At 40.3% G+C, this 106,288-nt stretch overlaps 7 protein-coding genes across 19 annotated transcripts; 5 read left to right on the forward strand and 2 right to left on the reverse strand.

The window, feature by feature from the left end:
• The first annotated feature begins 5,408 nt into the window (after positions 1–5,408).
• On the forward strand, positions 5,409–17,900 carry METTL17 (methyltransferase like 17). 2 transcript variants are annotated; one of them, XM_051980363.1, is made up of 14 exons: positions 5,409–5,493; positions 6,595–6,748; positions 6,840–6,974; positions 8,738–8,819; positions 10,583–10,664; positions 10,817–10,890; positions 11,411–11,505; positions 11,917–11,987; positions 12,376–12,483; positions 16,255–16,323; positions 16,816–16,866; positions 17,080–17,172; positions 17,353–17,537; positions 17,644–17,900. In XM_051980363.1, exons 1-14 carry the CDS (start codon positions 5,416–5,418, stop codon positions 17,747–17,749), a joined length of 1,383 nt encoding a protein of 460 aa, XP_051836323.1. In that variant the 5' UTR covers positions 5,409–5,415; the 3' UTR covers positions 17,750–17,900. The 2 variants fall into 2 exon arrangements, with proteins under 2 accessions (XP_051836323.1, XP_051836324.1); XM_051980364.1 differs by lacking the exon at positions 12,376–12,483.
• Positions 17,901–17,994: 94 nt separating this feature from the next.
• Positions 17,995–29,123, forward strand: SLC39A2 (solute carrier family 39 member 2). 4 transcript variants are annotated; one of them, XR_007950994.1, is made up of 5 exons: positions 17,995–19,331; positions 19,532–19,662; positions 19,846–19,891; positions 28,486–28,553; positions 28,819–28,836. XR_007950994.1 is itself a non-coding variant. In XM_051980372.1 (5 exons), exons 1-4 carry the CDS (start codon positions 19,217–19,219, stop codon positions 28,537–28,539), a joined length of 351 nt encoding a protein of 116 aa, XP_051836332.1. In that variant the 5' UTR covers positions 17,995–19,216; the 3' UTR covers positions 28,540–28,553; positions 28,819–29,123. The 4 variants fall into 4 exon arrangements, 3 of the variants coding, with proteins under 3 accessions (XP_051836332.1, XP_051836331.1, XP_051836333.1); XM_051980372.1 differs by having other exon boundaries at positions 19,841–19,891; positions 28,819–29,123; XM_051980371.1 differs by lacking the exons at positions 28,486–28,553; positions 28,819–28,836 and adding an exon at positions 20,282–21,254 and having other exon boundaries at positions 19,841–19,891.
• On the reverse strand, positions 26,545–48,702 carry NDRG2 (NDRG family member 2). 5 transcript variants are annotated; one of them, XM_051980368.1, is made up of 17 exons: positions 48,679–48,702; positions 35,156–35,224; positions 34,291–34,371; positions 33,951–33,992; positions 33,412–33,517; positions 32,950–33,070; positions 32,716–32,778; positions 30,903–30,963; positions 30,700–30,786; positions 30,403–30,459; positions 30,096–30,199; positions 29,509–29,553; positions 29,130–29,181; positions 28,621–28,668; positions 28,116–28,151; positions 27,962–28,013; positions 26,545–27,581 (listed from the first exon to the last, which is right to left on the reverse strand). In XM_051980368.1, exons 3-17 carry the CDS (start codon positions 34,363–34,365, stop codon positions 27,421–27,423), a joined length of 1,110 nt encoding a protein of 369 aa, XP_051836328.1. In that variant the 5' UTR covers positions 34,366–34,371; positions 35,156–35,224; positions 48,679–48,702; the 3' UTR covers positions 26,545–27,420. The 5 variants fall into 5 exon arrangements, with proteins under 5 accessions (XP_051836328.1, XP_051836326.1, XP_051836327.1 ...); XM_051980366.1 differs by lacking the exon at positions 48,679–48,702 and adding an exon at positions 37,000–37,089; XM_051980367.1 differs by lacking the exon at positions 48,679–48,702 and adding an exon at positions 36,244–36,302.
• On the forward strand, positions 42,958–47,983 carry TPPP2 (tubulin polymerization promoting protein family member 2). Of its 2 annotated transcripts, none has more exons than XM_051980375.1 (4): positions 42,958–43,705; positions 43,836–44,101; positions 44,559–44,712; positions 47,666–47,983. In XM_051980375.1, the coding sequence occupies exons 2-4, from the start codon at positions 43,929–43,931 to the stop codon at positions 47,843–47,845; spliced, it is 507 nt and encodes a 168-aa protein (XP_051836335.1). In that variant the 5' UTR covers positions 42,958–43,705; positions 43,836–43,928; the 3' UTR covers positions 47,846–47,983. The 2 variants fall into 2 exon arrangements, with proteins under 2 accessions (XP_051836335.1, XP_051836334.1); XM_051980374.1 differs by having other exon boundaries at positions 42,958–43,680.
• A 3,807-nt stretch (positions 48,703–52,509) lies between the features above and the next one.
• Positions 52,510–54,411, reverse strand: RNASE13 (ribonuclease A family member 13 (inactive)). Its single transcript, XM_051980376.1, has 2 exons — positions 53,981–54,411; positions 52,510–53,791 (listed from the first exon to the last, which is right to left on the reverse strand). Exon 2 carries the CDS (start codon positions 53,784–53,786, stop codon positions 53,322–53,324), a length of 465 nt encoding a protein of 154 aa, XP_051836336.1. The 5' UTR covers positions 53,787–53,791; positions 53,981–54,411; the 3' UTR covers positions 52,510–53,321.
• A 14,313-nt stretch (positions 54,412–68,724) lies between these two features.
• LOC127551006 (ribonuclease 8-like) lies at positions 68,725–70,430 on the forward strand. The gene has a single exon (XM_051980377.1). It carries the CDS (start codon positions 69,415–69,417, stop codon positions 69,880–69,882), a length of 468 nt encoding a protein of 155 aa, XP_051836337.1. The 5' UTR covers positions 68,725–69,414; the 3' UTR covers positions 69,883–70,430.
• A 7,332-nt stretch (positions 70,431–77,762) lies between these two features.
• LOC127551007 (ribonuclease pancreatic-like) lies at positions 77,763–84,104 on the forward strand. 4 transcript variants are annotated; one of them, XM_051980380.1, is made up of 3 exons: positions 77,763–77,872; positions 80,438–80,557; positions 83,382–84,104. In XM_051980380.1, the coding sequence occupies exons 2-3, from the start codon at positions 80,504–80,506 to the stop codon at positions 83,793–83,795; spliced, it is 468 nt and encodes a 155-aa protein (XP_051836340.1). In that variant the 5' UTR covers positions 77,763–77,872; positions 80,438–80,503; the 3' UTR covers positions 83,796–84,104. The 4 variants fall into 4 exon arrangements, with proteins under 4 accessions (XP_051836340.1, XP_051836342.1, XP_051836339.1 ...); XM_051980379.1 differs by having other exon boundaries at positions 77,765–77,920; XM_051980381.1 differs by lacking the exon at positions 77,763–77,872 and adding an exon at positions 79,273–79,868.
• The last annotated feature ends 22,184 nt before the right edge of the window (positions 84,105–106,288 follow it).

A 106,288-nucleotide genomic window follows, 5' to 3' on the forward strand; every position in this document is an offset into this window, starting at 1 on the left:
CAATTATCAAAGAAAAGCCATTTATCCAAATTGGTAGTAAAAACAGAATCACAGAGATCCCATCTTTCTCCTGATATGAGAATCAATATTACATAATCAAAAGAGCACTAAACATGTAATGAAACAACCAATCAACTAATCAGTTAAAAAATATTAAGTGCCTATTATGTACAAAGCATATCTCAGTGCTGAGGAGACATAGAAAATCATGACATTACTGTGTGTTTATTATGGAATACTACTGTTCTATAGGAAATGATGAGCAGGATGCTCTCAGGGGAAAAAGCAACAACAACAACAACAACAACAACAACAACAAGCCTGAAAAGTCCTCCATAAACTCAAGCAAAGTGAAATGTACTGTATACAAAGTAATAACAATGTTCTGGGATGACAAGCTGATATTTTGTTATTCCCAGGAATACAATCATCCATGACTACTCTGAAAGATTTATGATGAAAAATCCTATCCATACATAGAGAAGGAACTGATTATAGCCAAATATAGATTTAAGCATTCTCTCTTACTCTTATCTCCTTTTTTTTTGTAACAATTTTTCTTGAGGGTTTTTATTTTCATTAGGGTGGGAGATCTATGTCTGTTTTTTCACAACTTTTTGTTATTTATTTATGGAAATGTTTTACATAACTTCACAAATGATTTCTTAATTGTGGATGGGAATAAGAGAAAGAACCTAGAACTCAAAAATTTTTAAAACAAATGTAAAAAAACTGTTTTGAATGTAACTGGGGAAAATATTAAATAAATTTTAAAAATATTTTTTGGAGAAAGATGTAGTAGGGAAAGAAAACAAATGCTTCTTAATTGAAAAAATAATAAAATAAAATAATAGTTATTGGTACTTTTTTAAAAAAAAAAAAAGGTTAGGGCAGAATAGAATCAGAATCAGAGACTTCCTTCTAAGACTTGCAGAATCTCCAAAGTTCTTCTAATTAAGACCTTACTTTTAAGCAGAGCTTAAAATGTCCTCTTCAAGAATTTCCTTACAAACTTGTTCCAATTTTTTGACTATTGAAAAATTGTTTATGTTTAATTACAATATTCAGTATTTTTTCTCATATTTTCAGTAAAGAATAGCTGCTATGAACATTAAACACATTTGGTCAATCACTATTCAATGTAAAATAGCCTTTGATTATTAATCCATCTAATCTCTGTGTGTGTGTGTCTCTGTCTCTGTCTCTTTCTTTCTCTCTCTCTCATACACACACACACACACACACACACACACACACACACACACACACACTCCTTTGTCAAAAGCCTTTTTTCCCTCTTCTCTAAATATGGATCCTCAGAATATATCATATTGTCAAATATGGGTGCATAAATATGGAATTACTAGAACATGAATTAGTTCTATAGGTAAGATGTCATGAGGGTTTGACTGCCCCTTCCAGGGGAAATCAATCTCTGTGTGGATTTTTTTTCCATGCATCCCCTAAGACTTGGAGACATTTTTTTTATCATAATCATCAACAAATATTTATTGAGCATTTACTATGTACTATGTACTATGTACAGGGCTTAATGTTAAAGATACCCTGAATATGTCTTTGATCCATGACCAAAAAAGGAGGATATTTTTCTTAGAGCAATGAAGTAGATAATGTTTCAAGCTAGGAGCCAAGGGCACATGGATTTAGATCTAAAATAGAGATAATGCATCATTGTAGACAAGGTCTCTTCTCACTTTGTCGCTCAGTTGTTTCAGTTGTGTTCAATTCTTCATGGCCCCATTTAAGTTTTTCTTGGCAAAGATACTAGAGTAGTTTACCATTTCCTTCTCCAGTTCATTTTATAGATGAGGAAACTGAAGCAAACTTGCCCAGGATCACACTGTTACTAAGAATCTAAGGCTAGATTTGAACTCAGGTCTTTTTAACTCTAGGCCCAGTATTCTATTCATTGTGCCATCTAACTACCCATTTTTTGTTTCTACCCTTACTTTCACCCCTTTTTTGTTTCAATTGCCCCAGTTATGATGTTTGTGGGAAAAGGTGCCTATCCCTCTTCTCAGTTCCAGACTAGGTGAGCTAAGGGGATAGCCTTTTCTCAATCTTCATCCTTCTTGAGCTCTCTGCAGCCTTTGACACTGTCCATCCCTTTTTCTCCTTAATACTCTCAGCTCTCTTATCTTTCTTGACACTGCTCATTTGGTTATTTCATAGTTCTACTACTTATTTGACCACTCTTCATTCCATGTCAGACATACTAATAGGGATATCTCCTAAGGTTCTATCCTGGGCTCTCTTCTGTTCTCCCTCTATACACTTTCATTTGGTAATTTCATTAGCTCCCAAGGATTCAATTATCATCTCTCTATGGATGATTTCCAGATCTACTTATCCAACCCTAATCTCTAAACCTGACCTTCTCTCTTACATCTCTAAGAACAAAACCATCCTTACACTCATTCATGCTCACATCCTAGGAGTCATCCTTGACTTCTCATTCTCTCTTATACCGTTCCCCATATGTTTGTCAGATCTGTTCTGTCTATCAAATATTGTCAATTCTACTTTCATTAATACCTCTCGTATATGCCCCCTTATGTCCTCCAACATTGCCACCATATTGGTGCAGGCATTTAACATCTGTCCCTCAGTCTATTGACACAGCCTAATGGATAATCTCCCTGATTTAAGTCTCTCCTCACTCCAGTCTATTTCCCACTTAGCTGTCAAATTAATCTTCCTAAAACATAGGTATGTAATACTCTCTCACTCTCGATAAACTGATTCCCTATTGCCCCCAAGAACAAATATAGAATCATTTGTTTGATTTTCAAAATACTTCATAACTTGATCCCTTCCTATCTTTCCAATCTCTATTCCTTACTCCCTTCTGGAAACTCCTCAATCCAATGAGACTGGCTTCCATGGTTCTCCTTTCATAACACTGTCTTCTGACTCCAGGAGCTTTTTTCTCCTCTGTCTACCTTCTGTACTCTGGCTACCTTCAGTCCCAGCTAAAATCCTACCTTCTATAAGAAGGCTTTTCCAATCCCTCTTAATACCCTAGTGCCTTACTTTGTTGATCTTCATCTCCAATTTATCTCATATATATCTTCTTGTTTGCATGTTGTCTCCCCCGACAACTGTCTGTGAACTCTTTGAGAGTAGGAACTGTTTTTTTGCTTTTTTATTCCTAGTCTTTAGCACATACTAGGCACTTAATAAATACTTGTTCACTAACAGAAAAAAAAAAAAACAAGAAAAATGGAAGCAGGATACTTGCAGAACATTTTTTTCAATCTCATCATTTTACAAATGAGGAAAGTAACTCAGTAAGGGAAATGACTTAAAAAAGGATGATCAGGTAGTAATAAAGGCCAGAGTCCTCTAGTGCATTTTTCATTGCAACAAGTAGGAAAGTGCCTTTCATGAAAACCATTAGCTAATGATTACAATGGTGACACTTTGGTTCAATGCACTTCTCTATCTCCACTTGCCATCTTCTCCAACCCTCCCCTACACAACATTCTCCCTCTTTCACAGTGAGAAAAAATAAGGAAGTTGAGAAAAATGAGGAAGGGAAGGATCTGGAATCAGTGCATGCTTATTAACTATGAAGCAATACACCTACATGCTTCATAAAGGAAAGAACTTGAGCAAGTTCTTTAAGTTCACCTAGACTCAACACTCCTTATTTTTGAAATAAGTATGACTCATCCCATCTCAAAGTTCCTGTAACATTTTCACGTGAAAAGACTTCACAAATCCAATTTTTTATTGTTACTCTTTTTTTCAATTAACAACTACAAATTAACTTCATGCACCTCTCCCCAAAAAACATCTGCAACTATACTGAGCTATAGCTACACTGAGTCCCAGAGGCTGTTTTGGTGTCATTCTGAATGCTTCTAAGTAAAAACAATTTTTAAATTAGTACTGTTGTTCTTTTCATAGGTGTCTTTGAAAATTATATATTTTTCTTTTTTGGGGGGGAACTTGTCTTTGCTTTTCTATGTTTATTTGGAATCATATGAATTATTAGTTTTCATCTTTTCATATAGTTAGCCAATAAAAACTTTTGATCTGTACACCTTGCATATTTATAATAGGGTAATAAAAAGTTGTATAGAAATAATTTTCTTCCCAACTGGAAATCAAAAATCACTAGTTAATAAACTCAAATATTACATGGTATAGTATTCGGTGCAATTGCAATATTAACCACATGAGAATATAGAAATAAATTTGCAACATGGAATTATTTGAGTGAAACATATTATAATTCCATCCTTGAAAGACCAAGAAAAGGGTACCTTCTAATCTTTATGGGAGATTTATAAATTCATAATCTTATTATTATATAACTCAAGTTATGTTTATAATTCTTATATTTCAGAAGAGCTGAGAAAATATACCAAAAGCATGAATTGAAAATACAGACTAATACATTAATCTTTTGCAGAAGACTTACTGAAAATCTAGTAGAGTTATATATATTATGAAGAGCTGGGAGTGAGCAGACTTTGGAAAATTTGAGATTCTATATGAGCCCATTTACAACTATGTAATTCCAGATTTTCAGATTTTGTATAAATCAGTTTTTAAAAACTGTCTTATTTAAAGTGATTTTTTTTTCCTATAAGGGTTTATATTTCAATTGTGATATTTGATCCTCTAAAATTGTAAAATAAACCTGGATGAAAAACACACTTAAAATTTGGTCTTCAAGGTAAATATTTGTAAGACCACCTGTCCAATTTTATCAAATATTTTTCCCCTCCAAAACCAAAGTTAGTTATATTCATTAAAACGAGCCATGTTTACTCGCTTACTAAGGCGATATGAAAAAGGATGCGCGGATTCGGCAATAATTTATGGTTTTGAAATTACACCTCTCAAGAGTACTTTAAAATAGCGTTCTTGTTATTTTTACACGCTTTTGTGATGGAGTGCCGTTTTCCTATATATTTTGCCTTTCGGATTTATGTTAAATTTCAAGTGGAATATTGAATGACATCATCCTAAGTGATACTTTAACTGCAGAATTTTGAGGGGGTGGAGGGGGGAGGAAACACCAAACAAAAAAAAAAAAAAAAAAAAAACCAGACTAACTACCCTATATAATCTTTCAAGAAACAGCAACAGACAAAGCGTCTCCGCCAAGAAACTGCAGCATCTACGCGACCCTGTCAGACACTGAACACACTCTCCATTGGTTCAATCTGACACGTGTCCATCCTCTTACTAGGGAAAACACTCTTATGTCACTGAATAATTTACATAGTGACCGCCTATTGGCGCTTAGAAATCATCTTCCTCTCCTGATTGGTTGATGACATGTCCCCGCTTCTTGGGGATGAGCTTGCCTAGGAAGTGTTAGTGCTTCTGGAGGGTCACAGACGTTTCAATTTCCTTTTCCGGTTCGCCACAGAAGTTATGGCGGCCACCAGAAGATTGAGATCCTTGCTGCTGGGAAGATGGAGCTGCCAGCCGGCAGGAATCCAGTTATCCCGGGTGAGAGCCATTATTCTCCCAGCGCGTTCTCCTGCTTCTGGAAACATCCCTGCTTGGTCACATCGGGAAAAGTTTTGAAGGGAAAGCTCACCGACCCCAGCCCTGTAAATCAGTGTATCTTTGGTCACGTGAAGAACTGTCATTCCACGAAACGATGAAGAGACAGTTCTATATAGTGATAGAGGGACAGAGACACAAAGAGCGATGCGCAGTAAAACGCTGGAGACAGGATGTGTGACAGAAAAGGAAAAGGGATAATGAGAGACAGGAAAGGGAGAAAAAATAAAAGGATTATGGGAGGCAGGTTGAAAATATGCAAATAATGTGTAGGTTTAGAGGAAGTCAGAAATGGTGGGGGTGGAGGATTCCAGGGCTAGAATGGGATGAGTAATCTCAAAATCTGTGCCTATATGCAAATCGGATGCTGGATTTATTTGCAAGGTTGTTATGGCCTCCTGACTAGTATCAGCATCTAAACTTACCTATAGTTTACGTAATATGAAACCAAGTAGCCTCCAAATCAGAATTCATCAATTCTGCTTATTAAAGCCACCCACGGCAGTTACTTGTTGCTATGTAGTAGTATTCTGAATTCTTGTTCAACCTTCCAACTCTTGAAAGTCTTTTAGTCCTTGCTGAGGCAAGAGAAACCTCCTATTCCTGGAGAAGACTCTTGTTCTCAAATAGTAGATTTAGAAGTAGAAGTGGTCTTATAGATACTATCTAGTTCAAACCATTGGTTTTATAAATAAAGAAACCTCATGAGACTTAAAATTTACAGGTAACAAGTGACAAATGTGGGATTCAAACTCTGATTCTACTGATTGTAAATCTAGCACACCTTCTACCTGCACCATGCTGCCATCCCTGGTCTGTCTTCATCCACAACACTCTCTCTAAACTAGCAGTTTAGTAAATTACCTCTTAATTGAATTCAGTCTCAATCTGTGCCTTCCCACATTATTTGTTGTGAAGTGAAATAATATACATAAAACATTCTGCAAAATCTTAAAAGTAAAAAAATTTAAAATGAACTATTATTACCCATATTTCTTCATGCACTAAATTACCTCATTCAGTTTTGCTCTTTCTGGAACTCAGCCACTTACTGACCTGATTCCCAGAGAGTCCCAGGAGAATGATATATTAGATTTCCTGGAGAAGCGACCACATCGTAAGCATCCAGGCATCTTAAATTTATCCCAAGTGCGGCTGCCACAGGCCCTGGTCACTGCAGCCCAACGCCTCGTACAGGGTGAGTAATTCCCTTGAACAAGGAAATGAGTAGAGAAAAGAAAGAAATCTTCATTTAATTGATTAACCCCCTTTTCATCTCTGGCCCACAGAAAGCTCTATACCCAATATAGAGAAACAGGTTCAGACACTCACCAACTACCTCTGGAGTCGAAAACTTCCTATAGAACCTGAGGAACTTCAAAAAAAAGCAATACAGCTGGAAAATGAACTCCAGCAAGCTACAGGTAAAAGCTAAGATGGGCCAAAGGAAGAAGTCAGGTTAGAATAATTTAGGAAGAGAGAAAAGATTAGTTTTTAAATCAGTTTTGCAGACAAACATGTCAATTTTCCAATATGTCTTTGTTGAAATACTCATAAATATTACTTAACAACTAGAAGCTAGATATATCTATAAAGTAAAAATATGAGACCAAAAATAATAACACTTATATTATTTATCAAGAGTTTTCTCTGAAGACTAAATGAGTTTATAATATGTACAAAACACTTTGTGAATGGTAAACACAAAATGTCAGCTATTATTATAGACAATCTTTGATTCTATTGTGCATTTTATAAGGGTATACCTAAATTTCCAGTCCATGCCTAGACCTTTCTCCTTTCCTCTAGAATCATCTGGTTCAGAAATGATCAGAAAATGTGTGGAACTTTCCCAGATTATACCATGGAATGAAATCTCACCCACATATATTCCTCTTATCACACCCTTAACCTAACCTAGATTTGAACTAGCTTCCAGTAGTGCTTTCACGTACATATGACATTATTGATTTCTCAGCATACTTTCCTTCAAGACAAATTTAGAAGAAAGTATCATGACTTCAGACTTGATTTATGACCTGTCATTGTTGAATGAGCAGTTATTTCTTTTTAATTAATTAATTTTGTTACCACTATCTCTTCCATTCTTCACACTCCATTATTGAATAGTTTTTTTTAAGTACTCATGATGACTCTGCAGAGCCCAACAAAACAAATTCCCACATTGGCTAAAGCTAAAAATTTATATCTCATTACACATTTTAAGTCCATCACCTCTGGCAAGCAGTAGGTGATAGATTTCATCTTTCATCCTCTAGATTCATGGTTTATCATTTCATTGGAGTTCTAAAATCTAAAGGTATTTTTCTATACAGTGTTCTTGTCATATAAATTGTTCTAGTTTTCTAACTTCACTAAATCAGTTCATAAGCATCTTCCCATTTTCCTCTAAAACTGTTCATTTTGTCATAATTATGGCACAATAATATATCCATTATTCATATACTACAATTCGTTTATTGTTGTTCAATTGGGTCTGACTGAAATCTCATTTGAAATTTTTTTGGCAAAGATACTAGAGTAGCTTAATATTTCTTTCTCTGCTCATTTTACAGATGAGGAATTGAAGCAAACAGGGTTAAGTGCCATGCCTAGGGTCACACAATTCGTGTATGAGGCCACATTTGACCTCAGGAAGATGAATCTGGCACTTTGTCCACTATACCCTCATAGCTACCCATTATTTGTTTAGCTATTCCCTAATAAGTGGTCGCTCCTTTAGTTTGTTTGAGATTATGAATAATTATTTGTGACGGTACTTATAAATAACTTTGTGGAGTGCACTAGATTGCACAGACCCAGAATTAGGAAGAAGTGTTGCAGAAGAGTGAGGAAATTCCTTATCAAAGCAGGTTCTTTTATCTTGAATTCCAGACCCCTAGTACTCATCACATTTACACATAAGCAAAACTGAATTAGTGATAGATACCATAAGAGGCAATGAGGGAAGATGAACTATCAGGGAAAGAATAATGCTCTGGTTAAACCATTATTCTTATGGCACAGAACATGTCTCATTTTTATGTAATATTTTTCTGTAGGTTTAGAAGCCTCCTGAGTTTTAAGTCCCTGCTGGGGAAAAAAAAAAGTGAGATAAAAATATTCCTAGTTTGCTGGGTTTCATTTTTCTGGCTCCTCAACTCTAGTCTTTGCTTTCTCTTCTCAGGATCATTACAGTCAGAGAAACAGCTTCGTGGAGCTGTGTTGAGTACCCTACGCAAAACTATCTACCATTGGCAAAAACTAAGGTAAAGAAATTGCCCCAAAGCAGTACGGGGGAGAGAAGAGAAGAGGTTTGTCTTAAGACCAGAAAAAAAAAAGAAGCTTTACTCCAAGAAAAAAGATAGGGGCATTAGGGACCAGGGAGATACCTTGATAAAATGAAAAAAAAAAAAAAAAAGTTAGGTATCATATTTCTTGCCTTCTCAGTGAATAAAACAGGGTTTGGAGGGAAGGAGAGAATTTGGACTGCAAAAAAATTTTTTAATTTTTTTTTAAATAAATGATGAAATGAATAAATTTAGAGGAAATTAAGACATGTTTTGATGCATAGCAAAATAAGCAGAATCAACGGAACAATTTATACAATAACAAAAATATAAAGAAAAAAGTTTTTAAAGATTTTAGATCTCTTATCAATGAAAACAGTAAACAGTTAAAAAAAAAAAAATGATGAAAAACATCTCTTAAGATCCTGACAAAGAAGTGGGAATGTGGGAATTTGTTTTGCTGGACTATGGAACTTTATAGTGAGGGATGTATTATTTTTGTTTTATGGCATTTTGCTCAACTAGGGGTAATGGGACAGACTAATTTTGAAAGATAGTTAATTGAAAGAATAAAAAGAAGAATTTTTAAAAAGGACTATTCAGGACTTTGGGGGAAGAGAAGGAAGGGAAGGAATGAAAAATCTTAATATTCTTAGTAGCTATATCAAGTTAGTTAAATGTAAATTTTAAGTTACTCCTGTTTAATACTGTTTAGAACTGAAATTTATGCTCTAAAAATATTTCTATTTCATTCTATTATTGAAAAGACACACACATGTGAAGGATCTTTTTCTGTAGCCTATACCATTTTCTATCTTAACAAAAGTGTTTTTGGATTGTTGAGGCTCATTCCTTTACTCATGCAACAAAAAACTATTAAAACTGTTGCTCTGTGCTAAGTACTGGTGGGAGGGAGGGAAGAGTTAGAGGGGATTCAAAATAAATTAAATACAATTACTAGAGTTATTTATAGGAATTCTAAAATTTGTACAAAATAACTGCAGTAAAAAGTACGAATATACTGATAACAAGAAAAGTACAAATGTACTTTGAATTCAGACAAAGAAGAAATAATTACAAGCTGGACAGATCAAAGAAAACTTGGTAGAACAGATAGCATTTGAATAGGCCTTGAATGGTCAGGATTTTAACACTGAATTCAACAATGGGAGGCTTTGAATGACAAGCTAAAGAGAATAATAAGAGTAATAACAGTACCAACTGACATTTATATTGCTTAAAGATTGCATATTGTTGTATACATTCTATCTCATTCATTCTTCACAAGACCCCTGTGAAATAGGTGCTATCATTGATAGCTAAGGAACCTGAGAGTGAAAAAGGTTAAGTGACTTGCCTAGAGCCACATAGCTAGTAAGTTTCTGAGGTAGAATTTGAATTGAGGTCTTCTTTATACCAAATCTAATACACTCTCCTCCTATACTTGGGTGCTTCCCATAGATATCAGTGGGTCATTGTTGAAGGTTTGTGAACATAAAGTGCCATAATGTAAGCTCTGCTTTAGAAAATGAATCCAGAAGCACTGTCTAGGATGAACTAAAATAGAATAGAGGTTAAAAGATGTGTTTAGGAGCTTTGGCAGTAATCCAGGTGAGACATAGTAAAGTTATAACCCAGAGATAAAGGCTATAGGAATTGTAATCATGGAGGCAAGAGATACTGTGAGACTAGGACTCTATAAGATTTGACAAATATTTACATATACCTGGTTTCTTTTGCAGTTATGATGAAAGACTGAGCTTGCTATACATGGCAGCACGACTGGATGGTGGCTTTGCAGCTATTTCCAGAGCCTTCCATGAGGTAAAGCCCCTTAGTTTCTATTCCAAGACAGGTTCCTGAGATAGCCACAAACTTTCAAAGACCTTCCATCTAACCTCTTTCCTAGGGCTACATTCTGAGTAATCTTTAGCAAGGCCCCCTCATTCCTGGCATCTGTTACTTTGTTTCTTCAGATCCAAGCTCGTGTTCCAGACTTTAAGCCACAAACTTTAATGGATTTTGGCTCAGGCACTGGTTCTGTTACTTGGTGAGTGGCTCAAGTTAGCATTAGCTCCACCATTTCCATCTTCAAGAAACCCAAGACCATTCCAAAGCCAAGAAACTAGTAGATTCCAGAGGAAAATGAAGTTAAAGTTTAGGCACTAATGTCATCATTGATATTTTATTTATATATAGAAATTTATTTTAATTAATTTCTAGATAGGAGTTTAGGTGCATGAAAAGAAAACTTAGAAGCATGGGGAATGGGTCAGAGTTTGGAAAATAAGGACTACATTTAGAAAAGGAAAAAGGAGAGAAATGTAACATCAAGGGTAGGATGCTGCATATTAGTTTCTAGGGTACTGACATTTTTATGAGTCCATTTCCCTCCACAGCCCTCTATCCTTCATCCAGAAGGTGCTGAAAAATTAATAGAAATGATATCATTACTTTTTAACCTTTATCTGACATAGCTTACTAGTATACTTAAGGGAATATGTATTAGCAGTACTCTGTTTAAGAACTCACTTTCTTAGATGTTTTAAATTGTCCTCCTATCTTCACAGGGCTGCTTATAATACTTGGGGCCATAGTCTTCGTGAATATTTGAATGTGGACAGCTCAGCTCCTATGTTGGCCTTAGCAGAAAGGCTTCTGAAAGGTAAGAATAAAGCAATATAAGATTGAAATGATCTACAAATAAAAAAGGCAAAGGACTAGGTAGAAGAGGTTGTGATAGAATGGAAAAGGAAAATTAGATTTCCTAGTCCCTTTAAAAAAAAAAAAAAAGATTCTTCCAAAAGATCAGATTTGTATTTTCATTAGATAAAAGCAAAGGGTAGTATCCTTTGCTAAGCTGAGAATGGGCTAGCTGGAGTCAAATAAGAGAAGGAATCCTTTTTTTCTTCCTGTTCTTCCCATGCCTTTCCTTCTCTAACCTATTTCATACTTTTTTTTTTCTCTTTTTTTCCTCTGTTCCTGGAATCTTTATTCTCTATTTGGATGTCCCTTCCCAATTCTGTCCCCCAGGTATATAGGCACATTTTAACTAATTCTCTTATTTATTCCCCAGGTGGTTTAGATTCTGGGAAACCTCATGTTCCAGGAGTCTTTTTTAGACAGTTTCTCCCAGTTTCACCAAAGGTAAGTGCCAGATTTCCTCAATGTACTGATGGAAGAACAGGCAAATGGAAAATTTCAGCATCGAAATTCTATATAGAAAATATATATTTGGGGGCAGCTAGATGGCACAGTGGATAGAGTTCCTGCCCTGAAGTCAGGAGGACCTGAGTTCAAATCTAGTCTCAGACACTTAACACTTCCTAGCTGTGATCCTGGGCAAGTCACTTAATCCCAATTGCCTCAGCCAAAAAAAAGAAAGAAATAAAATATATATTTATATAGAAATTTTTATAGCATACCCTGAGTATTTGGCAATGGGTGGAAACAAAGCACAAGGGAAGTAGAAATTGGGGAGAGCCTCAGGGATGGAGAGAAGTCTGTCTAAAATGTCCCTTGCCTTGATTTCCAGATACAGTTTGATGTGGTAGTTTCTGCTTTCTCTCTAAGTGAGTTACCCAGCATGGCTGATCGAACTGAAGTCATTCAAACTTTGTGGCGTAAGACAGGCCACTTCCTGGTAAGCTGAGATCTTCCTTCACAAATCAAAAATAAACTGCTTAAGTTCAACCTCTCTTGTATGAACTATTCCCCATACTTAAAACACCTTCAACAGGCACTACCATACCCACAAGCTTTTCCCTTATTTCTTTTCTTAGCCAAACTCCTTGAAAAAGCTGTCTATATTCATTGTCTTCATTTTTTTTTCCTTCCATTCTCTTCTAAACTCTCTGCAGCTGACTTCCAACCTCATTGCTCAACTGAAATTACTCTTTCAAAAGTAATTAATAAACTTAATTGCCAAATCCTTTTCTTATTCTTCATCCTTCTCAACCTTCCTGCATCACTATTGATCACTCTCTCCTCTTGGATATTCTTCTTTCTGGATTTTCATTACGTTGTTTCATTTTGTTTCTCAAATTGCTTCGGTCTCCTTTGCTAGAACATCATCTATAAGAAATCCCTTAACTATTGGTATCCTTTAAAGCTCTATCTCTTATGCCCTTTTTTTTCTTTGACTATACTTTTTCTTTTAGTGAACTCATCTACTTTCATGGTTTTAATTATCAGCTTTAAATTGATGACTCCAATTCTATAATTCTACCCATATTCTCTTGGTTGAGAGCTAGTCTTTTATTAGATTACAACCATTTATTAGTGCTAACTACATGCCAGACACTGTGATGAGCACTAAGAATACAAATACAGCCCCTGTCCTCAAGGAGCTTACATTTAATTAGGAAAAACAATACATAAAAAAAGAGAAGCTGGAAAAAATTTGGAATCAGGGTGGCAGATCATTCACTGGAACAGGACATGGTAGAGAAATTATGGAGTACAGCCTGGAGAGGGATGAGACATAGCTGCCTTAGGCACCCTTCTTAAATGGAGGTTGTCTGAAGAGCTATCCAATAGAGAGCAGCCCCAGAGATAGAATGGCTCTTCTGCTGCAGAAGTTTGGTTCTGAGTCTGAGTGAGAACACTTGCACAGGATTTTCTTTTAAGTCAGAACTTTATTCTTGTCAAAGCAGTCATGGGTAACTAATTGGCAATTAGGATTGGGGGAGGGGAGAAGGAAGAAAACTTTTGTACCAACATTTTGGCTCTAAGCCATGTTAGGAACATTATAGATAGATATAGATTATAGAGATAGAAAAGAATATTTTTCAAACAGTAACTAACCATGGTCTGCTAAAGACAGTCAAAATAGCAACTTGGTTTCCTGGGTTCAAAAAACAGTTTATGGAGCAAATGTTCCTTCTATAGGCCCTGCAAATCTAAACATACTTATGTTAGTAATTTTAGAAATGTTTATGTTAGTAATATTCATAAGCTATCGAGGGCCCAGAGTCAGGTGTAGTGTTCTTGGTTGGTTTTCTGGAGATCTCTAGACCAGCCTTCATTTCAGCTGAGTAATCACCACAAGAATAGCCAGGAATAAAATCCAAAATTTTTATTGTCTCCTTGCCTGAGGCTCAGCTAGCTTTCTGGTGGCCCTTCAGCCTGGCCTTGGTCTCATTGGGGGAAGCAGGAGGACAGGCCAGCAACCTTGGTGGTGTGAGTTGGAGTGACTCTGTCTCTCCTTGGCTCCAAGAGCTTGAGCTCCCGCCTCCAGTCCTCTGTCTTCTCTGGCTCTGACCCTGGCTGAGTTTGTCCAGCTTATATGTTCTATTATAATTACATTGTCATAGGTGTGAATCTTGTAGAACTATATTAAGTACTAAGTACATGTACTGAACTAGAGAACTATTAATCACCATGCTAAACTAGATAACCATTGTCTTTTCAATTCCACTGACTTAACACCTTGTAAGAATCCTTGTTTCAGGTACAGAGTTCTGGCCCATAATAGTCAGCGTTCAACAAGTCCTCTATGCTTCCTATACATAAAATTCCAGGGTTATCCAGGACATTTATCACCAATACCTACAGGACATTTCAATCTGGATTCACTATAGATCTCTCAAACCTAACGAGCCCATTATCTTCTCCCTTTACCCCAACCTGCCTCCCTTCAGAAAGTCCATTGTTTCTATCAAGAGTACCACCCTGCACCACAGAGAGACATCATGGCACAGTGGGAAAGTGCTGACTGCCATTTATTACCTCAGTAATCTCTTTGCCTGTAAGTGGAAGATTTGGAGGAGATGGCATCTAACATCTCTTCCATGTTTCTATAGTCTTTTGATCCTTTAAGTCACCCAGATTCACATCTTCTACATAATCCTCAACTCCTGTAACTCACCACCACCCCAAACACACACACCACACACACACACACACACACACACATCCAGTCACCTGCCAGATCTTGTTCAGTCTATATCTCACATCTGTTCTGTTTCCTCCACTCACACAACCAACACCATTAATTGCCCCATGCCTGAAATGACCTCTCTCTCCTATTTAAGATTCTCTAGTTATTTCAGAGAGAAGTTCAAGTACCATTTTACATGTGACATGCTACCTTTCCTGATTTCCCAGATTCTGGTGCCTTCCCAGTATCAATTCATGTGTCTTATTTATATATTTTGTATATAGTTATATGGCTACCTGTTGGTTGTCCCTGCTAAACTGTAAACTACTTGGGAGCAAGGGTATTTTTCATTTTTGTCTTTGTATACCTACTGTCTAATACTTAATGAAGGCTTGTTGATTAATCCTCCCTTTTTCTCCTATTTCTTCTGCACAATTTTTTTTTAAGAAGCTAAGAATGTGCAAGAAATATTTGTTTATTTTTGATATATAAATAATGAAAACAGTACATATATACATAGAAATAAACTATTATAATTAATCAGTAAATATGTGTCAGGTACCTACTGTGTGTTAGATCCTATATTACACATTGGAAATAAATCACAAAGATGATAAAGTCTCTGCCCTCAAGAAGTTTATATTCTTCTGGAGGTATATAACACATTTACAAATGAGTAAATAAAGAAATATTGGATCTCTATGTCTCTATCATCTATATTTATATCATCTTTGTCTTTATCTCTTTTTCTATCCATGTTGATTAACAAAAGAACATTACATAAAGGATGGGAAAAGCTCTGTGACATAGCAGTTTCTTAGTTTTAGCCTCCAGGAAACTTTTCCTGATAAAGATGGTCCGCTGTTTAATAAATATATTTATATTTGTATCTTTTGTATTTATCTTGACTAAATTTACCTCCCATCTCCCTTCTCCCAGAAAAACAACCTATATAACAAAGAATATTTTTAATTGCTTTTTACTTTCAAAATACATACAAAGATGGTTTTCAACATTCACCCTTGCAAAACCTTGTGTTACAAATTTTTCTCTTACCCTTATCTACTAGACAGCAAGATCCAACATGTGTTAACTATGCGCAATTCTTCTATACATTTTTCCACATTTATCATCCTGCACAGTTTTTAATGCTTTAGTGGTCTTTGATGCTTTCTCTTTTGTGGTCTCCATTCTTCCCCTTACCTTTTAGAATAACTGGAATGGGGTGTTTAGGGCGGGATGGGGAGGGAGGGTGGGAAAGAAGGGGGTTTGTTTGCTTTATTTTTTGGATTAGGGGTTTGTTGTTGTTATTGAGGCAATTGGAAATGTGACTTGTCTAGGATCACACAGCTAGTAAATGTTAAGTAAGATTTGAATTCAGATCCTCCTTACTCCAGAGCCAGAATAATACCCACTTTGCCATCTAGCTGCCCCTAGAATGAGGTTTTTACCTTTGCCTCTTCCAGTAAAACTTATTTCATTGATACCTCTAGTGCTTTGGATCTTCTATTCATCTTCCATTTTTTTCCACAGGTTTTGATAGAGAATGGAACAAAAACTGGACACCGTCTCCTCATGGATGCAAGGGACCTAGTCCTTAAAGTGAGGTTCTTCTCTACTCTATCCTGCTTCTTCAGAACTGACATTCCCTTGAAAACTGAGAGTGCTCAACGATATGTTGAAGATGACTCCCATTTGACAAAGCATATTGTCCTGGATCAGAATGATTATCCATCTGAGAAGCGAGTAAACAAAGGATTGTAGATTTCTGAAGCACAAAGGGTATAGGAGCTAGTATATTAAGGGGCACTTTAGTGACCCAAGTCACACTAGGCTGCAAAACATCAAGGTTTTAAAAGTTAGAATTTGCCAATAAGTGTATGAGAGTGACTTGATCATACCATCCTGTACATTGAGTTATACTGTCTTCCCCAAGCTTCAGGTGTACCATGCCTGGTATTAGTTACCTAGATTGACATAGATTGACTATCTAATGACTGATGAAGGATTGGTTAAGGACCTTTAAATGAGGAAATACAGTGACTGAACTGTGAGAGTGTCTTTCAACTACTGACACATATTTTTGGGCTTCAGGGACCAGAGAAATCTCCCTTAGACCATCGACCTGGACATGTCTTCGCTCCAGTAAGTATTCTTCCTTGATTGAACTGGTAGAATTAGTTTTGGGTTCAGCTATGGCTAGGAAAGGTTAAAGAAGGAAAATTAACCTATTATTTTATACTACCTTCCATCTGTTTACCTTATCTATATTTATAGTTCCACTGTATTTATAATTCTCCAGTTCCTAACTCACTGTCTTCTAGTTTCTTTTACGTTTGTTATTCTTTTTTTCCACAGTGTCCCCATGAACTTCCTTGCCCCAAGCTATCTACTTCTCCAGCCCAGGCCTGCAGCTTTTCCCAAGCATACAGCACCATTCCTTTTAGCTGGGTAAGCATGCTGCTACAGAGTGGGATAACGGGATACATGAAATAAGAATTAAGGTGAGGGACTAAATGATCTGGTCTGTGGAAGGAAAAAGGGTTTGGGGGGTCAGGCCTAAAAATAAGAGATCTTACTTATTTTTAACCTTTTCCCACCTTCTTTCCATATGGTTCACTATGGCCTCAGAACCATACTCATAAGGAGGAGAAGTTCTCTCTGGTAATCCTAAGCCGGAGCTTTCCAGGAGAGAATCATCGATTGGCCCGTGTCACCCAGCCTGTCCTTAAACGGCCACGCCATGTACATTGTCACTTGTGTTGCCCTGATGGCCATCTCCAACATGTTGTGGTTACTGCTCGACGACATGGCAGGTACATGGAACACGAGGAATTGGGGAAGAAAGGATATACTACTCACATGAATGTTGAAGGGGAAGGGGAAGCTATATCAGAGTGTCTCTCTTTTTCTTCTTCATAGACACTTATATCGCTGTGCTCGTGCTAGTAGCTGGGGCGATCGCTTGCCTTTGACCACTTCACTTGAGCTTCCTCCATCCCCTGTTCAAGATCCTTCTGACAACTGACAAGGGAGCTTAGGAGTAGTTGGCTAACACCTCCCAGCTTTTATCATCCTTGCCAAAAATGAAGCTTTGTGGGGATTCATGATAGGAGTACCACATACCCCCTAACTTTTGAATTGAATTAAATGTTATTTTTTAAATAGAAAAAAAAAAATTAGTGTTGTGATTCTTAACAAAAAAGTATTCAGGATTTCCTTCCCTGAAGTTTTGATTTACCATGGTAACAAAATTTAATTCCAGGGCTTTTTTGTATTCTCACTTAGTCCTTAGCCACTCCAATATTGCCCCTTATATAAGAATCACTACTCCCCAAGGGAAGCCTGGTTGGGAGTAGTGGGAAAACTAGGTGACAAGAACCACCTCCAGCTCTTCTGAAAACTGGCTCAACAGGTCTCAATGTGGCTATGCAGGTAACCTGCCTAGGGAAACCAACAATCACCTATCCTGTCCCTTCTCCCCTTTAGTTTTCTCCCATTGCCCCTCCTAAGGTTCTTCAATCAAATCAGAGCTTTCTTTAGCTGTCTCACTTAGACTTAAACCCAAACTATGAGTCAGGACTCAATGCTTTTCCAAGGTCCACTCCACCATACTCCAAGCTAGTACATTCTATTCTTGTTGGTTAATATCTCCATTAGTCCTTGATAATGTATTGATTAAGTCTTGGGCCAGCTATTCCATTTACCTTTAGGTTATAACCACTTAGATTACCTTAGCTCCCCTCAAAGCACTTGTTGGGCACAGGAAGAGACGGGGATATTGTTAATGCAGTAGCCCCATAGATCTTGTATTCTTTCCCCAAAAAAAAATTTTTTAAAGTTTTAATTCTATACTGAGAGTTCTTTGTTGGTATTGCAGGTAAGGGGGCTCACTCTCTGAGTTCCCACAGCATGGCAAAAAGGAAATTCCTAGTCCTACCTGCTTTTGCCCCAGCTGGCCCCAAATCCCCTCTGAAAAGGTGCAGTTCAGGTGTCAGATACAGCAGCCTACAAAGCAGGGGGATTGAGTAAAAAAACATGGATGTTTTGGATAGAGTGTCCTAAGCAAGGAAGGGCCAGGCTTTTGTCCCCAGAGAGAAGGAACAGGGGTTCCACAACCATCACAGAGCATGCCGTCTCCCATCAGGCTCACCCCAGAGGTGAGCTCACACGGCTCTTTGTCAGCCTAAGGATTAGTCAGCCACGAGGAGGAGGAGAGACACACAGCTCTGGGCTGTGTCTGGCAGGAAGGCTGGAGTTTCTGGTTACTGAGCTGAAGAGGGGTGAGGCTGGGGAGGGGCCCTGTTAGGGGGTGGGGGGAAGCCAGAGGCAGAGTCCCAGGCAGAGGCAGACATCTGCCTGAGCAGAGGCAGCACACGTCGGCCACAACCACTGCCCACTGGGGCCAGGTGAACGAACACAGCAGTTTTGAACACTCCTGCTCCGAAGACCTACTCTACCACCCTGGGGACTCTATTCAACCTCCACCCCAGGGATGGAGCCACTTGTGGGTGTAAAAATTGGCTGCCTGCTAGCCTTGCTGGCTCTCACTGTGTTCTGTGGCATTATTCCTATCTGCTTCAAATGGTTCCGGATCCATGCAGCCACAGGTATAGTTGTTTGTCCTGCTAGCATAAGCTCCTGTTCCCATCTCAACCCTTCCTTTCACTTTGGGCCCTATCTTGCCTCCACTTCCAATCCTGAACCTTAGATTCTCTGCAGCCAGACCCCCATTCTATAGTCATCTGTCTGCCTTCCTTGAATAGCCAGCTAAAAACGTCCTCCACTGTTTGCCCCTTTGCCTTGGCAGGGAAGCACCGCCGGGTCCTCAGCCTCCTGGGTTGTGTGTCAGCAGGGGTGTTTCTGGGAGCAGGGCTTATGCACATGACGGCGGAGGCCCTGGAGGGCATTGATTCAGAGATCCAGAATTACATCCTGCAGGTGAGGGGCTGGGATGCTGGACTACCTAGGATGTGTGGGACCCGAGGGAGGAACAAAAGCGAGTTTATGGAAAAGGACAGAACTGGGGGACATGACACTTTTTAAGGAAAAATGGAACCAGAGCAGCACCACAGAAGCTTGATCCTTTCCCTTCTAATTCATGCTCTCTCCTTCCCAGAATAGGACAGGAAGCGAGGGAAATTTTTCTGACACCACTGACTCAACTGAGGTGAGTGTCCCCTCTCCAGGCCCCAGCTGAGGAGTCAGGGGAGCCTTTCCCCATTCAGGCCTCTCTTGGGAGTATGTGAGGCATGCTGAGCATTCCTTCTGTCCCCCAGCTGGTGTTCTAGCCCCAAACTTTAAATAAAGGTCCATCCCATACATCGGGCCCAGGGGACATCTGTCCCGCTCTTTATGGCCCTGTTGTCTGGACACATTCTTGCCCCTTTTCCCGTGATTGACTCTCTTCTCTTCAGGTCTTCTTTCCCTCTCTTTTCTCCCCATGTCTAACACCATCCTCATGCCCACACTTCTTGTCCACCACACTTTGTTCCAGCCATTCCCTTTTCTTTTCTCCCACTTCTTTCTTTAGTCACCTAATGATCCTCTCTCACCCTAGGTGGATTATCCATTTGGGGAGCTCATCATCTCCCTAGGCTTCTTCTTGGTTTTCCTGTTGGAGTCACTGGCGCTGCAGTGGGCCCCTAGCAGTACCAGGGGGTCAAAGACACATGCAGAGGAATGGGGTGGGCCCCCTGGGGCCCACTCCTTAAGCCTGCACAGCCACGGATCCCCACCACCCCCCTCTCAGGGCCCTTTTAGGGCACTGGTTCTCTTGCTTTCACTCTCCTTTCACTCAGTGTTTGAGGGGCTAGCTGTGGGGCTGCAATCCTCAGTACCGGCTGTGCTGCAGCTCTGCCTGGCAGTCCTGGCACACAAGGGACTAGTGGTGTTTGGAGTGGGGCTTCGATTGGTGCAAACCGGCACAGGGCCACGATGGGCCCTGATCTCCATCCTGGCATTGGCCCTCATGTCCCCCCTCGGCGTAGCTTTGGGGATGGCTGTGGCTGGGGGAGATCCTGAAGGAGGAAGGGCCTTAGCCCAGGCCGTGTTAGAAGGTGTGGCGGCTGGCACTTTCCTCTATGTGACCTTCTTAGAAATTCTTCCCCGCGAACTGGCTGCCCCCGAGTCCCCTCTTGCTAAATGGGGCTGTGTGGCTGCTGGTTTTACCTTCATGGCCATTATTGCCATCTGGGCATGAAGTGTCCCCCTAATCTGAGAGACCATCCTTCCCCACACAACTAGCCTGAGCAAACATCCCCTGCTCCGAGTTGGCCCCAGGCCTGGGACATTCTTACTGAGCCTCAGTGGCAGGCATCCAGCATCATCCTCATAGCTGGATTCTGAGTTCCTTTGCAAGGTCTTTGTTTGGGTCACCCCGCTCTGAGAGAGCAGAGAGCTTGGGGTGCGGAGCAGCAGAGAAAGGGAGGACAGCAGGATGAAGATGGAGCCTTTCTGCCTGCTGCCCCAGACTTGGAGTACCCCACTCGGGGTACTGTGTGTCAATAAACGTCAGTCCTCTGTCCACCTTATCTTAGCCGTTCTGTTTCTAACTTCCCTACCTGGTATGAGGGCAAGCTGATGCGGCAGGGAAGGGAAGGCGGGAGAGGTCAGCAGGGCAAGAGCTCTGCCTGTGTCGGGCCCTAGCCTTGTCACTACAAGTTGGCAGATGAAGCTGGTGGTGGAGGGATGGATTGTTGGGATTCCAGGCATCCCGTCCTCCTTCCTTCTCCCTTCATTGGTGCTGGCAACAAACAGAGAAGGGCTGAACAGAACCCAGAGACCCTCTCCACCCACTCCTTACAAGTCAGCACACTCGGAGTTTCTCACACTGCTTCTTGTGTTCTCTAAGCCCTTTACTGCTGCACGTGCTGAAGAATTAAGATATGGTGTGTTTAGGGAAGGAAGAAAGGCGCCAGATAAGTGCCTGGATCAGCCCAAGCTCAGCCCTAGCCTTCACTCCACCTCCAGTGCTGTCCCTGCACCCCTCCCCCAGACTGCTTGCTTTACATCTTGAATCTCCCTAGCCAGTGAACAAACTAGTTTCTCTAGGATCAGGAAGGGGAAAGATTGTGATGCTTTTTGTGAGGCTACTAAATGGAGATCTAGAGTTTAGATGAAAAGTCTAGGGAAATGAGTATGTGCAGTCTCCCACCTCGGATTTTCATTATTGGAGAATAAGGGGAAAGGAAGATCTGCTCTTATCTGGTTTCTTATCTCCTGCTCATCCTGTTTCCCTTAATACTACATAAATCACCCAGACCTGTGAATAAGCCTAATCCTAATATCAGAGGTCAGGCTTTAGAAAATATCTTACAAAGGTAATTAACTCCTATAACCTTAGTTCTAACTTCTTCCTGTGCCGCCCCCCCCCCCTCCCCCTCGGCCTTTAACTTCAGTGACCTTATTCTTTGTACACAGGGGAGTTGAGAGTAGGCTAAGGAACTGGATTGTTTTGGAGCTAGATGACTTTCCAGCAGAGGTAGAGCACCGTGTTTCTGGGTCACTGATCAATGTGAAGCAATGGGAAGTAAGGCAGGGTTCTTCAGGCATGACTAGTAATACCTTTCTTTTTTCCAGAATCTTTTTTAACCCAAAGTGCCTCCATTTTCTTTCTCATTATTATGTCTTCATCCTTGGGGTTCTTTCCATTCTGAGGAATCTAGGAGTCATTTTAATTCTGAAATACGCTTTCTCTAGAGCCAGAATAATAGGGAATAAACTTTCTGGAGATAGAAACAACTAGACTTATGTAAAGGGAACGGGATTGTAGGGAGGCAATCTACTTTTCATTTTCCCCCAACAATAATGGGAAAGGAGAAATTGAAGACTTACAGATACTAAAAATGTAGAGAACGAAAAGTATAGTATATTATTGAGTTAAAAATGTCAAAAACACTCTAATGAAAATATAGGCATAAGGAATAACCCAATAACAGAGGTTGAAACATAGACACAAAATATAAGCCCCTTATCCTAGAAAGAGGAAAGAATCTAAGATCTAGGTCCCATCTGAAATGAGGTATAGGAAAGAAAAAAATCAATGTTCATCCAAAGTTACTGAAGACAGATAGCCACAGATTGTGTTATAAAGTGGTTCTAAGGAAAAGGAAGGTTTGAATCACTGAAAGTTTTTCAAGGTCCCAAATAATCAACTAGGGATAACAGTGAAAGATCTAAAAGATGAAGTTTAAATAGGAGAGAGAACAAGATGTACACTTTAAGGCTATTTAAAACCAATATCTTACATTTCCCATTCCCCCTTTTTTAAAAACCAAATTTTTCCTAAAGATGTAAATATGTAAAGATTAAAGATGTTTTAATTATAAATATCAGCCTTGGGAGAGACTTGTAATCTAATACAATTTTCTCATCACCAAAACCCTTTACAACATACCCAATAAGCGGGTATCTAACTTCCACTTAAAGTCTTCCAATTGGTAAAGAGGTGAAGGAGGAACCATTACCACCTAAGTCAGCCTATTAGGAAGTTTTTCTTTATCTCAATCCTAAATGTATCATTCTACAATCTTCTAATGCTATAATTCTAAGTTTCCTCTTATTAACCCTATGAAGACTATGACTTTAAAACCAGATCCCAGAAGATGAATTTTTCAGTTCACCTCTTTCCTGTTACCTAAGTTCAGAACTCTAAAGCTTTGCACTATAGGAACCTTCTACCTGTTGGAAGAAAAGGGTTTGAGTTTGAATGTAATAGGAAGTACAAGCAATTAAAAAAAGGAGTAATAAGTGAAGAATGAAAGACCTTTCTTTAAAGGACAAAACAATGAGAACAGTAACATTTTTGAAAAAAGCCAAAAAATATAATCAAGTGGACACAAATTGAGAAAACACACAAACAAGAGAAAAAATAAGGAAGTGGAATTTAGACACTATGAAGCAATTCATAAATATTGATACAAGAAACTATTTGGCTAAAAATAGTCCCACATCATCTGGTTTGTTTCTATCTGATAAGAGCAGAAATACAGTGAACTTCCAAGATAGCTATTGATAAGACACCTAGGATAGAACACCCCTGCTGAACCCATAACTGAAATCTTGTGCTAGAGATGGGCAAAAGGAATTCGAGATCCCTAGAGCTGTTAAGTCAGTTCTGGGGTCGTAATAGCTAATCCATGGCTTTATACATCTAGCCAGATGGGGATTCTATGATTTCCTGTCTTGAGAATTGACACTCCTGGCCTAAGTACTTCACACTGCTAACCTTTTGTGGAGTTTTTTCTAATGTCTAATCTCTTGTACTGGAAATGTATTCTTTCTTTGTAAAAGTGTCCTCCAGAAAATTATCTTCAGAGATTTCCAACTTTGTGGGTTTAGGTCTCATCCAGTCTTTCTTTTGGTTGAATCTAATTTGTTTGTTCCTTTTCCCTCTCCCCATTTATCCTTTAAGCGGCTTTCCTTTTTCCCATTGCTCTCATTCTTTCACTTTCTATTTTCTTGGACCTTCTCCCTGCAGTTTAAGAAGTCCAAAGACTCACAGAGAGAAGAGATCAGGAATCTAAGTCTGGACACACTTGGATTGTAATAGAATTGTAATAGAAGATGAGAGGCTAAGAAAACTAGAAGTATAACCACTCTTAAGATGTCTGCTGTGGTTCTTTGGATCTACAGTGAATCTCACCATGCACCATGAGCCATTCTAAGTCCTTTCCCCTCACCTTTCAAGCTCCGATCCTGAAAATCAATGGTTTGCTTTCAGATCATAAAAAAAAGTCTAGGCAGGAGGGGAAAGGATGTGATAAGCTAGAGAGGGAGGAAAAATGGTACTAAGAGCTAGGATCCAAGGTTAAATCGCCATGTCGACCACAAGAGGGCAATGTGATTCCATAACCTGAATCTGGCAGAGCAGAAAGCAGTCTTAACTGGTCTGTGCTGAGGTCATCCTGTTCCCACACCTGGCAGGAGTCCAGGCCAGACAGATGTGAATCCTTTGTGCTAAGAGAGTCTTAGTGGAAGTACATTCCCATCCATCATGTCCCCTTGGGCCACTTTCTAACAGGCAGGAAAAGGCCCGCAAATAGACTATCATCCTCATTTATGAAGACTAGAAATAAGTCTCTTCCAAGCCTGTCCATTACTTTGCAGAGCTAGCTAATGCTTGTATAGGCTGGTAGAGTTTACAACTCTTGCCTTGCCTAGGTTCCCACCAAAACGTTTGTTGAAAAAGAACCACTCTCATTTCAGATTTCTATATTTAAGGATGCTAGGGATTTTTTTTTCTCACAAAGCTAAACTTCATTATTGGACAGTTGCTCCTTTAGCCAGTCCTGAATATTATCTTCCCAAATCAGCTCACTATTTAACAATAGCTTGCTGTCTGAGTAGCCATTCTCTTACCTGCAAGTGTGAAAGGCAGCACCATAAAATTAGGACACCTAAATATAGAGGACACAAAAATTTAACATCTCTCTACTAATTCTTTCTTCTCTAAAATGTGTTACTTCCTGTACTATGTTCATATCGTGAAATACAAAGTTGATATAAGTATAGATACAAATATGTAGCTAGATAGTTGATTTTTGAGGAGGCTCTCCTTGTTGCTTGCCCAAGTGCCTACATACTCTAGTAGAAGGAAACAAATACTGATTTATTGCAGTGCTTTTTTGTTCATAATATAGTATATCATTCTTTGCTTTGTACTGCAAGGAATCACAGCTGGCTCAAAGTCTAAATTAGCAACACTGAAGAAGAATCAAGAGACACCCTTTGCAGCTGAAGTCTAAATTTCATACAAGTCTCTGGTTTACATGTGCACAATTACACTGTTGCAAGTTGCATTCCACTTGTGGCACACCTAGGAAAGTAAGCACTTTGAGAACCACTGATTCAGTATAGATATTGGCCTACTACTGTTTTTCATTGACATTAAAACATGCCTTGTAAAGTTTTAATGACACTATTCAAGAATTAAGATCAAGATGGTCTCTTAATCTGCACTGGATTCAACTTTTTCAACTTTTCCCTTCCCATCAACGAATGAATCACTCAGCATACCTTCCATAGAACCAAATTCAATCTGCCTGCCTGCCCCTGGTTTTCCTGATACAAGCTAGTAAGCTAGTACACTTCCTTGGTTCTTTTCCATCAGGATTACAGTGCCAGCATCTCTATAAAGTGGATAATATTCTTGCCCATATTGTCCTTTAAGAACACAGTGGCCTTGTATGTAGTAGATTCTGATGATTCTTAAAAGTCCTTCAATAATACTTATAATTCAAAGATGTTGGCCCTTTCAATTCTAAATGTTCAAAAGTTCATGTGAAATAGTCTAACAGCTGCATTTATGTTCCTTACATGTTGACCATAGAGTTCTGAAAAAAAGCACACTGTAAATAATTGTTCCCAGCTTCAGTGGATCAGTTTGCCACATACTCTTTGACTTTCAGTAACTTTTATAAGGCAAACCTTAAGATCTTTGAGAATTCAAGTATCCAAACTTATTAAGAAACCACTTTATATGCCTAGTGATAACTGAGAATCCTAAACGGATGGGGGACGCCAAAGTAGAGATTAGTGACAATTTATTTTCTTCTTAGAGATGGCAATGACAACCTGCCTGGATTCCCTTTGCATTTTTTCAAGTTTTTCCCCCTTTCCCTGCCTAAAAAATCTGGATGAGTAATAGATTAAGAGGTTTTACTATTCATCATGATTTGAGAAGCTAATCATCTCTTGAGTGGTGAAGGCCATACCATATTTTGGCAGGTTTTCTGTTTTACATATTTTATTAATGTGTAAAGAATTTTAAGGAAATCTAATGCCTTCTTTTATACACACAGATTGAACACTGGTCCTCAGTCTTGTCTACACAATTTATTGTTACAAGGAGTTTGTGAGGGACAATGGGCTCAAAAGGGGTAATTTCCCCTCTACTATAGTATGGTCAGAGCCCCCAAGACACTTACCCTGCTCCCTAGGCAATCCTGCCCACTCCTCATGGCAAGTCTAAAGCAGCACAGCCCTAATCTGCGCCCCCAACTTCACTCCATAAAAACTGGTAACTATAGAGTTAGTGCAGCCAAGCGGCCCCAGCTCCCTCCCCACTCCTGCTCCTGGCTCCAGCTTATACGTTCACTCACACTCATCACCTGTCACTACTATTTCTTCTCTATCATTTGGACATCCCCATTGCAATCATAGGGCCTTTACTGACCCTGAATACCCAATAAGTTTCCTAAACACTCATACTGTCACTCACACACCCATCCCCATTAGGGGAATAAAGATTAATCAGAATCAGCATTAGCAACTCCACTCCCAGTGGGTTCCCCAGATGCTCTTATTACAGTGCATCCTGGGTTAGAAAAAAATAATTTGAGCTGGGATGCAGCAACCTCTCTTCCCTCATCTGAAGGTTCCTGGATCAAGGAATAGCATGTCCCTTCCAAGTCTTTCTCCAAAATAAGGAGACAATCCAGGAATGAAAAGTCAGGGGTCTGGGTCCCTAAGAGATATTAGGATCTCTCTCCCAGGGTTTGGGGAGGGGGGGTCCACAAGTTAGAGGTCAAGGTTAGGGTAGAAATCAAAAGGTCAAAGTCATCTCCCTGCAGAATCTGTCCCACCTTTCTCTCTTGTTCTCTCTCCGGCCTATCACCCTTATATACCCCCTGGGTTAGATCTGGAGGGCTGGGGGGAGGTGCAGGCCAGGTCCTTCAAAAGGGGAGGGAGGGATGCTCAACAAGAGACCTCCATAGTATGTCCTGGAGACCCTGAAGGAACAGTCCCAGACTCGCTGCTCTGAGAGACAGTTCGAGAACGGCCGCCATCAATCGAAGCTCTACTGGTCAGGGAGGCAGTTCGGGATCGAGATAAACGGGTCATACAGGAAGAAGCCACTGTGGAGATGGGAGGCAGTTGTTATGAAAAAGTAGTTAAATGATAAAGGGAAAATAAATATCAAAAATAGGACTATCAGGAGAAAGGAGTTAGCATAGATAAGGAAGGCAAGGGCAAGAACTGGGGTATACTAGAAAGAAGAAAGACAAAGGGCTAATGACAGGAGAAAGAGGTCAAGGAGATTTGGGGCAGTTAACAGGAAAAGGAAGAGAGAGACATATTGACAAACTCCAGCTCCAGGCCCAACCTCTCCACTCCCCACACCCTCAGTTCTTCTCTTCTGAAGGGGACCCAGAATCCCCTTAATTCCCAGAATTCTTAACAAAAAGAAAGAAACCTTGATCTCCCTCTTCTGCCCCTACAAGTCCTTCATACTCACTGTAGCCCATGCCTTGAACAAAATACTTGAAGGCTTCAGTCAGCTTGCCTGGCTGTAAAGGTATGGTACAGAGGCAGTCAAGGAGCGTTGATTAATTCAGGCTTTGGGGACTGAAGGAGGCTAAACGGGGGCTCACAGGTAGCAGGGAACTCACCTGAGTCAGCTGGGGCTGACCTCCAGAATCTGCCATCTGTTTGGGAGAAATTTACAAAAGCAAATGTCCAAATCAAACAAACAAAAGTTTGTCCAAGTTTGACAAACTCCAGCTCCAGGCCCAACCTCTCCACTCCCCACACCCTCAGTTCTTCTCTTCTGAAGGGGACCCAGAATCCCCTTAATTCCCAGAATTCTTAACAAAAAGAAAGAAACCTTGATCTCCCTCTTCTGCCCCTACAAGTCCTTTATACTAAGTCATGAGATGGGAGCAAGAATATATTTCTAAACCCCTACTTTTCAAAAGAGTCCCCCTCTTTTGATTTTAATCAGTCTTTCTAACTTTATCTCACCCATCCCCCCATCTTCAGCTGGACAAGGTCAAGAAAACCAAGAAAGCTAAGACGAGAGAAGCTGAGGACTAAGAAACAGCAGGACTGTGAGTCATGGATAGGAGAAGGGGGTGGGAGAAGGGCAGTCAGAGTTGGGAGGGAGTGGTGACTGACCTTGAGGAAAGAGGTCTTGGTTGGGTCCAGCTTCGAATTACATTCCACCTGATTCAGAGGAGACAAGATGAGGGAGGATCCCTAGCTTCTGAGAATCTTAATTTCCCAACTCCTGAAGCAGGGCCCACCAAATGCCCCTCCAGGAGCCCAGAGCCCCATCCTTTTCCTACTGATTCTCAGCTCTCTTTTCTCCCCCAGGTTTGAAAACTTCAAGTTATATAAGATCACAGATTAAGAACAAGAGGAGACAAGACCTATGAAGTCACCTAATCCAACCCCCATTAAAATATAGTCATTTGCCCAAGGTCACACAAGTGACAGAGCTAAGGTCTGAGCCCTGATCTCCCCATTCCAAATCAAGCACTCCTTCCTCTTCCACCATTCTGCCATTTTGATACTGACTCTCCCTCTCAAAACAAAGCTCTGATATGCTTGCTCCGGAACCTAGAGATTAGGTAACCCCGTTAAGTCCACCACCCTAAGACCCAATTCTAGAACATCCCACTGACCACAGCATCTTCATAGGGTGCCTGGTCTCCCACCACAAGCATCACAGGACACCTAAAGGCACAATGATAAAGAGTAGAAAATTTGGCTGCCTCCTTGGGGAAGGCAACTGAACAATTGTCTAATGAAGGTGACCTTAACTGGAGATCATCCCCTATAACCCTCATCCCAACACCTACACTTCCCATTTCTCAGTTTCAAAGAAGGAAGTCTAGAAAAGTGGTTTGGGGAGCCAAGCTGGGAGATGTGTGAAAACCAAGGGGAAATCTACACCACTCGTTGGCCAGAAATTTGCTAAGGTTTCCTATTTTCTAAGAGGTATGGGTACTTTGGGAAAATGCAGGGAGAATATCAGAGAGCATGGATCCTGGAAGATCTTACTTGAGGGTCGCATCACCCCTACGCTCAAAATGCAGGTCTCGGCGGCTAGAGGCAAAAGAAGAAAAGGAGGGGCTTTAACTAGAGGCATGATCCTCTCCCCATTCAGAGAAAAGTTACCATCCCCTGAGGTCCCCAAATATAAATCATTTCTGTGACTGAATCATGGGGAATGGAGAAAGTGATATGGGTTGAGCTTAATTGTTTGGGTCTCAAAAACCTGAAATAAGAGCGCCTCTGCATGGTGTGTAATGTATGGTGTTCTGGGTAATGCGGGAGGAGGCAGTGTGTGGTATGGGAAGGTTATGCGTGTGCTGTAATTATCTAAAAGCTGGGAAACCAGAAACCTATCACCACCTCCAAAAAAGGAATTCCTTCCATTCTTCCCAGCCTGCCCCAGGTGTAGCTGCAGTTGCAAAGGCACACCCTCCCATTACTTTTACCTGTTTTAATTGACCTCTATGTCCATCTCCCATGTGTATGCCCCAGCCACCCCTTCACTTTGTTCCCTTTCCATTTGCTGCAGTAACAGTGATGTATTTACTCAATCTCTGCCCCCCATACACACACACATAATGCTGCTCAGTTACTTGTTGTAGCTGTTCCAGAAGAGCTCAATGTTCTCTAGGTTGGGGGCATGCATAATAATATCTCGATACCGTTGCACCAGTTCAGAGTGACCAGACAACTCTTCCTGGAAAAGAGGAGGGAGGTAGGGTAAAAAGGAAGAAAAGATTCTGGTTAGCAGGGAAGCTATCATCCACCAGATGTCCCAGGAGCCCTTAGTCTTTCTTCATTTAGTCTTGTCTCCTCTAGGAAAGGGGATGAAGCTCCCAAGAATCCCTTGTTGTTCCCTCCACTCCCCAGTTGCCATGATTCCTACTGACACCCTAGTACCTGACTGAAGAGGTGCCCAAGGATCATCTCAGGGATGGAGGAGGTGAGGCCGGTTAGCTATAAGAAGAAGACTAGATAAGAGATGGCACAGGAGGAAGGGGAAATTCCCACTAGAATCCCTGGTGGAGTCAGAGCTCCCCACTTTGCTCCCACCAGCCCCCTTTCCTTTTTCACTTTGGACACACTTCTAATACAAAGCTTAAGAGAGCTCCCCAGCTTGGGGGAACATTCATCTGTATAATATATCCTATGATCCTTTTCTGCTTCCCTCCAGACATTCCACTTGTCCCTCCAAACCTTGTGGGCAGCCCAGTCCATCCAGCCCTTAGCATTGCAATCAATGTTGATGAGAACAAGACCTTCCACTACATCTGGGTTTGAAAGCTTAGGAATAATAAAGAGAAGAAAGTTAAAATCTCCCCTACTCTCCAATTCAGACCCCCTTCCCTAAATCCCCTGAATTATCTATCCCTCATCTTAGCATCTCCCCCTTTTCTTACAGCAAATCGAGACAGGATATAGGCTCCAGCTCCAACCCCAACTCCAATTATGGTAGAGAAGCTGTGAGAGGAAAGAAAATTAGAGTAGAAGATGAGAGACAAAGAAGGAACTGTGGTGTTCCAAATCTCTCTTTCCAACAAGGGCTAAAATTCAAGAGGGGCAGAGAGAGCCATAAGGCTTCCAGGAAGCCAGGCCCTTTGTTCTTAGTATTAACTTGCCTTCTGCCCTCTCCCCACCTTAGTCAGCTTGGAAAACCAAGGCTTCTAAAAGTCTCTGAAACCCCCTTACCCAGAAAAAGAAGAGATAAATCCAGACATGGAGAAAAGAAAACTGAAGGTAGATTTAAAGCAAGCAACAGGAAGAGCAAGAAAGTACTTAAGAGCAAAGAGCAGATTATCACAAATCATTCCTATCTCTCATCTAAATTTTAATCCAATCCAACAGTGCAGGATTCCTTTCAGGATGACAGAACTTTGTACTCTGATAAGATATATTAATAATAATAATAATAGCTAACATTTATATATCACTCACTATGTGCCAGGCACTGTGCTAAGAGCTCTATAAATATTATCTCATTCCATCTTCATAACAACCTGGAAAGGAGGTGCTATTATTATCCCCATTTTACAGATGAGGAAATTGAGGAGTTAAGTGATTTGTCTAGGGTCACACAACTATGTGTTTGAGGTTCAGTTTAACTCAGTTCTCCCCAATGCCAAGCCCAGGACCACCTAGCTACCATTAGTCTTTCTCCAAGCTGACTTCAACCTCTGGTCCATGGCTTTTCTTCCTTGTAGTATCAGGTATCCCTTGGACACCCCTTGCTCAAACTCTGACCAAGGCACATCTCATCTCAAGGAAGACACTAAGCAGAGATGACTCATAACATGGGTATGTACAACAATGACCAGTCCTTCTCCTTTTCACTTACAACAATTCAACTGTTCAGAGCTCCCTCCCTCCTTTCCCTAAAACCACAGGCACAATCACGCTAGGAGCCATCCTCTCCAAGGGTCAGGTGAAAACAAGAGTAGGCACCAAGAAGGGAAAAAAATCTGGATATGACTGACCAGAGGGTCTGACTGAGCAAAAACAAAAAGGGGGCTAACCATAAAAAATTATTCCCCCAATTCACTGTGCCCCACCCTAACCTCCCATAGCTTTTCCAACTTGGTTCTATTTTTGGTTTTGATCCTATTTTGCATACTGAGAAGATAGAAAGAAGCACAGACTCTCACAGGCAGTGAAAACTTAAGACTTGAGATGAAAGGTGATACAGATACTGTGAGTGGTTGAGGGAAATGAGAAAACCAGAGCTGGCCAATTCTGTGATGAACACAAAGAGGGCTAAGAACAGGACCGAGAACATGCAACTCTGCATACCAAGGACCGAGGGAGGAGGAGAGAGAAGGGGAAAGGACAGGTTCGTCTGGTTCCTCAGGATTTATGTCACCCCCTTCCCCTTTCCTTCTAGTTTCCTGATCATAAGGGGCCCCTCCCCAGCCTCCAGATCAAGAGTACTAAGAAAATTCTCAGAAACTCGGGACAAACATTAAACCTCTTTCTCCTTTTTCCCCTCCTCACCAACCTAGACACCCCAGCCAGACTCATCTGTCTTGGTTCCACCCTCTGGAACCCAACTTAAATCTCTAATCATCTTCATTCACCCCCAACAATAACCATCTATAAGATGTGAATGTGGATGGGAGAGACAAAATGTCCAAGACTAGAAATCATAACTTGGGATGGAAGTTAGGGAGGGAATACTTATTTTAGTGAGGGGAAGAGAAGAATCCCCAGGTGACTCACTTTAAGTATTGCAGTATTGCAGGGATCATGTCTGCAAGCTGGTCCAAAGATGGATACTGGTACCTGAGGGAGATGGAAATGTTAAGGCTTCTGAAATTCCTAATATCCTACCACCTCTTATCCCCCGATGACCATCTCTTCTTCCCCTTTCACTTCTGCCAGCTATTGGTCCTCTGTCCTCCCCTATTTGTTTATAAGCAGATTTCTGGTTATCATAAATTGAAAGGTTCTTACCCCAGAGGAAATACAGGTGCTCCATCCTCCATGCCAGGGGCCTCCACATGAACACGAACAAAGTTCTTGATAATTTCCTGCATGTCTCCGAAATCAAACAAGGGCTTGAAGCAAGTCTTATCTGAGGAGATTCCCCCAAAAAACCAGTCACACAGAGAAATTAATCAGGGAGAGAAAATCCCATGAACCAGACCCCAAACATTTTCCCAAGAAAGAATCAGACGGGAAGATCTTCTTGACAGCCCCAGTGCCTCCATGTTTGTTCATCTCTACCCCTTCCTACTAGGGCTACCTGTTCCCCTGACCTCTTCCCTACATGGAGGAAGAGGTCTCAAAGGGAGTATGCTGGGAGTAGAAAGAGGGGCTTAGATTGGAGATATCAGTATCAGACATAGTCCTATAACAAAGGAGAAAGTAGGCTGAGAGTGAGGATATATGAAGAATTCTAGAGGAACTACTTACAATTGAGTCCTACATCATGGTAGGTGAAGATCGCTGGACGCTTGGGTTTGGGGGTGCCATAGACAGTGAAAGTGACGGAGCCATAGGGGGTCTCCACAGAATGAGTCTGTGAGGAACAGAGATCAGAGTCAAGATGGAGTTAGACAAAGAGGACAGAAGTCAAGGAGAAAGTTCAGATCAGGGTTGGAGGACAGGGAAGAAGAGCAAGAGTGAAAGAAATGAGATCAGAGCACAGGAAGAAAATTACATCCGAGAAAGTTAAGGTTGAGGATTTAGTAACATGGAAAATCAATATGGGGATGAATCAGATTAAGAGAAAAATTAAGAGAACCAGTGAGCTCCAAGAAAGTAAGTAAAGAGAAAATGGGGAGAGGGGAGAAAGGGGGAATGGAACCTGTTATGGTAGGGAAAAAAACAGAAAAGGAGAGGGAAAGGAAGTAAAGAAATCAAGACTGACTGGAAGCTTCTCTCTAATTACCAAGGGGAGAGGGAGTATGAATCCCTACCCTTCCCACCCTGGGTCTACCCCAAACTGTTACCTGTCCTTGGTCCAAGAGAATTCGGGCAGCTAACTCAGCCTCCTGGAGAGATACACAGAGACACAGACAGAGCCATGGACAGCAAGAGATATAGACAGAAAGAGAGGTGAAGATGGGTAGACAAGATCAACTCAAAAACAAAAGAGATAAAGAATTGACAGAGACAGAGAGAATGGTGGTTAGTGTGGGGAATGGTGTTAGGGGCATGGGCAGAAGGCTACCAGCACAGGGATGGGGACTAGACTCCAAGCAATGATGTTGGGGAGGAAAGAAACTAGGGTATAAATCAAGGGAAGGGTTTTCATGTCTAGTATTTGGGGATCAGAGGGTATCCAGAAACCTTGGCAGCTTCAGGAGTCTGTCCTGGTAACAGTGGTTTCTCCTCAGTAATATGCACCTCCTGTAACTCCGCCATGGTGGCCTGAGAAGATATGAGGTAAGGGAGGAGAGAAAATGGGAGTTAGTGAGAATTTAATTCTTCTTAGAAACTGCTTTTTCCCCCACACCTTGGTCTGTCCCAAAATATCTGTCCGTGACATCCCCTTCAAAACTATCTTCTCAGAAAATGGAACAATGCAATAAGACTTGGAACATGTGAGGATGAAATCCATTAATATGACATGGATAAATCCTAGCCACATTTGACATTTTCTCATAGACTTACAAGGTGGGAAACTTGGAGATATGGGTAAAGACTCCAGATATACTACACTACTGCCACCAATCCTTCTTTTTCCTCTCCTCTGTCCAGGACAGAAATACCCAGGGAGGGGCAGTGGGACAGCTCATGTTTCCTGAGCCTATATTTAGGGTCTACCCCCTCCTTCCTCCACCCTGGATCAGAGGCTGCCCCCAGATGCAGGGGAGTGGGATTGATGGGCTCTAGGAACCAAGTAGTCCAAAGGTGCAAGGTACAAGGAAGGAGAGTCCATAACTGATTGTGACCTTCAGTTCCCTGCCCCCCAAGGTCAATGGCTAGAAAAAGGGATCAAAGTGCCCAGAACAACAATAACCAGAAAGGAGGAAAAGGTTGAACTTTTGGGGGACATAGACCTCTACCTAACACCATTCCTTACTTCCCTCTACGAATGGTCCATGAATAATAAATTCATATGCCAACTTAAGTGGATTATTGGGGGGGAAGGTTAAGAAAAACAGATAGAGTAGGATCAGCTACAGAGAGGGCAGTGGGTGGGGTCACTTACTGGATTCTTATTGGCCAGATGCAGCCGGGTTAAGGGTGACTGGGTTCTCACTCTTTTCAGTCCAGGGGTCTGAAGAGATACAGAGAAGAGGTGAGTGACCCCAGGGGCAAGACCTTGGCATTTTAGGGAGGGAAGCCTCAACTAGGCCCAACATTACTGACTATTTTCTTCTCAGAGACCCTTATGATGGCAATAAGGTTTCCTCACCCAATTACTATAATCTCAAACCCAAAGATAGTCTTCCTTTCTTCCTTTTCAGGAGTTCTGACCCTAGTTTTTTTATTTTTTTTTTTCTGGATTTTTTAAGGACCCAGTAAAGGAATGGGGGTATGAGGAAAAAGTGCAAGGTCTTGAGGGCAGAGGGCACAAGAGCATCCGATGGAAGTGTACTTATTAAACACCTACTCTGTGCCAGACTTTAAACACTAAACTGGATTCATGATGCGTAGGGGGTCTAATCACTGCTCTATGCACCATTAATTAGACAGGAGACTCTAGGTAAACCATTCCCCACTCTTCTGTCTGTAAAAAAGGAGAATTGGTCTGGAATAGATGTTCCATTCCAACTCTAAAATCCTTTGGGTAAGAATGGGATAGAGTAACCCATTCTCTTAGCTACTCTCAAAGGCCATTCTCTCTCGCAACCTTCAATCTATGTCAGTGCTGAGAGGAGATGGGAAGCGAGCTGGGGTCCCAGGGAGTCCGCCCACACTGGCGCCAGATCTAAGTCTGGGGTCTGGGAAGTGGATCCTCCTGCTTCCCCTCGCCCTCCGAGGCCAGGCTCCGCTTAGCACCCGAGACCCGTTCCCGCGTGCCCGGACACGCTGCCCATTCATGTGGTCGAAGCCACCTACTCGTGCCTGACTTCAGACGGCCAGGTACGGCGCAGCCAGGCTCACACACGCCCGGCGGAGCGGAGAGGAGCGCTTTGTACTCTTCACCAGCGGCAGCCCAGCTCAGCCCCCGCTCCCGCCCTCCTCGCAGGCCCCGCTCCGAACCCGCGGGCCCCAAGCACGCACTCGCCCTCCCTCTCTCGGGCCACACGCAACCCACCAACTCCCGGGGCAGGGGCCCGCCCCTCCCCCTACCTGCTGCCGCGATCTCAGCCACAGCTTCCACCTTCACTCGTCTTTGACTCCCGGGCCCGCCCCAACTCCCCGCCCCCATAGACCCGCCCAACAAACGCTCGCAGCTGGACAGCTTCCCCAGCCTCTCCAGGACCCGCCCGCTCCTAAAACCCGCCCCAGAAGCCCCCCAATAAACACGCCCTTCCCGTTTGACCCTGCCCCAGATCTAGTGCACCCCCACCAGGGTGGGGTCAAAGTGAGGGTCCCGGGCGGCGGCGGCGGGAGGAGGACTGTACAGTACTGCCAGATTGGCAGGCGCTCCACTTCAATCTCCCCTCGACAATAATCGGGCAAGAACGAGAGAGGGAGGGGGAATCCAGGAGGTGATGCCCCCTACCAAAGTCGTGGGCAGGCCCCCACCCTCTCTCCTGACACCTGCTCTTCCTCCCCAACCTCCCGGGTTCCACAGTTTCAACTCTAGACCTCTTTCCCTAAGTCCTCCTCCCCGGCCGCCCCCTCCCTCGGTTATCCTGTGTCTCTCCGGGCAGGGGTTTTGCAGGACCCTACCCCCAGCCCCAAAACACCAGGGCTTTTCCCCAAAGGCGCCTGAGTCAGAAGAGAGCGAGCAGAGGTGGAAGGGGAGACGGATCGGAGCTGAAGAGGAGGCGGGGTGGGCTCAGAGGAGAGGAGGGGAGGCTCTGGGTCAGGAGGCCTCGGAGAGCCTCGGGAGGTCCAGCCCCGGGGTGCCTGGGAGGAGGGGGGGGGGGGTCCTGATACCTCTGTTCTCTGCGTCCCGAGGTTGCCTACTCTGCTCCGGAGCGAGTAGTTGGAAAACAAGCCCGGGGGGGCGGGGAGCACTGAGGGCCGCTATAAATAGAGCAGGGGGCGGGGGGTTGGGGGGTGGCAGAGGGAACAGTGAGGGGGGAGACGGGGACTGGCCAACGCGGACTCCAGGGTCATGGCCCCAGGGGGGCGGGGGGAAGGGAAAGCTGGGGACCCCCAGAGGCTCTGACTCCTGGGTAAACAGGCTTGGGGGCGGGGTTAACCCCGTGGGTGGGGGCTAGGGGGAGTACACGGTGTCCCGGGCTGGGGCCCAAGAGACCCCGCTGTGGACTGAGCTAACCCCTCCTTGCCCGGCCCAAAGACTGGGAGACACCGAGGCTGCCCAGCACTGTCCCGGAAAGGGCAAATCCTTTCGGATTTATATCCCTTGCATTGCCTGTCTGTCGGTCTTCCTGGGCATCCCTGGAGGACCTGCGTTACCTCATCCCCGCCCCTCTTTCAATGTAGGTCACTTATGGTTGGGGCAGGGTGGGAGGTTGCCCTGGGCATGAGGCAGGCCCGGCTTGAGTGCGCCTACCCATCTCTTGCCAACCCGCAAGCTCCCCCAGGACTCTCCAGCCCAGCCTAGCCCACCCCCATTTCCATGCAGCCTGGTTTCCGAGACACCATTTAGGGGCCCCCGGCACTGAGCCAATTGGAAACAATGACCAATGGAACTAAAGCTGCCAACTGTAACGCCTGCACAGACCAACCCCCTTCACTTCCCCAGACCCCCAAACTCACCCCCCAAGCCTGGGAACTACGGCCTCCCCCTCCCTTTTCCAACTCCCCCAGGGAACATCAATGCCCCTTTCATCCTCACTTGGCAGGGGCTTCAGGACGGAAGGAGGGGCTGGGTAGGAGAAGGCTCTGAGAGAAGGATCAGGCCAGGATCACTTCAAAGCCCCCACTTCCCTCCCCCCCCCAATCCCTAGAGGCATCAGACACATACACCCAGTTCTCCTAACACCCCACAACCTCTTTTCTACACCCTTCCCCCTACTTTGTTCACCATTATCCATCAGGAGCTGGGCACGGAACCCAGGCAATCTGGCCTCCAGCCCAGTCCCCTCTCCCCTCCAAACCCAGGGTTTAACCCGATTTTAGTCAGAGAGAGAGAAGGCAGCTGGGCCTACAACTATAGTTGTGAACAAGAAGGTGGGTGGCAAAGAATTTTGTTGTAGACCTCCTCCATGCTGAGATGGAGGGAACTAAGAAGGAGGGGGTCTTCTTTAGCAGTAACAGGAAGTTGCTTGAAATCAGCACTTACTATATAGACCGGAGGGAAAGGAATATAAACCTTTCCTTAGAAGGAAAAAAAGAGTTTATAAGTCTGCTCTCTAGGTTGAAAGCAGTAATTCACAGCCAATAAACTTAGTTATAATGGCAAAGAATCCTTACATTCATAAATAAACAAATGGCTATTTGAAGAATAATTCTATTGCAATTAACAAAATACAGATTCATTTTAAAGTATTATTGAAACTATAATAGTTTTTTTTTTAGATCATCATGTATTTTCCCAATCTGTTTTATTAATCTGCTATCATATTAGGGTCCTCAATCTTGAATTAGACTGGAAAGTATACACTGGTCTACTAATAGTCATAGTTGAAGGGAATGGAGGAGGGGAACTAAGGAGGGAGAGGTGACCTGGGAGTTCCAACATCTATATTCGTCTCTGGGTCAGAATGACTCAGGGAGAACCTGATAAGGGGCCTAGGGAAGAGAGGGGAGGGATGAGCAGGAAATTTCCACTAGCGATTTGGGATGGTTCCCAGAAAGTGGGGTCCTCACCTTCAAGGAAAAGACAACTGTTCTCTTGAGAGAGGATTCCTTGTCTGAGGTAAGCTTTTGCTAGGAAGGGAACAGCTAAAATCAAGGATGCTTTTCATTTAGTTCCTTTAGCCATAAATTCAACAATCTAAGCTTATCTCACTTTAATATACATTTACTAAGATCCTACTATATAGTGAACTGAACAGAAAACATTTTGAAGAAGACAATTTCAATCAACAAACTTGAGTTAAATTTATACTGGCTCTCTACAATACAAGTAACTGGTTGTTCAATTGTTTTCAGTTGGGTCCAACTCTTGGTGACCCCTTTGGGGGTTTCTTAGCAAATAAACTGGTGTGGTTTGTCATTCTCTACTCCAGCTCATTTTATAGAAGTAGAAACTGAGGCAAATTGGGTGAAGTGATTTGCCCAGGGTCATACAGCTAGTTAAGGGCCATTTGAAGTGTTAAAGACAGAACTCAGAAAAATGAGCAAAAAAAAAATATATATATATGTATATATATATATATATATATATATATATATATCTCTGATGCATCTGATGATATATATATATCAGATATATATATCTGATGCAAATTAATTGGAGCCCATTAAAGAAAATATTTAGGTGACATAGTAGATCGAGCTCATCTACATGTATACTCTCATTTGATCTTTAAACTCATTTTACACATGAGGAAACAAACAAATAGTTGACTTGCCCTAAGTCACACAGTTTCTGAATAAGCTAGTAAGTGTGTGAAGTCAGATTTGAACTCTACTGTATGGCATCTAACTTCCTCAAAAAAAATAATTACAAAAAGCAGTTAGCGCCATGACTACATAGTGGGCACTATATAAACGTTAGCAGTTATTATTATTGTTGAGCCTCTGGTTTCCAAGACAAAATGAAACCCTCCCTGTCCTCAAAAGAAAAGTCATATCAAGAGGGAGAGGTCACTAACAAAAGGGGGTCAAGGAAAGCTTTATGTAGGAGCTGGTACCTGTATTGAACTTTGAAAGGGGCTATGAATTCCGTGTTGGATAGATTCAGATGTCACATCATGTGTGTAAGTAGCCAGTAAGACAGAACAGAGACTGGAAGACTAAGTGGAAGCCAGATTGTGAAGGGACCTAAATGCCAAGATGAGGTTTTATATTTTATTCTAGGGACAATTGGCGGCCATTGAAGATTGTTTAGTAAGAGAATGATGTCATTCCATGGTTACATCCCTATTATAGGAATATCAATGTGGCCCACATAGGCAGAAGATTACAAAAGGATAGACTTTTACAATAGGAAAAAAGGGGAAGAAGACCTGAAATACAGGATGGAGAGTGTGAATGATGAGAAGGAAATAGAGATGAGAAATGGATGGAAAATCCACCATGCTTGACAAGTGATGGCAGATGGGGAATGAGAGGGAGTGGCTCATAAATAGGAAGTCTCAAAACTCCACATACAGGATCTCACTTTTGACTCCTAGCAGTCCAGCCTCTCAAAAAACTGTGACACGCCAGTATACAAAGAAACACATAGTGTTTAGATCCCTTAGGGAAAGGCTGAACTCCTAGTCTCCAGCCATCTTGGTTCTGTAACTCGATATGGTGAGGTATGAGAAATTTGCAGAAGATATCCTGTATATGGCACAAGAACCTAAATTCAGAATCCCTGGAAGCAAAACTTCCTTCCTCCCCCTTTCTGTCATTGGTCGCTTTGGTATGCTGAACCCTGGGAATATGCAAAGTCCACTTTCTTGTAGTCATTCTGTTTCCCTGGGCTCATAAAGGTGGAGACCTAGGTTAAATAGGAGACTTCTACAAAGCTGGCGTCAGATTTATAGAAGACAGTTTTGTCATGGAATTGATGAGTGCCAGTCCTAGAGTCAAAATTACATCAATTCGTATGGTATTGCTTTTCACCTCCTAGATTGATTCATAAGACAAAAAAAAAAAAAAAAAAAGGAAAATGATAAAATTTTGGGAGGATGTGGGAAAATTGGAACATTATTGTATTGTTAGTGGAATTGTAAACTGATCTAACCATTTTGGAGAGCAATTTAGAACTATGCCCAAGGGGCTATGAAACCATGCATAACCTTTGACCCAGTAATACCTCTACTAGGTCTGCATCCCAAAGAGATCATAAAAAATGGAAAAGGACCCATATGTACAAAAATATTTAAGAGGAGGCCCATGAAGTAGAGAATGGCTGAACAAACTGTGGCATATGGATGTAATGGAATATTGTTTTTCTCTAAGAAATGACGAATTTTAGAAAAACATGAAAGGATTTACATGAACTGATGCTAAATGAGGAGAGCAAAACCAGGAGAACATTGTGCGCAGTAATAGCAATACTGTGCAAAGGATCAACGTTGATAGACTGCACTTTTCAGTACTACAGTGATGATGTAAAACAATTCTAAAAAACTCATGATGGAAAATGCTATCCACTTCCAGAGAAAGAAGTATGGAATCTGAATGCAGATTGGAACATACCATTTCTACTTTATTATTGAGTTTTTTCCCCTATGTTTTTTTCCCTTTTTTATTCTTCTTTCACAACATGACTGATGTGGAAATATGTTTAATATTATTATAATTGTATAACATATCAGATTGTGGTCTTAGGGAGGGGAAGCACAGAGAAAAATAGAAATAAAAACCTTATAAAAGTAAATGTCAAAAATTAATACTTTTTTAAAATTACATGAGTTGAAATTCAACCTCAGACAGTAGGTATGTGACCCTAGGCAAGTCACTATATCTTAGTTGCCTCAGTTTTCTCATCTGTAAAACGAACAGAAATGGAAATGACAAACCACTCCAGTATCTTGACCAAGAAAACCTCTTAATGCAGTCACAAAAAGTCCAGTGGACTAAACAGCCAGAGGAGCGATTTTAGGAATAAACTTAATCTTGTTTATGTACAATCAACAAATAATATCTTAGTCAAGGGTGTGATGCTTGGAGGTGATACACTAGAGAGTAATTAGCTTCTGCTTTTTTGATCGGACAGCTACAGAAGAATTAAAATCTGACAGACATCATTATAAGTAAGAATCCAAGTTATGATATAGACTGTAAGTGGTAAGGGAATTCTAGGAAGGGAGAAATAATCCTGAGTTAAGGGAAAATCAGGAGTTGAACTTTAAACGAAAAATCAAGTTCCAATAGATTGGAAAACAGACCTTGGTGAACACAAGGCAGTTGGTGGGGAAGAGTGAGTAAGCTGACATTCTTGGAACTATGAGGAATTTGGGAAGCAATGGAAGATTTGTCTCTTGTTTTGGTTCTCATTTTTTATTCAGACCAGTCATTTCATCTATTTGTTGTTTATTCATGTCTAACTATTCATGACTTCATAGATTTGTCCTTGAGGTTTTCTTGGCAAAGATATTGAACCGGTTTACCATTTCATTCTCCAATGTGTAACCGTTTTATGTATGAGAAACTGAAGAAAATAGGGGTTAAATGACTTGCCCAGGATCACATAGATAGGAAGTTTCTGAGCCTGGAATTTGAACTCAGATTTTCCAGACTCCAGACCCAGTGATTTATCTATTATACCACCTAACTGCCTAATTTCATCCACTTATGGAATTCCTTCAATGATGCAGATCCAGCTCCTAGTCTTAAAGAGTTACCGTCTGGTAAGTAACATACTCCATTGACACAGCCAGTATTTTCTCCAAGGCTAACCTTCTACTGGTTATACTTTTTTTAAAAATACTTGGGTCTTAGTTTTTAAGGGCCTTTAATGTCAGGATAAGGAAATTGGAGGTGGGGGGAGAACCACTGAAGAATTTTAAAGAGTGCACTGACAAAGATCTTAAGGATAGGGACTAGATAAGTGAATTCACTGAGAGAGGGAACTTCCTAGATGAAAAAACTCCGGCCCCTTCTGCAATTTATAGTCATAGAAAACTGCCTGGATCAGTGCTGTCAGATTCAAAGTGAAACAGGAGCCACCTATCTGTACATAAGGATCCCCAGAGGCTGCATATTAACCCAGAAAACCGCATCTTGGCAAGACCTGTGCTCTGTTGTATTTGTATTTATTTTGTTACATATTTCCCGATGACATTTTGATCTGGTTTCTGGCCGGTATTTGAGACCTCTGGCCTAGGGAAGTGGGGGGGGGGAGGGGGAGTGACTTGCTCTGAGTGGTACATGTGAAGACAGGACATGAACTCCCAGTTTACTGCCCATTGGCCTTGTCACCTGGGCTTTAGGCAGATGAATCTGGTTTTTCGCCAGCTGAATTAAAGGGAAATGCAGCTGGAGTTGGAAGACTAGACAAGGGGTTCTGGTAAGAATCGAGGTATGGTTAAGGTACAAGATTCTAAAGCAGATCAGTGGTGGGAGGAATGGCCAGACAGGGAAGAATTGAAAAGACCCTAAGGAAAGAGTCAGAACAGGATTTGGTGACTGATAACGCGGCTTGTCCGTGCACTTCGAGGGTGGAGTTGTCCTGGTGTGGAGCTGCTGTTATCTCTGCTTTCCCCATTCTCTCGTAGAGGGAGAGCGGGTGGACAGCTAGGCCAGGGTCCAGAAGGTTAGCGGCCTGGCCCGGCAGGATGAGGACAGTTGGGTCAGGGGAGGTCGGTGGAGAGGCAGGCCGGCCAGGAGGGGCAGAGTGTAAGGGCTATGTGGCCACTGAGCCCCCCCAAAGGCTGCCTTCTGGGGGCTTACCACATTGATGTCATAGATCAGCGATGAGCTCACAGCTGCCTCTCCCCCAGGTGCCTGCAGTCCATACTAGAGCACACACTTTCCTCCCTCCCCCAACATACCTCCACCAAAGAGCTAAAAGCCAGGCAGCTCCAGGCACCATTTGGTCCCTCTTAGGTGGGAAGCCAAAAGAGGGAGGAGGGTGGGTAGTGTCTGATTCTGGGAAGAAGCTGGGTGGGGATGAAACAAAGGGAAATGAATGAAGGCCAGGGAAGCTCCAGGTGTCGGCGCTGCCTCGACTTTAACCCAGTCCCTTCTCCGTCTCTCTCTAGGCCTCCCCCTTCCCCTCCCCCTCCCCCTCCCCCTTCCTTTTTCCCTCCCCACCATTTTCCCAGTCTCTCCTCTCCCTAACCTGCAGCTGACCAATGGAATCCGAAGCGGAGAAAACCTTTCACCTCTTTGCCGCCTTTGGGGATTCTTCCTCCAGTGGCAGTAACCTCAACAACCAGAACTTTGTCAAGCTGTGTAAGGACTGCGGCATCATAGATGGCAAGGCAATCACCCCCACTGATGTGGATATTGTGTTCAGCAAAGTCAAGTGAGGAGGCCCACGGAATCTAGATTATGGGCCTGGGGATGGGGAAAGAGAGAGGGGTAAAAGAAATAGCTTCGGGGAAGGAGTGACAAGTTTGAGGAGACACTGGGCTATCACTGAATGAAGTGATAAGGTAATGAACCCTTTTTTAAAATTTTCGTATCTGGCATGTGTTTTCTATTTAAATGTTTGTTGAAATAATGAAGGAGGCAAGAAGGCTTTGAATTCAGATTTTCCCCTCCCTTAATACAGGACTGTTAGAGTCGCCCCATGAAGCCTGAACTCCCTATTTACTCAGAGATTTAGGCAACAAAGGTAAGGATTCTGGGGTATTAGAGTAGGGGGGAAGCTCTAGTTTGGAAAGCTGATTCTGAGGCAGGGATGACAGAGCTGGGGGTGGGGAAGAAGAAGGAAGTTGCTTATGTCTTAGCACAACTGCCCACGGTGTCAATCATTCCAGGGAGAAGAATGTCCGAACCATCGATTGGGGTCGGTTCCAGACAGCGATTAAGGAGCTGGGTCAAAAAAAATTCCATGGAAAAAGCCCAGAAGAGGCATTGCAGAGTATGTTTGCCCTCATGAGGAACAAGGGTCCAATTGCTTCAGGAGTGACTGTGAGTGACACTGATCTTCAACCCTTGTCTAGAATCATAGAAATCTGGAGTGGGAAGAAACTCCAAGAACCCATTCACAACCCACTACTCCCCTTCTCACCCCCAGCTCTACTTGAGAAACCTGTTCCAGTTCCGATAGCTCTATTTATTAAGTTTCACTTGAGTCAGATCTGCTTCCTTGTTTGTTACTCCTACCATAGTCCCTAGTTAATCCTCCTACTTCTACCCAACAATCCTCCTCCTCTTCTCCAGGTAAAACCTCTCCAGTTCCTTCAACCAACCCTTGCTGGGCACAGCTTCTAGTCCTTTACCTTTATCTTCTGGAATCCATATGTGTATGGCATGTTCCAGTTATGATCAATCTAGGGCAAAATACAGAAGCTCTCACTTCCCTCAATCTGAATACAATTCTTCAAATCATGTAGCCTCAGATCACACACTTCTTTTGACTCCTTTATCACAATGCTGTATTCCATTTAAGTTGGCAATCTACTAGCATTCCCATGCCTTTTAAAAAATTCACTTTTATTTTCAGTCGGATCCTTTCCTTCCCACCCTTCATTAAGGAAACAAGAAAACCAGAAATAAAATCTTTTGCAAATATGTATAGTTAAGAAAAAAAATTTTCACATTAGCCATGTCATTGTGTGTGTGGATACATATACACAGATAGGTGTGTGTTTGTGTGCATACACACACTTCTCAATCTGTACTGTGGAGTCCATTAGCTCCCTAACTGAAGTTGGGTAGCCTTTTTCATTGGGTCCTTTGGAATTGTGGCTGATTTTTGTGTTGATCAGAATTCTTAAGTCTTTCAAAATTATTTTTCTTTACAATAGTGTTACTATACAAATTGTCCTCCTGATTCTATTCACTTCATTATATATTGTAAAGTCTGAAACTCTTGAGTTGATGCACTGAGGTCGGACAACTGAGCACTTAAGACTATCGATTGGACAATATTAGCATATGCTTGGAAAATGGCCCTTCCCACTACTCTGTGCTGGTTCAATCTTTTGGTGTATACAGAGAATTGTGGGAAGGATTAGGGGGTGGAGTAAGATAAGCCAGAGTCACTTGGGCAGTGGAGGTGAAAAGGGAAGGTCGCAGAGATCCTGTGTCCATTCCCTTCACTTCTACCCCTAAAGATCAAGAATAAAGACCAAGGACTTTTGCTTATCCTGACTCCAGCTAATTCTAAGATATCCAGGGTGCTAACTCGGTCTTCACAATATATCAGTTCATACAAGTATTCTTGGATTTTTCTGAAATCATTCCCTTCATCTTTTCTTATAATAATATTCCATTACATTAATATATCCTCATTTGTTCAGCCTTCCCTAGGTGGTTGTATATATAAAATTATTTTTAACCACATGGCCATTCTTCTAAACTTATGTATGCAGCTGAGTTTTTGCACCTAAGTGAAAGAGTTCCTAGTAAAGATTTACTAGTAAGTTTTCTCTTTTTCTGATTCATCTCACTTTCCAAACCTAGCCTTTAATATTCTTCAGATGTCTGACCCCTAACATTTGTCAGACCTGGCCACTGCTACCCATGACTCCTGCAACACTACAACTCCTGTCAAGAGAGAGTAGCTATAAAAGTCCCAAGAAGCAAGGGATTAATCTGGATATAAACTTAATTATATAGAGACTATTACAACTGAAAAGCCCTTAAAAATCATCAGATGAAAACTTCTCACTTAAACTGATTAAGGCATTGAAGCCAGTCCAATAGAATATAAACTCCTCAAGGAGTGATGAATCAGGATACAGAACAAAAAATTCACTTGAGCCCTTGGCACTGTATTTCCTCTGTTCTCAAAGGCTCAAGTATCTTCAGAGGTCAATATAATCAAACCCAATCTAGAACATTCTTCTACACAAATCTCCACCAGTGGTCTCTATATGGAAATTCCCAATGATAGAGAACCACCTCCATTTTTTTGTAATGTGCACCCAAGGAATTGAGTCTTTTTAAGATACTAAGTTATATGAATTACATTGATTTAATTCATTAAGCCACGGAAACTGAAACCTAACTAAATTTTTTAAAAACCCTAAATTTTACTTTAAAACATAAGCTTTAAAAATGAGACTCAAAATGTCAGGATTTTTTTTTCTGAGAAATTAAAGTTGCCTTGTTATAACTGGCACATATTGTATTCATGCCTATTCACCCTTTCAAATGAACACAAATTCTGTCTCAACAACTTGAAGCCTCAACTCATTTCTTCTAAAGTAAAAAAATAATGTAATAATAATCTTTCTTGTATAAGATTCTCTCTCAGCTACTTAAAGATGGCTATCTTTATTTCTCTTGTTCTGCCCCATTCTAGTCTTTGCTTCAGACTTTACATCCTCAGTTCTTTCATCTGGTCCTTTGATATCATTTTATGTCATCTCCAATCTCCTCACCTTCCCAGAATGAAATGGTACACTTTCATACTCTAAACTCCTTGTCTTTATACAAATCTTGGACTCCCTTTCCTCTTCTTTCTATCCCATGTAAACTTAGCCCTTCTCACCCTCTATTTCAATGCTCCCTCTTCAGCAAATGTGTCTTCTTGCGCATTTCCATGGAATGACGTAGAAAAGGGGTTGGGGTAGGGGCTGACTGGACGGGCTCCATGTGTAGGAGGATCCACAGAAGATTCTTCAGACTAGAAAAGGAAGTTTTACAGCCTCCTTCAGCCCATGCTGGGGTAGAGGTCTTCTCATCTACTCTGTAACTTCAGCTAAGGAACTCCGGCTCGTTGGTGATCCCCTTATACAATGACACGGAAAATGGTGGTAACTTGGGGCGGTTGGAGGGAAGAGAGATGATGGATGGGGGTCCTGGGAACTTATGTGTATGCATGTTGGAAAGAAGGGTAGCAGATGGAATTGAGTAGGAAAAAAGGCCTTCCAATTCTAACTCTGCTCTTGGGTGGATTTCTATGATTTTACAGAAAGCAGTGACAGTGGGAGGCGTGGATCGTTTGACAGACCCCAGCAAGTATACAGGCTCCCACAAGGATCGTTTTGATGAAGCTGGTAAAGGGAAGGGTAAAGCAGGGCGGGAGGACATCAACACTGGCTACGTGAGTGGTTACAAAGGTGCTGGCACCTATGACAAGAAGAAAAAATAGAGGCCTGGCTTGCCCTTAATAGGGAATGGGGCATAGGGAGAGAGTGAGCCTCCCTGTTTCCCTTCCATCTTCAACTTCATCTCCTTAGCTCTTACTCCATCACCACCAGGGAGACAATAAACATCTGTGTGTGCAGCAGCCAACACGCACTGCCTTCTGCGGGCAGTACCAGAAGGCAGGCTGCTTCATCCATATTGGGGGAGAGGGTGGAGCGAGGGAAGGTTCTCCGTAAACAGTCTAGACTACCCTTCCAACTCCTCCTCACAGGGTAATAAGGTAGGGAGCAGCTTCCATTAAATTTCTCTTCCTGTTCTTTCCCAACCTAATCTCTGGCCCCAAACCAGAAATCTCTCATTTATATAGTCTTTGGAACTCAGACCCAGGGGATATGGAAGAAAAGCCAGCTGTGAATGCAATTGTTGCTCCTGTTTTTATCATGATACACCTACCTTCTCATCCCCAACAAGGGGTTAGAACCCCCTGACCTTCACTCCAACATGTCTTTTCCCCTCGGAAAGTATAAGAGCAGGCTAAGAATGAGAAGAGTAAAACAGTGCCTTGTATATAGTAAATCTTAATAGAGGTTGGTGAAATTGATTTGGTAGAGAGGGGTTTTCAATCCCAAGAGTTCTAGGATAAAAACCCATTAGATATTAAAGAAACCTGCTTTACCCAACTTCCTTACCTCCTTCAAAGCCACAACTGTTTTCTCTGCCACCCATGCTCTAAACATATATTTGCTCTTTTTGACTGCTCCCATTTTCCATCACCTCTCTGTTCTGGCTCAGGTATCTCTTAAATGCTAGACTTCCACCCCTGGTAAGGCTCCTTACCTCCCAGTTTACTATAGTCAACCAGTCTCCCTGCTTCCAGCTTCTTTAATCTGTCCTTCCCACTTAGGGCAGTTTAACTTTCTCTATGAATAGATTTGTTATGTCACTCCTCTGCTCAAGGCAGGGCAGGATAACAGCAAAGGGAAGGGGTGGGAGTAGGGGTTGTATTGAATCTTTGGTCAAGAAAGAGACCAGATAAGGTTAGACCCGGTCAACTTGGCTCTGCCTCTGAGCTAGTTCTAAGGTTGGACATATGTGAAAAAAAGTCCAAGATTCTTGTCGAAGACGTCCTCTTTCCCAGGGTATGAGTCTCTCCTTAGCTCACCACAATCTACTCCAGAGTTCAGTTACTTCATTACTAAACTTCTTGGACACTCACAGTGTCCTATTCTGGTCACTCATTTTATCCCCCAAGTTTTAACCACTACCCTTATATATTTAATAACCCAGAGCTCCTACTTTTATATTATTACTCATCCTACTTCCTACCTACATTCTCCAATTCTAAGAGTATTTTCCAGGATTTATTTGAATGTTGAATGAATGGATGGATGAATGAGTCAGCATTATTTATTAGGCACTAATTTGCCTGACCCTGTTAAGAGCTGAAGATACAAATACAAAAAGTCAGTCCCTGTTCTCAAGGAGCTTATATTCGAGCAAGGGAAGACAACACATATATTTATTTTAAGAGAGTCACAAGGATAATGAGTTAATATCTAGAATAGTCGATTGGTACTGTTCTTTCCAGAAGCAATTGTGCTATTAATTTGAGCAAAACGTAGACGTTGGGATTGGGGAAAAGGCAACAGGCAGATGGCAGGGATAGCCTAGAGGTATGGCTTGCTGGTTGGATAAGGTGTGAAGGTAAAGTATGGCATGTTTTGGAATCAGAGACCCAGTAGTAGACAGAGTGAACAATGTGAGCTTGTTCACCCTTGGTCACCAGTCAAGATGGTTGAGCATTAGAGCAGCCAATCATCAAGTCCTCAATTTAGGCTATCTTGCCATCTGCCTGCTAAGTCACTTCTCCTCATCTCCAATTTGTACATTTCTAGTTAAATTTGAGTAGGTTAAATTTCTGGGAGTAGGGGGGGAAGGGGGAAGATTAGAGATAGGAGACAAATTCTGGAAGACTAAGGGTCAGAGCTGCTGGTTCAAGCAGGAAAAAGTGCAACAGCTGCAAACAGTTGTCAACATGGCCTGAATAGACAGTTGGATGGGAGATATAAAATGTTTTCTTTACCTGTTTATGGCTAGTAATAAGTTAGTAGGTAGTCCTCCTAAAATCCCACAGTAAATTAGGCCTGCTTCAGACTTTGTAGCAGTTTGCCATCACTTAATCAAAAACCCACCTTCATTTCAATCCACATGTATGTTCTTCCTAGTCCATCTGCAAGCAGAATAGCTGCTGTTGTTTTCCAGGCCAAAGTACTTGTTTCTCACTCACTCCCAACCCCCAACAGGTTTTTTAAAATCCATGCTGTACTTAAGCCCAGCTAACCCAGGAAGACTTGTCTGTAGTGAACTTTGGAACTTCACCCACACGTTCCCAATTATCATTGATCACCTCTGGGTTCATTTGTGGTAATGGTTGGGGGATGAAACACAATTACCTTCAATAAATATATCATTCTAAGATTAAGTGTAAGGCCACACAGCTGGTAAGTGATGGTGTTGAGATTTGAATTTGTCCTTCTTGAGATGCAGATTATACTATACTGTTGTTTCATGCACTAAAATATTAATACAACTGAACAACAATTCTTCATCCCCAAGTTCACCCCCAAACCAGATTTTTTCTCACAGAGGAATTTCGTTGTTGTGATGCCCTGCCACAATGATGAAGCACTCTGCATTTGAGGCTGAGGATCCCACTATTATTGAAAGAAAATGGTTTTATCTAACAAGATACCACAGTTAGGTCCAGGGGACGTGGTGCTGTACTAACTCCCTTTTCCTTAAGGGGCCCCTTTGGTCTAGACTCATGCATGTAGCTTCTATACCAAATTCATTCCTAAGGAGCCTGACTTCTAACGAGTAGAGACTATTTCCTTTCTTACTCTCTTCAGCTCATTAAATGCCCTCTTATACACTGGGGATAAATTATTTTAAAATTAGATTTTAGCTTTTATCTAGGGTCTTCCTAAAAGGGGAAAACAAAGGTACTTATTATACAGTCTAAATCAGATATGGGACAGGTACTTTCTTCAGACAGAAATTATGCTAAAAGATGCAGAACTCTCATACCTCTTATGTCATTAATACCCTATAACTACTCTCAAGAGTAATTTCTCAATAGACTGATACTTAATTTTCATCAGAATGCAGAGCTGGTTGCAAGACTGCTGATTAGGCATTTTATGTAGTTAGCTCTTTGTTGTCTCCCTCTAACACAATGTTTTGGGGCAAGCTGGGCCAAGGAATTGAGCAGTTTTCCATCTGGAAGTTTCCTTTGTCCCCATTCAAGGGGCCAAGGACTTCTGGATCTCTAGACCCTCTGTCGTGAGGGTAGTTTAGTGAAAGAAAACAATATATGCTACATGAGAGAGCCAAAGCAAAGAGTGAGCTTGGTAGCCTGTCATCAACTCCTCTGGTTAATCACTCAACAAGGAAATTGCTTTGTCATGTCAGAGTGCTCATGCACTTCAGCTCTCAATCCCATGCCTGATTGAGCCATCTCCCACCCACGCCCCTAAGGATATAGTCAGCATATGTGATCAGCTAGAATAAGGAAGGGCAGCTCCATGGGATGGCTTTCATCATACCTGGAGCAAAAAGTCTTGGGTTCCAGTCCTATCTTCAAGCTCCATTGTGACTTTGGGCATGTAGCAAACTTTCTGGGTCTCAATTTCCTCCTAGTAAAATGGTACTAATAATAAAATAAATTCTAAATCCTAACTAGCCATATTGTGGTGGATGGAAAGCTGGAAAAGAAGGAGCCATAGAGATCCGATGTCAAGTTCTTTTTCCAATACACACCGGCTATGATCCCACTCACAACTTCTTAATGTTCTAGACAACTTTAGGATTGCGGAGAATGTGACAACCTAAATCAGTAGATTCCTTATCTGGAAGTACTCTAGACTAGTGAAATTGTGGATGCAGGCCCCAATACCTCAGGTGATTCAGAGGGTTGCTATGAAAATCAAATGAAATAATATATGTAAAGTGCTTTATACCCATATAACGCCGTATAAATGTGACCTTTGTACCAATGTGCCTTGCAGCCTTAATACTGGTTGGTTGATTGGTTAACTCGTTAGATCTCACCTGCCTGGTGGGATGGGAGGTAACTGAGTCATCAGACTGTGGCACTCATGTATAGTCTCCAAAACTTAATTTTGGCCTCTTGCCTCACATCTAATAAATTGTCAAGTCTTACCCTTTCTATCTCCAACATATTTCTTAAGCCCGCATTTATCATTCCTATATCATACTCATATCATCATCCCTAGGATAAGTCTTTAATATTCCCTGCCTGGACTTTTTAATAGCCTCTTAACAGGTCTCACACACCACCCCAACATTTCATTATAGTAGACCTTTCATACTACTGCCATACTAATTTTATGGGCAGAGCAAATACAAATGTACAGCACAAGGGAAAAAATTCCAAGGTAAGATGAAAGAAGGTTGAAAAGGAGACCTGGCTGAGATGGAAAAGGATGGCCTAGGAAGGAAGGAAAGGAGGCTACGGAATTTGTTGAATTTGAAACTCTGGAGACTCCCAGATGGGTAGCTACCCCAACACTACCAAACTTCCTAATTCTCTTGTACCTTTTCCTAGATTTCAAGATGAATCTATATAAAATAAAAGCACATAGTTCATGGTTTTAAAAACTTTTATCTTAGCCCATCCCACTCAGCCCCACAAGTGCTACTTAGAATCTGTTGTGGGATGGAAAGAAAGGAGAAGACAGCTTTTATATATATATGGAACTGGAAAGAAAGGGAAAGACTGAGAATTTGGGTGTGTGTAGTTGAGGTAGGGAAGATGGAATAGGAAGGGGTTCTGTGACCCCAGGATGGGTGTGAGGGGGCTGGTTGCTTCAGAAACTAGATGGCCAGTCTAGCAAACAAAGATACCCTTTGGAGGAAGCTGAGCACAGAAAGAAGTAGTGAGGGATAGAAGGTGGGGGTTGGGGAGAAGGGAGGCCAGGCCAGCTGTTGTCATGGTGCTGGCCATGGCTCTGGGCCTTTTTCCAATTTTCAGGATCCGGCCAAGTGAACAGCCAATCTCTGCCAACTGGACAGAGTTAACTTCTTAGGGCAAAGGAGGGGAGGGAGGGAAGACTCTGACCCCTACATAGGGTGAGGGGCGGCTATATCTTTGGGTGAGGAGATTGGGAAGGGAGGCATAGGATTGGACTTGTTTAAAAGGTAATAGGGCAATTTCTTTTTGATCTATAAGGTAATTTATCTGTTATTCGTGTAGAGACTGTGGGGAGTGGTCAGGGGCCCTTGGAGACTTTGTTAAATGATCTAGTTTCCTGGAAACTGGCTCAGCCTGCATTGCTGTCATAGGGATGCAGAGGGCAGGGGGAAGACTTACATTCCCCAGTCAGGGAACAAGAGCCTGCCCCTTGTTCTGCCAGGGATAGGAATCTAGGTTTCCCCTGCCACTTGGGTCCCTCCCAATTCTACTTCTCGAGGAGACCAACGATATATATGGGTTCCCCATTAAATTTTTTGTTGCAAAGTAGGTAGACCCGTTGAGTGGAAGTGGTTTCATTGTACTGGCAGGTGGTGGGCGGCTCCGAGATCACTCGTCGGGTACAGGTGGTAAGAAAAAAGGCATCTTGGCTGATAGTGCAGTACTCGCTGAAGTCCTCGCAGAAGCTGTCAGGGTTCTTGCAGTTTTTACTTATTTGGTTCCAAGGCGCATGCAGCACGTAGTGGATCCAGGGGCAGTGCTTATCATAACTGTATCCTCGAACAACGGACATCAGACCATTGCAGTAGCCGTGGAACCCCTTTGCAAATGTAATCTTGGGAAAGTCAACGTGCAGAATACGGAAATTTCTGACTTTGGAGGATGAGAAGGAGAGGAAGGTCAGAGCTGGTACCAGGAGTAGCTGGAGAACTAGAGTCCTGGCCAGAACCATCTTTCCTGAGGTGGAGGAAGAACAATAAAGGGAAGGGAGAGAATAGAGGGCAGGTATCATTCCTTTTCTCCAAAAGGCCTACATCCTCATCCCCAAAATCTCAGCATCCCTCTCTTTTCTTTTCTGTTTTTCCCTTCTTATTCATGCCAAACACCTTTACCCAGACTGACTCAGCTTAGAGCCCCTCTCCTTACCCAATTCTTAGGTTGAAGCTTGGGTAGACAAAAGAATCAGCTGATCCTTAGGCTAGGAATCTCCCTTGGTCTTTTTGGTCCCCTGGCCCAAACTTCTGACCAGTACAGGTAGAGAGTTCCGAAAAGAGAAGGCAGAAGAAGAGCAGGTGATCCTATCTTCCTCTGGGCTCCTTCCTTCTGAGGCTAGCTGTAACCTGTCACCTGGAAACTGGAGGGGGAGGTGGGATGGAGTAATGAGAAGGCAGAGTCTGGAGGCAGACAAAAAACTAGGAGGGTTACTATTTAGAAATCTGGTCAAGGAAACTATTCAAAGGCAAGGTTGGTTGATTGAAAAAGATCAAAGACAGCATCCTGAACTGATCCATCTTGATAAGATGTGGAACTTTGAGTCAGAATACCTGGTGATTTCATGTTTCCTCTCAACTATTCCCTAAGGTGAATAGAAAAGGGCTATTTAGTTTATGGAGAACAGAGTGCTCTTGGATCTAATTTGATAGGAACAGAAAGTGACTACGAGGCTTCTTTCTCTCCTACTCTCTGCAGCCTGCCCAGCATATGTTTCTATTTAGGACTCTGGACTGGGAAACATGTCTGTAGCAACTTTCCATATGCCATCTGAGACCATGGCATCCAATCTCTTCTCACTAGACATCATTTGTCTGAATTCAGATTCTGGGTCAGAACCTCTAAGAAAGTCATAAATAAGTCCCTGACCCATCTTTCCACCCACCCTTACCACCACCTCCGCATCCTACTGCCTCAACGTGTGCAGGGGCTGGAGCAGGAGTAGAGAATCATAAAGAGTTTTTCTGCTCTGTCCAGGACCCAGTGTTGCTAGTCTGCAGAGTTAAGAGCATCGTTGGCTTGTTCTTCCCATCAACACTAAGCCTTAGCCACCAGAACTATTCTCTCCCCACCCCTACCACCTCCAGGAAACAATTCGGCAGTTTCACTCCCTTATCTCATGGTCTATGTGTCCACAAGGTATTGGCTTGGAACTGGAACTTTCAGCTGTTAGAGGTCACTCCTGTGCTGAGGAAAGTGGCTAGCCAGAAAACGGATGAGGTCAACTCCTGAGGTTCTACAATTCTTATTACCAGCACCACTGAGTATTGCTCTGCCCTCTTTATACAAGAAAGCTTTGGAGAAAAGATTCTCCTGAGGGCTTCTTGCTTTCTGGCTCTCTGACCCTACTTTGCAATGGATTTCACAGAAAGGAGTTTTGAATTTCTGGTCACCAAGGCATTGCTCTTATTCTAGTTCCTGCCTCCCCAAAGGCCACAATCTTAGGGAATTTCATCTCTGAGACTTGTTTCCCCAGCCCAGAAAGGATGAACCCCAGGAGAGTAGGCTGATGTCAGCACTGCCTTTTTCATCTTGAAGTGAGCAACTGAGAGCAATGCAGATGGTGATAGCCAGGAGGTACTTTGGGCCCCAGGTCATTACATTCTCTCTTAAGGAAAAAAGTAAGTTATAATTAGAGTAAAGTCAGTCAAAGAACAAGACTTTCTCTTAACAAGGTGGTCTCTTCCCATGATTTCTTAATTGCCAACCTTTCTTTCCTCCCTCCTTTCTCTTTCCTTGCTTCCTCCTTTTCCTCTCTTCCATCTTTATTTTTTTCTCCCTCTCTCCTCTCTCTCACTCTCTCTGTCTGTTTCACTCTGTCTCGCTGTGTCTCTGTCTCTATTATATTTCACTTAAATCCCATTTAGTTGCACATGTCATGACTTCCTCTCCCTGATGTCATGATGGTCTTTGAGAATGAAAGATAATAATTGCCAAATCCAGTGGCATTTTCTCAGTTCTACTTCTTGATATTCTCTACAACTTTCAACCCTGTTGATCACTTTTTTCTCTTTGATACTCTTCTCTCTAAGTTTCCAGTATTCTTACTTTCTCCTAGTTCTCTTACTGCCTATCTAACTGCTCCTTCTGGATCTCCTTTGCTGGATCTTCATCCAAGTCACACAGTATCCCAATGCTCCACAGTATTTTGTCCTGAGACTTAATCTCTTATTATACTTCATCTCATCAGCTCTCATGGGTTCAATTATCTCCATGCCCATGATTCTCAAATCTGTTTTATCCATCCTTAATTTTTTGATTGACCTTCAGTTTCACATTTTCAATCACCTATTAGACATCCTAGACTGATAGACATCTTAAACTCAACATGAGTTAACAAAATCATTGGGTGTTTTCTTGGCAAAGATGCTGGAGTGGTTTGCCATTTTCTTTCACTTTATTTTATAGAAGAGGAAACTAAGAGCTAAATGACTTGCTTAGGGTTCACCCAGCTAGTAAGTGTCTGAGGTCAGATTTGAACCCAGGAAGATGAATCTTCTTAACACCAGGCCCCTATACACTCTATACATTGCACCACCTATTCCCCTCTCATTTATCCTTAGCACAAAGTCTTCCACATAGTAGGACTTAATATCCACTTTTTACTTTTTTTGCAGGTTCCAGATCTCTAGTCTCCTAATTCTCCATATTAGTTAGTGATTAGAGTGTTCTTTCTCCTTTTCTCTCCCTCCTCTGAAAATAAATAGGAAACTAGAAGAAATCTTAAGCCTGAACCGCCTAAATCATAATTAAAATATCCTTCCTCTCCAGCCAAGACTTAGTTGTCCCAGCCTTTTTCTCCCCTTCCTTTTTCTAACCCTTTAAAACTGGTCTTTCACACTTCTAAAAGGGTCTAGCCTCAGTGTCTTTTTCTTTTTTCCAAATCTCCTCCTCCTTTAGTATGTTAACCACTCTTTATTCTTAAGCTATCACGACCCAAATTTTTGGCTCTTTCTGTTTCTCACTGTTTAAGGAATATTTGAATATCCTACCCAAATGTTAAGCCCAGAGTGTCCAAATCCAAATTTATTATCTTTTGCCTTAACATTCTCCTCTTCCTCCTAATTCCTTAATTTCTTTCAATGCTCTTGCTACTTTCTCAGTCACACCCATGTTCTAAACCTATATTTTCTCTGACTTTTTCTTCTTCTGATGAGGTTTTGGGTAGCTAGTGGGCAGTAGCAGAGAAAGCCTGAAGTTCCAGTAGGATTTTCATACTCCTGAAGTGAGCAGAGAAAAGGGCACTGATGGCATCTTCTCAGCCTTTTAAGTAGAACTTGATTACAGCCCCATCTCAGGTGGAGGTATCTTGAAACCATCCCCACTTTATTGTATCCAATCAGAAAACCAAGTTATGATGTCAAACCCCTAAGGTTGTCTTTTCCATCTAGAAGATCTGTTCATATTATAGAGCATTGCTCACTCTTTTTAGGATGCTGAATCCCTTTTAGGGTTATCCCTCCAATTAATGGTGTAATCCCCTTCCCTGGCTAACCCCTTTTTAGGCTAACAACTTTTTAGGTTTAATCTAACTTCTTTATAAATTTAACTTACCCAGTCAATAATGCACTCCCATTTCAAGGCATTTTCCCTTTAATAGCATCTTCCTCATGGTTGTGAATTCCACTAGAGAAATCATCTGTTGTTTTAATTGCTTTCTTTGCTAACTTTTTTTGGATTTGGCCCATTCTTAGCAGCATGATAATTCTTTCTTCCTTGATTTGGAAGTCTGTGCCTACAAATTCTTTTGGGATGACTTGTAACCTTAACCCCAGTATTCATTTGGGGTCTCACCCCATGACCCATCATTTTCATGGCCCATCACTTTAGTAGCTAACTCTGTGGTTCAGGAAGAATCTGATTGCATTCTGTAACTTCAACTTTTTCTTCAGGATGCAGTTTCCCAGATCCTTTGGAATCTGACACTACAACATCTTTTGGATCCATTCCCTTCTTTCATTACCATTAAGTTGGTGGAGTGACTGGAGTGCTGTCCCTAATATCAGTAAGACCTAGTTCAGATCTAGCTCAGAAGCTTACTAGCTGTGTGGCCTTAGGGCCAATCATTTAATCATTGTCTGCCTCCCTTTTCTTATTTATAAAGTGAGGATAATAATACTTCCCTCTCCCACAAATTATTGTAAGAATTAAATGAAATATAATATTCATAAATTCAATAAATATTAAGTGCCTAGTATGTGTCAAGAGGCAAAAGACAGACACTCCCTTCAAGGAGCTTGCAATCAAATGGGGAAGACAATGTACAAATGAATATATACAGAGCAAACTATATGCAGCATAAATAGGAAGTAATTAACAGAGGGATGGCATTGGAATAAGAGAGATTAGGGAGGTCTTCATGTAGGAGGTATTTTTACTTGGAACTTAAAGGAAGATGGTGGGAACTTAAAGGAAAAAAGTGAGGAAGAGAGCATTCTAGGCATGGGAGACAGCCAGAAAAAAAATGACCAGAGATGAAAGATGGTAGTGTCTTGTTCGAAGAACAGTTAGGAGATCAATATCACTGGATAGAAAAATTTGTATCAGGGAGTAAAGCTTTAGAAGATTGGAAAGGTTGGGGGCGGGGCTAGCTGTGAAGGGGTTTGGATATGAAAGGGTTTTACTTTCAAGGAGCACTGAAGCTATAAGGAGACACGGGTTTATTGAGTCAGGGGATGCTGTGCTCAGACTTGCATATAAAACATTTTATAAATCTTAAAACAGTATATAAATACTAATTATTACTCTTATTCTCATCTCACTTACAACAGCCTCCTAACTGGTCTTCCCAATTCTATTATCTTCCTTTCTAATCTATCCTTCATAAGTCTTTCAATTTAAGATTCCTTTTATCAGCTGGGAACTCCTGGTTTCAAGTTTCACTTCTGTGTGACTTTGTAAATCCCTTACCCTCCCCTGTGCTTTAGGCAGTCCTTATCTAAGATAATAAATTAGTGCTTACAGGTGCCAATATGCTAATTAAATCTCTCTTTCTCTCTCGCTCTCTCTCTCTTGCTTTCTTTTTTTGCTAAGGCAATTAGGGTTCAGTGACTTGTCCAAGGTCACACAACCAGGAAGTGTTAAGTGTCTGAGATCAAATTTGAACTCAGGTCCTCATGTCTCTATCTTTATTCTACAAACAGATTTCATGGCTTCATTCTCTGCTTAAAACCTTCCAGAGGTTCCCTATTGACTGTCACTTTAAAGGGAGGGGAGGCAATGACTCAGATAAAGACTCATTTCTTGAATTTAAAATGAAGGGATTGGACAAGACAGTTTCTGAGCACTCTTCAAACCATTCCTAATTCTGTGATCTCTGATTCAAAATTATTTATTGAATTATTTAACTGACTTTCAAGGTTCTGCAGAATCCGAGTCCAACCTTTCTTTCAACCTCTTATAGTATGTGTATTACTCCAAATGACTTGTATTCCAAATGACACATTCAAGCTTCCCAACAATTTACCTTTGTTCCTTTAACCTGGAATTCCCTACCCCCCATCTTAGTATTGAATTATAGCTATTCTTCATCACTCCTCAAATGCCACTTCCTCTTTGAATGTCCCTAGTTAGAAAATAATCGTTCCTTTTTCTGACCTTCCAAAGCACTTTTTTCGTGTTTCCACTTCTCTGCTTGGCACACAGTACTTGATAAATATTATTCCATTCTATGCTGATCTTATATGAATTTATGCCACAAGTTATTTATGTGTACATTGTATTTATCTTCTCCATTTAATGTTTGAATGGGCAGGGACTAGAATTCACTTATTTACTTATTTTCCCCAGTACTCAGACTAGTACATTGCCTAATATGCACTGGAAGTCACCTACATTATTACCATATGTTACTTGAATATGAGTAAGTCATGTACATTATAACCATATGTTACTTAAATCTGAATAATCTCCTAATAGAGCTTCTTTAGATTAGCAATTGTATTTGGAATATCCCCCTGCCTCCCTGTTTACCAGTCCTCATCCCTCCCTCTCCTTCCAAACTTGGCCCAATATTCTGACTTCTTGTCATCCCACTCTTCTTGCTTTCTAATTCCACATTTTTAGCACTTTATGATCTCTGTTTGCACTACAAGTCAAAACTCTATTCCTTTTTTGAGCTAAAATTTTCCCTTTAAAAGTGGGCCATGACTCAACACTTGGAAATCTTTGTTTATTTGTTAATCAATGATATTTTTTCTGTTATCCATTAAAGGTTATGCTATTGACCTACATTTGGGTAGAGCATTTATTTACTTTGCATGATCTTCCCAGAAACTTAACTGGCTGCCATGGATAACATTTGTCAAATGGCTAACCAGGCAATTGTGATACAAGGTATCATTGGGGAACTATCAGGCTAACCTACTGAAAAATCATAAACACAAACTTGGCTGCATCACAGAATCACAGAATTTCAGAGTTAAAAAGGACCTCAGCAGACATGTCTAAAAAGCTATGCTACAGTATAGCCTGTGCTTAAATACCTCCAGTGAGGAGGATCACATTACTTCCCCCTAGGCAACTGAGCTTAATGGTCAGATCTCTTTAAAGTACCATATAACAATAAAGACACAGTCTCTGGACCTTGTGCTAGACATTTGGCAGCCCTTGCCCAATGGTAGGAATCAATTTCATGATTTTTTCTAGTAACACATAGCAGTTATGGATCTCTGAAAATAAAACAATTTGGAAGTTCAGTAGGTGACAGATCATAGATAGATGATAGATACATAGATAGAGAGATAGATAGAGAGATAGATAATAGATAGACTTTATCAATCTGTTCCATCTCATTCTCATTTCTAGATCCTCATCCAGGTCTTACTTTTTCCCTTTCAGTATCCCTCAGGGCTCTGTCCTGGGCCATTTTCTCTTCTTCCAAATGTCTTCATTTGCTGATCTCATCAATTCCCATGGATTTAATTCCATCTTTATGTTGATGATTCTCAAATCTCCTAATCTGAATCTAATCTTTGTTATCTCCAGCTGCCTACTATACAATGGCAACTAGATACACAGGAAATATCTTAAACTCAACATGTGCAAAATGGGAATTCATTGTCTTTTCCATCAAACTCTTCCCACTTCTATTTTCCTCCTAGTCTCTCAATCACACATCTCTCCTCCAGTTTATTCTTCATTCAGTCACCAAAGTGGTTTTCCTAAAAAGAAAATTTAGTTATGTCATCCTCATCCCTACTCAACAAATTTCACTAACTCTCTATCAGCTCCAGAATCAGAACATAATTTTCTGTTTGGCATTTAATGATCTTTATTACCTTGCCCCCCCTTCTCTTAACCCTAACCTTTCTAGTCTTCCTGTACCTTATACCAGTGACCATGACTCTGGTTTTCTTACCATTTCTCAAAGACAGTGTTCATTCTCTTGGCTGTGGGTATTTTCTCTGGCTGTTCTTGTGCCTGAAAGACTCTCATACCTCATCTCCACCACTGGTTAGCCTAGCTTTCTTCTAACTCCAACTAAAATCCTATCTTCTACAAGAAATCCCTGTTATAGTGCTTTCCCTCTTTTATTTCCTCTTGTTCCCATGTATAACTTGTTTGTGCATATTTGTGTACTTGATGTTTCCTCCACTAAATTGTGAGTTCCTATAAAGCAGGAATTGTCTTTTGTCTCTTTTTATATATCTATCACTTAGTACCTGACACATAGGAGGTGCTTAATAAATGCTCATTGACTGATGGTCAGGAAATATCTCGGAATGATCAGGATACAGGTCAGGTATGAGAAGGAGGTCATTTAGTCCAGTCCTCTAATTTTACAGTCAAAAAACTAGGAGGTTCAGTGAGTAAACTATGCAAATGCAAGTCTGTAGATATATAAAATGGATATACAAATAAAATATTTGCTGATAGATAACAACTCATAACTTCATGGCTACCACATTCAGTTATGTGACTCCATATGAGGTTGTGAACCATAATTTCAGAAGCTTTGGTCTAGGGTATGGTTTTGTCAGCTTATGTTTGAAATGGGATGAAGAAGGAAGTTTGTGAGTTGAAGAGGTAAAGAAATCAAGAGATCAGGTTGTTAAAAGGCTCTTTGACCTGAATATTAAATCTCCCAAGATGATGGCAGGGGAGAGGATGGAAAGGAAGGTGGTGAGCCGGAATTAGAAGTCACTGGGAAAATTGAGAATGTCCTGGAGATTAGTAGATGATGGTAACCAGGAGAGGGAGAGGATGATATAGAGAGATTTTGTAAATCTCAGAAGAGATCATTGGGGTTTTTATTGGAAATGGGATACAAGCATTCCTATCTCTCCTTCAGGGCCTGTGAGACAGCGGGAACAAGAGGAATGGTATTTAATGGAGAAAATCACAACCAGAAAACCTAGGTTCTAGTCCCTTCTCTGACCCCACTTTGATATATATAGTAAAAGCAGGTCCCTTTCCATCTGCATACATTATCAACCTTACACAACAAAGTGGAACAGCAAGACTGCATGGGACACGCTGGCTACACCCTCCGTGCCCTTGGGCTTTCACACATGTCCACCCTCCCACCCAAGTCTGTATCTCCAGCCTGGGAGCCAGTTTCTTTACAGAGCTGGGGGACTGCGGGGTGGAAGGTTCCCTGCAGCAGCAGATTTGGTTCCTTCCTCCCCCCTTTCTTTTCTTTTCTTTGTTATAAGGTATGGCTTACTGGGGAGAGGAGAGTGGATGCCCAGAAATCAAGGTGATTTCAAGAAGAACGTTTTAAAATTCGGATTCATTTCAGAGGAGCAGAGAGCAGGCAATTCCTCGTGTCTCAGACACCACTTCTTTACCCCCCACAGATGAAAGCCACAAGAAGCAGCTGCTGTTGGCCTACCATAAAAAGAGGCAGAGCTCCACCTGGCATGGGTTGGGGTTTGCACAACACTCACCCCGGCTCCCTTCACTGCCAGCTGCGGGCCCCCTGGGGAGAGACTGGGCCACCATGGCTGAGGGGATGGGAGCGAGAGCAGGCCGACTCTCTCAATTCCCATGCTCAGAGGCCGCTTCTTTTCTGGCCCATTTTTACCCATTCTTCTCCCCCCAGGGCTGGCCTCCTGCAGCTCTTCCATGACCTTTCCACCTTGGCCCTCTGCCTCCCTCCTCTTATTTCCCCATCCTCCACATTTTCTCTTCTCGTTGAAAATGCCCTTTAAAAAATGCAGCCAGGGGGCAAATGAAGGGGAAAAAATAAATCGCACTGAACACTCAGTCTTCATGTTGGTGCAACATGATCCAAAGTGGACCACAGCCTGTAAGCTGCCTAAGTCAGGCCGGGAAAAGCTTCCCCAGTGGAATCCAGACGGTGATGAAGTTACAAGGATAGGATCTGGTTTACCCATGGGCAGGTAATGGATTCCATTTTCCATTTCAAGTTTAATGTGTGGGTAACCAAAAAAAGACTGTGTTATAATGAATAGTCAGCTTCAGACCTATATTCAAGTCCACCCTCAGACAAATGCTAGCTTTGTGATCCTGACCAGAGTTTGAAACAACCTCTGAGCTATGCTCTAGGTAACTTTTTTTTATTAAAGTTTATTTTCAAAACATATGCATGGATAATTTTTCAACATTGACCCTCACAAAACCTTGTGTTCCAGATTTTCCTCTCCTTTCCCAAATCCCCTCCCCTAGATAGCAAGTAATCCAATATATGTTAAACATGTTAAAATATATATTAAATCCAATATTTGTATACATATTTATACAGTTATCTTGCTGCACAAGAAAAATCAGGTCAAAAGGGAAAAAAATGAAAATAAAACAAAATGCAAGTGAACAACAAAAAAAGAGTGAGAATGCTATGTTGTGAACCACATCCAGTCCCCACCACCCTCTCTTTGGGTGCAGATGGCTCTCTTCATCACAAGATCATTGGAACTGGCCTCGATCATCTCATTGTTGCAAAGAGTCACAGAACTGATCATTGTATAATCTTGTTGCTGTATATAATGATCTCCTGGTTCTGCTCACTTCACTCAGCATCAGTTCAAGTCTCTCCAGACCTCTCTGAAATCATCTTGCTGATGGTTTCTTATAGAACAATAATATTCCATAGCATTAATATAACATAACTTATTCAGCTATTCTCCAATTGATGGGTATCCATTCAGTTTCTAGTTTCTTGTCACTACAAAAAGAGCTGCCACAAACGTTTTTGTACATGTGGGTAGGCAACTTTTTAAGACCAAATTTACAAACACAGCTAATATAGAAATATGTTTTACATGACCTTATATATATATATGCATATATATAATCAAAATCAAATTGCTTGCCTCTTCAAAGAGGGCAGAGACACAGGAGTGATGGAGAGAATTTGGAACTCAACATTTTAAGAATATTGTTCAAAAAATTTTACATGTAATTCAAAAATATTAAACTAAATTTTTTTTAAAGACAGTTGCAGAGAAGGTGCTGATCCATCTTAGTAGAAAGAAGTCTTCATTTTGGAGTTAGTTATATCAACAAAATAATAGATTTATTCTGTGACTTTATTTCTTTATAGACATGGACCTTGAATATCTTCATACATTTTGTTTTTGCTTTTTTGCTCCAAAGCAATAGGGGAATATGTTGATTTAATTTCATTTCCCACAAAAGCAATTCAAATGGAGAGGGAGAAGGAAGTTTTAAGTTTAAAGACTTTAAGTTTAAGACTTTAAAACTTGGAAGGTACATTGCATTTATTTTCTCCTCTTATCCCCCAACACCCTGTGAAGTTTGTACTATTGACAGTTTCTCCCCATTTTGCAGATAAAGAAACTAGGACTCAGGTTTAGTGATAGTGAGTGTCTGAAGAGGCTGAGTTCAGCACCCTCCAGCCACTCAGTGGCAGTGGTTAGAGGAAATCAGATGTGGAAACAGTGCATTACAAGATAATGCAGTGGATAGAGCACTGGAGTTGGGAGGACCTGAATTCAAATTTACTCTCAGACGCTTAACATTTACTAGCTGTGTGACCTTGAGCAAAACACTTAATTCCACCTGCCTCACAAGAAAAATAAAATATATTTTGAAAGCTAAGAATGAGCAGTTGAGCTCCCTTACTAGTTTCCCTCATCCCACCCCCAGACTCCACCTCTGGGAGTCTCAATAACTTCTGATGAAGAGGCTATTCTGAATCAAGGATTCTTAGGCAGAAAATGTCTTGACATCTCCCCAGCATGTGTGTAGCTCTTTTTACATAGGTTCACTTTTGCTCTAAGAAGGCAAAGGAAGATGTGGCTCAAGAGCTCAGGCTCTTGAAAGGCAAATTAATGAAGTCTCAGTGTCCAGTGTCCCACTGAGGCCCGTTGACGATCTTAGCTTAAATATGGCCCAGGTCTCCTACTGCATCCAGGGCCATCTGCAGCCAATTTGAGGTACATCCTGGCACTGGACCCAGAGGGCTCTGGAGGGGAAAGGGAGGCTGGTGAGCTTGTCCAGCCTCCCTCACTTAAATCCAATTCACTTGCATGTCACAGCATCCCCTCCCTGATGTCCTGGTCATCTCCAAAAAGAAGGACAAACACAACCTCTTCTGCCATCTAGTGGAATATCTCCCTTCCCAGTTCATTCTAGTACAGTCAGTCTCCTGTCTCCCTCCATCCCTCACCACAGTTGCTCTTCTCTTGATACACAAGGATGGTCCTCTTCCTGTTGGTTTACTGTCTCCCTTAGAGCCCCAATAAAAACCCTACTCCAAACCTTGGCTTACCTTACTGGCCAGAACTCTTATCTCTAACCCTAAATTCTCAGATCACTTTGATCTAAAAGAATAATCTATCCCACTAAATACCTGTACTGTTTATAATAAGGAAGTCGTAAAAATGATGGGGGATAGGAGGAAGACACCTAAATATATGAAATTGGAGAAAACGATTCCATCTGTTTCCTTTGGTCCCCATATAATGGTGGCTGAGATCTCATACAACACCAGGCTATCTAGCCCTCAGTGATTATATTATTGATTGATGCTGGACCTAAGCCAATCAGTAATATAATAAAGGGAGTCTTAAAGATCTTGAATATTGTTTTGACAGAAGGAGACTGCCCTTGGGCTTCAATCTGAGAATCAGAGAACGGACCCATACTTTAATTTATAACCATAAAGAACTCCTTGATTGTCTTTACAAAAAAAAACCGAGGACCAGAGAAATTAAGTGTTTTGCTCAGGGTCACACAGCTAGTAAATGTTAAGCTTCTGAGGGTAGATTTGAATTCAGGTCCTCCCAACTCCAGTGCTCTATCCACTGCATTATCTTGTAATGCACTGTTTCCACATCTGATTTCCTCTAACCACTGCCACTGAGTGGCTGGAGGTTGCCTCAAAGCCAGATAAGTGATAAATCTAACCTCAAATTCTCTGTTTCCAAATCCCTGCTAATGCTGCTGTTCCAGGAATACTAGGGTAACATTGGATACAGTCTTATATTCAAGAGTGACACTTAGCATTTCTATAATACTTTAGTGCTTTGATAAAGGGGCATCATGGAGTTCTAGCAAGAATCAATAGACTTTGGTTCATGGCCTCGTGGATCTGCTGTTCAAGTCCCAGATCTAAGCCTGCTAGCCGTGTGACCATGGCCAAGTCTCTTTACTTTAAACATTGATCTTATAAATCCTTCCTTGCATAGCCAAGAACAAAAACAAAATGTTTCTCATTCATTGTCTTCTCTTTCCTCCCCTTTCTCAACCCTTTTCAGTATGATTTCTGACATCATGCAACTAAATCTGATCTTTCCAAGATTAATAGTGATCGTTTAATTTCCAAATCATGTGGCCTGTCTGAAGTCCTTATCCTTCTTGATGTCTCCCTTTTGACATCTTTGACTCCCCTGTTGTCCTGCATACACCATTCCCTCTTGGTTTTGGTAATAGCTGCTACATGCTTATTTTACCTGTCTGACCACCCCTTTGTCTTCTTTGCGGATTATCTAGGGCTCTGTTTTGAATATTTTCTATCAACTTTCTTTCTTAGTGATTTCATCAACTCCTATAAGTTCAATTATCCTCTCTAAATATGTGATTTTCAGATTTCTATATGTAGCTCTAGAGTCTTTTGAGACCCTGCATCTCCAACTTCCTTTTGAATTTTCTCAACTTCTTGTCCTAGAAGCATCTCAAAACAGAAATCACTCTCTTTCCCCTAAAACCCTAACTTCTTCCTTCTGTTTCTATTGATGCCATCAATATCCTTTCAATTTCATAGGTTTGCAGCCTTGTAGAAACACTCAACTCTCCCCTTTCCTTCAACCCTCATATTCAATCTATGGTCAAGTCTTGTTTCTTCTCTTCACAATATGTCTTCCATCTTTTCCTTTCTCCCTCCTCACACAGCTGTGACCCGAATTTCCAGGTCCTCATACCTCTTGCCCAATGTATTACAAAACCTTCCTAATTGGTCTTCCTGTTTCCAGTCACTTCTATCTGCAATTCATTCCCCACACATCTGCCAAAATGATGTTCTTAAAGCACGGGTCTGACTGTGTTACTCCTATATTCAAGAGCTCCTCCTTGCACCGGGTAGAAGAGAAAATTTCCACTCTTTGGAGTTTAAAACCTACTTCCCTTTTGGTTCATTTCCATACTTATTCCACATAATTCTCCCAAGGCAGTCTATTTCCAATCAAAGTAGCCTGCTTGCTGCTCCCACCTCCATGCTTTGGCACAGGCCCATGTCTAGATTTACTTCTTTCCTCATTTCCTTCAAGGCTTAGCTCAAGGACCATTTTCTTTCTATGGAAGACCCAGTCTGATCTCCCACTCCTCAATGGCTACTGCCCTTTCTCTTCTCCCCTTGCAAATATAATTTGGGACTTATTTTGCATTTACTTCTCTGGGTCCATATTGTGTCACCCAACTAAATGTAAGCTCCTGGAGGGCAGGGACTTTCATTTTTATCTTTGTCTCCTCAGTGCCTAGCATGGTGCCTGGCCCATAGTAGATACTTAACAAATTTTTGTTGAATGAATGTAGAGGTCAGTACTTGAACAGGAAAAAAAAAAAAAAAAAAGACGCCCAGATAATAGCCATGGGAAGCATTACATCATCATTAGAATAACTCATGGGGATGGAGATGAAGGGGTCAAATAGCACAGAATCCTCATAAAACTTTGATGATGCAACTCTTTTCTTCATATCTTCAGAAGTAAACAGTGTCCCCAATTAGAAAATCCTATACACAAGGACTTGTAGAGGCAAGCACGGTAGAGAGGGGAGCATTTGGTGCTCCCACAAGGAACTCTATTGCTGCCACTGCCGACAGGCAGAGATACACCATGGCCCTTTTCCAGGCCTTCATACTCTGTTGACTCGTCAGGAGAGGGAGCACGGCATTAAGCTTTTTTTTTTTTTAATGTGACAAGATGAGTACATTGTTCAGGGCGTTGTCATTACGGAACTTGTTTAGACAAGTGTATTTATTCCTTTGCTATACACTGGAATGAATGGTATCCACTGGGTCAGGTCACATGGAAGGGAAGGGGACAGGGACTGCCTTTGATCCCAAAGCCAGGAAGTGACTGGCTGCAAGCTGCTCTGGGACATGAGGTACAGACGCCAGCCACAAACACCACTTCTGTCCCCCAACCCCGAGATCGTCCTCATATCCTTCTGGCCAGCACAGAGGAAGCTGGCTCTATAGGAACTACAACCAACAAGGAACATTCTCCAGGGTTTTCTCGAGACATCTGGATTCAGCTTTCAGCAAGAAATTATTCTCAGACTGGATGATGAAAGGTGATGGCTTTATATGGTTGAGGTAGAACAGGATTTAGGGAGGGAAGAGTGTTTTAGGGATGGGAGGAAGAAAGGATGGATAAAGAGAAAAGATGGTTTTTTCATAGGATAATTACATAAATCAATTATGTAAGCAAGGAGCACAATAGGGTGTATATATATATATATATATATATATATATATATATAATTTATATTTTTGTAATATGTAAATAAAATAAAATAAGATGTGAAGAGAGAGGAATACAATAATATGAATAAAGGGGATAATAGTAGGTTGAGAGGAGCTGGGAGCATAATAGGATAAGAGGGATTGATGCTTAATAGGGAAAAGTACAGTAGGAAGTATAGAGATGAAAATACCGTGATATGACAAGGATGGGAATGCTGTGTTATTTAGAGATGAGAACATAGAGTAAAAATACAGAAATACAGTGAGTAAGCATTTATTAAACACCTATTGTGTGTCAGGCACTATGCTGAAGTGCTGAGGAGTCAAAAAAAAAAAAAAGGCAGTTCCTATTTTCAGTGATTCCACAGTGAAGGATGTAGGAGAATAGTAGATAAAGGGGAATATGATCACAGTGAGATGAAGGGGAATATAGGATCAGAATGAATTGAGGGGGGATAGGATCTCAGTAGAGATGAGAAGATTAAATGAAACAAGAAAAGGAGCCTGGGGAGATTATGGGACAATTGGATATAAAGCACAATCATGAGTGGGGATAGGAATACAATGAAATAGATGGGGATGGGTGCACAGCTGGCCAAGGAGTCGGTAATTGAAAGCCGAGGTGGGAGCCACTAACTGCTTGAATGTATAGCTTGTTGCCCTCTGCTCCCTTCATTTTTCCTCCTCCGTAGGAGAGATGGCACCAGCTCTGGCAGGCTCATGCCCCCTCTTGCTTCTTTTTCTGGGGCTATGGGAGGTCCCAGCCAGCGCAAAGCCTCAGAACCTGACCTATGCCCAGTGGTTTCAAGTCCAGCATGTGCAGCCCAGTCCTCTCCAATGCAACAGGGCCATGGGCAGGATTAACTATTACACCCTGCGCTGCAAGCCCCTTAACACCTTCCTCCACGACTCTTTCCCAAATGTGGCCATTGCCTGTGGATCCCCCAGCATGACCTGTAAGAATGGCCAGGGGAACTGTCATCAGAGCCCTGGCACAGTTCCCATTACCCAATGTGACCTCACCTCTGGGAAATACCCCAACTGCCGCTATCGCGACGCCTCCCTTGATAGAGCCTTCGTTGTGGCCTGTGATCCCCCTGAAGATGGCGATCCCCCTGAATATCAGCTGGTTCCTGTGCACCTGGATGGCACCGTTAGCCCCTGAAAGCCCTCTTTCCAAGACTGGTGGGGAGGCTGACACACTGGTTCTCTTGCTGCCTTCTGCGCTGGCCCCTAGAGGTTCTTTCTTCTAGTTTAGATTCTTCTAGGGGATGAACAATGGAAGGGAGGAGGAATTAGAAATAACATTATTGGGAGTAGAACCAAGAAGGGAACTGCCATTAATGCTTTCATTGCTAGCTGCTCTACAGATTCATCCATGTTAAATGAGACAAAATATCAGCTCTCCATCATCCCAACCATCTCATTTTTATATCCTAATTCCTAATCCCCAAGCCCATTGACCCAAATGGAAGAAAGTAGGCAATAGTCAATTATCAATAAAAATAAATTTTAAAATAAAGTCACATAAAAATAAAGTAACACTTTTTAATTTTCAGTGCTTCCACAATGTCATCTAATTTGATTCTTACAGAATCTCTGTATGATGGGCAAGATGGGGATAATTGACTTGAATTCTTAATAGGAGACCTCAACTAATTACTCTCCATACTCCCTCTGCAAATGTAAGCAATAAAATAATGATTTTATTTACCCTTTGGTGGTTTCTTCTGTAAAATCTGGAAATAATACCATTAGTAGAATTGTGTTGTAAGGATTATTTGAGCAGTCATAGAAAGCTCTTTTTTTATGACTTTTTATTGACAGAACATATGCCTGGGTAATTTTTTACATTATCCCTTGCACTCACTTCTGTTCCAACTTTTCCCTTCCTTTCCTCCACCCCTTCCCCGAGATGGCAAGCAGTCTCATACATGTTAAATATGTTACAGTATATTCTAGGTACAATATATGTGTGCAGAACCGAACAGTCCTCTTGTTGCACAGGAAGAATTGGATTCAGAAGGTAAAAATAACCCAGGAAGAAAAATAAAAATGCAAACAGTTTACATTCATTTCCCAGTGTTCTTTCTTTGGGTGTAGCTGCTTCTGTCCATCCTTGATCAATTGAAACTGAGTTAGATCTTCTCTTTGTCGAAGAGATCCACTTCCATCAGAATATATTCTCATACAGTATTGTTGTTGCCATATGTAATGATCTCTTGGTTCTGCTCATTTCACTTAGCATCAGTTCATGTAAGTCTCTCCAAGTCTCTCTGTATTCATCCTGCTGGTCATTCCTTACAGAACAATAATATTCCATAACATTCATATACCACAATTTACCCAGCCATTCTCCAATTGATGGGCATCCATTCATTTTCCAGCTTCTAGCCACTACAAACAGGGCTGCCCCAAACATTTTGGCACATACAGGTCCCTTTCCCTTCTTTAGTATCTCTTTGGGATATAAGCCCAGTATTAGCACTGCTGGATCAAAGGGTATGCACAGTTTGATAACTTTTTGGACATAATTCCAGATTGCTCTCCAGAATGGTTGGATTCATTCACAACTCCAACAATGCATTAGTGTCCCAGTTTTCCCGCATCCCCTCCAACATTCATCATTTTTTTTTCCTGTCATCTTAGCCAATCTGAGAGGTGTGTAGTGGTATCTCAGAGTTGTCTTAATTTGCATTTCTCTGATCAATAGTGATTTGGAACACTTTCATATGAGTGGAAATAGTTAGAAAGCTCTTTTTATCAATAGTCACATATAGAATGACAGTGAGTGTGTAAGTCCATGTAAACTGCTTTCCACATAGCAAATTAAGGTTTGCAAAACACTTTACATTTTTTTCATTTGAGTTTCACAGCAACTCTATGAGGAAACTACTTAAATGTATTATTATCCCCATTTTATAGATGAGAAAATTGAGGTTTAAAGAGATTAAGCAAATTATACATACTCATATGAACACCAGGAAGTATATAAAATATGATTTGAATCCAGGTCTTCCAACCTCAAATCCAGCACTATATCCAGGTTCCAAGTTAAATGTAATCCACCATGCTTCACTGACTGAGAAGGATTTAAAATGAGGTAAGTAGACGCAGAGAAGTTTTATGTGACTTTACTAAGGTTACCCAGCTCCTTAGTGACCAAATCAGTGATAGAATCTGGGTGTCCTGACTTCGAGTACTCTACTATATACACCACACCCGAGAAAAAAGCCAGGAAAGTATAATGCATGAGAGCAGAATCAACCTTCCCACCAGCCTCCAACAGTTTTGGCTAGAACACATAAAGCGTGTTTAGAGCTTCTTGCTTTCCAGTAACAGCCTGACCTTGAGCCTTTCCACGGGCCAGCAATGTCTGTTCTATAGCAAAAGATCTGGCACTTTGGGATGATGCAGTAATGGGGCAGATTGGACCCTGAGCCCAGAACAGTCTTCCCACCCTCCACCCCCAAAACACACAACTCAGCATACCTAAAAAGGAGTGACCTTATTCTGGGCTTGCCCTTCTCCCTCTCTCAAGAACATGGGACTCTCCTCAGGATTTTGAGGCCTAAGGGAGGAGTAACATACACATCCTTGCTGCTGTTCCTACTTTGTGTGAGGATTTTTTGAGCATAAATACCTGAGCAGTAATCATGAGGGAAAGATTTTTTCTGAGTGGCTACCTTGCGAGCTCTTGGGTCACTCAATTGGTGACAATCTGACCCAAAGGTGATAATCCCCTAACGCTACTCCTGGGATTCTTAGAGAAAGACAAGCACTGACAGGAAGAGGAGAAACTCTGGACTGACTTTCCAGACAGCCACCTTGAAGGAGTTTAGATAGTGAAGAGCCAAAGGGAAGGTGGAATGTCTAGTCAGTAGTCCCAAAAATGGTTTTCCTGTTGTAATATTTTTAAGCATCAAGATTAGTAGTTGTTATTGCTTTGTGTTCAAGTTGTTAATATGTGTACATGAATCTTTTGTGTTTTAAACATTTCTTTTTGCATGGAGGAAATAAATGGCTTTCCTATACCTGATCTATTGAATACCATTCTTCTCCCTTATAAGGAAAGCCTAGAGAAACAACTGTACGTTTGGAGCAGGTCTCCTGAGGTCTTTGGGGTAGAATTGTAAAGATTCAGAAAACTTAGGAAAAAGAGTCTGACTCCTCTCTTTCAGGGCCAGTCTTACCAAAACTGAACCCAGTCTGTAGATGTGGGTAAAAAGATATGGACAACTTTAGAGGAAAAAGGCAGGCACCTCAGCCTCTCTGGGTCCACCAGCATTTCACTATCCCTTAATATACTTCCTATGTCAACTGCAGGAAAAGCCATTATATAGCTCTAGCCAAGTTACTGTGTGTCAGAAGATTTTATCCACCTTCCTCCACCCTACTCTCTCAAGTTACTAAGGGTTGAAGTATCATTCCCCCCACCCAGATCTAGATTTGTTCATACAACAATATGCTTCTAACCTCAAATAACTTACCTCTGCTCTTCAAAACCTAAACCTAGTGTTCTCTCTAGACTTGATCTTAAAGGCTATGATAATCATTATCTTTTTTTTCTACTTAATAGTATTTTCCCTCAATTTCATGAAAAGATATTTTCAAAATTCATTTTTGTAAGATTTTTTTCTTTCTCTTTTCCCTCTCTCCTCCTCAAGAGACCAAAAAATTCCATCTAGGCTATGCATACACAATCATATTAAACATATTTCCACATTACTCATGTTGTGAAAGAAAAATCAGAACAAAAGGGGGAAACCACAATAAAGAAAAAACAAAAAACCAATTTTTTTTTTAAATTTCAAGTTTAGTGTTTGACTGGGGGTTTTTAATTTGTTCCTTTTCTAGCATTTTTAGTTGCAAACCCAATTCATTGACCTTCTCTTTCTCTATTTTATATAAATAGGCCTCTAGAGATATGAAATTTCCCCTTATTACCGCTTTGGCTGCATCCCATACATTTTGGTATGATGTCTCATTATTATCGTTTTCTTGGGTGAAGTTATTAATTATGTCTATGATTTGCTGTTTCACCCAATCATTCTTTAGTATGAGATTATTTAGTTTCCAATTATTTTTTGGTCTACTTCCCCCTGGTTTTTTGTTGAATGTAATTTTCATTGCATCGTGGTCTGAAAAGGATGCATTTACTATTTCTGCCTTACTGCATTTGAGTTTGAGGTTTTTATGTCCTAATATATGGTCAATTTTTGTATAGGTTCCATGAACTGCTGAAAAGAAAGTGTATTCCTTTCTGTCTCCATTACATTTTCTCCAGAGATCTATCATATCTAACTTTTCTAGTATTCTATTTACCTCTTTGACTTCTTTCTTTTTTATTTTGTGGTTTGATTTATCTAATTCTGAGAGTGCAAGGTTAAGATCTCCCACTATTATAGTTTTACTGTCTATTTCTTCTTGCAGCTCTCTTAATTTCTCTTTTAAGAATTTAGATGCTACACCACTTGGTGAAAAAACCAATTTTTTAAAAGTGAAAATAGTATGCATTCAGACACCATAATTCTTTCTCTGAATGTGAATGACATTTTTCATCACAAAGTCTTTTGGAATTGTCTTAGATCATTGTATTGCTGAGAAGAGCTGAGTCACTAATAGATGATCACTATACGATGTTGTCATTACTGTGTACAAAGTTCTCCTGGTACTGCATTTCACTCAGCATCAGTTCATATAAGTCATTCCAGGTTTTCCTGAAGTCATCCTACTTGTCAGTTCTTATAGAACAATAATATTCCATTATATTCATTACATCCACAATTTGTTCAGTCGTTCCCCGAATGATAGCTATCCTCTCAATTTCCAATTCTTTGGTGCCACAAAAAGCTGCTATAAATATTTTTGTACATATGGGTCCTTTCCCCTTTTTTGTGATCTTCTTTGGGATACAGAATAATTATTTGCCCTCAAGCCTACCTCTCTTCCCAACTTCACTGTTTTTTCAAAGACCCTACCATTCTTCCAGTCACCCAAGTTCACAACTTCAATATCATTCTCAAATTATCAGCTCCATTCGCTCTCTCCTTCCCTCTCCCTCTTTCCCTCTGACTCTCTCTCTCTTTCTCTCTCTTTCATACATAAACACACACACACACACACACACACACACACACTCACCTCTTGTTATGTGTGTGTGTATGTCTTTCTTTCCCATCCCCCATGTTGCCAAATCTTGTAATTTTTCTACATCTCTCAAATACATTCCCTTCTCTCCACTTAGACAGCTATCACCCTGACTCAGATCCTCACTACTTCCCACCTGGACTATTTCAATAGTCTTCTAATTGGTCTCTGAGCCCTCTTCCTACTTCAATCCATACTCCACTCCAGCTGTCAACATGATTTCCCTAAAAGTCCAGGCCTGACCGTGTCATTCTCCTACACAATAAACTCTAGGGATTCTATTACCTTTAGCATCAAATAAAAACTCCTGTTTGGCATTTAGAAATCTTCACAACTTGCCTCTTTCTTTAGAGTCTTTTAACACATCACTCACCTATACAAGCTCTGAGATCCAGACATACTGGCCTGCTGACTGTTCTCCATGCATATACTCCATATCTTTGCACTAATTATTCCCCATCCTATAATTTTTTTCCAATAACCTTGGCCTTATAGAATCCATGGACCTCTGGATTTACAGCTCTCTCCTTCAGAAGGCTTTCCCCAGCCCTCACAGCTGCTAATGCCTTCCCCTCTAACACTACCTTTCATTTACTACATTTTTATTGTGTGAGTATTGATTGATTTGTAAGGTTTTTTTTAAAAGCTGGGATTAGTTTAGTTTTTTTTTTTCTTTGTATCTACAGCACTTATCTCCAAACAAATGAACAAGTTCTTGTTGATTAATGGATGGATAAGTGCTTGTCCTAATTCAGCCTCCTTTGACTCAGGATTCCCTTTGACCTCAAGGAGTCCCGATGACCGAGAGCTGACTTGTTCCAAACGGCCTGCATTTCCTTTTTTTCCCAGATAGTCATCTCCCCTACCATGGCATTTCCTTCTCTCTCTTCTCTGGCAACCTGCCCAGGCCTGTGTTAGGACGAAGAAATGCAACCTCCTTCTCACTCAGACCTTTAGCGGCAATTGCTCTGTTTCCTTTCCCTCTTGAGCTTTCATTCATCCTTTAACTCCACTGTCCCAAACCAGAAATATCCCCGCTCTAGGAATATCATAGAAGTTTGCACCCTCGAGTTTAATAAGCCCACAGAGAAGCTTGTCAGAGGAGTATAGAGATGATCTTACAAGAAGCCTTTCCCAACTTCTTTTAATTCTAGCGTTTGAACACGTGGGTGGAGCTCTAGCTTTGGCAATCTCCTTTGTGCTCCTGTGGTTGTGCTTTGCTCAGGGACTGCGGGCCTCCTTGGGGGCTGGCTGTGATTCTGTGCCGTGGTCTCTCCTGTCTCAGAAGTGGTACCGAGGTTCTTCAGAGAGAACGTCCTTCGGACCTCCGTGTACACACTTGCCTTGTGCTGGCTCACCGCTAAATGGGCTCTGTGGCTCTCTGCGGTGGAGACCGAATGCTTGCCAGTTCCACTCAGGGGAGGACCTCAGGATCTGGCGCCTGAGAATCATCTCCAGAATCTTTCAGAATCAATTCAGAGGAGAGCAGTTCAGTTTTCTGGCACGGTGCTGGTAGACTGTCCAGGGATTCATAGACATACAACAGTGAAGTCAGTCCAGTCCCTCGGGAGACTTTCGGTTTGACATGTAGCCTTATAACTACAAAAAAAAGGTCAAAGACTAACCCTGCCCTTGGGGAACTTGGACTGTGAATGAAACCAAAGGCAAGCAACCAGGTACAAACAAGCTACATACAGGATAAATCAACAGAGAGAACTTGGATAAGGCTTTTTGAAGGAATCCAGGGAGGCCAGGAGGTAGTGATGAGGACACATATACACACGTATACACACGCACGTGCACACGTGTTTAGCGTTTTTGTGGTGTGTTTTTGTGTGCTTGCAAAATAAAGCATGCTAAGTACATGCAAGAGGAGAAAGCAAAATACTTTCTAAGTATATGAAAGAGCCAGCCCTGAAATCCAGAACTAGATTAACTTTAACATTAACTTCCTACATCTCCATCCTTCTTTGGGACCAGGATACCTTTGCTCTTAACTTTAGGATTTTTGTTTCTCACTATTCTTTAAACCTTCATTAATCCCTAACCCCCCAACTTGAGTTGTCTGGTTTCATGACTCAAGTCATTGGCTCCCTGACCTCTGAGATCTGCTAAACTTTATCTCTAATTATCTTATTCTTCTTCCTTTGATGCTACCATGTAACTGGGGTATATGGTACGCACTTCTTTCCCTTCTTATCCTCTGTCCCCTAACATTCTATGAGTTTTCTAGGATTTATTTACAAGGGAAAAGAGAATATACAGATAAAATCCGGCATTTTTCCTTTCTACAGGAACCCCTGCCTTAACATTGGCCCTAGGGAATAAAAAGGTGGTAGAGGAGTAGGCAGCATCCATGTTGACTCAACCATTTTTCCAGTCAGGTTGTTGAAGTTTGAATTATTTTGAGGGTTTAGGTTGCTGGGGACAATAATCATTCCAGAGAAGCAGTTCCTGCTTTTATGACTGGCTTTAAGCAGCTAAGCAGAGAGAGTCCCTTGGTTTTGGCAGGTGCACCCTGGCCTCCAAACCAATTCCACCCTATTGTCCCTTGCTCCTCAGGAAAATTTAAATTACTTAGTAGGGAAAATATTTGAGCAAGGAAAGTATTACATATGTATTGGGCCCTGAAACCTTCTACCCCACCTGTTTTCCATGACCCCTATAACACAATGCCTTGGCTAACAGTACAAGCTGAGGCACCCGAGCGTGTATTCTGCTGACAGGTGTGCACTAGGTGTTCCAGCAAGAGAAATGTCACAGAGTCATGCATCGTGCCAAGAATGGGGCAAGCACTCCCCTCCATTGGAAGAACTGTTGCCAAGGCATGTGATCTGGGGGAAACAGAGGACGGCTGGGGGGAGATATAAGGGACAAGGGAGAAAGGGAGAGACATCATGAGCTGTACCAAATAAAGTGTGCCTGCTGCAGCCTTCATCGGGTGTGCTGACTGACCATCTCGTCTCACGTATCCAGAGAGTCCGAAGAGTCGTAGAGGCGACTAGGTAGGGAAAGATACCGCCCGTTAGAAGCAGCTAACAAGTATGGAGATGGTAAGAAGCATTTCCAGGAAAGAATGTCCTCTAGGGCTTTCTCCCTCCCCTGCTTTGCCAGAGATCTCTGGTGGTGATTGTCATTGTTTGTCCCTTTTGGAAGAGGACCATGACATCAGGGAGATGGTGTCATGACATACAAGTAAATGGGATTTAAGTGAGGGAGGCTGGGCAAAGTTATCTGCCTCTCTTTGCTCTCCAAGGCCACCTGGGTCCAGTGGCAAGATATGGATCAAGACTACTGGAGATGGCCCCGATGCTTGAAGAGCAGGGCAAACTGTACTAAGAAGAAATGAAAAATATTTAAGCCTGGGGACATATTTCCCTCTTTCTAGGGAAGTCTAATCCTGGAAGGGCCCCTGGAACTCAAAAGTACTTCCCTTTTTACTCACAATATTTTCAACCCAATTCTCTTACCAAAATTTAGGCCTTAAAGAAGCTAGTAAGGGCAAAAACTTATAGGAAAGATAAGATGCCCAAAATGAGTGATAGATATGCTCAGAAAGACTGTTCATTAGGGACTTGGGTGATGTCTTCTATCACTTGCCCACTCAAGGGCCCTCCTTTCCAAAAGCTGGTTGTGAGCAAAAGGAAGGGTGGTTCTGGTTCTTAAGTAGAAAGAAGTGTTCTGAGGTAGACCATGGGTCATTGTTGTAGGCACTGAGGAGAAAAGATTTTCTGGACTGGAGCTGAACCTCCCTAGCTGTTTTGACTCTGCACAAGTCATTTAACTCCAATTGCCTAGCAAAAAAATTTTAATTAAAAATAAATTTTAAAAAAACAAAGAATTGGGTTCACTTATCCAACCTAATCTTTCTTCTTATACCCTAAACTATCTCCTCCTACATCCTCCAGAATAGTTCCATCAATCATCTCCTTTTTTGAATCTTTGTCTCTCCTTCTGATGTGGGTTGAGTGGTCTCAATTCCTGGCGGTCTAAAGGTTAGTGGCAATAAGAGAGTTGTTAAGAATCCCCTTTAAATCAACCACAGGTTTTAGGAGTGAAAGAAGTCACTCATTCCCGAATTATTAGTTGCAAAATAAAAGTTTATTGTTGGGTAGAATTCACTTTACCAAGAAACTGACTTCTATTGTGCAGATCTATTGGAAAGTGGAGTTTTGCACTGAGAATGCTTTCTCAGTGGACAGAAGATCCTGGCAGCTGAGTGAGCTACCTAGGTCCATCTGTAAAGACCTTGGTGGAGGGATGCTGTTATATTAAGTATCTTTAGTGAGGGGCTAGGACAGCCCAAGCAGGTCAGACCCAGTAGGGGCTGGAATGGATCAGATCAGTATTCCTCAACTGAATGAGAATTTAGAATTTCTACAGGAGTTGATTCTCTTATCCTGAAAGGTTTGGGCTCTCCCAAACCTCTCCCAAGCTCCCTTTCAAAGGAGACACAATCTCAGAGTGATAATCTTAAAGGGAACAGTTCCCTTCCCTCTTCACTTCCTTGTTTGTTTGTTTTTGTCTCTTTTTACAAATATTCTCAGGTCTCCCCAGCCTAAAAAATTCTTCCCTTGATTTGTTATATTATTAAGCTTTATTCCTCTCTTCTTCACTTCACTTAGTTGCTTACAATGCCTAGAACTTAATAAACACTTGGTCTTTTCTTCCCTCCTGCCCCCCATAGTAGATGTCCAGGCCCAGAAGAGAGTAGCTAAACAAGTTAGTTATAGCTTTACACTAGTGTCTCTATGTTTATACACCTAAGTCAATGCTCAACCTTTGAGCATCCCAGAGTGATCTGGGTAAAAGTAGAGAGCCCCTAGCCAAGGGAAATTCAGTGCTTTCCGTTTATCGGATGATCCCTCCCTCCACCCTTTTGATTGGCACTTCCTCTTTCTGCCAAGTCCTGCTCTGCAGTCATTTGTTAGGTCCCTGGGATATCTCAGCCTCAAGCCCACCTGGCTCTGTTCTCTGCTAGAACCGGGACAAGAGGACGAGGTAAGGCAAGTCACTTCTGGGGATGGACCAGCATTGAGGTGAAGAGAGGGAAGGACTGAGAGGGGCTCCCAGGAAGAATTAAGGACTCAGGGGGATGAGAAACAATAAAGGAATAGGAGTGGAAAGAAGCATTGAGGAGATGGCATATTGGTATCTGAGAGATAGGCAAAATTGTGAAGGAGACTGCCTCTCTTACTCCTACAGGCTACTGACCCTCCTTCCCTCTCAGGATTAATTACTGCAGACTTTATTCTGTTTTCTAATTGCTTCCCCTTATGCTGCTTCTCTCTCCCACTGGCCCAGACACTTTTATTCGGCTGCCACAGAGTGGGACACTATCTACAACCTTCTCTTTCCCTGCTGACCCCAGGACTTTTTCCCCAAATGAAGGTCCGGGTCTCCTGTTTGATAGTGTGATAATTTGATAATGGATCTGTCCAAATTGAGGTAGTAATGCCCAAAGAAACAGATGCTGAGAGTTAGAGGAGTGGGCAGATGGGAGGAAAGGATGAAGGAGAGGGAGACAGTTCACAGCATGTCTCCTTCCATTTCCTTTCTTTCTTCCTTAGAAAGCCAGTTCATAGAGTCAATTGTCGCCTCCGAAGAGTGGTCAGGGAGTGCTACAGCTGCTCAGAATGGCATCCCCTGGAAATGAGAGGCCATCACTTTGCTTTAGAGAAGAAAACTTGGTGAGTTGGGTGGGAACCTCTTTCATTTCTACAAAATTAACCTCTTTCACTTTTGTTTCTTCTCTCGCTGAATGTGAAATGTTTGTCAGAAAGCTTTCTTCCTATTGGGTAGAAGAGTTCCTCTTAGTGATCCTTGGCCCCTTCTCCCGAAACCTGAAACTTGCTGGGAAGATGGGAAGGGGATTCCTCACTGTTACTCGTATCTGCATCTGTAAAATAAGAGAGTTGGAAGAGATGGTCCCTTAAGTTTCTTTTCAGCTATATTCGAGTTCTACCTCTCGCTTTAGCTTGCAGCTGCTGGGTCTCCTTTATGGATCAAAGAGGATTGGGGAGAGATGCAGAAGAGAATCCATTCAGAGATGCTTCTATGGACTAAGTGGTATTTCTAATAGTTATGGATTGACCTTGGGATTCTATAGACTCAATGACAGAAATCAAGAATTTCATGCAGGAGGGATTCTCAGAGATCACCTTGTCTAACTCAATCATTTTATAGATGAAGTCACTATTCGTCATCCTCAGGCACTCTGACTTCAGAATTCCTTCCCCTCTACCATAGTTGCCTTTGTTCACTTGCTTTCCACTATTTGCCATCATTGTTTCTGCCTGTAATTACAATTGCTCAGCTGACCATCAATCATTCAGACTTCAGAACTCCTGAGCAGCTTCAGCCACACTTATACCTTCAAACACACATCTCCTAAACCTGCAATTACACTTTATGTTCCAGTGGCTCTCATACATACAGATTTGTGTAGTCTCATACACATCTCATAAATCCCAAAACTACACTTTCTATCCTAGTGGCTCTCCTTCAGTCCCAAATATTGCTTCTCTAACTCATTCGCCATGCCCCCAGGAAGGTCATTATTAGAATAACCTCATCATTCTGCAAGATGTCATAAGTTTTGATAATTGACTTCATCATTACTCTCCATCTCTCGAACTAGAGGGTAGAACCATGAACTCCATTTTATCAAAAGCAAAAAAAGACAACATTCTTCTATACATATATCGGTAAAGGAGACAGGAAACACATGCAGAGACTATTGCTATCATCTTCCCTGCTTCCTTCCTGGGTATCTCCTCCAGAATCCCCCATTTCACCTTTGCCAATAATCAAATCAAACTATCATTGCCACCAGAAAGAGTGCAATAGTAATTGCCCTATGGATCGACTCATAATCCCCCTTTTCTGGCCACCATTTTCCTACATATGTTATCTCCTATTAAAATAAAATAGTTCCTGACTTCAAGGAATCTATTAAAGACTTTGAGGTCAGGGATTGTTTTATTTTTGTATATGTACTGTTAGAACCTAGCACAGAGCCTACCACATAGGAGATAATTAAAATTATATTAAGCCACTAAAATAATTGTTAATTCATTCAATATTCATACATATAAGACTATAGGATTACATATCTAGAGCTGAAAAGAACTTTAGAAGCCATTTATTCCAATCTTACCATTTAACAAATAAGAAAAGTGATTTCTCTAAGGTCTCTCAATTTAAAAGTGATTGAGACAGGGACCTAGGTCTCTGAATCCATACCCATTTTCTTTTCCCTGGACCATTCTTCCTTTAGGAAACACATCACCAGGACACATATAAGAAGAGGCACATGTGTGGCCAATACAATTCACAATTCCAAAATTCAGATGCCCTTTGGTGATGATCGAGTGAAATACGGTCCTCTGTGACTGTTCTCTCAGCTGGTTTTTATTGCTCTCTAGCAAATGGCATCACTGCTACTCTCTGCTACCATCTGCTGATCTTTAGTTACCCTGAAAACTCATCAGACATTTTGTTGCTATCGATTGGATTGCATGTTTTATAAAGTCTATCCCCTGGAAAAAAAGAGGATTTAACTCTTAAGAGTGACTGCATCAGAGATTATTTTTAGTCACACTCTTTGGACAGCCACAAAAGCCAAGAGAAGTTCTCAAAATTTAGATAGTTGTGTTTTGAACTCTATTTCTCTGGCTGCTACTGATCTCTCAGACTAAATTCTTAAATTAGTTATGGTCTGAAATTCATTCTATCATATCTCTGAATAACTAGTCTGGGAACCTTCAAATAATCTGAGAGATTCCATTTAGCAAAACTTCAAAAGAGCTAGGTGAGACTGTAGTAAGGAGATTTCTCCAATCTCCTTCCTAATTATGTTCCTTGCTAACATGAAAAGAATTCTGGGGCAAAACTGAATGGAACAAGCAACCGTTGCTCTACTTCTCATCAGCAAACAAAATTGCTGTGCTCCCTATAGATTAGGAGTCCTTAATCTTTTTTTCTGATATCTGATGACATACTCTAAGAATAATGTTTTTAAATGAACAAAATAAAATAGGAAACCAATTATATTGGATATATATGTAGTTTTCAAAATATATCATTTTCTATATATATTTTATGATATATTAAGTATATTCTATTTATATTGAAATATTAAATTTATATATTTTGTATGTTTATATTAATATGTATTAAAATATAAATATATATTTATAAACTATATAGTTTTCAAAAAATATTAAGAACTCTTTCCAAAAATGGATAGGTTTTCCCTTCCTCCCTATTTTAGTCAAACCCTGTATCATTCTTCATCTCATTTCTGACTGAGACCAATCACCTTTGTTGATTCCTTTCTTCTCTCTTGGCTCCCCTGTTTCTCTAACAAACTGAATGCCTTTCAAACTGGCACCAGTCTGTAGGCTATATGCACGTGTGTGTGTCCACACAAACTGTGCAACAGCTATGTACTGGTATATACAAACAACACATGTGAATCCCCAATGACCAACACGTTATTCTTTTTCATAGCTACCAATGAGAGATTCCAGCTCATTGTTTGCTGGATCTTCAAGGAGGGAGCAGAAGTTTTGGCAGGAGCATCACAACAAAGGGAGCAGTAATCAAGAGGTCCAAAAACAAATGAGGCAGATCAACTCGGGCAAAACAAGATGCAAACCAATCAATACCATCATTCACAGCCCAAAGGACACGATCAAGGATATCTGCACCGATCCCAGCAGCAAGAATGTGCCTTGCAAGAACGGGCGAGACAACTGCTTTGTAGGTGCAAAGCCACACCCTGTCACCATCTGTGAGGAGAAGGCAAACTCTCAGCCTGGTAAATGTCGCTACAACTGCACAAAGAAAGAAGCAGTCAAAGTCACTGTGGCCTGTGAGAATGGGAGGCCTGTGCATCTCGAACGCACCCATGATGAACTGTGATTACCCTGAAATGTTCTCCTTTTGAAAGATGATCCACTCTTCCAGCGATAGAAGCAAGAGCTGTCATATAGACTAGGCTCATTTGCTTTCCTTAAAACCATCCTCAAACCTAATTAACCCTTGATTTTGCAATTCTAGGGGCTAAAGAACAAAAGCCAGAGAAGTAAGCAGGAGTTGCTTTCCTTCCTCAAGCTATCCTGAAGTGCCAGCCCAATCTATGGTCCAGGAAATATACCCGACTAAATCAATGCTATGTCCTTGCTGAGTATACTTTCTGTGTCAGAGCTAAGTAAACCTTTTTTAACTGTTTGGTAGTCTCCAAGTGTCTCATTTTGTTCTAATTCTCAATCTAATGCTCCAGACTGGCCTGAATTAGGCCCAGTCTACACCACTCAAGATGAAACATAAATGGAAGGCCAGAAGTAACCTGGATTGATAGATCCGTATAGAAAGACCCTATTCCAAGTCTTGGGGTGATTTTAGTTCCACCCTTGTAGGGTTTAGGAAGATCACCAAGTGATCATTCCCTCAGTTTCCTCTACAGCTTCAAAATATTATTGAGTTTGGACTTGTATGAATCATATATCAGATATTTGCAGACTAAGAATCTGATTATTTGGGGCAATTCAGGATAAAAGTCAAATTCCCTGATTTATCTGGAGGGTGATGAGCAGAAAAAGTAATTCTGCTTCAGACATGGGAGGTAACAATTAATCTCATTTAAGCTCTCTTCCCATTACACAAAAGATGATCACCAACAACAAGCAAACCTTTATCAAAGCAGGCAGTAGAATTCATCACAAAATCCATACAGATCAGATTAGGTCATAGAAGATATAAGTAAAGGTGTTCTGTCACTCAGAACTAATCTATACTTTGTAATTTCTAAGGTTGTAGATACTAAGAATCCAGGAACATGTTGGAGTTCTGACTCTTTCCAACATGTTTCTGACTATGGCTATCTCATCCAGGAGAATAACCACTGGGTTAATAGAAAGAGGAGGATTCCAGGAGTTTGGGAAATGAATAAATGCTACAGAAGAAACAATCAGAATAAGACCTGAAGCAGAGGAGCAGAGGAGTAACAGGTGCAGAATCAGATTGGACAGTAGGAGTGTTATGTGGTGGGGACCTTCCAGATGTACAGGAAGCAATAGATCCTTAAGGGTTTCATTAAATTGAGGGGGGTTACAGATCAGAATGAAATGTGCATTGATAACAGTGCTTTGGTAGCTGCACCTGGGAATATTGTAGATAGATTGCATTTGGTGATTGGAATCATTGTGGAGATTTTATTCCTGTTGTGAGCTTACAAACAATAGTAGAGAGCTTGCAAACATCAATAATATTCTGGATCTAGTCATGCAATATTCTTTTTGCAAAACTTAAGATATTTGTTGACATATTGTGCCATCTTTTTATTGCAATAGTTGGTGAAATTGTCCTTGGGAAACTGTCAATATTACATTTTGAACCACTGAAAATTAGTGAAACTGGAGGAATCACTTCAGTGACCAGAATCACAGATGGTGCCCACAGCACCAAGAACAGCAGTGGGAAGGGTCTATGTAGAGCTAGAGCCATCTCTTCAATTAGCTGGAAAAGGAAGAGAAAAGAAATGAAATGGAACGGAAACAGAGCAGATAGACGAAATGTAGTCATTCCTCAAGCAATCCTCATCCTCTCTGGTGACTCCCAAGTCATGCCATTATTTCCACTTACCTCCGAATCTCCAATTAGTAAATAACATTCATTAAGAATTCATTATACAGGGGCTGCTAGGTGGAGCAGTGGTTAGAGCACCAGCCCTGAAGTCAGGAGGACCTGAGTTCAAATGGGACCTCAGACACTTAACACGTATTAGCTGTGTGACCCTGGGTAAGTCACTTAACCCCAATTGCCTCAGGGGAAAAAAAAAAGAAGAATAATTCATTATACAGAGAATCATACTTAGCATCACAAATGTAATAAGGGGGGAAAGAAATGGAATGAGCATAGATTTAGAAGTGAAAAGGATCTTAGAGACCATCTAATTCAAGGCTCTCATTCTACAAATGAAAGGAAGGGGAAGGAAGCAACTGTCTTTTAAGCACCTACTACTGTCACAGATATCTTATTTGATCCTCCCAACAACTTTACAAAGTAGTTGCTATTATGACCCTCAATTTACAGTCAAAAAAACTGAAACAAATTGGTTAAGTGACTTATCCAGAAACTACTTAAGTGTCTGACCTCAGATTTGAACTGATGCTTTCCTGATTTCAGACCCTGCACTTGATCCACTGATCAAAACAAAAACTCTGTAAAGTAGTACAACTTCTATTGTCATCTTCACTCAACAAGTATCATCATCTGTATTTCGTAGATGAAAAAACTGAGGCTTAGAGAGATTCAGTGACTTGTGTGTGATCATAGATTTAAAGCCTGAGAGCTCACCTTATATATTCTTCTTTAGGGGGGACGGGCAGAGATCAAGTCACTTGCCCATGGTCACACAGGTAATATGTAACAGAGCCAGAATATAAACCCACATGCTCTGATTCCTAACCCATTTTCCTCCGTTCCTCCAGGGCTTCTTTGGAAGCCAACTTTTGAAACCAGAGCCCAGACCTAATTCTGCCTTGGACTTCTCTACTTTTCTCTACTATTAAGCAAGCTTGTATCTCAGGGCTGCCTTTTTTATGATAGCAGCTTTTTACTAGCCTCCAAGGAGTCTGAATCCATACCCATTCCACTTCACCTTGGACGTGCCCTTTCTTTCCTATGGTTCATCTGAAGCAGATCGTTGCTTTCGGTATTGCTCTGTTTTGTCCAGTTTTTCCAAAAAGGAACTTTCCTACCAACTAAGGAAAAAAGCGTAAAATAAAATAAATTCATGATCACAAAGCTGAGGCATTCCAACGCCAAGAAACTGTAGCCAAAAGCAATTCTATTCTAGTCCTAGGAGCTGGCAGCTTCTAGACTAAGCAGCCCCTGTTCCTAACTAACTAGCATGCCATGATGCTAGCTGCCATGCTTCTTACGGAAAGGGAGGGCCAAGGCACTCTTGCCAGCAGGACGCCCAACTCCTGCTTCCTTCCACCTCCAAAAATAGTGTCCCTTTTCATCTTTCTTGACAAGTTTTGGTAACTTCAGGATATTCCTGGGAACCATTAATTTTCTGCCTTTCTCTGGTTAGAAGTAATGGAATTATGTACTTTTCCTTGCCCTTCTGGATTTTTTATTCTTTCCTAAAAACTCTCCACTCAAACCTGCTTTAACAATATTATGGTTTCACATAAATACAGTAGAAATACACTCTAAAGTAAGAACATATATTTTCCATGAAGAGAAAAGGAAGGGATATTTTATTCTTATTCTCAAGAACCTTATTTCTCTAGCTGGCAAGACAGATTTTACACCCAGGTTAGAGTTCAGAAGATTTATAAAGCATGTCAATATGTGATTATAATCCAAACCAAGTGTTTAAGTGATCAGGGAATATATTGTAGAAAAGTAATCACTGCTGGGAAATACTTAAGGAAAAGTGTCTTGAAAAAAAGTTTTCCTCAGCATTCCATCACATAATCCCACCATTCCTCGTTCCCTCTTAATCTCTAACTAGCATTGTCCGTGCACATGAGAGCCATGCAGAAATCGTTCTATTACTAGCCTGGCAAGTTCCCTGCTCCCTTTCTTTTTCCACCATGGCCTTCACTCTGTCCTCCTAGTGCTACTTTATCTATCTTGTGCTCTACCTTCAGTCCCCAGAAAAGTCAGACCTTGACTCCCCCATGTGTGTTCTCACCTAATCCTTATATGGGATGCTGGTAGATTACAATTCCAAATGATCTCTCAGTCTTAGAAGATACTTGGGACTTTTCTCTCCAGGTGAATGTCTGCTTTATAGCTCAACTAAACCTGGAAAGAGAGGAGTGGGGAGTTGGGAATTGAATAGGAACACAATAATTTCCCAATCACATGAAGCAAAATAAGGGATGCATGTGGTACCCCATGCATAACAAAAACAGGAGTCCGGGGTTCATATTTAGGACTTGGTGGAAGGTAAAGTAAATTAGTACACTGATAGGAACCTTCATTCTACTAGGTACTGAAGGAAAATGGAAGAAGATCATTCTCTTTCTTTACTTGACCAGGGGATATATTGAATATTAGGAAGAGGGGAGTAGGAAAGAAGTCACGACTTCAGTTCTGAGTATTTCTCTGTTTAGTTTGCTGAAGTCTCTCTAAGATACTTTCAATACAAGTCACCATTACTCTTCCAGAAGCAGGTTCCCCAACTTCTTTGACATGTATCAGTATCACAATATGTGTGCTTTTTAAGGCTGGGCTCATTGGTCAGTTCCCTGTTGCACTTCATTTTTGAGGCAGTTGAAGTTGTTATTTAACAGGATCACATAGCTAGTAAGTATTTGAGGTTAGATTTGAACTCAGGTTCTCCTGACTCCAGGGATGGTGCCCTATTCAATATATTTATTAAGCTTCTATTATATACTAGATATTGTGCTAGGTGCTGGGGTTACAAAGGCAAAAGTTAAATATTTCCTACCTTGATGGAGCTTATAGTTTAACAATGAAAACAACACATGTAAATATAAATATGTATACATAGTGTGTACACATATATGTGTGTGTTTATGTACAAATTATTACATATATACATATGCATATATATACATAGAGAGTGCATGTGTTTGAGAAACATAATTTCTGGGTAATTTACTAATAATAGCTGCATTTTAATAAAAGGATGGTCACTTGACCATCTCTACCATCATAGTGGTGGACTCACAACCTATATGCCCTTTGGAAGAGAAATATTTCCTAGGGTGTCAGTCATCTTTGATTGGTTAACAATTAATTGGTTAACCATTAAACATTAAATTGTTAACCAATTGGTTAATCTACTCAAATGAACTTTGATTACACCATTTACTTCTAAGTTACCCCCAGCCTTGGTCATCTATTAAAATAATTTATACCCCACGCAAGCCTGAGCTGAAGGGAGTTTCACCTTAGATTAGAAGTCTGGTTTAGTTGGATGAAAAAGCAATATACAGAATAAGGAGAATTTAATATTAATTTCTATCAGTTCTGTTCTTGAGAGATTGAACAAGGACAGGGAAAAAAAACTAAGATCTCCCCAATTTTAGTAATTGGCTATTAATATGAAAGAAAAATCATCATCTTTCAATAACACAAATATATGCATATATGTACAAAATATTCCAAAACAGATACATGGATATGAGAACAATATATGGGGGAAAAAAATGAAATGAAGGCGGCCTAGCTATACCTGGTCTAAAACTATATTCTAAAGCAGCGGTCACCAAAACCATTTGGTATTGACTAAGAAATAGACTAGTTGATCAGTGGAATAGGTTAGGTTCACAGGACAAAATAGTCAATAACTACAGCAATCTAGTGTTTGACAAACCCAAAGATCCCAACTTTTGGGATAAGAATTCATTATTTGACAAAAACTGCTGGGAAAATTGGAAACTAGTATGGCAGAAACTAAGCATGGACCCACACTTAACACCGTACACCAAGATAAGGTCAAAATGGGTTCATGATTTAGGTATAAAGAACAAGATTATAAATAAATTAGAGGAACATAGGATAGTTTACCTTTCAGACTTGTGGAGGAGGAAGGATTTTTTTTTTAATTTTTTATTTAATAATTACATTATATTGACACTCATTTCTGTTCCGATTTTTTTTTCCCCTCCCTCCCTCCACCCCCTCCCCTAGATGGCAAGCAGTCCTTTATATGTTGGATATGTTGCAGTATATCCTAGATACAATATATGTTTGCAGAACCGAACAGTTCTCTTGTTGCGTAGGGAGAATTGGATTCAGAAGGTATAAATAATCCGGGAAGAAAAACAAAAATGCAGATAGTTCACATTCGTTTCCCAGTGTTCTTTCTTTGGGTGTAGCTGCTTTTGTCCGTCATTTATCAATTGAAACTCAGGTCTCTTTGTCAAAGACATCCACTTCCATCAAAATATGTCCTCATACAATATCGTTGTCGAAGTGTATAATGATCGAGGAGGAAGGATTTGTGACCAAAGATGAACTAGAGATCATTACTGATCACAAAATAGAAATTTTTGATTATATTAAATTTAAAAGCTTTTGTACAAACAAAACTAAGGCAAACAAGATTAGAAGGGAATCAATAAACTGGGAAAATATTTTTACAGTTAAAGGTTTTGATAAAGGCCTTATTTCCAAAATAGATAGAGAACTGACTCAAATTTATAAGAAACTAAGCCATTCTCCAATTGGTAAATGATCAAAGAATATGAACAATTTTCAGATGAGAAATTGAAACTATTTCTACTCATATGAAAGAATGTTCCAAATCACTATTGATCAGAGAAATGCAAATTAAGAGAACTCTGAGATAGCACCATACACCTGTCAGATTGGCTAAGATGACAGGAAAAGATAATGACGAATGTTGGAGGGGATGTGGGAAAACTGGGACACTGATGCATTGTTGGTGGAGTTGTGAATGGATCCAACCATTCTGGAGAGCAATTTGGAATTATGCTCAAAAAGTTATCAAACTGTACATACCCTTTGATTCAGAAGTGTTACTACTGGGCTTATATCCCAAAGAGATACTAAAGAAGGGAAAGGGACCTGTATGTGCCAAAATGTTTGTAGCAGCCCTTTTTGTGGTGGCTAGAAACTGGAAAATGAATGGATGCCCATCAATTGGAGAATGGTTGGGTAAATTGTGGCATATGGATGTTATGGAATATTATTGTTCTGTAACAAATGACCAGCAGAATGAATACAGAGAGGACTGGAGAGACTTACATGAACTGATGTTGAATGAAATGAGCAGAACCAGGAGATCATTATATACTTCAACAACGATACTGTATGAGGATGTTTTCTGATGGAAGTGGATTTCTTTGACAAAAAGAAGATCTAATTCAGTTCCGAATTGATCAATTTTGGATAAAATCAGTTACCCCAGAGAAGGAACACTGGGAAATGATTGTGGATTACTTGCATTTTTGTTTTTCTTCCCAGGTTATTTTTACCTTCTGAATCCAATTTTTCTTGTGCAACAAGAGAACTGTATGGATCTGTACATATATAGTATCTAAGATATACTTTAACATGTTTAACATGTATGAGACTGCCTGCCATCTAGGGGAGGGGGTGGAAAGAGGGGAGGGAAAAGTTGGAACAAAAGTGATTGCAAGGAACAATGTTGTAAAAATTACCCATGCATGTGTTCTGTCAATAAAAAGCTATAATTAAAAAATAAATAAACAAAAAAGAATAATATATGTACATATAAATATATATGTGTATAAAACATAAAAAATAGATATGTGATAATCTTGAGGGGGAAGATATCAGCTGCTAGGAGAAGCATCATAGAGAAAGTAGCCCTTGAGCTGAGTCATAAAGGAAACTGAAAATTCAATGAGGCAAAGGTGGTCAGAGGGAGATCATTCCCAGCTTGGGAATGGGTTGGGGGAGAGAGGAACAGTAAAAAGCAAAGAGACAGGAAAAAGCGTATTGTGTCTAAGTAACAGTATGAAGGCCTGTTTGATTGGACCTTAGTGATGGGGTGAATGAACTCCAGCAAAAGACCACATGGTAACGATTCAGTGTCTAAGCCCCAGGGAGGAGTAAATTGACCCTGTAAAATTTTCTTGTACAGAGATATTCTGTACTGATGCTCACTGTTACCTTATACAATCTGGAGGGTAAGTTGTAAACGTCTACCCCTGAGGCTATCTTGTATAAACAGGATGACCATGACCACCAGTTGATTATATACTGATGTATAATTAGCATAGTGAGCATACCTTATTTTGTGATTTTTTTCCCATATAAGATCCCATCTCTCCCCTTGTTAATCATGACTTCATTAGGAACTTTGCCTGCCCTATGGTGTTATAATAAAGCTTTGCCTCTTGACTTGGAGATGATTTGAGCCTGTGAATTCATCTGCATGACTCCTCACTTTCATGACTTAATTGTACCCTATCATGACTTCTTGTTGTACCTCATTGGTGGCAAGCATAGATGGTAGCTTGAATAATAAAGATGAAAAGGAAGCATGGGGCCCAATGTAATATAAACTATATTTTTCTAATATTACATTCTGAAAGAAATCCCTTTAACCAAAGCAGACTGCAATTCCTTCCTTATAAAAAAAAGTTCTTTACCTTCTAGTAATAAAATTCTTCATATTTAGTAAGGCAAGTGTTTGAAAGATGAATGCACTATCCATTGCCAAGGCCTGTTTCAGAGGCTTCCCAGCATAGTAGGACCTGCCAGAATTTATGTTCAACTTGCAGAACTCAGGTCATCTCCAGGTAATCATGAAGTAATGGAATAAAATTTCAGGAAATGACAAGAGGAATCATGAATTGTAAACATAAAGTGATAATTAGGCTTCAAGTTGTCATTTTTGGCAGGTAGATAAAGATAGATTTGGAGCTTCAGTTCTTTTTCTGCCCTTTTAAAAAAAAGATAATGTTACTAGATCTTTTTAAATTGTTTATACTTTGGAAAAGTTGTTCCTAAATTTAGAGAAAATGTGGTGTTTTATCTGAAAAAAACAACATTCAGGGTAGAATAGGTAGTTCTCAAATCTTTCAGAGACTCAGATATATATTTATGTTGACCTGTGTCCAAACCATTTTCAGTAAGTCTGATTTCATTTTCATTCTCTTTGATTACAAGCCCCCTAACATTTTATCTTCCCTGTTGGCACTTCTCTGCATCTATTCCTAGAACTGGGAGATAAATAACAAAATCATTCTGGGAAATCTAGTAAATCTGTATCTAGGCCAGCAGATTTGAGTTAGGTGAGCTCCTTCACCCAAAAATCCATGGGAAAAGATGAGTCTCATTTATCTTTTTCCCTATGGTCAGGAAGGGAAGACTGAGGTAGTAAGATCTGGGCAAAAGACAGTCATATACTGAAAGTGATGGGGCAGAGTGGTATAAAGTAGGAAGTCTTGGGGATGGTTAATTGTTCTAGTAAATGGGGGGAAATAAAGCAGACTAAGAGAAGAATCTAAGGGAAGATCATTTCTAAAATTTTTAAGGGGGATATTCATTTTTCACCATCACCAGCATTCCTTGGGTAATGTCCATATCACTTTCCAGATACTCCTTTAAAAAGAAATAGAGAAAAAATATGGTATAATGGATAGAAAGCCAGGCTTGGAGTCAGGAAGAAGGATCCAAATTGTGTCTATGACACATATTAGCTATTTGACCATAAACAAGCCCTCTAACTTCTAAATGGCCCACACAGCTCTCAGAAAAAATAATCTAAAGACAGGTTATAGATCCAAGGGAGGAAAGAAAGTTTCCATGCTGATATATAGTCATATAACTGCATATAATTACATGTATACATATACACAAACATACATCTATATACACAGCACCAACAACAACAGGAAGAGGAAGAGAAAGAAGATGACCAAGGTAACTATGACCCACTAAGTTTTTTTTTTTAATATGATCTGCAAATTATTTCACAAATTATTCTGGACAAATTAAAAGACAGGGAAATGCATGCACATTATCCAACCTGAACAAGCTTGTTTCAAGAGACAATCAACAGATCATTGCATAACTCAACATTTCTTAGCACAACAGATAATCTTTATGCTCTTACTTTATTTTGGAGGAGATGCTACAACAGCATCTTTTGACTTGTTCAATACAAAGAGGATCTTGTAGAGATAAGTAAGCATTGTGATTATTATTATTTTAAGATCTGGAACATAGTTAGTATTATATGGATATTAACTATTAAATCCTTATTGTCGTTGTCAACAAAAAGAAACCCACAAATGTTACATCTATTCTTCCTGCTTCAGAACCTAGCAGAAGATATTTAATACAGGAGTCAACCATTATAATAAAAGTTAGAATATGATAGGTACAAAGGAATCTTATATTAGAGTTTAATATGAAGGAAGGAAATATCCTTTCTGGTTGTGGTGGATATAGGGAATGGAATTTGGGGAGACGTCCCAAATAAGGTAGACTTCCAGCTCAGTCTTAAAAGAAGAGAAATGTTGCAACAAGTGGAGATAAGTGGGAGGGAGTCCATTCCAGTCATGGGAGATGGCTTTCACAAATAGAGAAAGAAAGGGTTGGATTAAAATAGTAGAGCAGCATAAGAAGACATATAGCAACTTCCCTACCTCAAGAGAGAGAGAGGAAAAAAAAGACTTCAAACAGATCTAGAAAATCACCCAGAATGACTTATGATGAGGAAATCTGAGGGGGAAAAATCACAGTGACTCGTATTTCCAGTTCAGATCAGCATAGGTAAACAAATAAATACTGAGAAGGGTGTCTGGCCAGGAATACCCCATAGCCTACCCCCTAAACGAAGTAGAGGTCCCAGATCCAGCACAGAGAGACTTAAACTTGTGCAGTGTAGAAACAGATATCATGTTGCTCAGAACAACTTGTGCCAAGACTTATCATTCCAAAAAGAGGAATAGTTGCAAGCTCTAGCTTGTGCACCAACAGAGGAGCTAGTTTAGAAGCAAGAAGCTATTGTGTAGCCTGGACCACAGAAGTAGGAAGTAGCATCCAATCCAGTCTGAACCCTACAGAGAAATAACCAGGACGAAATTCCAAACCAAAGGGAAGCTTTCTACTACTATGAATCTGCAGCTGGCTGATAACAGCAAAGTTCAGCAGCAGTCTAAGGAACTCCAAATAGAACATACTCAGAAACCTGTGTCTCAGACTCAAGTCAGGAACTTGCAGGACTCAAGCCAAGGAGTCAGAAATCAGACTTTGCCTTAGATCAAACCTTATTGGAAGCTTTGAAAACTTGCAGGTCTCCCACCTGAGCTGTCCCTGATATCATGAAATAACACACTCAACTACCCGAAGAAAGCAATAGCAAGATCAGCCCAGACATTTCTTCCTGAAGTATACAGAACTTAACCTTTACATAAGTCCAAAGTCAGAAAGTAGGCTGGAAGAATGAGCAAAAAAAAAAAAATTCCACTATAAAAAGCTATTATGGTGATAGGTATACTCAAGACAAATCCCCAAAAAATGAGAATGACTCCAAAATATCTCAAAACAAGCCGCACATTTAACTAGAATTCCTAGAAACTATAAAGCAAGACCTGAAAAAAAAAAGTTAATTTTTTTGTAATTTAAGTGAGAACAGTAGAGGATAAAGAGTGAATTTAAAAAGCAGCATGAAGCTAGGAAATAAAAAAATTTAGAAAAGGAATCAGCATCTAGGCACAAGAGTTATAAAAGCTTGTCCAAGTAACAAACTATCTAAAAATTAGAATGAAGCAAATAGAAATTAATGACTCCATAAGAAAAGAAATACAAAAACAAACTCATATGACTGGGAAAAATAGAGGAAAATGTGAAGTATCTCATAGAAAAAAACAACAACAACAACTGACCTGGGAAACAGACTAAGAAAAAAAAATAAGCATCACTGGTCTACCTGAAAGCCATGATCAAAAAAATTTTGATATCACATTTCAAGAAATCTTGAAAAAAACTGCCTAGATTTCTTAGAATCAGTAAAAAGCCACTTAGAACTTAGAAATAGAAAGAAGCCATTTGGTCACTTTCTATAGAAACCTTCCACATCAAAAAAAATATATTGCAATCAGAAAAAATTAATATCCTTAGAAGTTATAATCAAGATAAGATACAATTTAATAGCTACCACCATTAAAAAAAAACCAGAGAGCTCAGAATATTAATTCCAGAAGGCAAAGGATATAACCTTATGACTAAGAATAACTTATCCCAAAAAAACTGACTATAATCATACATTTTTAAAATGTTTTAATTAAATATTTTAATTTTTAATGAAATATATATTTATATCTATATTTACATATATTCAAACATTCCTAATTTTTAAAAAAAGAGCTGCATAGAAACTCTAAAGTACAAACATAGTAATGAAGAGAAAGATAAAAAGGTAAACAATCATAAGGGAATAGATAAGGGTAAACTGCTTGCATTCTAATACAAGATGATATTTGGGTTCCCTTTGAACTCAATTATCATCACCTCTGAAATACATTGAAGTGAGGAGAAACATAAAAAGGCAAGCATAAACAAACAATCATAAGACAATAGACAAGGATAAACTGCTTGCATTCTAATATGGGAAAATGATAATTGGGTTCCCTCTGAACCTAATTGTCATCAAAGGTTATAGAGGGAGCCTAATCAGCTGGAAGAACTGGGACTGGTCCTATTATGTCCTAATGATCTTAAAAGAAGATTGAAAGAGAGGAGAAAAGGAATATACTAGAGAAGGAGAGGAAGAGAAAGATTAGGAAAAATAATCAAAGTGGGCAAGTAGACATCTATACAAACGAAGAAGGAATGGGAGATAATCAACTATCAGTTTCATCTGAACTGGTCAAAGGAAGAATATAGATAGATAGATAGATAGATAGATAGATAGATAGATAGATAGATAGATATACCTTTAAGAAATACATTTCTTAATATATCCCAGAAAAATGGGAAGGAAAGGGGAAATGTGAGGAGGAGGAATTAGAGTGTGGATTAAAAGAGAGATTAGTCCCAGGGAAAGTTTTACTGATTTAAAAAACTAATTTTTTTTAAATAGAGGGACAAGAGCTTCTGTCTCTAAAGGCCACCTCAGCAAAAGGCCAAGTAACCAACTCCCATCTATACATGTGAGTAAAATCTTGAAATTCAAACTAAACCAAATAATGATCAAGAAATACAATGAGAACTTACAGTAAATTACTTATGCCCCAGAACTGTACAAAAAGTTATCAAAAGCCTAAAGACTATACAGTAAATGAGAACCTTTCAACAAAGTGTGTCAGCATGAGCAGACATAATTCAGATATGGCCTATGAGGTATGTACAGAGACAAAAAAAATATGGAAGGTTCTCCTGAGGTTCTTCAGGGTGTCTAGAAAGCCCTAGAGTAATCAAAAAGTTCCTCAGAAGGCTTAAGGAATGGCAGCAACTGTCCAACACCTTGAGTGCCAGCTCGTGTAGTTCCAAAGTGCTCAAATCAGGACAGCCTGGACCCAGGCATCTGAGGCCCCTAGACTGGCCTGAGATATCAGAGAGGACCCCAAGGATCTAATACCTGCCGTGAAAAATTCAGAGATCCAACTCTGGGAGACAGAGCAACCCACCCAAAAGTGCAGCAGAGAATGGAAACTGTCTCAATTCAACCACCACCAGATGATGGTCCAAGCCAGAAGCCCAGTTTATTTTTATTTCCTTTTGCTGAAAAGAGGCAGCCCCAGACAGGGAGAAAGAAGAGGAGATGGTGCTTTTATTAAGACAATTAACTCTTGAGCTCCTGGGCCAACAAGTCCTTGCTTCCTTTGAGCCTTTATTCTCTGCAGCCTGTAGTGCTATGAGGTCTACTCCTGGCCAAAGTAACTTACCAGCAGGGACTACAAGGGGGCTCTTTGGAGTGGCCAGTCTCCTAAGAGAAGCAGTGTTGGAGAAACTGAAAAGAACAGCTCAAAATAAAATGACTTCCAATACTTTAGTGAGAACACAAAATGACTTTAAAATGGATTTTTGCCGAAGAGGACATTACAAAAACAGGTTATAATGGCAACATTTTTGTGTCACCGATCGATTGAGAAAAAAAACAGACTTCAAGAATTTCATTTTCAAGGAAAAACAAGACAAAGCACAGAATTGCAAAGGCTTTCTTTGTAACAAGCCAGTAAAAATCCAAAGCAAGAAAACCAAAGAAATAGTATACCTATTTTTCATTAGTGTGATAATGAGCACTTTATACCTTATATAACAACTAGTGAACATCAAAACAAAAGGGTGCTTCAACTGGGCAACATTCAATAAATATTTATTTGGTACTTATGGAATACTTTAGCTTTGTTCTTGGATTGTAAATTACAGAAAAAAAACCTAACACTTTATATAGCACTTTCCTGGCAAATCTGTGAAGTAGGTAGTAAAGGGATTATCTCCATTCTACCATCACACAGTCAGAACAATATTTAAACATAAATCTTGACTCCAGATTCAGCATTCTTTTCTACAGTGTACTAGTACTTGTCTAGCATAGTGCTTGGAACCTAGTAAGTACTTAATAAATGATTGTTGACTTTAAGGAATTTATTCTTTAATGTAACTTGTAAGGAACAAAATTAACATTTAAAAATGTAGATAAGTCTAAAATTATGAGAGGAGAGGTAGATAGCCAATTCACAAATGAAAAATAAAATTGACTTCATTGTAACAAATGGGATAAAATCTATCACAGATGTAGGAGTTATTGCTGAATCATCATCAGAACTAAATTCAGAGCTTATAATAAGAAGAAAAAATAGTAATGAGAAAAAGATAGAATGTACAATTAAGTAGATTCAACTCTGAATTAAACTGAGAGGCAGTGTTGCATAGTGGATAGAATGCTGGGTCTTGAAAAAAGGAGAACCTGATGAAGAAAGAGAACGCATGTGATCCTGGTCAAGGTTTTCATACTGTTGATGTTCTGGAAGCTCTCTAAAATCATAAATTGCAGAAAATGCTAGTCTGCAAAGGTAGAAGAAGTTTCCTTATCTAAGAGTTCCCTATGCCAATGAAATTATAGATACAGTTTTTATCTCTATCCATAATAAAAATCAAAAAAAAATTTTTTTAAATAATTAAAAAAATAAAAAAAACATAATAAAAATCAAAAATAGGAAACTTAAAATGACATTGATTCCTATTATAATAAGTCCATCTAGATAATAAAGCAATATACCTTAATTGCTATTGAAGGAATGTCAGAAGATTCCAGAAAACAACTTAATAAACATTTTACTCCCTTTACCAGATAGAGAGAGATGGCTAACAAAGGCAGCACTGGATTAGAATATAAATGCATCTGTAAAATCTTCTGAAGAAAGATGATAAATCTCAAAAAGCAGAAGGAAGCAGTAAAGAGTCAAGCCAGTCTAAAGAAGGCTTGGCAGAATATACAATTAAGCAAAGTCACCCAAGGCCATTCAAGAATGAAAATAAGAAAAATGGAAAAGATTTGCAAATATTATTACAACAAACTATTCTTTCCATCAAAGATAGTAAAACCACTACAATTATACCTGAACATTATAATCCCTGAGGTTCTTACACAGAAATTGAAAATGGTATTAAAGAAAACAAATTTGAGGAAAGCAGGCAGACTGGATCAATTATTCAGGGTGTCCCAAAAGCCTAAGTGCAACATAACTAGGACTTTTGTAACACCCTGTGTCTCAGGAAGATCTGATCTGGAGACCATATATTTGTGCAAAATAGGTTTTTAATAAATGTTATTTAAATATCAATTGAATTTATATCTTCCTTTTTAATTTTAAAAATACTTTTTGTAATTCCACCCTATTTCAATTATTTGTCTCCCATGACTCAGTTTTTGTCCACTTCTGCATATACTTACTCCAAGTAAAATTGGAAGATCATCTTTATTACAAAATGCGGTAGAAAATCTTATGGCTTTTGAGTCTTAAGGTGACCTTGGCATCTAGAGATACAGAATATATGGTTTTTACACTTCTATAGTGACTTGTGGAATTATTAGGGATCCTGGAGAAACAGCACAATGATTTATGAATTAATTTTGTTTAGCTTTTTAAAAAATATATTAATTTTGAATTTACATCTTAGAACTATTGTGATACATGCTTTTGTCAATGTATATGACAATATATTACTATACTACTACTTTAAAATGATTGGCAAGAGTACTGTATTTAATAATGAGATTCCATTCAAAATTCCAGAAGGCAAATAGTTACACCTAAGAGCACCAATGAAACTCTTCAATTCAACAAACATTTATTAAACATTCATTGTGTGCCAGGCACTATACTAGACACTGCAAATGCAAAGGAAAAAATATAATAAACTTGGCCCTCAAGTAATTCACAGTCTGACAGAGAGTCTGTTTTATGGAACAACATTTGCACAAGTTAAGTAAATACAAAACAATAATAAAGAAATGATTTCAAAATAATGAAAATGTAAATAGCTTGGAATATCAGGAAAGGTCATACTTGCATGATGGCATCTGGACTGTGTTTTGAAAGGAGGTAGAGATTTTTCAAGGCAGAGATGAAAGGGACTAGCAGAGGTATATTAAGGCCAGATAGTGTTAAATTTTCAGGATGAGCATTCAACTCTTTGGAAGTTGGAAATATAGCAACATTTAACAAGATTTATCAGTCTTGTTTCTTGTCTAGGCTTAAGAAAGTGATGGAGAAACTATTAAATGACCAAAGGATATGAACAGACAATTTTCAGGCAAAGAAATTAAAGCCATTTCCAGTCATATCAAAAAAAATGCTCTAAATCACTATTGATTAGAGAAATGCAAATTAAGACCACTCAGAGATACTACTTCATTCCTCTCAGATTGGCTAAGATTATGGGAAAAGATAATGATAAATGTTAGAGGGGATGTGGGAAAACTTGGACACATACATTGTTGGTGGAGTTGTGTAATGATCCAACTATTCTGGACAGCAATTTGGAACTATGCTCAAAGGGCTATAAAATTGTGTATACCCTTTGATCCAGCAGTGTCTCTACTGGGTCTGTAACCAAAAAAGATCATAAAAAGGAAAAAGATCCCACATATGCGAAAATGTTTGTAGCAGCCTTTTTTTGTAGTGGCAAGAAACTGAAAACTGAGTGGATGCCCGTCGGTTGAAGAATGGCTGAATAAATTATGGTATGTGAATGTCATGAAATATTATTGTTCTATAAGAAACAATCAACACAATGATTGAAGAAAGGCCTGGACAGACTTTCATGAACTGATGTTAAATGAAATGAATAGAACCAGGAGAACATTGTACACAGCAGCAACAAGAATATATGATGATCAATTCTGATAAACATGGATCTTTTCAACAGCAAAGTGATTCAGGTCAGTTCCAACTGTCTTTGTGATGGAGAGAGCCATCTGCACCAGAGAAAGAAAACTGTGGGGACTGAATGTGGATCACAACGCAGTATTTTTACTTTTTGTTGTTGTTGTTGTTGTTTGCTTACATTTTGTTTTCTTTCTCATTTTTTTCCTTTTTGATCTGATTTTTCTTGTGCAGTATGATAATTGTAGAGATATGTATAAAAGAATTGCCCATGTTTAACTTATATTGGATTACTTCCTGTCTAGGCAAGAGGTAAAGTGGGGAAGGAGGAAAAAGAATTTGAAACTCAAGATTTTGCAAGGATGAATGTCGAAAACTATCTTTGTGTGTATTTCGAAAAATAAAAATCTATTATTATAAAAAATTAAAATAGATTTTAAAAATTTATATCAACATTCAAAAAAAGGGAAAGTGATGGAAAGAATGTTAATAATACAAAGTAAATTTAGAAGTATGTTGAATACACTTTTTTTTGGAAGGACTCATTGTTAAACATTTTTCAACATTCCTCTCTCCTCTTCCCTCCAAAAATGGAAGACCATTTGTGCATATAAAATGTCATTCATGGGGAATGTAAAGATCTAGAGTACCTAAGTAAAGAGAAAATTGTAGATCTAGTAAGGAATAAATTCTGCTGGCCCCAAACGGTTCCTCAAGTATATTGGGAGAATTGTTCCAGGAATGATCAAAGGAAAACCCACTTGAAATACTTGCCTGGAGAACTTCCACATTAAGAAATTAAGAAATTGGGTACTGATATGTTTAAACCTTTTTATCTTTTTTAAGGAGATCAGATGAACATGAGTACAGTGTAGGAGTGACTGACCACTTTACCCAATATGCCACAGGCCTTGCCAATTTAGAACCAGAGAACTTTTGTGGTACTTAAAGTCTTGTGGGAGAAACACTGCCCAATCTCTGGCTTCCCTACCAGAATCCATTATGATCGATATTAAGATTTTAAAAGAAAATGATTTAGTAAATTATCAACCTTGTAGGAATTACAAAATCTTACCACACCTTACCAATGCCAAGGAGATTTCACACATGACACTTTTATTACATACCAGGCGTAATCCCAGGATAACCATATGTTAATGTGCAGGTGAGAATCTAGCTGCCCTTTGACACATTCTCTCCAGGACCAGAGGATGGAAGAGATTTAGAAATTTACAATTAATTTGTCACATAATTTAAAAAGAATAGTAGAGGAAGATCTATCACCTAACTATGAGCTCAAAAAGAAAGAAATCTGAGAAGAACAAGCAGTATTACAATGTTTGAGCTTACAGTCAGGAATTCTAGCTAAGATATAAGTGTACTGTTATCCTTTTGATATCAGTGGAAACAGAAGAAAGCTAATCAATGAAGAGTCACAATTTATTAAGTAATTGCGAGAATAAGAAGTCTATTTTCCAGTCATAATCTTAGAAAATAGTTAGAGCTATGAATCTGATGAAGATAAATCTAAATCTAGGTACACCATTAGGGAATGTCATCACCCTCCTAGGGAATACTCATCACCATCACAAGAAGGCTTGACTTATAAGAAAAAACTGCTGTGTCAGAGAGGAGGTAGCTTACTTCCACTGCACTCACACTCTCAAGGAAGCAGAGGCTACATGACACTAATCTCCCTAAGGGCATGAGACAAACCTGAGAGCTTTCTGTTCTCCTTGGCCCCAGATCTTAGGTTACTGTCTAGTGTGTAATTGGCCCCCACAAATAATAAAAAGGCAGACTGTCCAGAAGTGGCCATCAGTTACAATATAAGTTCCTAGCTGAGTAGGAAATAAGATAAAGTAACATATGATATATATATATGGCATGTATATGATATATATACTAAGGAAAATGAGTAAGGATGCCATTTGTATAATCTACAGGTACGGGCTACCTCACCCTGAAATCTAGGAGAGGAGTATACCAAGCAAATGACGGAATGTGTATGTGAAGTATGCTTTACCTGAATGTATTATTCATCAGTATTATATATTGTATATAATATCCTTTTTTTGCAAGTGTATTTTGTATGAATGTAGTAGGGAACCTGTAACAATTTATAGAGAAGGGATCAGAGGCAGGGTTGAACAGAACTGACGTTTCTCTTCTGATTCCACATGCCTAACTAAGGCACTTTTGAGATGAGATGAAATGAGTCTCCTTATTAGCTACTAAACAGGAAGAGCTGAAGATTCGGTAGATATTTAAAAAGGAATGATCATAAACAGTGCACTTTTCTCTTTTCTCTATAAATCACACTGGGGTCTCCTGAAGTGATATCTCATAAGAAATGGGGAGTAAGGTAAGGTTTCCTAAACTATTCCTCTCAGGAAGTAATTTGTTTTATGCCCTATCCTGACCACAGTGTAACCATAAAAACATGGCTACTAAAGCACATCTTTGCTAGGCAAGTATCAGCCCTAAGTTTTGCACGGCTTTTCTTGTGTTTATTCTTTCCCAGTCTTAAGCGAATGATTCTTTTTCCTGAAATAGATATATCTAAGTTTGGAGGAAACCCTGTAAGTTGGAGAAATCCAGAGATCATGAGTTCCTTCCATCAGCGCTAATTAGAATTGAGGACAAGAGTCCTCAGCAATTACTGTAGTGTTTTCAAAAACAATAACTACCAACAAGAAGACAGGGCCAAGACTTAGCCATGTAATCAGAAGACAGGGACCAAGAGTTGTTTGAATAGTGCAGAATTGAGATAAAATGTAATAAAAAAAACTATTCAGCAATTCCCTAAACTGCTTTATGTACAACTTCTTAGGAAAATATAATTATAGTTGTATGAGTTAATCATGTTTAAGTCTTTCTATGAATGTTCTTGTGTCCTTTTGTGTCTCACAACAATTCTTTGTAAACGTTTGTGTGTCAAGAGTAAATATCCATTCTATACCTGATTCATATATATATTGTATCTTGAGAATCTTTTTGCCTACTCTTTTTGGGGAAGCCTATACATGATTTCAAATCTAAGCTTTAAATAGATCTTTTGCAGATCAACAGGATGAGGAGATAAGCCAAAAAGTATGTGACAAGGATGTCAGATCCTTCTCATTAAGCTAGCTTTCCCCAATAGTGAACCCAATCCACATCACCTGCAAGGCCCAAGAGTTCAGAGGAGTCTCTAAATGGAGAAGGAAGGGGCATAGTGCCAAAGACCCTGAGGCCCAATGGTAGTTTTTATTGTTAGAGAAAGATTGAAGGCCTCTGATGAAGAATCTCTGGCCTACATAGTGATTATAGGGGAATATGCTACAGAGGCATGAGAAATAAGAGGGAAAGGAGGTGCAGTAGAAGAAGAAACATACCATATCACCCTACTTCTATAATTTAAGACCTGCGTAGCCCACATGTAACATAGGAGTGTCACTGGGTGACTGAAAGAAGGTAGAATAAACATCTCTAGCCTCTTCTGCCTCCACCTTTCTCCAAGAAAGATTTTAATTCTTGCCAGGAAAAAAAAAAAAAAACAGGAGGACTGCAGCTCTGCTCTCCTCAGAGAGACAGGGTATCAGGCTAAAATTATTTGTTTGCTCTCTTACATATTTTTAGTCTAGGGTATATAGTTCTCAGGTTCAATATAAACTTCTGCTCACTGTGAACTAATAGAGGCAAAACTTTGGCTTTATATTCAAGGTTCAACGCCTTTCCTACCAAATACCAGCTGTACAATGAACACATACCTGATCGCAAAGGAGCTTATTTATCCAAGTTAATGACAAAACAGAAATCAGAAAAAAGTATGGGCTTCTTAAATTTTTTTCCACTGCAAATTCCTTTTTTGCCAGAGAAATTTTTACATGACCCCACATGTATAGGTATATGAAATAAGTTATATTCAAAGAGAGAACCGTGGGAGGTGAGTATGGATTACAACATAGCATTCTCACTCCTTCTGTTGTTGTTTGCTTGTATTCTGTTTTCTTTCCCAGTTTTTGCTTTTTGATCCAATTTTTCTGGTGCAGCAAGATAACTATAAGTATGTATACATATATTGGATTTAACATATATTTTAACATATTTAACATATTGGACTACCTGTCATATAGGGGAGGGGTGGAGGAAGGAGAGGATAATTTGGAACAAAAAACTTTATAAGGGTCAATGTTGAAAAATTACCCATGCATATGTTTTGTAAATTAAAAGCTTTAATAAAAAATAAAAAACAATTATACAAATCAATAACTAATAATAAATCATAATTTTTTAACCTCCACATTAGTTAGGAGAGCCCATATGAGTCACAAACCATAGTTTAAGAAACTGGGGAATTAGATGATATGGAATGAAAAATCTTTTCCATTGGTAGCAAACTAATTCAAATCAACAAAGAATCTCAGATCTCACCCAGTCTCTAGAATAACACACTGAAAATAAGAATATGATAGAGACTTCTAACTCTTCTTACACTGGCTTGCTTGCAGAAACTTTTCTTTCATCAATCTGGAAGCCAGAGGAACCTGAAGTGATTGTAGAGACTGAGGAGCCTGGTGCTCTATTCTGTCCTGCTCTGGTCAATTCTGCTACTCATGTTGTCATGGGACATTGATCTTCACCAATGATGAGAGTATCACAGACTAATGAGCTCTGGGACCTGAATGATAATATTTTTGTCCTTGTTCAACTGCATGAAAAATTGAGTCATGACAGGACCTAAAGGAAAGAACATTCACCAGAGAAGTATGAGCTTGGGACAAGTAAATGATTAATGATTAACAAATATTTTGAAAACTAACAATTGCTCATCCTAAGATTTCTTCTTTTATTCTTCCTTTTAATAAAGCATCCCAACTGATTATGAATTGTGTACTTACCAGTGGAAAATTGGGCTCAGTACCTTCCTGGGTAGGTTCTATGAGCCCAGAGGATAAGAAATTTCTCCAAAGTATACCTGGGTCTTCAAATCATGAAAAAGTCTTTGACATGCAACTTTTGCAGCTGGATTACTGCCCCTCCCCTTCCACTGTTCCTAGTTCTATCTGGAAGCATCTCTGAGCCTTCGGGATAATTTGTACTGCCACGGTAGTGGGAAAATGATAGGAGTTGGAAAGGGTAATGGAAAGGGATGTGAATATTTTCCCCTAACTTCAAAAGATTTAGTAGAAAGTATTGACAGCTTAAGAGTACATTGCTTGAGCTCTGATGATGAAGAGGTAAATGGAAATAAGTCATTTTAACTCAGCTAAGAGAGAGCCAGTAAATCTAGTTAATAAAATGAGACAGGAGGGCTTTGTCACATAAGGGGCTCTTTTGCTGGCAAGGTATAGCTTTGAGTCTAACAAGGGTTTGAGATATAAACAGAGCAATGGCAAAATGGTCCTTGGGCATTGCTACCTTACATATTTTCTCTTTACTTCCAGTTGACCTCTGAGACAAGAATTCATTTCTCATCATGTAAAGAAATGGAGGCACTTGGTAGCTAAGTACTGAAAGGCAAGGGCAGTTGACTGCCAGAAAGATTAGTACTAGCTAACTTTGGGGAATCAAATCTGTTGGTAGTGCCCTTGAGAGAGATTTCCT

Source organism: Antechinus flavipes, chromosome 2 (genome assembly GCF_016432865.1).
Source record: "Antechinus flavipes isolate AdamAnt ecotype Samford, QLD, Australia chromosome 2, AdamAnt_v2, whole genome shotgun sequence".
NCBI classification, from domain to species: Eukaryota; Metazoa; Chordata; class Mammalia; order Dasyuromorphia; family Dasyuridae; genus Antechinus; species Antechinus flavipes.

Coding starts and splice junctions, on each gene's coding strand:
- METTL17 (XM_051980363.1), top strand. CDS start 5,416: ATGGCGGCCACCAGAAGATTGAGATCCTTGCTGCTGGGAAGATGGAGC. Junction 10,891..11,410: donor GGCACTGGTTCTGTTACTTG/GTGAGTGGCTCA, acceptor CTATCTTCACAG/GGCTGCTTATAATACTTGGG. Junction 17,538..17,643: donor ACTGCTCGACGACATGGCAG/GTACATGGAACA, acceptor TCTTCTTCATAG/ACACTTATATCGCTGTGCTC.
- SLC39A2 (XM_051980371.1), top strand. CDS start 19,217: ATGGAGCCACTTGTGGGTGTAAAAATTGGCTGCCTGCTAGCCTTGCTG. Junction 19,332..19,531: donor CCGGATCCATGCAGCCACAG/GTATAGTTGTTT, acceptor TTGCCTTGGCAG/GGAAGCACCGCCGGGTCCTC. Junction 19,892..20,281: donor ACACCACTGACTCAACTGAG/GTGAGTGTCCCC, acceptor CTCTCACCCTAG/GTGGATTATCCATTTGGGGA.
- NDRG2 (XM_051980368.1), bottom strand. CDS start 34,365: ATGGCGGAGTTACAGGAGGTGCATATTACTGAGGAGAAACCACTGTTA. Junction 33,071..33,411: donor CCATGATGTAGGACTCAATT/GTAAGTAGTTCC, acceptor GAATCTCCTCAG/ATAAGACTTGCTTCAAGCCC. Junction 27,582..27,961: donor TGTTCAAGGCATGGGCTACA/GTGAGTATGAAG, acceptor CCATCTCCACAG/TGGCTTCTTCCTGTATGACC.
- TPPP2 (XM_051980375.1), top strand. CDS start 43,929: ATGGAATCCGAAGCGGAGAAAACCTTTCACCTCTTTGCCGCCTTTGGG. Junction 44,102..44,558: donor ATTGTGTTCAGCAAAGTCAA/GTGAGGAGGCCC, acceptor CAATCATTCCAG/GGAGAAGAATGTCCGAACCA. Junction 44,713..47,665: donor CAATTGCTTCAGGAGTGACT/GTGAGTGACACT, acceptor ATGATTTTACAG/AAAGCAGTGACAGTGGGAGG.
- RNASE13 (XM_051980376.1), bottom strand. CDS start 53,786: ATGGTTCTGGCCAGGACTCTAGTTCTCCAGCTACTCCTGGTACCAGCT.
- LOC127551006 (XM_051980377.1), top strand. CDS start 69,415: ATGGCACCAGCTCTGGCAGGCTCATGCCCCCTCTTGCTTCTTTTTCTG.
- LOC127551007 (XM_051980380.1), top strand. CDS start 80,504: ATGGCATCCCCTGGAAATGAGAGGCCATCACTTTGCTTTAGAGAAGAA. Junction 80,558..83,381: donor GCTTTAGAGAAGAAAACTTG/GTGAGTTGGGTG, acceptor TCTTTTTCATAG/CTACCAATGAGAGATTCCAG.